A 144,179-nucleotide genomic window follows, 5' to 3' on the forward strand; every position below is an offset into this window, starting at 1 on the left:
CCCCCTTTTTCCCAATTTTTCATATGGGGGGGGGGGGTTGTGTCATGTCAACACTAGCCAAAATGTGACCAAATCACCTAGAGCCAATATTTACACTGCAAAGTAGAAATATCCACTCATATTTTAACATTATCTGATTTTAACTAGCAACACTGATCGTTTAATGTGAAGTTACTTTTAAACAAGTTTATCGTGAGTGTGGTATCATCTTTATGTGATATCCATATTTTCCTGATTTGAACAGTGACAGTTAAAGTATATTGGCCATATTTGGAAGGTTTGTAGATGTGGACTAGGCTAATGACCACTGGGGTCTTTTTAAGTCTAGCCACATATCCCAATTCTCTGAGTAGTTCTGATACCTTTCATAAGTGTAAACAGGGGCTTGGGAGATGAAACATTTACAAACAAGGGCCTGGGAGATGAACCATTTACAGGCTGCCTATATCCATTAGAGATATACTTGCTAAACCAGGGATGAATTTCCTGTTCCCCATCCAATTGTCCAAGTTACAGTTGAATTGGATTAGGGAGGAATTCTGCTTCACATGGATGAAGAACATGTTCCATAGACGTGGTAGTGTCTGAGATACGTAGCTGTCTCACCAGCAGGTCTTATTTATATCACAGGCAAGATTTAAGGCTTTAAAATTGGTAATTCTGGTGCTTTTTCCTTTGCAGATATGCAGGACGTCCATCAGGATGGGGTCCAACAATGCCTTGTATGACAGATATAGATTTCTTGTACAAGTAATTTAATTTTCCATTGTACTCCTCATGATAAAGTTGCAAGTGATTTTGCAAAAAAATTAATATGATTAAAGTGTGCTGTTTGACATTTTTTTTGTTTCACCATTTACTCAGTTTTTCTCTACAACCATAAACACAAAATGATGTCATGGTAGGTACTGAGCAAATATTTGCATACAACTGCAAAGTATTCTGGGAAACAATTTTAATTTCTACACTTTCCCATCTTTGGTCTGCTTTTCTTCCAAAAATATATTGTTCTAAAATATTCTACAATATTTCATAACAATAAAACACTACCTCTTCTTCCACGAAAATATTGTATTCCTTTCCTCATATTGTGTTAATTTTATTAAACCCAACTGGCAAGTTATTTATGGTCATCCTCCACAGAACATTGTGGCTATTTCCACTGCTTCTTAAACATCTCCAGTATCTCCAAAATTACTTTTCTTGCTGTATCTGAAAATATATGTTCATATATACGTGTGTGTGTGTGTGTGTGTGTGTGTGTGTGTGTGTGTGTGTGTGTGTGTGTGTGTGTGTGTTTGTGTGTGTACCTATAGAGAGAGACAGAGACAGAGAGAGAGAGAGAGACTGATGGATATACATATTGATATATCTAGCTAAATATATGGGTCTATATTAAATTGGTGAAACGGCATTACAGCAATGCTGTTTTGCCGACACATATAGCCCGAAGTCTTAAAATAGCGCAGGCTCAGGCCAGCAATTTTTTTTCCCAGGGGAAAATAAATCTCTTGGCCTGAGCCATAGCATTGCCATTTAAAAAAAAAAAAAAAAACAGCATGTCTAGGAGCTAAACAGCCAGACTTTATTGTTAAGCGCTTTTCGTTTGATAAGAATGACAAACTTCTTCAGAAGAAGTTTGCTATTCTTGTCATTCTTATCAAACAAAAAACGTTTTGTTTAGCTCCTAGACATGAGTTTTTTTTTTGCTTTTATACAGTTGGTTTTGTTTTTATGATATAGTGGCATTGACCTTTACCCCACTATAGTGTGATCTTGGAGTTGGCATATTTAGTTGGGGGGGGGGGGGTTGGTGCTAGTGATTTCTTTCCCAGGGATAGAAAAAAGAAATCACTGTTTTGACCATTCTCTCTTTCTAAATATATATATATATATATATATATATATATAGAGAGAGAGAGAGACAGAGAGAGCGAGAGAGAGAGAGAGAGCAGGTTCTGGGAATTTGCCCTTTCCCCACTGCTGTATGATTTTAGATTTCGTATGTATAATTTGCAAGGGGTGAGGGTGTGCTGCCCCCTGCAAAACATTGTTTGTTTGCTTATTTATTTATTGGATCTTTTTAGATTCAGTCTGCAAAGACTGCTCTTTTTTTAATCACTCTTAGGAATTTTGATGTATGATGAGACAATACTATAATATATATATATATATATATATATATATATATATGCCGCGGTGGTAAGGCGGTAGCGTTGTTACCTCACAGAAAGAGGTTCTCCCGTTCTATTCTCTGCTGGGCTTGGGAGTGCCTTCTGTGTGGAGTCTGCATGTCCTCCCCGCGGCTGGGTAGCATTCGAAAGACATGCTTGCGTAAATGGATGTGCCTTCGTTGAAGGTTGTGCATCGAGCTGGCACCTCGGTGTTTCGTAAAAATCTACTGCCAATCATTAGCAGGCCGGAGTTCCGCTGTGGCGACCCCTTACTTGGAAAAGCCAAAAGACAAACAACAACAAATATATACATATATATATATATATATATATATATATATATATATATATATATATGTGTGTGTGTGTGTGTGTGTGTGTGTATATATATATATATATATATATATGGGTCTACTGCTTTTCATCGAATACCATGTATTTGAAAAAGAGCAGTAGACCGCTCAGTTACGCAAAAGTGCACTTATTTGAAAGTGCACTTTCGCGAACTCAGCTTCTATGAACGGATCGCACCACAGTGGAGGACAACAGGAAAACATGCTATGTCCTCCACTGTGGTGCGGTAGTTACGGACCTTAGGGTTAGGGTGCGGGTCACGGTAAGGGGATAGCTAGTAGGGCTATCCCCTTACCATGACCCGTGCCCTAACCCTAAGGACCATGACTACCGCACCACAATGGAGGATAGCCTGTCCTCCACTGTGGTGCAGTAGTCACGGACCTTAGGGTTAGGGTGCTGGTCATGGTAAGGGGATAGCCCTACTAGCTATCCCCTTACCATGACCTGTGCCCTAACCCTAAGGTCCGTAACTACTGCACTAAAGTCAGTAGTAGCTCATTTGCTGAAGCGGGTTTCGCGAAAGTGCACTTTCGATTAAGTGCACTTTCGCGTAACCCAGGGTCTACTGTGTGAGTTCGAAGAAGCGTATTTTCGAACTTATACAGTAGACCCATATATATATATATATATATATATATATATATGTGTGTGTGTGTGTGTGTATGCCCCTTCTTTCTTGCACACTCTTCTTCTTTCAAATTCCATTTTTTCAAATTCCATTTCATCTTTTCATAATATTCAAACAACTACAAAATGAACAGTAGTCCTTAACTCTGCAATAAGCCTCAGATAGCAATATCGCTGTGTATGAATAAAAATAACAAAGCATTTTGGATAAACTAACAGAAACCGTTATCAAGCCACAGAAGTGAAAGATAAATGCTTTCACCTGCTATTTTCAAGAGTTGTAGACTTCTTCAGATCAATGCTCATACCAGAGTGACAGTTGAGAAATACTGCCACTCTGCCATTAACATTAATCTATAGAAGTTTGCAGCTCTTGAAAGTGGTTTAGTAGATGAAATTGTTATCTTTCACTACACGGGCTCAATAAAGCTTCCTGTTAGTTCAACCAAAGTGTATTTTTCATAACATTCAATTATTTATGTATTTTGACCGTAACTTTCTTCTTTTTTCCCATCATGACAAAATGTTCCCTATATCTAATTTTTATTTTGCAAGTATTGTTTCTTCTCAAATACATGCAATTTTAAAATCTAACATAGCTGCACTGTGACTAAAACACAGCTGAGTTAAGTATCCTTCTGTTTATTTATTATATTCCCTAACTCATGGGGTTTAGCCTTAACCCTCAAATTATTCCAAAAGCAGACTTAAACAATTTTTCTTGCAAATGTACAAGGGGCATATAATCCCATCCCATTCAGATGGTTAATGCCTCAAAAATATGGGCTGCAATGCCCAATAAAAAAAATTGTCTTTGTTTTGTCTATCACTTTGGTTATTTCAGGGCACAGGGAACAAATGGAACAATCAACAAATATGAGATATGTGGAGAGTTTGACCTGGAATAAATCTTTACCCATAGAGCTCCATAGATGATCTGGAAATGGTTATGCCATCAGGTATTCATCATCATAATAGTAATAATAATAATAATAATAATAATAATAATAATAATAATAATAATTCAATTTTTAACCAGGTAGGTCCATTGAGCACAGTTCCTTTTCAGGGGTGACTTGGAAGCAATATCTGATTAAGTGACTTGTTCAAGGTCATACAGAAGGCAAATGAGGGTTGAGGAATCAAACCCTGTACCACCGGAACTATAGCCCAAAATTTGGGTTCTCTCCCAACAGTAGCATTTTGACAATCATTCTGGATTGCAAAATTCTACACTACTAGTCCTACTTCAGTCAAAATTCATGGCCAAAATATTATGTTTTAAATCTTTTTTTTTTTACTTTGCTATTCCTAAATGTGAGCGTTGCATTTCCTCAAACATCTGATTTCTTGGGAATATTGTCCTTAAACATCTAAACTCGCGCATAAATCGTTTCTTCCTTAATTTCTTTTCTAGTTATAACTTTTGCACAAGACATCCTTCTACTGTAGCACCTTCAGTAACTGTATCCCTAAATCACTTATCAGAACACTTCATTTTTTTTTACTTTTTCGTCATTGTGGTAAATACAATCTACTCAGTATATCTGTTATATTCATATCCCTGCTTTGCATGCACACCCTTTTCAGATATTGTTTTTCTGTATTCTAAGGGGTGCCTAGTAAAAAGAATTCCACTATATGCATTGCAAGAGTTTGTGATCTCTCCTCAGATTACCTTCTTTACCCCTGGCATAGTCAGGGAATTTCTCCCATCCATATACTATTGCATACAGTTCCTTTTCTCTGTATCCATATATGTTTTGTGCCTCTCTAAATGTTCTTGACCCATAGTCATTGGATCTGTTCTCTTGAAGAATCACAGCTCCTATGCTATTTTAACTGGCATCTATGTAGCATATGGTAGGCTTAAATCATAAAAAGGGCTTATCTGAGTCATCATTACTTTAATATTTGTGCATCATTGTCTAGTTTTTGAACATTTTGAAACTCTTACTCCATTCATAGCTCCATTAGCACACGGCATCTTGCTCTCATAGCATTCTTAAAAAAAACAATGGTATATTACTTTGTAACACATTGCATTGCTCCTAGAAACATGATTATTGCCTGTTTGCCTTCAGCCTTTGAATTTGCACAACTTCTTGGATGATTTCTTGATCATGTTTCAGACATAATGACAGAATATTACCCATGTGTTTCAAACTTGTGACTCTGATTTTGCATTTTCTTGTATTTAGAGCAACAGTATGCTGTATTAACTACTCAGTAAATGTATCAGTCTCTTTTCATACTCCCTTCTTTTCTGCCCAACACCACAACCCACTGGTTATATTAACAATACATTTCAAGCCCTCTATTACTTAGCCAAGACCTCTTTGAAACATCTCTAGTGCAGCTGAAACATCAAATAGAAGTGCAAATAATATGTACCTTCCAAATAACTTGCTCCATCTAGCTTTATTTTCCAGAAACTTTGGCTTTCATTTACTACTCAGGGAAAACTTCACATTTGGGATTCTGAAGACTAATTCTTTAACATTAAGTAGTGGTTAATGTATTTTCTTAATCACTTTGTTCAAATCATCTTGATCAGTATTAATGCAAATATTGCCTTTCTCTTAGCAATATATTCACCCACACAGCTGACCATAATTACTCCTTAATGGCATCTTGATTTTTCATCATTCATTCATTTAATTTCCATTTCTCATGTTCACATTTACTTCTGAGTACCACAGGTGCTTTTATGGGGGTATGAATCAATGGCACTTCATCAGGTTTTATTTGAATATAACTTTCTTCTGGTAGGCATAATAAGCCTATGAATAAATCAGTATTGTTATGTAGGATTTTTGTTGCCTCTTAGACAACACAACTGATTCTCTGTAGATACAGCTATTGCTTTTATACTGCAAAATCTTCTTGTCAGTCTTTATTTCTCTCAAGCCATACAACCCAAATATCAAGTAATGTTTCTTCAAGTGAAATTATTTGAAAAAGACTATGCCATATATTTAGTTAGTTATTCTCTTACTTGCTTACTCAAGCTACTCATTTTTAAACATGCTAGCAGTTTCTGATCTAATGGTGTCACCAATGGACCAGAATAAGTTAACAATATGCACAGAGCCTTCTTCTGAATACAGAGTAGATACAAAGCTTTAAAAGCACCTATTTTATAAGATATCATGTCCTGTACCTGAATATAATTTAAATTCAACACATTGTCCATTAATTCTCAATATTTCTTCTCAACACTCTGACTTGCATGACTCAGTGATACTTCAGAAACATTTTCAGATTTTGAGGATATCTTAAGTGCGTCTTGCAGTTGATCTGTTACAAATGGTATTAAGTGGTGCATTTTAAATAATTGAATGCTAAATGAGTACAGTACAAGTATACCAGCAGAGTTATTGTGTCTCAGTTTTCACTGCTAACTTTGAGAGTGATAGATGAAGAAGTGACAAATGAAGGAGAAATGGAGACAGCAATCAACTGTGTAAATATAACTCTGTACAAGGAAGAAGAGGTTGAAAAAAAGTATGATGAGCATCTGGTCAAAAGATGTTACAATAGCCTTAGATTTAAGTTATGTATAAATTATGACATCTTCCCCACACATTATCAAAGCATGAGCAGCAACTAGCTGTATACAAGAATATTATGATGAGATGTTTTCCCATAGTTGCTTATAATTACAAATTGAAACCCTGCTCAAGACTGATAATTTTGGTAATGAATATCAAGATAAAGGACTCTAAAATACTGCTGCTCTGTTAGGACTTAAAATTATTTTTATAATATGAGAGGATTATGTGCTGTATCAGAATAATGATTTTCCATGTAACTATGATCATTTCTAAAAAAAATCCTTATACAGCAATGTATGTGTTTTCTGGATTTTTGCTCCAACTTTAAATACTAATTTATGCAGATTTTCATGACACTATTAAGGTCAGGCAGATAGACAATATTTAGTGTACTATGTCCTGAAAAAAATGATCAGTGTTCAAATGTATGTGATAAATTTGCAGTTAGGAGTTATCCAGCAAAAATCCTGGAAGAAAAATCAAAGGAGGTTGGACAAATGAGAAGAGAAGGTAGATTGCCCAACATAATTAAAAATATGGGAACATCCCAGGAAAATAACAATAAGACAAAGCATAAGGATTATGGATTAGGGGTGGTGGTATCATATTCTATTGATGGCGGGCAGATTAAAAATTTCTTTAAAGAAAATTGGAAAATTATAGGTAGTTTTTCAGAGATAAATAAAGTTGTGGGAGAAGGGCCCATTTTTGTTAATAAAAAGGGTAAACGTTTTAAAAGTATTTTCCAAGACAAGGTAAAATTTTTAAATGAAAGAAAAGAGAAAGTTTGGAAATGTTTGAATTGTGAATACTGTAGATTCATTTACAAAGGACCAACAACAGTATGTATAAATGTACAAATAATATCAGACTTTAGGCAGCTAATGAGAATGTCTGTAGGATGAAATTTGTTGTTATCTGTCTATTTGTTCAAAATGTACCTGTTATTATGTCGGTATGACAACTAGAGAATTGCACAGAAGAATAAAAGAACATTTGTATTCAATTCAGAAACAAAATATTAATAATGCATGGGGAAGGTATTATAAGAAACACCAAATGTAGTGGAAATCCAAAATGCATGGTAGTAGATAAAGTTTCAAATTTTGAAAATAATTTAGCAGCAGAAGAAGAGTTAAAATGGAAGGAATACTGCTGCATTTTAAAATTGGACGGAAGTCACCCCCTTGGTCTTAATGACAAGGACAATTTTAAAGTTTATTTAAAAAGAAAAAGGTTGAAACATTAAAGGTTTTTATGACTAATTATGTTTTGAATTTTTTTCTAAACTGCAATATATTTATATATGAAATTACGTGTTTCCATGAAGTCATGAATACAAGTATTTTAGAGTATTGTTGCTTTAAACAATGTGTGTTTATTTTTACGATTATGTTTTCTAATTGAATAATTAGTTAATTAAGGAAAATTAAGTATATATGAAGTTGGTAAGAAGAATTTTTATTCAGTCTGAAGAAGTCATTAGTAAGACGAAAGCGTTCACTGAATAAAGTGCTACTATTTTGGTGACTAAAGGCTGCATTGTGAAGATCCTGTGTGGATTATTTTTTGTTGCTTTGTTGGTGTTTGGCTGAATTCTCCATTTAGCTTTATTTAGTGTTCAAATGTATGTCAGAAATAGTTCAAGGTATTATCTGACAAACTTTCATTATTAGTTTTATTTGGAATCAAAAATATATCATTCCCGTGATTCATGGTGTGAATGCTCACATGTGAATACTCACTATACGAGTCAAAGAGATTTTCTTTGCCAAATCTAACTGGCCAGTTAGTCAGTTACAGAGATGGAAAGATTTCTGATTCAGAGAAGAGGTAAAGATGCACAAAGAAACTCATCATTAATGGCTCATTACCATGGGGCCTGATTCCAAAAGGGTTGCTCTCAGTGTATGTCTGCCATGATTCTGTAAGGCTTGCTCTGAATCAAATACTGTCCTGTCAGAACTGACCATGCTAGTATTTTCCCTTGCATTTCAGACATCACGTTAACATAGCCACTTCTCAGTATATCAGTGTTTAACAAGTTGTAAATAGGAAAGATTGGGTGACCAAGCCTTTGGACTCTCCAGTAGAGAAGTGTGGAAAAAAAAAACATTTTCCCTTACTGAGCCTTAAAACAGCAGTAAGTTAACAAAGTAAATCATAACAAAGAGCTGGAATTCTTCATATCTAACACAACTTCTTAAGGATATCTAAGTAACTATCACATTATATTATTTTATTCACTAAAAACAGTGTTCTAGTATGATGTTTTTTTCTATGATTTACTTTAATAATGTATCTGAATTAGTCTTTTGCAGTTTTCTCTCTCAGATTAACATTGGTTTCAAGTGTCAAATGTTTCATTTGAGAAATATCTTACTTATGTAGTGATGGATCATGAACTCTGTCATCTTATTTTATGTGGCAGTTGGTACAGAGGTTAAGATTGTGAGCTGTAGGTTCTCTGGTACAGGGTTTGATTCCCTCAACCCTCATTTTTCTACTGTGTGACCTTGAGCAAGTTACTCAACTAGACATTGCTACAGGGTCACCCCTGAAAAGTGACTTTGTGTCCAGTGGGTTTACTTGGTTAATAAATATATATTATTTTACATTCTTCAATTATGTTTCCTCCCTTGTGTAAATTTGTGCTTTACTGCTCTCACCCTCAAGCCTGGGTTAGGGCTGAAAAGTTTTAGTAGGCCAGCTATTTACCTGGTGAACTAATAGCAATAAAATAAGTAAATCTTATTCACACACCAACACTCACAAACATGTACTTTTTTAGCTTTGTGGGGAGGGGGGTTCTGGTTGATTAGCCCTGCTAATCTTTGTAAGCCACTAGCAGTTCTGCACATTAGACCTTTATTCCATAGACAGGTTCTTACACCAACATTTGACATAATCTAGAAAGCCCTCCTCTCCAGGGAGAAGTGCTTTTTGGCATCTGCAGTGAGAAAAAAGGCTGGCATAAGCTATGGGAGTTGCTTGATGGTTTGTATCTATACACTAGTAAATGTCTCATTGCAAGACCTATTTGCATTCTTCTCAACAGCTGACAAGAATAGTTTAGTGTGCTTGTTCTTGAATATGAAACACTTTTCCTGAAATACTCAAGCTTGCATATAGTTACAATAGGTTCAGGAAGAAGCAAGTATTTGGGTAAATTTCATAGAAAACTAGTTCATATCAGGGAAATGGGATAGAAGAAAGACAGAGAGGGGCAAAAATGATAAGCAGTGAAAGAACAAGAGGTAAAGATGGTCATAGAGATAAATGTGCCAAATATGTCAGCAATTAGCTTAATGTCCATAAGTAAAATTGTTAAAAAAGGTCTGAATGTTGTCACTAATCTAGGAGCAGATGTAGCCAAAAATGCTTGCAGATTTACATTATTTTGTCAGAAGCGTGCCCCTCAACCTCTTAGAACAAGAACTCCGGACAAAGTTTTTAAATATTGTTCTTACAAACTTAGAAAGTTGATAGAATAACAGATTTTGCGTTAACATGAATTTTATAAAGGATATAAAGTCTGAAGCTCATATTTCTGTCATTATTGTCTGACTTCATTCCTCAATGATTTCCCAATGATTTGCCCAAAAAACACAATTTTTGGAGAAACAGACCAAGAATATGAGACAAAAATCTGGACATTCTATGAAAATCTGGACAGTTGAGTGGTATGATCAGAAGTCTCTAATTACAGGTAATGTTTGAGGGGAACGAAATAAGTAAGCAACCCTTTTAAGTGAGTTTGTATTTCATATTGTTATACCACCCAACAATTTCATTGTTCACAACTATTTGTGAATGAGAGGTCAGAGGTTTAAATATGATGATATTTGTTAAATAAAATGTGAAGTGATGAAACAACTTCAAGAGAAAAAAATAAATGACTGTATAGCAGGCTGATAATGGGCTGGTATCTGAAAATGGACTGCTTTAAATATGTTAGATATCAGAGGAGCTTGTAAAAGGATTACATCAGTATTCATATTTGGTAGTTTATAATAGAAATAAGATGTTTTTGAATGAACTTTCAATGCAAGGGTAGTTAGTAGAATCCATTTATAATTATATAACTGTTAAGATTTACCAAATGTCATATTTTTATGGCATCCTGATGATTCATATACTTCACACATCTGTCTCCCTTAAGACATATTGTGTCAGGGAAAGATTACTTCACAGAGGCAGGCAGCATCACATCTTATAGAGTTCTTATTAAAACAGTATGTGATGCAAACACAGGGTTCTCTTAAGGACACCAAAGTATTTTTAAAAAGCTTGAATACACTGACACAAAGGAGGATATATTTATAACAATCATTATAAATTCCCTAAAAGGTAGTACTAAACATGATGAAAGTTTTGAATGTGTTAGAGGATTGTTGCATACTTTTTTCACTCTAGGCAGCCTGTTAAAAGAGACCTATTTAGACCCATGTAAGCTTTTTTTAACCCACAATATGTTCATCTTTGTGGATGAATATTATTGGCAAATGTTAAGAATGGCTATGGGTACACCAACGGTCATAACATATACAAACACTTATTTAGCATACAAAGAACAGTAAATTTGAGAAAAGGCTTAAATAATACGTCCAATGTTTTTGTTAATTCACTGTCAATAGATTTATTACTTGGTCTTAGGAAAATGATAAGGTGACTGAATTTCTGGACTTGTTAGAAAGGTACCACATGCATTACAGAATTAAAATTGAAATGTTAACTGCATTTTAGTGTAGCATATCCTGCAGATGATAATAAAGCTAACAATATGTTACAAATAACGCAGGTCATTAATATTATTAAAAGGAATATCACAGGCAGACTAGTTACAAACAGAGACTGAACGGCAAATACCACTGGCTACCAAGGCATTTCGAAAGCATTTATTACATCATATCATTTAATGAATAAATAATGGGCATTTTCAAAATGTATTTTTCTTCACAGCTAAAAGGAAACAAGAAATTAGAAAAAGTTCATGGTAACTTTATTTACATATTTTAATACAGTTTCACAGTATTAATACATTTTCACAGTATTTCAAGTTACTGGCATTTTTTCACGCAAGTTAATACAGTTTTGTGATTGCTGAGTGGGACCTGTGAACTATCAGTTTACAAGCAGAGTACAGTGTCTCCACTAGGGGGCTGAATGGACTTGTACTTCCACCCCCACATTCCATGGGTTAGAGTGCTATAAATCCCTTGGCAGATGCAATGCTATCCTTCTCTCCTCTGCATTAGCTCAATACTTGGCCACAGCAACATATCATTCAGCTCTGGGTTACACCACCACATTCTACCCAAGGCGGGTGAACTACCACTGTTTACACTTTACCACCCCACACCACCCCCAGCTAACTCCTCCATCATGTCACTGGGGCTGCAGTCAGGGCACTATCCTTCTATAATGTGGAGCTGTCCTATACGAATACACACATTCCCTAACTCTCTCTTTCTCATGTGTATCTGTGTCGTATGACCAAGACATTCAAGACGTGTACAAGCATTTCACCATACCTCTCAACCATACCAAATTCCTTGGTATTTACCAGTTTTGAGGGCAAAATAATGGGGTGCCATGAGTTTCAGAGTGGCCCCTTCAATTCCAGATTTTATTTTTTACTTTTATTTATGGCCACAGTGGTGCAGCGGTTAGCATTGTTGCCGCATAACAAGAGGTTGTCTAGTTTGATTCTCAGTCGGCGTGCCTTCTGTGCAGAGTCTGCATGTCCTCCCTGCAGTCATGTGAGTTTCTTCTAGGTGCTCCGGTTTCCTCCCACATTCCAAAGACAAGCAGTAGGTGGATTGGACACTATAAAATTGGCTGTAGGTGTGAGTGTGTGTGTGATTGAGTAGCACTGATGAACTACCTCGGCAGGGCTAGCCACCCAACAGTGTAAATGTTTGGCTCCAGATGATTGTCACTGTTGAAGTGACCCCCAACCCCATGTGCAAAAGGGGTTGAGGATGGATGGATTTATGGATTTACAATTTTAAGTTATGGCTGACATCATCATGCAATACCAGCATATCCCGTAATGTCATAAATGTGGAGAGGTGTGCGTGATGACATCAGCTTCGTTAGGCAGTGCCTGACTGCCTGTCAGACTTGGAGACTAGAGCTGGAGATTTAAAAAAATAAAAACAAAGTTCAGACAGTTGTTTACAGCCAGGGCACAGCCTACCCAAAGGTGACTTACTGCGCAGCCAACCAATGAACGAGGATATCAAAGTTCATGATTTATTATAAGGAGGTTTTGTTTCTATTCTAATGCCTTGAGGGCTGTCTACTCTAGAAGAGTGATTAATTTTTGTATTGAATGGAAGTTTTCAGTTCCTTTGGTTTGAGTCAATTAGGCTGACAGCTGTGCTGACAGAAAGAACTTTTCGATTTGTTTTCGACAGCACACATCTAAACAGTAATAATGGTATTGAAGGTGTCATTAGGTCCATTATAAAAGGCTCACTGCAAATGCAAACTAAATACAGATGAGAGATATATTTTACAATTATTGCATATAGAATCGTAGGTTAGAATGGAATCTGCCGAGGTTAGGATCTGTGGTGGTGTGTTAGGTCTTTGTATGGATCAATTGACTGCAAACAACTGCTGTGTCAAAGGTGATCTTCAACTAAACCTTGTATTGTGCTGTAATCTCACATGTTTTGTCTGAAACTGATGTATTTTATTTTGTCATTGCTTATGGACGAAGGATGCTGCAAAATTTTGGTGTCCCAGAGTTCAGGGAATCCATGTCCAGCAGTCTTGTGTAAATCAGTATACAAATAATGCATAGGTGGTTGAAGTATGCTAAAATAAATTTAGTTTTGTATATTTTGTAATGGGGGTAACATTGTCAGTAGATAGTATAACTCTTTTGTTATTTGTAAACATGGCAAGTTCTGCATCTGGCTAGCCAAGTTGATGGTAACTTAGCAAACTGGTTGTGTACATTTATGAGGTCTCGAACCTGGAAGTTAAGTAGGTCTACATCATTTTGTAAATTGATTACAGATGAAGCTGCATTATACAAGTGAGTACAACTGTATGCATGCATGTCTTATACAGTGAACATTTGCTACAGATAGTGCAGAATACGATAATTCTGATAATTTACATGTTTACGTTATTTGATCCACATAATTAAAAAGTGGAAGGGCCACCAAAACACACACAAAGTATTAGGCCAACTGTCAGCAATATATGAGGGTTTCCTTATGAAGAAGTGAAGATTTTTTTTCCACTTAAGCATATTCAGTTCTGTGTCACTGGGATTGTTTTACACGATGGTGTATCTGGCTATTCTGATCCAGACCTAATCAATTTTTATACCACACTGTTTCATTTTACATATTTTATAACAATGTGACAGTTTGCACTCTGCAAAATACAAATCTTTATTTTAGGAAACATCATGCCTGAAAGTATCCACTACCGATGAGTGATGGAAGGGTTTCGAGGTTGTTGAGCTGCTGAGTCTGTGATGTTTGCCTGATGTTGTTGTCATTGTATCTTAGTCTAGTGACAAATTTAAAACATCTCTCACTACTAATGCAGTTTTTAGGTGAGATACTCAATTTATTTTGCTTCATTGGATCTATTATTTCTGTCCATTTATCATGGCCTGATGTTTGACCAGTTGTGCTTACTTTTCCTGTGCCTTTGTCCAGATTTTTCACGTTTCCAGGTTGAAAGGTATGCATTTCACACAAATGTTTTAAGATGCATTTAAATAATGAGACAGAAATGACATGTTGCACTCCCTTTTTAAGAGCATATCGGTATTTGAGCACTGTATTCAGTGTTATAACAGCTTATTATCTCAAGAAGACAGACTCATGTAGTCTGAAAAAAGTTGAACAGTTCTGCTGTAACATTCTGTAGAATCAATAAAATGTTATCATTTTGCCTCTCCATTTTAACATTTCTCATTAAAATACTTCAAGATTGAGTCTCTTATTGCCAGACTTTCCTTTTGTTTTTAAATTAGCTGTTGGATTTCTGGTCAAAATCTAATGTGGTTTGGAAAAGAAAAAACAAATACAAGGCTTATAAATTATTACAGACAGTGCCTAGTTGTATAAAGATAACAAGCAAATTGCACCACCTTGTGGCCAGCTGGAAAATACATACATTACATTTTATTAAATGGCAGTAACTGGAAGTAAAAACACGTTTTCTGCCTAGTTTTACCCCCATTTTTTTTTACTACAGTCATTAAAATGGCGTTTTTATAACAGAGCTGAGTTAGTCACAGAAGCAATGATGTGGTTTCTGCCTTTTAGAGCTGGAAAGCAAAATTATGGTTACAAAAGCAAAGGATTCCAGATGGAAAAGTATAGCTGTTTAAGTAAACTTGCTATAACAGTAGATAGATGACTGATCATTGCTGCAGTAGCCTAAGCTACATGGGATATAGCCTGCTAAGGATAAAATAGCCAGACAGCTTCCAAAGCCCTCAAGGCACCTTCCACATGCCCAAACTATAAGTTAAACATGTGCGGAATAAAAGCCAGGTTTGGGTGCCAAGCCTTTCAGAGCTTTCAAGACAACAGAAAGAGGGAGGCTAAAGTTCTGAAAGAATAATAGAAATGTTGTTGTTATTTGCCTTTTGGCTTTTCCCGGTTAGGGGTCGCCACAGCGGAACTCCAGTCCGCTAATGATTGGCAGTAGATTTTCACAAACACCAAGGTGCCAGCTCGACATCCAACCTTCAGCGAAGGCACACCCATAAAATATCCACAACCTGGCCAAAAAAAAAAAAACACACAAAAAATGGAGGGATAGGGAGGGAGTGGCTACCACAATAGTGATCATTCAAACATCTGCCGTTATGGTACATTTACTTACACAACTATTGTATGTTCTTCATAAAGATCACTGGTGCAGCAGCCTCAGCTATATGGGCAGATTACCATAACTTAGACTGACTGGGAGGAGGAAGGATGAGGACCCAGGAGCCCCTGGAGAAGTGTCCTAGCAAAGCCTGTCCTAAACCTGGAGAAAGAATCTAATTTATAGTGCTTTATAAAAATGTTCACAGAGGACCAAGTTGCTGCCTCTAGAATATTTATAGAATCCAACTCTTTCCAATAATCAACAGATAAAGCCAAGGGCTTGGTAGTGTGAATATTGACCTTGCCTGAAATTGTTTCGTTATGGTGTGTATAATGAAATGTAACAGCATGAGACATCCATTTTGAAATAGCCTGATCTGACACAGGTTATCCTTTTTTCTTATCTTCAAAATAAATGAAGATCTTAAAAGTTTTGTTCTGTCAACGTAGTACTTGAGTTGTCTATGGACATTCAGGGTATGGAGTATACTTTCATCTTCATTTTCTGAGAAGGAGACGAGGAGATGGATACTTGGCCGTAGATAAACTCGGATACTACTTTAGGCATAAATAAAGGATTAGTTCTTAAGGAAACCCTATCTTTGTGGAAAATGAGATAAAATTTACCCACCATTAGAGCTTGCAACTCAGATATTCTTCTTGCAAAAAGTTAGAGCAATTAGTAAGACTATTTTCCGTGTTAAGAACCTGAAGTCAGTTTGACAGAGTAAAACTGGATTTTTCTAACAGAAAATTAAGAACCCAAGGAGGCACCACCTGTTTTTTGGAAGCTTCTTATGCCAAATCCCTTTCAAAAACATTTTTTCATAAGGTTGCTTTGAAAAAGGAGCATCCATGAGCAAACACGCTGAAATGGGTGACAAATGAACTTTGACTGAAGAGTAAGAAAGGCCACAAGATAGTAACTGACATAAAAACTCAAGCCCTTAATAGGTGATATTTCTTTTCTTGGCACTGACTAAAAAACATTTTCCATTTGCTAATACATGATTTTTAGTAGCAGGCTTTTTTGCTTGCATCAATATCTACCACAAATCCTCAGAAAAAAAAAACTGTCATAAAATGTATTAAAATTCTCTCATCCAGGTACTCAGTTGCAGTTGTTTGGGTCTGGAGTGCTTCAAACACTCCTGGTTTTGTGTGAGGCAATCCAGTTGGTGAGGAAGGTTGTGATAGCTACCCCTAGTCATTTCCAAAAGAAGGGAGAACTACGACTGCCAAGGCCAGAAGGAAGTCACCACAGTGATTATGTGTACGTCCGGCTGAATCTTAATATTGATCCTGAATATTGGTGGAAAGAATGGAAAAGCATACAGGAACATTCCCATCCAAGGAAAAGAAAATGCATATGTCTTCCAGACCTTCTTGCATGAAGTCTTGGAGCAGAAGTTTGACAAATGATTGTTGTGAGTGGAGGCAAATAGATCTATATGAGGTGTTCCCCACAGATGAATCTGTTCTTGGAAGACTCCCTGATTCAATTTCCATTCATGAGGTTATGTCCTGGTCCTGCTCAGCTTGTAAGACCCACACAATTTTGTTCTTAATGTATGTAAGATGCTTGTAGAATGAGATTGTATTAAAGAGCTGTATTCCAGGCTGCCATGGGAAGTCTGCACAAGAGAGTAAAATCTGGTTCCTGCTTGCTTTTTTATATACAACATTACTGTGTTGTTGTCTACAAATACTTGAATAGGTCCTGAGGACCATAAATAGTTGAGATAATTGAGAGTATTTATAAGAGCTAATGTCACTTTTATGTTCCTGTGTTTTGTTCTGTTGTTTTTTGTTCCAAAGATCCTTCACTTTTACTCCCATATACATCGTTGTTCAAGCAAAGTCTGAGGTATCTGTTGTGACTGACAGTGCTGAAGTAGGAAAGATGAATGTGAGACACAGATTCTGAGAAATTTAGTGTCTCCACCACAAAATCTCCTTTTTGACAAATGCCAAAATAGGAATTTGAAATATCATCGGATGTTGATGCTGGGGCAATACAGATTTCAGGTTCCATTAGATTTTTCTCATGTGGAGTGTGGTAGTAGCTATCATGAATATCATATATGCCATGAGAAACAGAATCCTGAATTCCCTTGTCAAGACAGTAGTCTGACAGGAAGAGCACAGGAATAGATTTAAATACAGATCCATTTTTTTCTTATGGAAGAAAATGTCTTTGAAGTGACTCATCCAGGAAATACCACAGGAAAATAGCCCAGTGAGAAGGAGTCAGACAAGACTAATGTAAGTTCTCTTGGAACCCCTGTGTAGGAGATCCTTTACCCAACTAAGAGATTCCTGACATTTTGAAAAAGACTCTAAAAACATAAACAAAGTCATCTAAATAAGGTAAAATGTGAATTTCTTGAAGTCGGCAGCAATCAATCACAGGATCCGGACACTTTGTGAATACCCTTGGAGTGCTAGATAGAACAAAGGGCGATGCAGAGAACTGAGAATGTGATCCAGACACAGAAACCTTTAAGAAACATCTGAAATCTAGATCTATGGGAATGCAATAATGTGCATCCTTTAAATCTAAGGTCATTAGAATGCTCACATGGAGAACGAGGGTGTAAAATGTTGTGAAGAGATAGTATTTTGAACTTGAGTATGGTGTTAATTAGCTTCAGAGAAGAAAGATCCAGAACTAGTCTCCAAGAATGTTTTCTCTTTGATACCAGGAACATTTTGGAACAAAACCCTTCCTCTAACTAAGGAAGAGGGACAACTACTATCACCCCCTGGGCAAGCATATACTGAATGATGGGGGGTCTGGTCTAGTGAATGAGGAGGAATCCAATGAAAAGTAAGGATAGACTCCCACTGCCATCTGTAACCTTGATGGATTACTCTCAGAACTCATCCATCTGAAATTATCTGTTGTCAAAGAAAAAAATGGAGGTTCAGACTTACTAGAAGGCTTAAAGGACTGCCAGGGTAGGAGTAATCCGAAGTTTTCTTAACAAATTAGGATAACACAAATAATAAAAAGATGTACGTAAGGAAAATCTAAAAGTAAGCACTTCAAATCAGCTTTCATCTCTTGCGATAACTTTTAATGATTTCTGCAGCAGAAGGTCTAAAAAATAGCTCTCTATTTAAGGGAGAACTCAAAATTTCACTTTTGACATCCTCTGGGTGTTTTTGAGAAAATACACAGGCAAATGTTCTCGTAACACTTCCAGCAGCGGTAGCCCAGGAGGTGGCACCAGCCAAATCATATGCATATTTCAAACAGTGGGTAGTCACTTGTAGAACAGAACAAAACAAGCAAAACAAAGCAGATTTACCTCACTAGAGGAAACAGATGCCGAAATATTCCTTATATTCTCAAAAGAGTCAAGCTCATACTTCAACATATGAGCTCGGCGACCGAGAATTCTAAAAACAAGTGTTGCAGAAGAATACACTTTTTTACCTAAAATCTATCCAAATCCTTCCCATCCTTTTCAATAGGAGATGGATTAGTATTAACCAAATGTTTAGCAACAGCTGGATTCATGAAGACAGCACCTGCCGGGTCTGATCTGGGATGAGTGTATAAAAACTTAAAATACTGTGATATTTTATATAGTCTATCAGCTTTTTGAGGGAAGAAGGCCAGCTGTCAGAGAAACTGGCTATGACAAAAACATCATTCAAAACTGACAGAACAGAGGGAATTGGAGTAGGCTCTGGAAATTCCAGTTGTAATAAATCATAATAGTTCCTGAGGGATTGAGAAACATCATAATGTCTGCATGGAAACAACTGATTCATTCTGGAAATCATTTCAGAGAAAGATAATCCTTTAAAAGTACTGACCAAAGCCATACTCTCCTCAGAATCTGAATTGTAATTCTGTATAGACAATGCAAAATTGCCTTCAGAATTATTTTGAGGTTTAAACTTTTTAATCTTTTCAGAAAATAAAGAATCACTTTTTTTATTTTTACCAGAAATATCCATGCAGCAAGGGACAAGAGCTGGTACTAAACTCCAGGCTACGCCCAATAAATTATTATTGCTCAGGGTAACTGAAACAGAAGACATAGGTTTAAGTTTTTGTTTCATTTTTATGGGAGTTTTTTGTAGAAAAAGACCCAATTTTGCCAGCAAAAACCTCCTTCAGGATGAGTACAGATTTCTGGCTATACAGAGTGGCATTCTCTGCCCCTTCTCCCAGAACTGACAATAGTGGCTCTCCCTTGCCCACCAATGGCACTCTAACAGCCACAGAGTGTCTAGCTGACAGGTTCAGAGCAAACTTCTCCCCCCCTCCCTACCAAAAGAGCAAATATCTATCACAGCAGAGTGCTGCCCCCCTGACATCTCAGATGCTCAGGTAAGAGCCGCCCTCTCCAAAGCAAAAAACACAGCATCAATGGGACCAGACGGTGTCCTGGGCTGCGTCCTACATGAACTCCAAGAAGATCTAAACCCAAACATAAAACTACTGTTCAGTCTCAGCCTTACTACAGGATATGTACCCGAAGAGTGGCATACAGCAACAGTGGTCCCTCGCCACAAATGTGGTGCCTCAACGGATCCTGGAAACTATCGCCCCATAAGCCTGACTAGTCTGGTCTGCAAAGCTATGGAAAGGATAATCGTGGAACTCATAAATAAAGACATTGTGGACCTACAGACACTGGATCCTACCCAGTTCAGCTTTGTTAAGGGCAGATCCTGTCCCTTAAACCTGGTTGATTTCTTTGAAACAGTCACCAAGGCCATTGACGAGGGGAAGGTGGTCCACACAGCCTACCTGAACCTCGCAAAAGCCTTCGATACAGTACCCCACTTGGGCATTATAGATAAGCTCACCAGCTTAAATATAAACCCCTATGTCACTAGATGGGTTGCAAACTGGCTCAAGGACAGAACCCATATGGTTAGAATTGCTGGAGCCATGTCAGACTCCAAACCAGTTACAAGTGGTGTCCCACAAGGCTCAGTCCTGGGACCTCTCTTGTTCGGTATATATTTCTCGGAGGTACAGTCCAACACGGAAGGACTGTGGCTAACCAAGTTCGCAGATGACTGCAAACTAGGCGCCATAATCGACTCTCCAGCCAACACAAGCATCCTACAAAAGGGCCTCATAGAAAAAGACAACTGGTGCCAGAGCCATGGCCTCAAGCTAAATGCCAAAAAGTGTATAGTCATCCCCTTTGGCAAAAACAAAGTGCCCACAAATTACCACATAGGTGGTAATCCATTAAGTATGGAAGAAGTAATTAGGGACCTGGGGACCCAAGTTGATAGCAATCTCTCATTTGAAAACCACGTGGCCAAAGTGGTTAGAAAAACATTTTATATAGCCCACCTAATCATGAAGGGATTCACATCTAGATCAGGGGAGGTCATTGTGCCTCTTTCCTCATCCCTCATCAGGCCCATAATTGAGTACAATGCCCCTTTTGGGATGTACCTTACCAGACACCTGCAGCAACTAGAAAGATCCTAAAGGTACCTCACCAAGAGGATCAAAGGGCTCAAACAGATGCCATATGCTACCCGGTTAAAGAAACTTCAGCTCTACTCAGTGGCATACCACCTGCTCAGAGGCGATCTGTGCCTGATGTATAAAGCCATGTCCAACCCGGAATTAATAGACATGCTGCACCTCAGAAAATCCAAATCCCATCGAGCTACTCGCTCGAGAGACTTGAACCTCAGCACTGGAATAAATAGGACATGCTGGAGGGACAGATTCATAACCCAGAGGCTCCCTTTACTCTGGAATAAAATCCCAGTCCAGGTTAGGCAGAGTCCCTCATTGACTCTCTTCAAAAGGAATCTTGATGAGTGGATGGGAGATCGTAGGTTTACCCCAGGTATCACTTCCGTGTCACTGTTAGACAGAGGCACAGTATACTAACCTCGAAAAAGGGCATAGCAAAATTCATTTAAAATGGGTGGCAAAAGCCACACTCTGGCTAGGCTTATAAATGCCCTAGGGCAGAGAGCCTAGTATGAACCTATGAACCTATAAATTCCTGGTCCATGGTGGCTGCAGAGTCTACACCAGGGGAACCCAGGGGAAAAAGATGAGTGGTCTAAAGAACCAGTTTTTGCCACAGTAGAGTCATCTACCTGGTAGATAAGGCACTTTAGCAGTGTGCTGTGGTGGCAAAGGCTGTTTAATAATTTTCTTCTTTTTGTGGCTGGAAAAAGGAAAAACTGATGAGCTGGTAAGTTCATGCCATGGTTAAGCTGAAAAGGGAAGCCTGGTGGAAATAGTTCGTAAAACATGTAAGCCATAAAAAAGTATAATTTGATCAGTTAAAACCCAGCAAAAGGCCCTTTAAACACTTACCCCAGCCTGCAAAAGTGAAATAACACAACTTTAACCAAAAAATTTAAAGTTAGTTTTAACAACTTTAGCCACAAAGGTAAAAATGTAACACGTTTAAAAGTGTACAAAAGTCACATGATGGTTATTAAATTCTTTCTCCTAGCTTAATTAATTTAGTTTTACAGCAAAAAGTAAGTTTCCTAATAAAAAGAAAAGTGGAAGTTTTTTTTTCCCTGAATGGAACTTATCTGCCCAACAATGGAACAGTGTTAGTTGACAGTCGATTCTCGAAAGTCCACAGAATGCTCTCTTCAGTGACAGGATGGACATTGCAAGCAAAGCTGACTTTTGGTCAGCTCATCTTGAGCTGACTAACAGTTTGAGTGCTTGGAAAGTGCCCTGAAGGCTTTGAAAGCTGGCTGAATGTTGTATCCTTGGCAAGTAATAGGGACATATTTGACACAGATGTCACATAGGAATGTGTTAGAATAACACTCTCAACCTTTTAGATCAAGAAATGTGGACAAAGCCATAAAACTGGAGGGACAAAGGGCCAGAAATAGGGACAGATGTTTAATATTGCACTTCCAAACTGAATATATAGGTTGTACATTAGCATGAACTTTCTGAAGAGCATGACGTTTAAAACTCAAATGTCAGTCATCAGTTTGTGATTGCACTCTGCGATGAGATGCCAATGATTTGCCAGGAAAAAAATGTTATGAGAGAAAGACCACAAATATGAGACAAAAACTGCATACTGTGCACAGATCAGGACAGTTGAGAGGTAAGCATTCAACTGTATGTATTATTGAGTCATAACAGTCCAGAGATCATCCCAGTGATATGGCAGAAATCCACATATTTGATGAGGAAAACATCCAGACATCCTGGGAATATCTGGACAGTTGAGAGGTATGAAAGTGAAGTATATGTGTATGTGTATACGTATATGTGCCTCCCACACCCCCCCAACTAAATATACAAACTCCGAAATCGCTCCACATTGAAGAAAGGGCAAACTCCGAGCAACAGCCAAATGACTTGTTTCCCTGAGTGGAAACTGCCATTCGCAGTTTGGTGTGTTCAATTATTAGTGATCGACGCTTAGTTATTCGATTAACTAAACATTCGATCAACTAATATAGACCTGTGCAAATAGTTATACCTGAATATGAGTGTATTCTCAGCAGAGCTTTCCAGCAAGATGGCCACAGGTAAAGGATAATAAGATCACAGGATCAAAGGAAGTACTAGGATAATGACCCTAGGGCCCTTACAAGCCTAGCCAAGTTTTACCCTTATTTCCATGATCAGCACCTACTGCCCCTGTCCAAGAGGGACACTGGTCTCACCCCTGGGGTGAATTTATGGTTACCCATCCAATCATCCAGATTGCTTTTGAAGAGGCCCAATGAGGTGTTCTGTTTGACATGAAGTGGGAGTCTGTTCCAAAGGTGTGGTAACCTCTGGGAGACAAATATGTCCCTCCAGGAGGTTCTATTAATGTCACATACCAGGTTAATGTCTTTAGAGTGAGTAACCTGTGTATGATTTGACTTGCAGATATGCAGCATTTCCAATAAAACAGGGTCAGAGATTGTTTTATATGCAAGGCAGAGATCACCTCTGAGTAGCCTGTATGAAATGCGTTTATATTATGCTGTCGAAAACTCATACTGTCGACAGCATAATAATCAACACAAAAATGTCAAAACCCCTGAACATCGAACACACACAAAAAAAAAACACCCAAACACAACACAAATTGCTCTATGCAGGGGGGCTAGCCCCCTGCACCCCCCACCCCACCCCCGCTACTTAAATATACCAACTCCGAGATCGCACTACATTGCAGTAAACGGAAATCTTCCCTTATGGAGATTTCCGTTTACACACGCAATGACCTTCGCTTTGGACATTTTGGTGCTGACAATATCAACCCATAAGAAACAGAATAAAATGACAGTGATTTCAGATGATCCACATAGGACAGACGTTGAAGAACTTTAATTTTCCTTGTGAGGAAACTTTGTGGTCTCTCCAATTGCTGCAGGTGCTTTGAAAGGTACATACCAAAAGGAGTGTTATACTCAATTATTGGCCTGATGAGGGAAGAGCACAGGGAGGTTATAACTTCTTTTTTTTGGAGGCAGTGTCGTCACTTATGGGATGAGCAATATAGAATGTCCTTCTTACCACTGTGAAGACATGGTGATCAAATGTAAGGTTGTTGTCAACCTGTGTTCCCAAGTCTCTTACCACTGAATCCATACTTAGGATGTTGCTATTGATGTGGTAGCAGGAACATCTCTCTTACAGAAAGGGATGATAATATATTTTTTGCATTGAGTTTAAGGCCATGACTTTGTTACCAATCATTTGTTTGTGTAAAACTCTCTTGTAGGATGTTAACATTGTTTGGAGATTCTATGACTGCTCCCAGTTTGCAGTCATCAGCAAACTTTGTCAGCCACAGACCTTTAGTTTTTGCTTGTACTTCAGAGAAATAGATTCCAAACAGCAGAGGTCCCAGGACCAATCCCTGTGGAAAATCACTGGTCTGTTGTTGGAGGTGGATTCTCCTATTTTGACTATATGGGTTTTATCAGTGAACCAGTTAGCAACCCATCTAACGATATAAGGGTAGATACTTAGCTGGGTGAATTTGTCAATGATGCCTGAATGGAGGATAGTGTCAAAAGCCTTGGCTAAGTCTATGTAGGCTGTATGCACAGATTCCCCCCTCATCCAGAGTCTTGGTGACCATCTCAAAAAAGTCCACCAGGTTTAACAGGCATGATCTCCCTTTGACAAATCCAACTGAGTAGAGTCAAGTGTTTTGAGATTACCTATATTTTTTGTTGCCAAGGTCCATGATGATTCACTCCATGGCCTTGCAGATAGGCTAGTCAGGCTAATAGGTCTGTATTTCCCAGTGTCAGTGGAAGCACCACCTTTGTGCAAGGGAATAACTGTGGCCATTTTCCATTAAGCACCACCTTTGTGCAAGGGAATAACGGTGGCCATTCTCCATTCAGCTAGGATGAAGCCAGTGCTTAGACTATTATTAAAAAGAGTACCTAATGGTGTTGCTAATTCTTGTTGGAGCCCATGTAGGATGCAGCCTGGGATGTTATCAGGTCCCATAGATGCTGTGTTTTGGCCTTAGAGAGGCCATTTACAGCCTGCTCTTTAGAGCTACAAGGTAGGGGACAGGTCTTAGGGATGTCATGGGGTACATGTGGCAGGGGCAGGTTAGTGAAGTTTTCACAGAACCTGTCAGCTAACAGGTTAGGTATGTCCACAGGCTCAGTATATGTTGTATCATTAACTACCAGTTTGGCACAAATCTGGGTCATCCCTTTTAGGTTACAGATGTAACTAAAAAGCTAATTTGGATTTGTAATTTGCTTTGGAAGACTTCACAAGAAGTCTTATTTGCTTGTTTTAGCTGAGGAGGAGTGTTTCCACTTTAGGGCTTGCTCCCTCTTACTCTTAGACAGCAATTTCTTCCTCTTATTATAAAGCCTATTAATGGCAGTTATCCTACAGGCAGGTTTGCTCTTCCTTGAGGAGCTTGTTTTGGTTCTATCACGTACGGCCGAGTCAATGCAGTTATACAGGTGTTTATATAAAGCACTGGTGTATAACTCGGCATAGTTGGTAGTTCCATCTGAGGGGTGAGGTGCATGAAGATATTTATATCATCCCATATGAGGTTATAATCTGCTTTGGAGAAGTATTTTAGTTTAGTTGCTGCGGGGGGGGGGGGGCAAGGTGGGATAATTACTTCGAAAGAGACTGATTTGTGGTCAGATCTTACCAGGGAAGACCTCACAGTGAGGGTGCTACAGTGGTTCCCCCATATTGGTAAGTACCAGATCCAGGATGTTGGCACTCCTTGTGGGGGGGTCAACTAGCTGGTCCAGGGCATTGGAGTTAACGAAGTCGAGCAACCTTTGGGCAAGTGAGTTTGAGCACGAGTAATTTACCCAGTCAATGGATGGGTAGTTAAAGTCTCCCAAAACCATGGTGTTTAGATGTATCATGATAGACTCAAGTAGATATAAATAGGCAGAGTGGGTGTCCTGATTCATGGAGGGGGTCCTGTATCTGGTAGTGACTTGAACAGTTGTCCTACCAACAGTTAATTGCACCTGAAGTATTTCCATGAAATCATACTGTTTAACCAATCTGGAGGTGTATTTATCTTTAACAAATATTAATACACCACCTCCTTTAGTTTTCATGCCTTCAGTTTGTGGTCTGAATGTGTGGAAGGAGGTGTAACCCAGTATGGCTGGGGTGCTCTCCACAGCCTTGAACCAGGTCTCCATGACTGCACAAATGTCTGCATCTTCCAAAGTGAGGGCTTCTTCCACTGAGTGCAGTTTCAAGTTAAGACTCCTAGCATTTAGCAGCATAACCTTGAGGTTGTTTTCAGATGGAGTTTTTACATCAGGAATGTTGTCCTTGAGACACTGCCTAGAAAGGCACTATGGGGGTGGCAAGAGCCTTACGCAGTAGCTGAAATCCCAAGTGTGACAGATGAAGACTATCTCTGGCAAAGCATAGAGGTCTGTCGATAATGTCCATCCTAGGCTGACAGATACTGGATCCCCTTAGAATGACACCAGAAATTAAGTCAATTATTGAAGTCAGTCATTTTCTGTTTGTATTGAGGCATCATCCTAAGTGAAGGTAAAATGCTACTTAAGGCTAGAGATATACCTGCCTGAGGCATATAGTCTGAGAGCTCAGTCATATCTCTCTTCATATAGTCTAGAGAGGTATGTCTCAAGTCATTCACACCAACCTGGACTATGACAGAGTCATAACAGTACCTATTGTTGAGAGACTTGAGTGCATGTGTGATATGGTGGATCCTGGCACCTTACAGATAGTTGACCATGACCTTTTCCTTATCCAGCCTGGTGAGAGGGGACATCTGTGTGTCTCACGATGGAATCATCTGTGACTAATATGTTTGGTTTTGTGTTGTGCTTTAAGTGCTTGACACGTGAGACACTGGTGTATGAGCTATTATGTGTATTGTGTTCTGCAGAGGAAGTATTATTGATAGCATGCTTTTGTTTGTGTTTGGTAGGTCTCCTGTGTTTAGGTATGTTTTTGATGAGGACCTCTGCATATGTAGGTATGTGTGATGTGGGTTTGGGTGGAGTAGGAGGTGAGATGTGCATGCTGACAACCTGCTCATTGTCATATGTACTGACTGGTGTGTCGGAGAGCATGGATACAATGTTCTTAATATAGTTGCATCTCTCACATGTTGAGTTTATGTGGACTTGGAATAGAGGGTTGTCAGTGAACATGAGGCAGTTGCTACACTGCCTCAGGATGCCCATGTTGACCAAGCTGGCTGGAGAAACTATGGGATATTGTCTGTCCATAGTGTTAGGTAAATTTATATGTTCAGGAAAAGAGATCACACATAGGAATGGCTAGTGGGTAAGAGGTGTGTTGGTACCCTGAGGCTAGGCTTAGTGTTCCACCTGACACTAGGGCAGGGCTGCAAAAAACCTCTAGATGACCATAAGCAAAGTGCTAAGGAAAAATTTAACAAGCAAAATGTTTGCGTCTGTAACCACCAACAGTAACCACTGCTACTTGGCAGTGCACAATGGTGCACTACACACAAACAAGCACAGATGCAGGGCTTATATAAAACAAGAAATAATCCTTTTAACTCAAACTAGTCAATAAGCATGGACTGTCTGAGCTATAGTCCAATCAGCCTCGATTAGATGGGACCCAGACAGCATTATCCTCCCACAAGGGTGCAGAAGGGCCTTCTCCAACAAAGATGGCTTGAATTTGATGCTCAAAAGTTATGAAACAAACACAGAAACAGCAAATCTGGAACTGGGCCATGCTATAGATGAACTAGTACAATATACAGTAAAACATGGCAAAATCAGTTCAAACAATTCAAACAGACAGCAGAGTGCAAATACAAAGTAAAAGTGCAATATAAGTGCAAAAACAGGCACTTGCAATTAGTTGGAAGCAATGGATGCCTCACATCTTTCAGTATTTCAGTGAAGAGCTGGTTTTAGTGCTCAAGTGATACCAAAGAATCTAGATTCATCAAGTCTGAATCTAGCCTACGCTATAAAATGCAGAAGTACTAGAAATTCAAAGTGCATAAAATCACAGTCACAACAGCAAAGAAAAACAGTTTAAATAAAGCAGGAATTCAGTAGAATACTGTTCTCAAAGTGCAATGTAAGCTTTAAAAATACTTATTTTCAGCTAGTTTTAGTGTTCAAATGATACCAAACAGTCTAGATTCAGTCTAGATTCAGCAAGCCTGAATCGAGCCTATGCTATAAAATGCAGAAGTACTAGAAATTCAAAGTGCAGAAAATCGCAGTCACAACATCAAACAACAGTTTAAATAAAGAGGCAGTTCAGTTGAATAATTCACAAACCTTCCTAGTGTGAAATAACTGTTCTAGTATCCAAGAGCTTAAACCAGAACCAAGTCACTTAGAATAACAGGCACAATAAGCAATTCCCATCTTAGAAGGGTGTAGGCCACACTCTCCTGCCACAAGAGTCTAGACCACAAACCTTCATAATGTAAAATAACTGGTTTGGTGATTAAGTGCTTAAACCAGAACTAAGACACTTTCATAATAACAGACACAATAAGCCTTCAACCAGCAATTCCTAGCTTAGAAAGGTGTAGGCTATCCTCTTCTGCCACAAGAGTTTAGAACACAAATCTTCTTCATGTAAAAATAACTGGTTTGGAACCCAAGTGCTTAAACTGGAACAAATACATTTAGAACAACAGGCACAATAAGCCTTCACCCAGCAATCCCCATCTAAAAGGGCAGAGGTTACCGTCTCCTCCCACAAGACCACAAACCTTCTTAATGTAAAATAACTGTCCTGAAGCCCAAGTCCTTAAACCAAAACGAAGAGGCTAGAGTAACAATTACAATTCAATTAGGCTACTAACAAGCATTAATAAATGCAGCAGAATAAATTCAACTGAACACTTTTAAGGGCAAGCAGCAAAAGCAAAATAAAGTAATAAAGTAGGAAGAGACACAAATACATTAAAAGCAGATGGATAAAGTGTATTTTAGTTAAGTAGAAAGGAAGTAAAGAGAAGATAATTCAAGGTTAAGAAACTAAGGGGGGGGTGGGCCTTCCCAAATCATCTCATTGTACTTAGTAGTAGAATGAGCTGATGCAATGGGGCTGGGAGGAGTGTCCAATAACAAATTTATAATACAGGAGGGCAACTCAAAAGCCACCAAGTTTTAAGAATACAACAGTTGGCAAACATTACAAGAACCAGCCACAATCATAGACAACATTGAATAATACCACCACTAATCCCATGCCTGTGACATAACATATGTGATGTGGAATAATAACAGATGAGCCTGCACACACTTGACAACTGTTATGATACAGCCACACTCTATGTGGGTAACCACACACACTGTCCTGCTACTGTAATATCTGCAGGTGTTAGGAGGGATAATGCTATACCTGTATGTGACAATATGGGCAATACAGGCTAGTCGCCTTGTGTGCATGGCATATATCTATGGCACAATCTACACTGTCACGAATGCTATACTTGCTATTAATGTTGTCAAACACCTGTGTATGCAGTGTGTGCATAAGCTAAATAGGTTGCACACATGCATCTGGTGTAACAACTTTCTAAGGCCAAGAACACTGCATCAATGGTCCCAGACAATATCCCAGGATGCCTTCTAAATAGCAAGAAACACAACTTATCAGGCCCTCTGGAATTGCTATTTAACTGTAGCCTCCAAACAGGCTTCATCCCTCATGAATGGAGAATAGCAGCAGTCATCCCTCTGTACAAAGGTGGGGCATTCACAGACCCTGGAAACTACAGAAGCATAAGTCTCACTAATCTTATATGTAAAGCTATGGAAATAAGTTTCATAAAAATGATCAATAGTGATATACTAAACTCCAGACACTGGACCCAACCCAGTTTGGTTTCATCAAGGGCAGGTGATGCCTGCTCAACCTGGTGGACTTCTTTGAAAATGTCAACAAAGCGATAGATGAGGGCAAAAGGGTTCACACTCCCTATGTCGACATGGCCAAAGCATTAGACACAATATCCCACTTGGGCAGTGTTGAAAAACTCAAGAGGTTAGGTACAAACCTGTATGTCACACGGTGGATAGCCAATTGGCTCACAGACAGGACCCAGGAAGTTAGAATTGGGGAGTCCACCTCTACAAAGAGGCCAGTTACAAGTGGAGTCCCTCAGCAATCGGTCCTTGGACTGCTTCTTTTTAGCATTTAATTCTCTGAAGTCAAGGCCAATGTCAATGGTCTTTGGCTGACTAAATTTGCAGATGATTGCAAATTAGGAGCTGTCATTGAATCCCACACTGACACAAATGTTCTCCAGGAAGGGCTGACACTGACAAGCAACTGGTGTCAGAGCCATGGACTAAAACTAAATGCCAAGAAATGTATAATTGTATCCTTCAGAATGTCATCCACCCTTGTTAGTTATCATATTGACAACACACCCCTTACAGATGACCCAGTAGTTATGGACACATATAGACAGTAATCTAGCCTTTGACCACCAAGTGTCTACACTAATGAGGGAATCATTCTATGTTGCACAACTTATAAACAAAAGTATGGCATCTAAGTCCAAGGAAGTCATTGTTCCACTGTATTTGGCATTCATCAGAAGTCATTGTTCCACTGTATTTGGCATTCATCACACCTATCACTGAGTGCACTGCCCCCTTTGGTATGTACCTAATCAGGCATAACCAAAAATTAGAATGTCCACAGAGGATCCTCACAAAAAGAATACAAAGCATATGTTAAATATCCTATGCAGACTGGCATGGAGAGACAGTTATGTATCCCAGAGACCACCCTGTCTCTGGAACAGGCTCCCCATCCATGTGAAGCAGAGTTCCTCCCTAACTCAATTCAAGTGCAACTTGGACAATTGGATGGGGAACAGGAAATTCATCCCCGGTTTGGCACCTATGTCTCTAATGGACACAGGCAACCTGTAAATGGTTCATCTCCCAGGTTCCTGCTTGTAAATGTTTCATCTCCCAAGCCCCTGCTTACACTTATCAAGGGTACCAAAACTTGTCAGAGATTTGGGATGCATGGCTAGTATACGTGGTATACTTCAGTTACACATCACTGGAAGATGAGTAGGAAGGTACATGAAGAAGGGTGCATTGTATACAGTTATTGGTGTGATGAAGGCTGGGAACCTTGAAGTTATTATGCCTGGTGATGTGCATGTCCTTCAAATACCCAGTAGTTGTGTTACATTCAAGGGAGTAGTCAGCACTGTGACCACATGCTGGTGGATGCACCACTTACCCCCTACCCCAAAACACAGGTTACATACCTATTGGTCTGATTATAGGGTGGGATGTCCACATTATACTTGGGTGGTGTGTCTGTTTCCTGATTCAACAAATCCCTCCATGTGTCTCATCAATGCAGGTGTTGTCATGGTTGTGCCAGCAGTCTCTGGTATGTGTTGATACTGTCTATATTATATTAATATCACAGCTGGAGTCTATGATTGCCCCCAAGCTGTAATCCTTCAGGCAGCTGTTTGGACACAGCATGTGTATGTCATCTGTGATGTCCATCACTTATCTAATGAGCAGGAAAGGGCCTAGTAGACACCCTTGATGTAACGGCTAGATCACTGGACCTCAGATATATGTCATGTCATACATTTCAACATAGTGAGATGCCACGTATGTCATGCAATGATCTACTCATTTGGTGATGTAGCTGTTCATGGCCAGATATGACAGTGTTGATTGAATTCCTCAGTGTGGATTTTTGTCAAATGCCTTGACCTGTTCAAGTTCCACAAGCTGATAATGTTGCCATCATGCATGCCCTTGATGACCTCTTTGAGGGCATCTATCAGATGTAATGGTCTAATGTAGAAGTAACAACTCACACAGGTTTATTGCACACACCTGGAATATTACTAGTGTACATGTAGAAGAGGTCTATGATGACATGTTGGTCTACCTCACAGTCAAGGAAAGTCAGGATGTCCTTATACATGCATGCATCAGGTGCTCTCCCCCAACTCAGGTGGATGCATGTTGATACACACCCTTGTATGGAAATGTAGGCAATGTGGAGGGTGTGTTGAACTGTATATTCAACCATATCAGGAAGGTGTATGTGCTGGGTCATGGCATATGTGATAGGTGATGTTGTCACAGCACATAGATTCCATGTGATAGGCCTGGATGAAGGTAAGACAGTGCATACTGCCTATTGTGATTGGCCTGGGGCTTTGACACAGTCACATGTGCAGGTATCCTTGAGGAAACCCCCAAGCTGAGGATTAAATCATATGTCAATAGATGGGTAAACAATTGGCTCACTGACAGAATACATCATGTGAAAGTTGGTGAATCAACCAGCACCAATAAAACTGTCACCATTGACAAACCCCAGGGATCTGTGGTTGGACCTTAACTGTTTGAACTGTATTTCTTGACAGTTCAGCCTAAAGCATATGGTCTCTGGCTTACTAAGTTTGCCAATTCTTGAATATTGTGTGCAATAATTGAGTCTACCAATGGTGATAACATAGTACAGGAGGAGATAACACACACAACTGAATGGTGACAAAGGCAGCTGATGTACAAATAAATGTAGAAATCTAATGTTGTCTGCCTGAAAAGTAGAGCTCCTTGTTAATCACAGTATTGACAACAGTCTTGCTATGCAGAAACCCAATGATGCAAGCACTGGGAATACATTTGGATAGCCAATCTGAACTTTGACCATCAAGTGTCCACACTGCTATTGAAACCTATGTTGTGCACATCATAAATCACACCATCATACTGAGATCTTAGGAATGTATGACAGCCCTGTAGTCAAATCTCATTACAGCACTAATAGAGTATAATGCACATTTTTGCATGTACCTCACCAGACATATGTAGCAGCTGGATACATCACAGAGCTTTCTCAGCAAGAAAACACAGGGCCTATACACCATGCCATGATGTATGTGGCTAGATTAAAAGTCATGTTACTGTAAACTTTATTGCATAGGATGAGGTAACTTCTGCCTGACTCCCAGGCAAGTCTCCAACCTGTTCTGGTGGGAGTACTGCATATCCAAAAATGCGATATAGCTGATGACATCAGCAGTGTCTGTTGAGGAGAGGATGACACTGTCCCACATGCTGGTGTAAAATGCTCTCTATAATGTCGAGTTACAGTGCTCTCACTCACACACACACACACACACACACACACACACACACACACACACACACACTTGCACACACACGCACACACACACGCACACATTACACACACACACACACACACACACACACACACGCACACACTTGACTGCAGTGAGAATAGAACCCCTACCTAAGTACACAGACTACAGAACACAGTACATTATGCAAGTGCCACAGCACAAGTCTGATTTATACAAAAGTGCAGGTGAACTTATAGTAGATGACATCAGCAGTCCATGTAGGGGTCAACAGGTTGTCAGGCCTGCAGAGGCACATAGCTTCATAGGTTCATGTGAGGCAAATACCCTAATAGCACTAGGGTGTTTAGAAGCGTTGCTGTGTTAAAACACAAGTACCCTTATTGAGCATAGTTGGATGGTCATTTTTATCAGAGCATGTTTGTGAGCAGCACCAAGTGGCCCTGTCCATGAGGGAATAGGTGCCAGCCTAGAGGTGACTTTACAATCACCCAACCACTAGTCATGGTTGTGCTTGAACAGGGTCATAGAGAAGCACTGCTTCACATGCAGTGGGAGCCTATAACAGAGAAGAGTGAATTGTTGTGGGGTATATCTGTCTCCCCAGCATGTTATGTTTATGTCACATGTTATGTTGAGAATCTTGGGGCAAATTATAATTTCCCCATTTGAATTGCAGATGTCCATCATTTCCAGAAGGGCAGGGTCTGAGATTGCTCTGCAGGGTAGCCATAAGTCACCTCTGAACAGCCTGCATGATAACAAGTATAGTGTCAGGTATGTCAGTATTTCCATGTATGTCATGTTTGGAGGCCTTGGAGTCTCCCAGGCACATCACTGTGTTCTCTCCTATTGCTGCAGGTGTCTGGTGAGGTACAGATAGATGTGGGCATTGTACTCCATTATTGGTGTGATAAGGGTAGAGTACAGCAAAGGTATCACTACCCTGATCTTGGATGTAATGTCCATATGTATGATGTCTACAATGCAGATTGTGTATGTCATCACTATGGGCACATAGTGATGAAAGCATAGATTGCTATCAACATGTGTTCCCAAGTGTCACAACACTGTGTTTGAGCTTACGGCAGTGCTATGTATATCATAATTTACAGGGGTACATTATTGACAAAGGTGACAAGAGAGTCACTGTATGCTTAAAGTTCAGCCCGTGAGTTTATCACCAATCATTAGTCTGTGTCAGCCCCTACTGTAATATGTTACCATCATTGGGAGATTCTATATGAGTCTGTCCAGTTAACAGTCATCTACAAACTAGGTAAACCACAGGCCATCTACTGTTGCCTGTGCTTCAGAGCACATATCCCTGTGGTATTTCACTGGTGAGTGGACTAGTGATGGAGGTGCATTCCCCAACTTTGAGAGTGTGTTCTGTCATTGAGCCGGTTGGCTCTCCATCTGGTACTGTATGACCTAATTCCCAGATGGGAGATATTCACTATGAGACATGAAATGGAGGATAGTGTCAAAGGCCTTGGATAGCTCAATATAGGCTGTATGCCCTGTTATCCCTCATCCAGGTCTTTGGGGTCAGTGTCCAAGAAGTCCACAAGAGTCAGTAAGCAAGACCTATCCTTGACAAAACCAACATGGGTAGGATAAAGTGTGTTGAAGGTCACCTATGTCCCTGTGGATATGATCCATGCTGATTCCTGCAGTAGCCTTGCAGATAAGGGTTTTTAGGCGTATGGGTCAATAGTTGTAGATCTGCATGTTACCAGATTGATGTGCATTGCATACCACACAACATTTGATATTACATTTTGTAGTATGGTTAATATATGCATGAAAAAAGTACTGAGACCCCAGAGTGCTTGGGGGGTGCCAACACATGGATGTATTTTAAATATATGACATATAGTTAGATAAGGCTCTCAGTTTGTAATGTTTCTATATGTAATTAAATGTCATACAAAGGAAATGAAGAGTAAACAGCAGTAATAAAGCATAATATATACATTTCCATAGTGCAACAAGCATCATGTTTTCTCGATGGATAGCAAAGTGCATATGCATACGAGATATACATGTTTGTGCATTGCTAAGCATTGTGCAAACCCGAGCCACATTGCTAAAGTCTGACAGTAATTATTCAGTCTATGAAATACACCTGCTGTTTAACTGACTCTGTATCAGCATGTGTTAATGCATCGATACATTTGTTTTTTGAGACATAAGGTACTGGGTTTGAATAGAGGTGTATATCATACTTTAAAATACTTTTCATTACAGAGTTATAATGCAATGACATGAATTATTTATACAAGATGTGTTGCTGTGTATTGGCATAGAACAGCAATGTTAACTGTCACTGTGCAGGAGTAACTGCACCTATTTGCCGCCACTCACTGTTGGTGCATGATGCGCACCTCTATGCAAACATGCAGCCTAAAAAGTGAAGGGCTCCATTGCTTCTCCAGCATTGCTAAAGTCTGACAGTTAGTACTGAGTCTCTTGAATATACCTGCTACTTAACTGACTCTGTGGCAGCACGTGTTAATGCAGTTAATACAGAGAGATATGTTCCTTTTTATGGCCGGATGGTACTGGGTTTGAATACAACTGTATCTAATACTTTTAATTACTTTTGCATTGCCGTTGCTGTACATTGGTGTGCAATGGGTTCTGGCATGTAGTCTGACATGTCTGACAATAAAATAAATAAATAATACAATAAATGCATTCCTTACATGAAAATACGGAACTTGGTACACATCTAGTACGGCCGTCCCTGCTAGAATACAGCCGGGCAGCTGTCTGTAAGGATCGCCACCAGTTGTAGAATTACTGTGCATAGTGTACAGCTGCAGCAGCTATGCTATTCAGCCAGATTGCTCTATGGAAAATTGCTGCTGCAGCCAATTGGTTTCGGCGATGTAGCTCGCAGGGAAATGTCTTGCGAGCTACATGCCGGAACCCGTGTGCAATGAGCACCATTGCACAATAATGCATTAAAGGAAAAGAAATGGGAAAGATAGGACAGTGGTGTAATGGTGAGCAAGCAGGGTTAAGAACAAATGGAAAGCAATACAAGAACGTGCAGGAGGGAAGTAGGAAAGAACCATTGCTATCCATTTATTCAACAGTAAAAACTGATAATATAGGCAGAATATTAGCTGAATTTGGACTGTCACCTCTAGAGAGATGGGTGACCACAACACAATCATGTTTTATAGCCAATTGGACTGAATGAACTGAGTCAAGCAGACATGCAGACGTGAGTGAAATGGAGAGCTATGTATGGGACAATGTCTTTTTTTTTTAGGGGGGGGGTGACAGGTGCCCATTTTTTTTTTGGGAATGTTGGCAAAGGGACTAAGGTATGTCTGGGTCTGGTAAGTTGGGTAGGTGAGGATGCAATTGCACAGACAAAACAAACAAGACAAGAGACAGGGGCTGTGATAGACACAAGAGATCAGTGGACAACATGGATGAGGTGAGGCTGCAGATATCTAGGACCTATGCCCTTCAAGCTGGGTAACAGTGAGAATCGAATCCTCACCCACTGGACTGTCATCACTGTCACCTCACTCTGACACTGGTTGGAGTGCTCAACATCTCCTTCTTTTCCTCCTGGTCCTACTTAAAATGAGGGAGAGAAGCCCCTCAGTCTATCATAGGAGTGCACCATCAGTGCAGCCCACAACCCTACACACCATCCTTAGCAGTCAGTACAGGTGATAAACTCACCACCTCTACCACTGTTTCCAGAGGGAACCACTGGACTATCCTCTGGGACAGAACTACCTGAGGAGGAGGCAGTGCAGGGCCAGCAGAGTTTGTGCTGCTAGATTGGCTCCCAGACATGCTGGGCAATGGTGCCAGGGCTGGTGGAGTGGGGGCAGGCAGATCCTGTGGGGCAGGCCTACCCCGCTGTGTAGCATTTCATGATATGGTACAAATGGATGACATGGACACATTTTGACAACACATGATAATATAAAACAAACAAAAAAAAAAGAGAGATAAGGGTTGGTGTAAGAGAAAAAAAAGAGATAAGATTAGTACCTTCATATGTAACATACAATGCATTAATACAATTGTTTGACTCTGTCTTAACTTTTACTCTTAAGACGACCACCCCTTAACAGATAACTATTACTTTTAAGACTCCTATTTCCTAACAGATGCATACCATACTACAGATTGCAGCAAGTGCTCCTTTACGTGTGCATATATTGTACATATGTACATTCCAGTTGTACAGATTACAGTTTACAGCAGGACATGTGCGCCACTGGGATCGAGTTTTACTTTAAACCTTTACACATAACTGAAGAATTAACAGTATTGTACAGTTGGAAAGTGTGGTATTTGAACTCACCACCTCTGACTAAAATCTAATATTGTACTCTTGGTTTGTGCTACAGACTCATGCATGCATACTTGCGTTTACAGTTGAGGTATGCATGCTCAGTTTGATACAGCTATATAAAATACCAAACAAGCTATTTTAACTTTTAATGCTACAATAACACTACTCTTCTGCTGCATACATACCACATGCCTCCCTCATCCTTGACAGTTTAGCAGCATGGATCCTACCACTGCACTCCCTTTTCACAGCAGCTGTGAAAAAAACAGAGCAGAGCAGAATAACATTATGCCCCACTTGGGCATTGTTGACAAACTCAGGAGGTTAGGTACAAACCTGTATGTCACCCAGCGGATAACCAACTGGCTCACAAACAGGACCCAGGAAGTTAGAACTGGGGAGTCCACCTCTACAAAGAGGCCAGTCACAAGTGGAGTCCCTCAGGGATCAGTCCTTGGACTGCTCCTTTTTGGCATTTACTTCTCAGAAGTCAAGGCCAATGTCAGCAGTCTCTGGCTGTCCAAATTTGCAGATAATTGCAAATTAGGAGCTGTCATTGAATCTCACAGACACAAATGTTCTCCAGGAGGGTCTGACATAGACAAATAACTGGTGTCAGAGCCATGGACTAAAACTAAATGCCAAGAAATGCATAATAGTATCCTTTGGGAAGTCATCCATCCCTGGCAACTATCACATTGACACCACACCCCTTAGAGATGACCCAGTAGTCAGGGACTTAGGGACACACATAGATAGTAATCTAGTCTTTGATCATCACTTGTCTACAGTAGTGAGGAAATCATTCTATGTTGCACAACTTATAAACAAAGGTATGGCATCTAAGTCCAAGGAAGTCATTGTTCCACTGTATATGGCATTCATCATACCTATCACTGAGTGCAATGTCCCCTTTGGTATATACCTAACCAGGCATATCCAACAACTGGAACAACCATAGAGGTTCCTCAATAAAAGAATACAGGGCGTAAGTAATATGTCCTATGCAGACCGCCTCAAGGCCCTATCCCTGTATTCTGTCTCTTACAGGCTTTTCAGGGGAGATCTATGCCTGGCCTACAGGGCATTGTCAGACCCCATGCTGAAGGACCTCCTGCATATCCATAAAACAAACAGTAGCAGAATTACCCGTTCTAAAGACTTAAACCTTGCCTGTGATATGAACAGAACCTGCTGGAGAGATATGTATGTATCCCAGAGACTACCTTGTCTGTGGAACAGGCTCCCCATCCATGTGAAGCATAATTCCTCCCTAAACCAATTTAAGTGCAACTTGGACAATTGGATGGGAAACCGGAAATTCATCCCTGGTCTGGCACCTGTGTCTCTAATGCAAACAGGTGACCTGTAAATGGTTTATCTCCCAAGCCTATGCTTACACTTATCAAGGGTATCAGAACTTGTCAGAGATTTGAGATGCATGGCTAGGCTTAAAAAGATCCTTGCGGTTGTTAGCCTAGTAAACACCTATGAACCTATGAATACCAGCCTTGCCTATATTCAGCTTTTAAGTCTTGAAAGTACTCTCTGCAGCTGATACTTACACATCTCTGGGATATCCTCTATCCTAAATTCCTCAATTCAAGCATCAAGGGTACCCTCTTCCTCCTCTGGAGGTTATTGTAGTGATGCCTACATTGATCACCAGTGTGGGGGGTACCAGTGGTGCTGGTTACAGCCTGGGCCAAACTATCCCAAGCATCTGACTTATGTTGGGACCATGTTGGGACCCAGAATAGTCCCCATGCTGCAACCTGGCACTGTGTTGTTTCACTAGGAGTCCAACAAAAGTCTTGGACTCCTTGACTCCCCACCTGTGAGCTCTAGATCTCATACTCTCTCCACAAACATCAGCCATGTCTACCACAGATCAAGAGCAATGAAGAATGATGGTTGTCAACCAAGTCCAGTTATCGTATTTACTGGGAGTGTGCACATTGTTTGAAAATGTGCTCTACTTACCATCATGCAAACACGGTGCTCTGGGTGTGCACTGCTGAGCAATGTCTTTGCTCAATGGTAAGGGGTGCACAGCAGTGGCAATCAATGTAATTTTAAGGTTATTTGATGTACAGGCAGTTGTGTATATGTGTTTGACAAATGTGAAGGCCATGGCAGTCCAGAGAGCAGGAGTATACTTACAGGAATATAGTACATAGTATAACCACAGTCATACATTTTATAATAAATGGATAATACGTAGATAAATAAATAAATGACTGACACAATACTAGTATCTCAGCCCTCATACATATAATTAATATCAGCTACACTATGTCAAGTGTTATGAGAGCGACTATAATGGGAAGAGGAACAACATTAAAAGTGTGTGGAACATGCTGTATTAGAGCCCAGGACCATGTGTATGACAGTTGTACACTTACAGCTGTTTCCACAAGAATGTTAAAAACATTTGTCTATGTTGTTGTTCATTGCTATAAACTGCAATGTCACAACAGTAAAACAAAGGTTGCACATCCTGTACTAGAACTCAGGACCATCTGTACTCCAGCCCTACACTTACACCTGCTGCCTCAGGATTAGTTACAAGACATTCCCTGTCTCACTATTCATTCTTAAGGTCTTGCTGTTAATTGCAGTGCAATGTCACTTAGCAGGTTTGCGTGATGCCCGATAGTATTAACTGAATGCATCTGGTTTCTATTTTTGGCTGTCTGGGTCCCGTCTGCTTCCTGGGTGGGACAGTTTGTGCACTGCTGCTCTTTGTGCACACCAGATAAGCACAGCTACACCTGACATTCATTTTTATCAATTTCCCCTGTTTGCGGTAAGCAACATAGCACACAAACTCTGGGAAAAAAAAAGAGAGAGAGAAGAGGATTCAAACTCAGTACCATCTGGTCCCAAAAAGGAAAACATCAATGCATTAACAGCTGCTGCCACAGAGTCAGCTAAGTAGCAGGTGTTTTACAAAGACTCAGTACCAAGTCTCAGACTTTAGCAATGCGGCTCCCATTTGTGCACTGCTAAGCAGTGTGCAAATAGGTGTATCTTGCATGTGTATACACTTTGTTAACCATTGCACAATGGAAAACTACATATTATTAAGATTAAGTATTGCTGCTGTTTATTGTCCATTTCTTGTGTATGACATGACATTACATGTAGATACATTAAAAAATGAAGAGTTTATCTCACACTATGTTATAAGCTCTGTGGCGCATGTGATAACTACATAGCATTATAGTGTAAACGGCTAGGTAGGTAGTGGTTCCAATCCCAGCAACGGCAGCTCAGTGAGTGAGTGAGTGCGTGTGTGTAAATATATTCCCTTGCAACTGTGGGTAGATCATATCCCTCATAAAATCCTCCAAAGCTAGTTACGAAAATAAAATTGCCAAAGATTCCAAAGACAACAACAAGGCATTCTATAACTATGTCAAGAATCTAAATGGCAATGCTCAGATCTGCTCTGAGCTAAAACAGAATGGCATTAAATATACTGATCCCAAGGATATTGCCAATATCCTGGCAGATCGATTCAGTGCCAACTTCACCCCCCTCTCACCCCCTAAATGGCCCATCTCAATACCTGAAGATTGCCAAATTCTGGTAATAATGGCCACACAGGTAAAAAACGCACTCTCCAAAGCTAAGAATACAGCATCCATGGGACCAGATGACATCCCGGGATGTGTACTACATGAACTACAATATGAACTGGCACCTCACCTAAGTGTCATGTTTAATCATAGCCTCACCTCAGGTTTCGTGCCCACTGAGTGGCACACAGCTACAGTTATCCCACTCCACAAGGGGGATCCACCTTGGATCCTGGAAACTACCGTCCCATCAGTCTGACAAGCCTTATCTGCAAGGCCATGGAGCGTATTATCATGGAACTTATAAACAAAGACATTGGCAACCTTCAAACACTGGACCCCACCCAGTTTGGGTTCGTGAAGGGCCGATCTTGTCTCCTGAGCTTGATTGACTTCTTCGAATCAGCCTCCAGAGCCATGGACAAGGGTAAGGTGGTCCACACAGCCTATCTAAACCTTGCCAAGGCCTTTGACACCATCCCCCACTCTGGAATCATAGATAAACTTACTAAGCTGGGCATTAATCCCTACGTCACCCAATGGGTTGCTAACTGGCTTACTGATAGAACCCACACTGTAAAAGTAGCCGACTCCAAATCCAGCTCCAGACAAGTGACAAGTGGAGTACCTCAGGGTTCAGTCCTGGGACCGCTCTTGTTTGGCATCTACTTCTCTGAAGTACAGGCCAATACTAAGGGACTCTGGATAACAAAGTTTGCAGATGACTGCAAACTGGGAGCCATTATTGAATCCCCAAATGATGTGGATACTCTACAAAAGGGCCTTACAGAAACAGATGCTTGGTGCCAGAGCCATGGGCTCAAGCTCAATGCCAAGAAATGTATAGTTATCCCCTTTGGGAAAAAACATCTATCCGTGAATTATCATATAGGTGGCAGTACACTAAACACCGAAAGTTTGATAAGAGACTTAGGGACACAGGTGGACAGTGGTCTCACCTTCGATAACCACATCGCCACAACAGTCAGGAAATTCTTCTATGTGGCACACCTCATCACTAAGGGCTTTTCATCCAGAAAAAAGGAGGTCATTGTCCCACTGTACTCATCCCTCATTAAACCCATTATAGAATACAATGCCCCGTTTGGTATGTACCTCTCAAGACATCTGCAACAACTGGAAAGGCCACAGAAATACCTCACTAAAAGAATCACAGGCCTAAAGCAGATGCCCTACGCTGACCACCTTAAAAAACACCAGCTATACTCTGTCGCATATCATCTACTCAGAGGCGATCTTTGCTTAACGTACAAGGCCATGTCATACCCAGAGCTGTTGGACATGCTACACTTAAAGAAATCCCAATCCCTCAGAGCCACACGCTCCAGGGATCTAAACCTTGTCATCACAATAAACAAAACCTGCTGGAGGGATAGGTTCCTGACCCAGAGACTCCCCAGACTCTGGAATAGATTGCCCATACATGTCAAGCAGAGTGCCTCTTTGGTCCTCTTCAAAAGGAACCTTGACGATTGGATGGGAGAAAGGAAATTCACCCCGGGGATCACGTCAGTCACCCTGCTAGACAGGGGTCCAGGGAAGTAAATAGTGTGGGAAGAAATAGCCAGGGAATTGTTATGGCTAGGCTTGTATAGGCCCTAGGGCTGATAGCCTAGTACCAGCCTATGAACCTATGAACCTATGTCACATATTTACAATAAAGCCATGTGTTGCCCCCCCAAGCACTGTAACCCTAATGCCTCAGTACTTTTTCGACACATATATCACCTACACTATAGAACGTAACATCAAATGTTGTCTCATATGCAATGCGCATCAATCTGGCAACATGCAAAACACCAGCTATTGACCCATAAGTCTAACAAGCCGCATCTGCAAGGCTAGGGAAGAGATCAGCATGGACCTTATCCTCAGGGACATATGTGACCTTCAACACACTTGAGTTGACTCATGCTGAGTTTGTCAACAATAGACATTGCCTATTGAACCTCATGGACTTCTTTGATATTGACCCTGAAGACCTTCATAAAAAGATAACAGGACATACCGCCTATGTTCAGTAATCCAAGGCCTTTGATAATATCCCACATTCATGTCTCATAGAGAAAATGTCCCATCTGGGAATTAAGCCATACAGTACTACCTGGATAGTCAACTGGCTCACCAACAGAACACACACTGTCAAAGTTGAGGACTGCACCCCTTACTAGCCACTTACCAATGGAATACCCCAAGGATCTGTGCTGGGCCATCAAATGTGTGGAAACTACTTCCCTGAAGCACAGACAATGGTTGATGGCCTTTGATTTACCATGTTTGCTGGTGACTGTTAATTGGATGCACTCATATAGATTCCCCTAATGATGGTAACATATTACAGAAGGGGCTGACAGAGACAAACAATTGATACCAAACTCACAGGCTGAACTTTACAGCAAACAATGCCTCATTTCCCCCATTGGCTATGAAGTACCACTGCAAATTATGATATACATAGCACCCCTCTCAGCTCAAACACAGTGTTGTGGGACTTGTGATCTCATGTTCATAGCAATCTAAACTTTCATCACTGTGTTTCCATACCATTGAGACACATTCTGCATCGCTTCCTCCTACATGTGGACATCACATGCAAGACCAGGGACGTCAAAGCTCTGTTGCACTCCACCCTTATCAGACTGCTAATTAAGTGCAAGGATCCCTTCTGTCTCTACCTCATCAGACAACTGCAGCAATTGAAGAAAAAAATAGAGATTTCTGACTGGGAGAATGCACATCCTCCAAACTTCACATATATGGAAAGACTACAAGACCTGTCACTGTACTCAGTATCCTGCAAGCTGCTAAGAGGTGACCTATGCCTGACCAACAGAGAAGTCTCAGACTCTACCCTACTGGAAATGCTGGACATCTGCAAATCAAATGGGATAGGAATAACTTGGCCCAGGGTTCTCAACTTAGCCTGTGACATAAACAGAGCATGTTGGGGAGACCAATACATCCCCCAGTGACTCACACTCCTCTGTAATAGGCTCACACTGCATGTAAAGCAGTGCTTGTCAATAACCCTGTCCAAACGCAACCTCCACTACTGGTAGGGTGATTGTAAAGTCATCTCTGGGGTGGCAACTATATCCCTCATAGACAGGCCCAGTTGTTGCTGCTCACAAAATCGCACTGCTGACGACCATCTAAATATGCTTAATAAGGGTACTTATGTTTTTAAACAGCTAGGCTTCTATTGCCTAATGTACACTGACAACCATGTACTCCTAAAACTTACAAATACAATATGTAAGAGATGCAGCTATACAATGAATCTAGAATAAATGCTCTCTCAGGTAACAAGAGACTAGATATCAAACAGGTTGTCATAGGTTTATAGGATGATACTAGGCTATTGGCGCGGAGGCCCTTATAAGCTTAGCCAAGAATTTCTCCCATGTTCCCTCAAAGTCAGCACCTGTTTCCCCTGTCCAGCAGGGACACAGGTGGGATCCCAGGGGTATATTTTCTGTTTCCCATCCAGTCATCCAGGTTCCTCTTAAAGAGGGCTAGAGAGGTACTCCACTTGCCTTGGAGAGGAAGTCTATTCCACAGACAGGGGAGTCTTTGGGACATAAATCTATCCTGCCAACAAGTTCTATTAATGTCACAAATCAGGTTAAGGCCTTGCATGTAGGTTTTGTGAGTGGAGCTTGTCTTATGTATATGCAGCAACTCCATCAAGGCTGGGTCTGAAATGGCCTTGTATGCCAGACACAGGTCACCTCTGAGCAGTCTGTGTGAGACTGAGTAGAGGGCACACACCTCCTCAACAAACCAAGTGCACAACACATCACCCCACATATGCAGAAGTACTCATTAGAAGCTTACCAAAAGAGCAAAGGCCTCGCAAATGCAAACTATCAGTGTGTCACCCATTAAGCCCTTAAGGCAAAACACCTGAAAACCAATATCTTTGTCATAGGTGAATCCATAGTGGACACACACGTCCCTCTCACCAGGCTGTACAAGTAGAAAATCATGGTCAGGTGCCTGTCAGGTGCCAGGATTTGCAAAGTCATGCATGCACTCAATTCTCTCAACAACAAGCAGTTACACTTCTGTCATACTCCTTGCTGGAGTAAATGATTTGAGACATACCTCACTGGACTATATGAAGAGAGATATAATTATACGTCCAGACAGGTATGTCCATAGCCCTAAACAGCATTCTGCTTTCACCCAGGATGATGCCACAATACAAACAAAAGAATTATCGCCTTCAACAATTGGCTTAGCTACTGGTGTCAATACAGGGGGATACAGAATTTCTCAGCCTGGGATGATATGGTCAACAGACCAGGCCAGGGATAGTCTTCATCTGTCACCTCTTGCCTTTTGGTTACTGGCCAAAGTACTTGCTTCCCCATAGTGCCTTTTTAGGCAATCTCATAAGACCAAAATTCCTGACGTAAACATATCCTCAAAAGACAAACTCAAAGTTCTGCTGCTTAATGCTAGGAGTATAAATCAGAAACTATACTTAATGGAGGCACTACTTACTTGGGAATATATCAATGTTTGTGCAGTCACACAGGCATGGTTTATGGCCACAGAAAGTACTCCAGTCATGAAAGGCTATAATGCCTTCCACACATTCAGGCCACAAAATAAACGTGAAAGAACCAAAGGAGGAGAAGGTGTATACATCTTCATAAAAGACAAATACACCTCAGGACTGATTAAGCAGTACAACTCCCTATAGTTACTGCAAGTCCACCTAACTGCAGGAAAGACCTCCGCCCCACATCATTGTTAGCTACAGGTCCACCAACATGAACCTTGAAAACCACACAGTGCTTTCCTGGACCTACGTGAGTCACTCAAAATACAGCCAAACACCCTAGGCATGGGTGACTTTAACTAACCTTCCATCAATGGGATATGTATATGAGCTCAAATATGCTCCCCCTAAGGTTCCTGCACTTTGTAAACACAAATGCTCTGGAACAGTTAGTCTGTGCACCCCCACAAGGGGCTGGAATGCCCTTGACATAGTACTCACCAACATGGGAGATTGCTGCACCATCCCATGTTTGACACCCTCCCTGGTAAGGTCTGACCATAAAGCGGTCATATTCAATGTAACAATTGTACCTGACCCCCCCCACCACCACCACCGCAGGATCCAAAAGGTTGAAAAGTTTCTACAAAGCAAACTATAGCCTCCTAAGCAATGGCATAAATTGTTTCAAACCTCCTGTCACCAATGACAGTAAAGATTCCTATACAGAGGTGTATACAAATGTTCTGTATACACACCTCTACAAGTGTATAGACTTAGTTGTACCAGAATGGATCAAAACTTACTCACAAAAACACAAGCCACCCTGGTAGACATCTAGCATAAATAGATTATACAACAAGAGAAAGAAACTGATGTCCATGAATTAGAGGGAACAGTCTCAGCAGGAGAACACCCTCCATACATTGAAAACGCAAATGAGACATCTTGTAAAGTCCTCTAAAGCTAATTATGAAACTAAATTAGCATCCATAGCCAAGGATAATCACAAGGCATTATTTAGCTATGTCTGTAATGTAAAAGGGAAGGCCCAGCTTTGCAGTGAATTCATAATGGATGGTACCAGTCATACTGAATCTGAGGACATCACCAACCTGTTAGCAGACAGGTTTGGCATATAGTTCACACCCCTGTCGCCAACAATCATACCCCAAAGCATACTTGTCAACAGTTCTCTACCTATTATCTCCAAAGAACAGGTCATAACAGTACTCGCCAAGGCCAAAAACATAGCCTCTATGGGACCAGATAATATCCAAGGCTGCTTACTAAATGGTGTAAAGCAAGAGTTAGTGGAACCACTGTATACTCTCTTCAATCACAGTCTATGTACTGGCTTTGTTCCAGCAGAGTGGAAAACAGCAACCATAATCCTCTTGCACAGAGGAAGTCCTTCAACTGACCAGAGGAACTATAGACCCATAACCCTGACCAGCCTTGTCTGAAAGACCATGGCTAGAATCATCTTGCAACTTATCAACAAGGACATTGATGACATTCAAACTCTTGACCTGACCCATTTTGGCTTTGTTAAGGGAAGATCATGTTTGTTAAACCTACTGGAGTTCTTCAAGAGTGTCACCAAAGCCCTGGATGAAGGTAAATCAGTACATACTGCCTATCGGGACTTGGCCATGGGCTTTGGCACAACCCCCCACTCAGGCATCATTGAGAAACTCACCCAGCTGGGGATTAACCCATCACATCATTAGATGGGTAGCCAACTAGCTCACCAACAGAATGCATACAGTCATTGTTGGGGATTCCACCTCTACCAGCAGACCTGTTACCAGTGGTATTCCACAAAGGTCTGTGCTGGGCCTCCTACTGTTTGGAATCTATTTCTCAGAAATTCAGGTGATAGCAGATGACCTATGGCTCACCAAGTTCACCAACTACTGCAAACTGTGTGTAATCATTGAATCCCCAAACGATGTCAAAGTACTACAAAATGGGCTTACATATATAAATGATTGTTGCCAAAGCCACAGACTTAAACTTAACCCAAAAAATGCACTATTATCCCTTTCAGCAAAGTAAAGGTCCCTGCAGATTACACTATTAATAACACCCTCCTAAGCTGCAAACCAATGGTGAGAGATTTATGAATGCAGATTAATAGCAATGTTAACTTTGATCATCATGTGTCTACAGTGGTAAGGAAGGGCTTTTATGGTGCACACCTTGTAAGTAAGGGCATAGCATCCAAGACTAAGAATGTTATCAATCCACTCTACTCATCCCTCATCAGACCAATAATAGAGTACAACGCTCCCTTTTGCATGTACCTCACCAGACACCTGCAGCAGCAGGAAAGATATAAGAGGTTTCTCACCAAGAAAATCCAGGGACTTCAGCAAGTGACCTACATGGACAGACTGAAGGCCCTGTCACTGTACTCTGTATCATATAGACTGCCAAGAGGTGACTTGTGCCTGTCAAACCCTGACTTAATGGAAATGCTGCACCTCCACAAATCAAATGGGACAAGCCTCACTCACTGTAGAGACAAATATGTCTCCCAAAGATTGCCACTGCAACAAACTCCCAACTCATGTGAAACTGATCTCCTCAATAACCCAATTTAAGTGTAACTTTGACAACTGGATGGAAAATCATAAATTTACACCAGAGGTACCACATATGTCACTCTTAGACAGAGGCAACCAGTGCTAATCAAGGATTTGCAAATATGGACTACATATCTTGGTCTATAAGGGAATAATGGTACAACTTCACTAGGCTTGAAAAGACCTTAGGGACATAGCCTAGTAACTTCCTATGAACCTCTGAACCCAAGGCCATTATGGTAGTAGCCTCAGATGAACCTATGAAGCTATTAACTTATGCAGGCCTGCCAACATCTTGTCTCACACATGGCCTGCTGATGTCTTGTACTATACGTTCAGCTGCAGTTTTGTAAAAGTCAGACTTGTGCTGTGGTGCTTGCATTAAGTACTGTGTTCTGTAGTCTGTGTAATTAGATAGGTAGGGGTTCTATTCTCACTGCAGTCAAGTGTGTGTGTGTGTGTGTGTGTGTGTGTGTGTGTGTGTGTGTGTGTGTGTAAGTGTGTATGTGCTGTCGCTGACATTACAGAGAGTCTTTTACCACAGCATGTGGGACAGTGTTATTATCATATTCTCCATAGACACTGCTGATGTCATCAGCTATATCGGATTTTTGAATATGTAGTCATCCCACCAGAGCATGGTCAGACATGTCATCACCTTATCCTATACAAGACAGATTACAGTGGCATAGCTTTTAATCTATCTACATACATCATGGCATGGTTTGTAGACCCTGTGTTTTCTTGCTGAGAAAGCCCTGTAGTCTGTACAGCTACTACATGTGTCTGTTTAGGTACATGTAAAATAGAGCATTATACTGTATTACTGTTCTGATGAGGTTTGACTACAGTTCTGTCATACAATCCTAAGATCTGAATATGATGGTGTGACTTATGATGTGCACCACATCATAAAGACAGAAGTTAGAAAGCAATGATACACTTTGCAGTTTATGACTTCACAACCCTTGCATGACCATTCACTATAAAGTTTTGAAATGTTGATGCTATCAACTGTCTAACATTCAAAGGTCAATATAAGTCAAAGATACAATGAGCAGTTCAACAACACAGATGCAGATATACTAAACACTAAGTTAGCTATGCACCCTGAGCACCAGACACAGCTTTTTTATCCCTGACTCCAAAAGATAGAAAACAGGGATATGGCACAGTTATCATCACTTGCACAGGGTGTTGAATGGGGTCATTTCAGAAAGGAGTTAGAAAGCAGTGATACACATTTCAGTTTCTGACTTCACAACCCTTACAGGAGCATTTACTACACAGTTGCGAAAGGTTGATGCTATCAACTGTCTAACTTTCAAAGGCCAATATAAGTCAAAGGTACAACAAGCAGTTCAACAACACAAATGCAGATATATTAAGCACCAAGTTAGCTATGCACCCTGAGCATCAGACACAGCTTTTCTATCCCTGAATGCAAAAGATAGAAAACAGGAATATGGCACAGTTATCATCACTTACACAGGGTGCTGTGTGAGGAGCAGGAAGCCTAGGCTGACACAAAGGTCAGTGAGTGTGTGGGACTAATAATAATAAGAAGACAGACATTGGGATAAAACAACAAATGGCCAGTGAGACAAAATGAGTAACTGCTGTGTGTGTGTGGGTGGGTGTCTGTAGGGGTCCTCCAGGTGAAATTGGTATGTGAGTGTCTGCATGAGCACAGCCAAGTTCTGTGCTAGCTCTACATCTTGGTCTGTCAGACAGATGTGAGCCATGCATGGTACAGGTGGCAGTTCATCACTGCCATCCCTGACCATGAGAACTGTCTCTGTCAGGACTTGCACTGGCACCTCTATGCCCAAGGTCAGATACAGTGCTGCTACCTGAACATGACTGATGTCTACTGGATATGCTCCCTTCATGGGGATGCCCAGGACCACAACTCCATAGCCTGCCACATCTGGGTGTGGATGGCACACTCACTGATGGAGCAGTGAAAGTACTGCCACTATGGGACAGTGATCTGGCATGGCCACATTGGCTGACAGCAGAAAATGTGGCTGACCTACGAGGATGCCATTCCCCTGCCAGAGACGTTCCTTCACAGACACTGCTCATTCCATGACAGGCATCCTTAGGGCCATCACAGACACCCCTAGTTCCGACATGTCCTTCATCCCATCTAGTGAATTAGCAACACAGTGGAGGCAATCATGCATGTCACACTGTGTCACATCCACAACCCTGAGCATTTGTCTGGAGCACCTATGAGAATGCACCTGTGCCTCCATCTTCTTCTTCTTCTTTCGGCTTTTCCCAGTTAGGGGTCACCACAGTGGATCACCTGTCTGCTCACGATTGGCAGTGGAGTTTTACAGTGCTGAGTTGCCAGCCCGGCGTCCAACCTTCCACAGAAGGCACACACACGCGCACATGCACACACTCACACCAAGAGCCAATTTAGAGTGTCCAATCCATCTACAGCATGTCTTTGGGATGTGGGATGAAACCAGAGCATCCGGAGGAAACCCACGCGACCACAGGGAGGACATGCAGACTCTGCATAGAAGGCACCCCAGCCAAGGATTGAACCGCAGAACCTCTTGCTGTGAGGCAGCAAAGCTAACCGCTGCACCACCATGGCCACCCACACCTGAGCCTTCATGATGGCCCTAAACATACATTGAGTGGCATGGGAAGTGACACCTGCACCAGGTGGAGGAGGGACAGCAGGCCCCCTCCAAGCACCCCTATCAATCTTCCTGTGTGGCACCTCACCCACACTTTGGCTATGACCAGACTCAACAGGCACTAAAGCCACAGCAGCAATACTTCCCTGATCCTTGCCCTCCACCTGTCCAATACCTGTAGGCTCAGTGGACCGTGTAGGCATAGGCTTACTGGCTGTGTCCAATGGAAATGCAGTGAATGGCTATATGTCAACCTCTGTGTCAGATTCAACCTCTGCACCCCCCGACTGTGCCTTAGTTTGGCCACCATCCTCATCAGAGTCTGCTAATACACTGACATCAGTTGTCACAGGGTCCACACTCCCACTGTCATGATCACCTGTAATAAAAAGAAAGAAACACAGAAATATATTAATATCTGCACTACTATAGTTCAATATATACTAACAAACTAACAGTGCTGTCACTATTACAGACAGTACAGCAATACACATAACAGGCCTGAGATAAAAATCACACACTATGATATTTCTTTAAATTGCTCAGCAGTACTGACTTAAAATATTTGGCTTCTCTGCAGAAGACATACTGCGCTGTAGTCCAGGCAGTTCTGGAAGAGGTTAAGCAAGAGGTAGGTGTAACACCATCACAACTAACAGTAACACAGGGTGTAATACATTTACCCCTTTATATGTGCATTAAGTTTACTTTCAATAAGAACGTGGCTGACAACTTCAACCTAAGCTTGTAACTGTAGCAATCTTCAGCCCCCCACAAAAAAAGACATGTGTCACAGAATTAAATTATTCATTTCAACTGCTTTACTATACAACAGTATTCACTGTTCAGATAACAAACCCTACCTGGAAGCTCCTCCTGGGATGTGCTTGCTGTCTCAGAAGGTGTTGCACCCACATCCAGTACATGCTGTCCTGCACTCTCCTGGGAGCTGTCTGGATCTCTGATATTGGCCAGGAACTATTCACTGGGGGTTAGTGGTGGTTCCCTAGCAGGCCCTCTCCCAGTAGCCATTTGGTCACAGCTCACTGCAGCTGCTCACCTCTGTGCAGTTGTCATCATGTCAGTGACTCTGTGGCACACCTGTTCATATGTTCTGCCTATTAACATCCTGGATAATCTGCTGCCATATTGGCATCCTGCATGCCATATCTCCCCATCCCCTTTTCAGGAGAAAAGCACCATGTTGCCGAAATGCATCCACAATATCCTGATTTTCGGCATCGGTGAAGGAGGCTGTCTGTGGATTGACACGCCTGAGTGACATACTTGTAGGTGCCCTAAAAGACAACAGAAGTATAATACACATATGTATCACATAACTACAAAATAACTGTTTCCAGATAAAACAGAAAAGGTAGGCAGTCAGTATTACCCACTGGAGAAACAAAAAAAACAATCTACAAATGTGAAATACTAACAAGAAGAAGGATGCAAAACAAGGAGAGTAACAATAGCAACATATCCTTGTTTGTGCCATAACAGTAACTCATCTTAGCCCCCCACACACACACAAAAGAACAGGCAAATGACCATTTTGCTAACATAACATCTTTGAAATGTTAAAAGTGCAAAAAAAAGGACCTGTCCCTGAAACATTTGTACATATTTATCACACAGCATTCCATTTTCATGTATTGGTAATTCTGTGTAACTCTGAAATGGCTTGATAAATATGCCCATACCATCAGTACACTTCTAGCTAATGCATACAGATAAAAGTGTAAAAGCCCTTGCTTCACATTATTCTTAAATACATTCCAGCATATGCAGTATGTATTTGACAAAATGGGAGCATACCTACTGAAGTTCAGCACTCCTCTGCACAGATATATCCCGAAAAAAAGCATTTTTGCAGTCTTCCAAACATATACAACTGTCCTCACCATCAGTTTGGTAACTACAGGGTTGCCTTTTTACATGGTATATATTATTAATGGATTGCATCTGTCTTTGTCTGTGTTTCATAGATGCTAATTAGAGCATAAGCAGCTGAACTGCATGCTAATCAACCAATCCAACACAGTGGAGCTATTCAACAAGCTATAAAGCATTGAAGTAGACTTCATGCTGCCGTTTCCTGAGGATTTCAAAACTTTTGGAATACAGACAAAATGTTAGGGGCTGCTTTAATCCATTTATATGTACTAAAGGCTGAAGCCAGTGTACAACAGTTAAAGGAATTACTCAGGGCTCTAGCACCCCAGGAAGAGGAGGAAATAGGTGGAGTTGAACAAGAATGGCAGCGGCTAAAAACAGCATGCGTTAGGACTATAGAAAAGATATGTGGCCTAGCCAGGAATGAAAATAAGGTACATAAGGAAAGCTGGTGGTGGAATGCAGAAATCCAGGAAGTCATCAAAAGAAAGGAGTGCAGGAAGAAGTGGGAGATAGAAAAGACTGACCAGGCTAGGATGGACTACTGGTTGGCTAACAAAGAAGCTAAGAAAGAAGTTGCAATACCAAAGAATCAGGCATCAGAGGCACTCTACCAACTTCTTGAAAGTGACTCAGTAAGTGACACAAAGAAATTATATCAGGTTGCAAGGCAAAGGCAGAAAGATAAAGAAGATAGTTAGACACCCTTCATAAGGGATGCCAGCAACAACCTGCCCACCAGTCCACAGGACATCAAAGGCAGATGGAAGGAGTATTTCCAGCAGCTTCTGAATAAAGAAAACCCCCACAGAAGCTGTACTGCTCCAGAATCAGCCTACGATGAGAGAAGAAGAGGAGCCCACCCTAGAAGAATTAAGAACATCACTAAGGAAAATGAAGTCAGGGAAAGCAGCAGGGTTAGATGAGGTCACAGCAGATACGATAAAGATGCTGGATGAGATAGGGAAGAAATGACTCCTGAGGGTACTAATAGCAGTGTGGATAGAAAGGCGTATCCCAGATGACTGAAGAACAAGCATACTCGTGCTAGTGTACAAGAACAAAGAGGACATCCACAACTGTGGGTAGTACAGAGGCATCAAACTCCTATCACATTGCATGAAAGTTCTGTAGAGGGTGATTGATAAATGGATATGCAGAGTAGTAGAATGTAAGATGGGAGATGAGCAGTTTGGATTCAGGTCAGGATGTAGCACAATTGACCCAATGTTTGCAGTGAGAGATATACTTGAGAAGAATCTAGAGATGACGAGAGAGTCCAACATGGCATTCCTAGACTTGGGAAAACCATATGACAAGGTCCCAAGAAAAGCTGATCTGGCCAGTATTGCGGTGGTATGAAGTCTCAGAAACATTGGTAGAACTAGTGCAAGTTATGTACAAGGACCCAATGACTTAAGTATGAACAGTGTTCTGCCTCACAGAGGGGTTCCCAGTTGGAGTGGGTGTACATCAAGTTTCAGCGCTGAGCCCACTGCTGTTCATACTGGTGATGGACTACATTAACAAACAGGTTAGAGGGGACAGATCAACACAGTTGCTGTATGCAGACGATGTGGCATTACAAGCAGACTCTGAGCTAGAACATCAGCAAGGACAGGAGAATGGAATGCAAAACTGAAGGCACATGGGATGAGACTAAGCACAGATAAGATGGTGGTAATGGCAGCAAACTGGGGAAAATCATAAGAAGCTGAGAAAAGAGGTAGAAGGGAAGATAGTGGAACAGGTAAACAGCTTCAAGTATCTGGGAGGGGTGGTTGAGGAGAAGGGAAGTCTGAATGAAGAGTTCAAAGCTAGAATCAGAGGGGCTGCAGCCAACTGGCATAGAGTGTCATGTGTAGTGTATGACAGAAGAATACCAAAAAAGCTGAAAAGTAAGGTCACAAAACAGTGATGCAACCAGTACTATTGTATGGTACAGAAACCTGGGCAGTAAAGGCAGAGCAGATGAGGAAGCTAGAGGTGATGGAAATGAAGTGCCTAAGACAGGTGGTAGGATGCACACTGTGGGACCAATAAAGAAATAAAGACATAAGAGCAGAAGCCAAAGTAGCTCCAACTGCAGAAGAAATCAAAGAGAACAGATTACAATGGTTTGGGCACATATGCAGAAAAGCAGAAGACAATCTGGTAAAGAAGATTTGAGACAGCCAGGAAAAGGCATGAGGAAACGAGGGAGTCCAACAAAGATGTGGCTAGATTGTGTGAGAGAAGATCTGCAACAGCCAGGCATGAGTTCTGAAGAAGGCAGGAGTGTGACACTGAATCGGGAGAGATGGCAAACCCGACCCCATGTAGAAAATGGGAAAAAGGGGCATGATGATGATGATGATGATGATGATGATGATGATGATGATGATGATGATGAATTAAGAATTATAAAAAGGGGAAGGATCTAAGTATGGTCTGGATAGATTACAAGAAAGCATTTGACAGCATCCCTCATTCATAGATAAAGAAGTGCTTACAGATGTACAAGATACACACTACATCAATCAGTTACATTACAGTGACCATGAAACAGTGGCAAACCACTTTGCAGCTAAGCCATGATAAAGGACAAAATATTATCCCAGGGATAAAAATTCAAAGGGGGATATTCTAGGGTGACTGTTTGTTGCTGCTTCTCTTTTGTCTTGCCCTTAACCCATTAAGCTGTCTGCTCAACAGATTAGGTCATGGTTACAATTTGGCTCACAGAAAACAACAAAGTGTAAAGACTTCTCATCTTCTTTTTGTGAATGATTTAAAACTGCATAGTTCATCAGATGAGCAGCTGAAAACACAACTGGAAGTGGTCCAAACTTTTCTCAGATGATGATATAAGAATGTCATTTGGTCTTGATAAATGTGCAAAAGCACCATTTAAAGCAGGAAAACTGCAGCACCAAGAAAATATCAGTCAGAGACAGGAATGTGATATAAAGGAATTTTAACAGGAGACGTGTATAAATATTTAGAAACTAATGAAGGATCCACAATAAAGTAACAAAAGCAAACAAAGCTCACTAAGGAATATTTTAGAAGATTAAAATTAATACTGAAAACAGCCCTGACATCTAGGAACAAAGTCCGAGCTATAAATCAATTTGCACTTCTTGTTCTAACTTATAGTTTTGGGGTGACTGACTGACCCCAAAACGTATTGGAACATTTGGATAGGTAAACAAGAAAAATGTTCATGGTTGTCGAAATATATATAAAAATCAGTGTATACCAAGATTATATATTCCTCATTCTGATGGAGGAATGGGCCTCCTCGAACTTGATTACATGTACAGATCTGCAACTGTAGGACTACATACATATGTGCTGACCTCTCCAGATCCAAACATAGTGAATGTTTTGAAACACAAAGATAACAAATCTAAGATGACTTCCCTGCTTGGTTTAGCAGAAGTATCTGTGTCAAATGGGAATGGAAATCAAACCAGAAGCAGACAAAAATCAGACAGCAACTGAATGTGCCAAATAAAACAAAAGGAAGAATAAAAGAAGAAGGATGAGAAGGCAAGAAATAAGGAAAAGGCATAAATATAGTTGCAAGCACAAAAAACACCTGGAACAACCTCATGTCGATTAGTATCTGACACAGGGATGGTTAAGGAGAGGTGAATTTAAATCAAAAGATGAAAGGTTAATATTGGTAGCCCAGGATAGTGGACTATGTAAACGTTGGCTTACAATGTCCATTGAGCATGTGGGAGAAACAGACAAATGCAGATTCTGTAAAACAGAACTGGAAACAGTCACACATCTTGTTGATGGTTGTGATACACTAATGGCAGAGGGCTTCTATACTGAAAGGCATAATAATGTGCAAGACTGTTGTACTGGGGATTGGGCAAATCTTACAGTACTGATATACCTGAGAAGCATTGGAAACATAAGCTACAAAGTATTATAGAACATGATAAAATTTATAACACATGGGATCACCCATTACCAATAGTTCAAAAAATAAATGCAAGAAAACCAGATATAGTAGTCTATGAAAAGAAAACAAAAGAAACATTGATCATTGAAACTGCTACACCCAGTGATTACAGTCTCTTACGTACAGAGAGAGAAAGACACGCACAAAGTCATAAAAAAACAGAATTTGTTGGCAGAAATGAGGGCAATGTGGAAAAAGGAAACTCAGACAGTCCCAATAGTAGTAGGAGCAATGGGTCTCATAAAAAAAGAATTTACAGTTCTATTTTGATATGCTACCAATACACGTAACTCCATATGACCTGCAGATGGAGTCAGTTCTGAGAACATTGCAGTGCTACGAAAAGCACTTTTGATTAACATCAAAGATTGAGACAATACTAATTTCATGAATTTTAACCATACATTCATCTAGAAATGGGGTCCATTTCCATCATGGTATTAGAAACCCAAAAGACTTGGAGAAATTAAACCGTGTAAAACACACACACACACACACACACACACACACACACACGCACAATACACACATGCAAAGTACTGGAAACTAGAAGATTTATTGCCATAAGTACTTTTGTTTGTTAATCAATCAGGGTTTCATCAGGCAAACTGTAAAATACTAATAAACTGTTTAAATACTTAGGAAAATGATGGTATGATGTAAAAATGCCAATAGCATCAGAGAAACTGACATTGAAACCCATTTAAAAATGAATGTAAAGAATTTCAAAATAATTATTTATTAAAGGGGCAATTAAATAAACCACCTAGGTCTGATGCTTATAATATCATTCAGCAATGGGGCTTTAAGCTTCAAACCTAAGCTACTAAAGATTATGTGCAAAGCCCTTGTCACAGTCCATCACACAAACTCCTCAGCACCATAAGTTCAAACAACTCCTGAAAAATTACCTAGCTAAATGCTGGCTTTCCTCCTGTCATTCACCAGGCTAATTCTACTACCTCCCATACCTTAGCCTACTTTACCTCCAAATATACACCATCCATCTTTGCTCTAACTCTGCTGACCCTTAACAGCTTGCACTCTGTTTTAATTTGTCAGAATTTTTTTATTTTTTTTTATTTCAGACATTCTGTGCATAGTTAATAACGCCATGCCTTTCATAACTGTTAATATTTATACATGCTGTCTCTGATTTTATTTTATTTTGTGCACACTTTGTTATTAGTATGTCTAATTTTACAATAGTCTTTTAAATTAGTATTTCTGTTAAAGCTTACATACTCTGTATACATGTGTACTATTGTCTGTATTCCATACTATCTACTGTATTATATTAATTATAATTAATTGTAAGCTTTGTTACAGCTTGTGGGGCTTTTCTCCCCGGGCCTCTGTGGGCTTCTGGCCCAGTCAGACATAACCTGGTTAACAAATGTAATAAATAAATAAATATAAAATGAGCTTTCTAATTCCAGCATCCACAGTTTCAGCCTTAGTTACTTCAGGGGCAATGTATTTATAAAATGTTATAAACATGTATTTATTCTAAGCTGAGCAGTTGTCCAATTATTTCTTGGCTGCATATTATCTGATGATACCTTATGATGTTGCAGTTTTGGGAAAGAAGACTTTGCAGTGGATATGTGTTTTTTCTATAATCTGCAGCATATTTGAACTCAAAGTGACAAAGAATGCATTGCGATCATCACTCAGTCAGGCAATTAATCAGTAAATATCTAAATGCAGTTATACTCAAGTAAAAAGGTAACAAAAGCAAAAATGGAACAGGATAAGATTCCCAATAAAGTGTATACTGCTTGACAGACAGTAAACACAGATCTAACACTGTAATAAATAGCTGTCTACCATGGGATAATCACTTTAAGGAACAAAATTAGGTGTATGTGAAACACTATAATGACAAACCTACAGTAAAGCACGTTTTTGTGCAATATATATTGACTGGATTAATACTACAATGAAAACTTTTGGAATAGTTATGACTTATTTATTTATTGCTTTATTGTCTGACTGTGTCATTAAGGGACTGAATAATTCTGTTGCTTTTTCTGTCACTTTATCCGTTGAACTTTACTGCAGTCTACCAAAGGCAGACCTTGCCTGTCCCACAATTGCATTATCAGAAGGCAAGGACACATGACATGGAATCGAGAAGTAATAGGATAACTGGTTAGGAACAGTATATGCAAACACAATCTAATTAAACTTAAGACAGACAGGTCTACTGAAGTAACTAAAGTATAAATGATGTAGCATGGGATCAGAAAGCCAGCCTTGCTTAAGAGGATTAAAAAAAACTTTGCCCATGATCTCTAAGGGAGTCCATGTTAAAAAAGTATCAAGTCAAAGTAGTCCTCTTTCAGATAACAAATGATCTTTAGTATAAATTAAACAAATTAAATAAAGAAATATTTCTGAATGAAGTGTAAATAATACAATGCCAATATAAGGGACTGTAACCTTCTTTATTTCTGATAGTAAATAAGTGGTCAGCTATTCTCTGTTGGAGCTTCATTGAGAAGTTTTTGTTCTACATGTTTTTACATAAGAAATCTATGCATACTACAAATTCTGTATTGCATGTATAATGTGAAGAGTTTCCTAACATGGTTCCACTCTTTGCATAAAGGTAGTAGAGGAAATCTGCTAGATAATACTGCACTTGCAAAAGCCACATTTAAAATTGTCTTTGCATTTGCAGAAAACTTCTTGTCTCTTCCCATGATTAACTCTCCCTTTCTCTAACTGGCACTAACCCAATGCATTTAGAATAATGGAATTACTTTCTAAAATTCTCCAAATTTCCTTATTAAGTCACTGCGTTCTCCTTTTATACACAGCAAATATCTCCCCCATTTAATGCCACCCCCTGTTCTGGCTTCATTAATATTCCTCACTTTACTTTGTGAATTAAAGGCACTATGCTATATTTGGCTCGTATTTATCTACCTTTTCTCTGCTTACTTTATCAAACTTAGCTGTCCTTATGCTGTCATAATTTGTTTGTTCAAAATTCATTCCAAGTTATCAAAAGCCTTTCTCAGAATCTTCATCTCTGATGGTCAGGCTAGATAAATTGATAGCTTGACTTTGACAATGTTATAATTTACTACTGTGGATGGCCCAGACTTGCTTGGAGATAATTATTCTAAATTCTAGAACAGTACTTCTTGAATGTTGTGTCTTAAAACATTCTACATCCTGAAAACAGATAAATGCTACTGGGTGGGAGGCAAAACATTCTAGATGAGTAAGGCTGTAGTTGATATATTTAAAAAAAAAGACAAATTCCTCTAAGTTCCCTTGCCATACTAAAATAAATTGTCAAAATGACTATAAATAATGAATGTGGGTCATAAATTTGAAGAAAAATGGATGAAAATCCTTCCATCTTTCCATTACAAGGTTGGCAGAATTGGGCAGCAAAGCAGTTCCAACTGCGACATCTAAAACTTACCTGCTATGATTACCCACAAAAGATTTCAGAACCTATATATTCCATACTACCTCTTTCTTGTAGCTATTGTTAACTGTTGCAATACAATTGTCAAACAGGAATTGCTGAATAATAAATGTCCAAAGTAACAAAAATAAATTTTTATCTATGAGCACATGTTTATCTGATAAGCAAAGATAAATATTTCCTTTATAAAGGACCTAGTTGGAACAACATATACTTCAATTTATAGTCCACATAAAATCTAGCAGCTCCATCTTGGAACCCCTTCTGACACTACTGACTTAGTGTAAGAAGACTTGAATGGGGATTATTTTGATCTTTCTGGTAGTTTTTGTTGCCAAAATGAGACCACATCAGGCTTTTTAATACTGCAGAACTCAAACAAATCATAGTGTTCAAGGCATGTTCTGATAGAAACATATCTTACCTTTTTAGTGGCCAATATATCCCCCTGCAAATTATAACTAAATAACTATCTGCAAGTAACATTCTAACATTTTACCTTTATAAAATTCCACCTACATATCAATTAAAATCAATACCCCTGTGTGATTTCATAAATTTCCTTGATCTATTACCTGTCAAATTTTTATTTTTCAAAACTTCACTATCATGTTTAGTCAAACCGTGAAAGGAAACAGGTTGGTTTAAGAATTCTAGTAATAAATAATAAAGTATAGTCTTGAGCTGCATTTAACATAAAAATGTATTATTTATTAAACGGCAAACACTGACTTACAAAAGGATTCCAAAGCATTTTGCTCTCAATCATTTATGTCATGCCAGCATTTCTCGTGCAATATAGGCTCTCTGTCAAATTCCAAACTGGGAACCAGGCTCACTTTGCCATACTTAAGGATTTTACATTGGCAATAAAGGACAATATAAAATCTCAAAGAAATAGAGCATTCCCACTGAAGTCACAACTCCACCTCAGTGAGGGCCTTTCTGCTGCAGGCCACACATAATAAAAAGACACAGTGCCTGCAAGATCAAGTCTCAAATACAGTTTCAGCTGTACTGCAAGAAGAGGAGAGTCAGTGGGGGGTGGCAGAGGACTCATGCATTGTATTGTTTTCTGCAAGCTGTTCCTGATTTACTGTGGATACAAGTCAAATTTTGCACATTTTTATACTTCCAATCTGTATATCACTACTAGAGACTTACAACTTGGCATTCCCATTGATCGGATGATTTAAATATATGCATGACTGACTTCTGACCAGTCATGCATGGATTCTCACATCCATTATACAGGTGGTGCCACAGTGCTGTACAGCTTCAGAGACTTGCAGATCCACCATTATATCAGTACTGATACCTGCAGTATGAGTGCTGATATACAGGTGCAGTTATGACAATGGATATCTTTAGGTAAACTCAGCAGTGGTCAGACTAATCACAGAATGGGTTATGAGGGTTATTAATACAGAATATTTCTAGACCTCATTACCCACCTAGCTCATTGTGGGTTTACAGTATATTTCCATCACTAGTATTGTGAAGGTAGGTACAGGTTCATAGATTAGTACTAGGCTAACTGCCCTTACAAGCCATTTTAAGCCTAGCCAATTATCCCTTGTGAGACTCAAACCCTGTACCTTGTGTTTGTAAGGCAAACACCTTAACCATTAGGCCACTATCCCAACCTTGGTATATCCCACTCCCATATATGATGACATATTGAGGGCAAGGATAAATTTGAAATTGGGACACTGTGGTTGGATTGCATAGAGTTTCCATTACATCACCCCAAGTCTTGTGGTAGCCAGCCTTCGAAGAGCAGTCACATGACATTTTATTCATTTATCAGTAGCATACACCTCCTAAAAGACTTGTTTACTAATGTAAACATAAGCAGAGATTATTATGAGAAATAACAGACGTAGTTTTGCTGTATCTTGCCTAGTTGTGTTTTTACTTGTTTTAAATATATTATTAGTTACACATTTTCTGGAAAGGCACTCATTTCCACAAGACACTTTTCTGTGCAATGAAACTCAAAATATCTTTATGTATGTAAGGATGTGTTTTGCCTGAACATGTTATTGTAAAGATCTTGTAAAGGTGTATGTGTGTGTATGTGTGTGTGTGTGTGTGTGTGGGGGAGAAAACAAGAAAAAAAAATCATATCACCTGCCTCCTCTTGATTCATATTCAATAATCAGCTTTAAAACAACAGGATATAAAAATCAAACACATTTAAATATCACTTCTATTCATTTAGGAATTTGATAGAATGGGCATATTTGCAATGAGTCATCCTCAAAATAAACAAAAAATGTATTTTAGTTTTTTTAAGCATAGCACTATAATACATTTGAATTTTCACAGATCAGTTACATAAAATTATGTTTCCAAATTATCAGTTTTGCAAAAGCCACAATAGTCCATTGTCCTCCCCTTTGCACACTCATAGAAAATGGGATAAGTTCATTTAAAATAACTCCTAAGGAATATTAATATTAAAGCTGCTAGGTGAAGCAAAAGGGAAAAAACTGGAAAGTGAAATACACAATATTGACTTGTAGCACAATTTGTCTCTTTCATTATATAATATAGAAATGAAACAAATGTTATATAGCTGACATGGAAAAAATCCAGGAGCTATATCCATTAGTGTATGATTATTTGTCCCCACCCCAGAAGCTGGTCCTTCTGCTTGATTTTTTTTTAAGTGAAAGATGGGTCTCTGCCCTGCTCCATACTAATCCATGGAAACCACACAGACAGAGAACATACACACACAAAGACACACACACACACACACACACACACACACACACGCACACACGCACACACGCACACACACAATCACATACTCACAGTTTGCAGTTTACTGTGCCAAAGTAGCTTACAAGATACCTATGCCTTCTTCAAAAAGCAAGGACAATTATCCAAATAGGAGGGGTGTGTGTGTGTGTGTGTGTGTGTGTGTGTGTGTGTGTGTGTGTGTGTGTGTGTGTGTGTGTGTGTGTGTGTGTGTGTGTGTGTGTGTGTGTGTGTGTGTGTGTGTGTGTGTGTGTGTGTGTGTGTGTGTGTGTGTATCTGCATGTGTGCATGTGTGTGTGAGAGTTTAGGCAATATAACAGATCTACAACAGGCTGCAACTTAATTCTTCAAGAATATTAATTCGTAGATTTAACCCATTCACGAATATTTTGTTTTCTGCAGGAGTGATATGGGATTTGTTTTGCTACATACTTGTTTCCTCGCTTGTGAATTAGAAAACAGATTAAGGATAGATTGGATTATGAAGTGGGCAGCACTTTTCTGAGCCTTGGAGCCTTCATCTTTTCAGCCAGTTAAGTACTTTATCCTTGATGGAACAAATTCCACAGGTAAACTGCAGTCACTCAATCCATATCAGAAGAAAGGCAAGTGATTTTAAAGAGAGACTCATTTTAAATGGATTTATAAAACTTTCAAATCTGCCAAACAGTCTTGGTAGTAACCCTGGGAAACATGCAGGATAAAGTTCATGGGTTTCAGCTTTGTAAATCCAGGCTGATCCTGCCGCAGTTGCTGTTTCTTTTATTTATTTATTTATTTATTTTTAAGTTCCGTAAGGCTGTTACTCAGTCCTCACTGAAGTGGTCAGCATTTCAAAAGTGCCTACAAATGTTTTCATCTAGAGTTCCATAATATACAAATTTTCCTGTAGTAATTCTGACAATAAAATTCTGAGCCGGAGGACAAGTAATAGGCTGAGAAGCTCACTAAGTAAGAAAATAAAACCTGTCACAGCAGACAACAGCAGGATGTCTATTATAAAGAACTTAATCCTCAAATAAATGGTTTTACTTCAGATAAAAAAAAAAACAGATAGCTAATTAGTTGGTCTCGCGGGGGGGGGGGGTTATCCTGGAAGAAACACTAGGTAGATAATAAGGCACAAAGGGAAGCAGTAAAGATGACCCACTCTAAAAAAAATAGCTTGGTATAGCAAGATTCAGTACTATGGCTTGTATTTATGAGCAGAAGACATAATTGTATGCCCTCATGCACCTACTTAGATGCTCTGAAATAGAGTTAAGAGGTAAACCGTCATAGCAGAAAAAAACTATGCCATATTTAAATTGATTTTGAGGGTTGTAAATGCAAAGACAGTTTCTGAGGAAAGGCTGAAGGGGAATAAACCGGTTTCTCAAAGTGGTATACAGAGTTGTAACTGAGGTGAGGGGAAGAGAGGTGGCTGCACCAGCTGCAACCTGACAGTGGGGCTCGACTGGCAGGTGCCAATAATGTGGGAATGGTATTGCTTTATGAAGTAGCAACTTCATAAATGAATGCTGATACTGCATTTATGGTTAAAAAACAGAGGAACTTTTTTTGTTTTTTGAAGAGAAAAGCTTTATTCTGCTATTTTTGCTATTCAACTTTGAGACTTAAGTTAAGATGGGAATCGGTTTGGCCAACTGCATAGCGCACCAGGTGATCTAGTTATAACAGTTCTGGTGGTACCAAAAACACAGCAGAAGGACTAAATCCTTAAACAAAGACCAAAAAGTCACCAAAAACTGGAGAAAAACACACAGTTTAATAAAACATCTTTCAGTTAGCACTTTTGTCTCCTTCAATTACTGGAAACTTCTTCAGACTGAATTTAAAAAACACACAATGGGCTGGATTCACGAAGGCTTGCATGGAGTCTAAGAGTAGAGTAAGACTCCAGCCAGCCAAAATGTCTGCCGAGCGATCCAGGAACAGCCGACAGGGGCATGCAAGAGAGCTCCTAAAACGACTCTTGCACGGACAGTGTTAGTTTATGCAAATTACCTCATTTGCTGCTGAAAGCTATGCAAATGAGGCAAATTTGCGATCCAGGAAACACTAACCTGTTTGAGTAAAAGTAGTGTTATTTGCAGGAATGTACTCAGTTGACAACTGAGCACCGTTCTGCAAATAACAAAATGGAGCTATGACAGCTCCAAATAAAGGATGCATCCAGTTGAGGAAGCATGCCAATGGCCAAATATATGGCCACTGGCATATTTATCTGTTGCAAAATAATAAAAAAATATTTTTTTTTTTCCTCGATCTCTGACGTTTAAGCATTGCGCAGCGCCAGGCAAACGTGTGGCCCTCTAAAAACCCTAAAAACAAAAAATAAAAGCCACAAATAGGTATTTTATTCAAAATATTCATCTGCCATGCAGGTGAATGGCAGGCTGAAGACAACATGGTTACTGAGTAGTGGTTGCTAAGGGGGGAAGCTCAGTCTGAGAGATGTAACCAAGCATTAGCACGCAATCCTATGCAAATGAGTATAAGGACAGTGAATCCCAAATTTCCCTGCCATGTGAACCATGTCCCTAGAGTGTAAGCGTAGGATTAGGGGAGTAACAGAGTAGAAGATAGGTGACATCATGAGGGGGTATGTATCAAAAAGACTGTAAGCTTATTGTTGCAGAGTGGCATGTGTTTGCTGTGAGTTACACAGGACTGGAAGAGGCGTGTCTACAGTTGTCTAAACTGAAACACAGAAACCGAAGGTGTACGCCGTGGCTATCACTGAAGTTTCTTGCAAAGCTGCTTACACTGTGTGCACTCGTGTGTGCGCCTGTAAACCCGTCTAAGCCTGTGTGTGCGCCCGTGTAAGCCTGTGTAAGGCCATCTAAGCCTGTATGCACGAATGTGCACCCGCCTAAGCCCATGTAAGCCTGTGTAAGGCTGTGTGTGTGCGCTCGTGTGCACGTGTTTGCGCTTGTTTGCGCGGCGCTGCCCCCTGTGGAAACAGAAATGGGAAAAGGAAGGAAAGGAAGTAGTAGGAAGTTAACCAAGGAGAACTAGCAGAGCTGCCAGGTGAAATCAATCAGAATCAGCCAATTACACAGGCAGTACACTAGCCCAGCCCCGCCCCGCACTTAAAACTCTGCAAACACCATTCCCCCATGTTTTTCTCAGAAACACTGCAACACTGCAGTCTACAAAGAGAAGTGAAAACTTAAAAAGCTTAACTGAGACAAAAAATGTTAGGGGCTGCCATTGCTATTATAAGGCGACATGTGCAAGATGCTGAGGGTGGTGCCATTTGTGAATGCTGCTGAGCAACCCACAGTGAGGAGACAGAGAAGAGTGTACAGACCCAGGGTAACCTACCAGGGGCTACATGAGCTGGAGATAGTGGAGCGCTATAGAGTGGACAGAGAGCTCCTGCAGCAAATTGTTGAGCTCTGCAGGCCACGCCTCACACACAGAACCAACAGAGGGGAACCCATCCCAGTGGAAACCAAGGTATGTGTTGGCCTAAGAATACTAGCAACAGGTACCTTCCAGAGACCAACTGGTGATATGATGGGGATTTCACAGGCATCAGCATCCAGGGTACTGCACCAGTTCCTGAATGCCATGTCAGCACATGTCGGTGATCATGTATATTTTCCCAATTCCCATGAGGTATTGGCCAGCAACATGCGTCTCTTCCATCAAATAGCGGAATACCCTGAGGTAGTGGGTGCAATTGACTGCACGCACATACACATCAAAGCACCAGCCGGTGAGCGGTGTAGGGCCTACATCAACCGCAAGGGCTTCCACTCCATCAACTGCCAGGTCGTGTGTGATGCCCAGGGCATAATACTGAATGCGTGTGCTGGCTGCGCTGGAAGCTACCACGATTCCCATATCTGGCATCTGTCACAGCTGTACCAGACATTTGCCAATGGGGACATCTCTGACGGTCACCTAGTGGGGGATGCTGGATACGCACTGGAGCCGTGGCTGATGACACCCATCAGAAATGCAAACACACCTGAACAAGAACTCCATACTGAGGCACATGCACAAACACGAAATGTAATCGAGCGTGTGTTTGGGATGCTCAAGTCACGGTTCCATTGCCTGGACACATCTGGTGGAGCCTTGCAGTACTCACCAACTACATGTACCCAAATTGTCATGGTATGTGCCATGCTACATAATATGATCCTGCGAAAACAGCTGCAGCAGGAACAGCATGGGGCAGGGTCAAACAGCCCCCCACCATTGCCAAGGCCTGCACAGGCACAGCGTGACTCGGAGGAGGAGCAACCTGAGCCTGCCCCAGTAGTCAGAAGGAGGCATGCCCAGTATGCCTTGGCCTTGGCAAAGAGGCAACGCATAGCACATACACTGGCTCAGTAGGAACCCTGGAAATTACACCTCCCTCTGACTCGCACATAAAATAATAGGGATGCCTAACTTGACACTACCTGTTTCCAAACATGTATAGGGAGTGTAGTATGTGCATCCAACATAGGCAGCCCTGCAGCACCTCCTGAGGCATGATTGCCATGGTTTAAGCAATATAAAGCAGTGCTAAGCAGCTTTTACCAATATCTAGTATATGTAAACAAAATTGCTCGTGCCAACCAGCGCAACATCGGGCAACATTGAGCAATGTTGGGCAAGGTTTTGCAAAGTTGAGCAAAGTCAGTTAAACATGTTCATATTTGCTTTACTGTTCCTTAAGCAGTCTGGTCTGCCCAGCATGAAAATAAAAAGCAATGACACAGCTCGAACCCAGGATACTGTGCACTATAGTCACAGTACTGAACCACTAAGCCATGATAGCATTTCAGTAGCACAGCCACAGCAGGACAATTGTACACTAATGCAAACACAAAGAAATGCAGTATCATGCCCCTAAAGAGGCAAATGGGTAACCTCCCCCACACGCCTATGCAGACAGAGAACATCAGGCTAGGCGGTGTGATGTGGGTTGTGTAGGCTATAAAGTCGCAGTGTAATATACGTGACATTGGATGCTAACATCTGTAGTACCGTAGTATGCCTCAAGCCACTACGATAGGCAACAGAACAGACTGAAATGGTGTCCTGTACATAGCAGTGCAGGCATAGCAAATGTGTATAAGTGTCAGGTGAAACCCACATCCTATGTACACCCACAGTAACAATCAGGTGTGCCCCCGAGTAGAAATGTACAAAGAATAGCTGTCCCCCCTGTATGTAGAAATGTTGATAAGTCTATGCAAAGTGTCACATGGAAGCCCTGCAGGCACAGCAGACCCTGTTGATCTATGATACAAAGGTGAGCCCTGCTGTAAAAATACTTGATTTTCCATACACATATAGTATAAATGTCTATACTGGGCGTGCTCACACACTCCAGTAAATGTAGTGGATTCCATTCAGCATGACACTGAAAGGTCATACTGGGCATGCTCACACACAGGCTAAATACGGATGTGATAATAAGGGATCTATGGACAAATGTGGATAGTCATCTCTACTTCTAGAAACACATTCACAAAGTGGTTGGAAAATCATGCTATGTGTTCACACAAACTGCCAAGGTCTGTGCATGTAGGTCAAAGGAGGTTCCCACTACTCAGCAGTCATCAGACCTGTCAGAGAGTACCACAACACACTTGCGATGAATCCGACTAGGCACGTTCAGCAGCTAGAAAGACCAATGAAGTACCTTAACAAGAGGATTACTGGCCTCAAATAGTCACCCCATGCAACAAGACTGAATGTAATTCAATCTGTACTCTGTTGCATACTATCTACTCAGGAGATCTCTGCCCAACAGACAGGTTCATGTCATGGTTACACTCAGATCTGTTCTGAGTTACAGCTCAATGGCAGTAAATGTACAGAGCCAACTGATATTGCCAACATCCTGGCAGATAGGATCACTGTTAACTTTACCCCCCTCTCACCCATGAAGGAGCACATCTCTATAATGGAAGACTGCAAAGTTGCTGTCATCATGGCTGCACAGGTAATAAACACTTTCCAAAGCCAGTATCACAGCAGCCATGGGACCAGATAACTTCCCAAGCTGTGTAGTATCTACTTCACTGAAGTAAACATTAACATGGCAGGTCTGTGGCTGCTGAAATTTCCAGAGGACTGCAAACCAGGAGCCATAATTGTAAACACAAAAGATGTGGACATCCTACAAAAGGGCCTCACTGAGACAGATGGCTGTTGTCAAAGCCATGGGCTCAAGCTCAATGCCAAAAGGTGCATTATCATCCCCTTTGTTAAAAACTCTGTAGCCAAGAACTACAACAGAGGTGGTAGTATACTTCACACTGAAAGTGTGACAAGAGACCTTGGGTCACAGGTGGACAGTGGATACAACTGTGATAATCACATTCCCACACTAGTCAGGAAACCCTCCTATGTGGCACACCTCATCACAAAATGTGTCTCATGCAGAATAGAAGAGGACAATGTTCCCCTCTACTCATCACTCACTAGAACTATAATAGAGTACAACGCCACTATTGCTATGTACCTCACAAGACAACTACAACAACTGGAAAGCCAGCAGTAGTACTTCACAAAGAGCATTAGCAGCCTGAAATACATGCCATACACAGACCATCTCAAAATGCTCCATCCGTACTCCTTTGCATATCGCCTACTCAGAGGTATTCACTGCCTAACATACAAAGCTACGTCAAACACAGAGCTGTTGGACATGCTCCACGTAAAACACTCACAATCCCTGTGACCTTCGGACCCAAAACCACGACTTGAAATACAAAAGGAAAGGGTGTACCCATTTACCTTATGGATACCCACACCTTCAGGTTAGTGGCACAGCATGAGGCCTTGGAGACCATGCAAGTGCAACTAACATTGGCCAAAGCTGCCCATCAGATTGTAGCCTGCTAGAGATCATGTACCTTGTCTCAGGAACCTCACTCAGTATTCCGGAGAACAGTGGAAAGTATAAAGGTCCTATCAAACACCATTATATGAGGTGATTACAACTACCCAAATAGTGAGTGTGAGAATTACTTGTATACAACGTCCTTTGCCCAATGTTTCCTAGAGTTTAAAAACCCTAACACCCTGGAACAGCTGGTCACCACACCCACTACAGGTGACAACATACTGGACATGATCATCACCAACCACTACAGAGATAAACCCCTCGCTGGTAATATCAGATCATGAAGTAATCACACTGGACATCCACATCTGCCCCCCCCACCCAGTCAATGAAACCACTGTGAAGACATTTGCAAAAGCAAACTGCACACTTCCCAAGACCAAAGTGGAGCGTTCCAAAGCCCTCTTGCTATAGGATAATGGTATACAATCTGCAGAATCATTTACAAGTGCATCCTATGAGCATTTACAGGGATGCATGGAATGAGACATCACAAATAAAACCAAGATGCACTCCTCCAAAAATAGGACAACAATCAGGTGGTTGTTGCCCATAAATAAGCTAAACAACAGAAGGAGGAAACAAACACATGATAGAGCCAACTTCACTAAAGGAAAGGCATCACTGATCATTATCAGGAAGAAACAATGATCGCTCATAAAATAATCCAAGGACAGTTTCTAAAGACAAATAGCCAAGGAATGTAAGAATAACAACCACAAAGCCTTCGGTAGCTATACCAGACATGTAGGTGTCAACTTCCAAATATGCTGTCAGCTATTGAAAAAAGGAAAGAAATACAACAAACCAACTTTCACTGCCCACATCCAGGGGGACAAGTTCAGTGTAAACTCCCCCCCCATCACCCTCAAAAGGGCCTGTGTCCATCACAGAAGGATGCAGAGCCCCAGACGTCATGGACATACAGGTAAAGACAGCCCTCACCAAAGCTAAGAACACAGCATCAATGTGACTGGATGGTGTCTCAGGCTGCATCTTACACTAGGCCCATGAGGAACTAGACCCCCACCTACATTCACTGTCCAGACACAAGCATACCACAGGCTATGTACCCAAAGAATGGCATACACAAACAGTCATCCAGCTACACAAAGGGGGTGTCAAAACACAACATGGACACCATTGCCCAATATGTCTACTCAGCCTGGTCTACAGAGCTATTGAGCAAATTGTCATGGAACCCATAAACAGAGACATTGGAGACCTCCAGACACTGGACTCTCCACAACTTCGCCTTGTTAAAGTCAGATCCTGGCTCCTAAACCTAGTTGACTTATTTCAAACAGTTACCAAGGACATAGATGGAGGTGAAAGTAGTCCACACAGCCCACCCGGACCTCATAAAGGACTTTCTACACCATTCCCCACTCTGTCATCATGGACAAGCGTACCAGCTGGAACATTAACAGCTATGTCAGAGGATGGGTGGCCAGGTGGCTCACAGATCAAACACACATGTTCAGAGTTGCTGGTGCCATGTCCAACTCTATGCCAGTCACAAATGGCATCCCACAGGTCTTGGTCCAGGGATCCCACCTGTTCAGTAGATACTGCTCAGAGGTACAGGCAAGCATGGGAGGTATATGGCTGAACATGTTTGCAGATGAATGGTAACTGTGGTCCATAATCGACTGTACGGCTAACACAGACATCCTCCAGACGTGTCTTACAGAAACAGATACCTGGTGTCAAAACAATGCCCTCAAGCTGAATGCCAAAGAATGCATAGTCATCCCCTTTGGGTACAACAAAGTGCACACAAATTACTACATAGGTGGTAGTCCAGTATGTACGGAGAAAGTCATTATGGCCCTGGGGACACAGGTAGATAGTAAACTCCCCTTTGATGATCACATGGCCAAAGTGTTTAGACATTCCATCAATGTAGCCCACCTAATGTCACCTAATGTAACCCACTTTGTATAGTCTGATGATGTCACCATCCTACAAATAAACCTGTGGAAAGGATGACTCACAGTAATGTGTATAGGGTCGCGTGTAAATGCGTACTTCTGTAGTATCATAAAGTAGTTAGGTAGTGGTGTGAATCCTGCACTTGACAAGTGTGTGTGTTTGTGTGTGGTCTCCTTGGGAAGGAGCAAATGTTTTGGAGAGTAGTAAAACACCTTAAAAGTGCTAAACTAATCTTTGTCAAGTCTGACGATGTCACCATCCTACAAATATACCTGTGAAAAAAAGAACCCCCCAGTAATGTGTATAGCGGGTCGTGCTAATGCGTACCCCTCTAGTATCATTAAGTAGTTAGGTAGGGGTTTGAATCCTGCACTTGACAACTGTGTGTGTGTTTGTGTGTGGTCTCCTTGGGAGGAGCAACCTCTTAGGAGAGTAGTAAAACACCTTAAAAGTGTTAAACCAATCTTTGTCAAGTCTGATGATGTCACCATCCTACAAATATACCTGTGGAAAAGAGACTTCCCAGTAATGTGTATAGCACGACATGTTGATGCGTACTCCTCTAGCATCATGAAGTATTTAGGTAGGGGTTTGAATCCTGAACTTGGTGAGTGTGTGTGTGTGTGTGTGTGTGTGTGTGTGTGTGTGTGTGTGTGTGTGTGTGTGTGTGTGTGTGTGACAGTGTTGGTCAATGTGTTGGGGGTTTTGCTTTTACTAACATATGACATATCAGTAGGCATTGCACATGTGAGGTAGCTGTAATGCAAATACATATACGTACATGTTACATCAATTATTGCATGTGTGGGAACTCTGCTTTATCCAAGTACACAGTTGTCATCTTTGCCAAACTGTGCTGCTGCTTCACAGACCTTAGGTCACATCTGTATGCTTGTGACAAGGCCAGCCACTGCAGTGATGCCTGGCCTAGGTCATCCGTGTCACACACACTCATTACAGTTTCTATTGAATTGTGTGAGTGAGGGTTTATGGCCGAGGTATATGTCAGACCTGTTCAAACGTAGCAAAGTCTGTCAATGATGACTATGCATTATAGGTGTACAACAACCTTTGTGGACATGCATGCAGACCCCTTATTGCTTATGTGATCCACCGAGGGATTTCAAAATACCTTAGGGAATGTGATTGTCAAAAGAGAGATGACGTAACACTAGGTTGCATGTACACATCGGTACCTGTTCATCATGTTGGTGGCTACTACCTATGTGGTACTGTGAGGATACTATGTTCCATGAAGGTGGATGACTATGCTTAGTTTGGCCTATAGCTTTATAGCATGGGTTTGACAACAGGTATCTGTCTGTATGATACCCTTGTGGAGGATGTGTGCGTCACCTGGAGAATGCAGTATAGGCCACAGTATGCATTAGCACATGTGGACTGACATATCCCTACTGTGATTGCTTGTACCTAAGAGAGCAATATGCTGAACAGGAGTGGTCTCAGTAATGGGTGCAGCTGAATACCACTGGTTACTGGCATAGTATAGTGCCTGAAGGATCCAAATGTTGCTGTGTGTCCTACATCTGTGTGTCAGCTGTCAAGACATCATCTAACGATTGGTTATGGTCAGGCTGTTGAAGTCATGTATACTACCAGAATGCAAAACAATGACAGATAGTAACAGTATCACCCACAGCACAGTGTCAAACCATGTCATACACACATGTGTAGTCAGGTTCCAAAATGTGTGTAGTACAATGCATACTGGCCACCAATAGAAACTATGGAGTGTTACTGTGTAATACAGAGCATGTCACCCTGCCCATGTGTCTACTATGCACGTACATGTAGACAGTGCACCTCCACCATTTTCTCAACTGTACACCTGCAAATATGTGCTACACACATCCCACACATACTGTCCAATCTCTAACACATGCTGCCAATACTGTACACACATCAGCCAAGTGGCACATGGGCGGACAATATACAATTGGAACTAACACTGGTGTAAACAACACTACAATGACAATCATAGCTTTAATGCATCATGCCTGCTCAGCTACACCTTCAAGCATATCATTACACTCTACTGCTGACAACATGCTAACATTGCTATACTGCTATAAAGACACCCTGCGCATCAGCACCATGGTAGCCTGTTCCTGCATCGATGTTACAGATGACAGGAGGTGGCACAGGTTTCATCATATGCACAGGGTGTGTTGTTGGTCTGCCAGAGGCCTACAGTGAGCCATCCAATCGACATGTATGTGTGTGTGTGTGTGTGTGTGTGTGTGTGTGTGTGTGTGTGTGTGTGTGTGAGGGGCAAGAATACTGGTATGGGCCAATGTTGATGTAATGTGTGTGGGTATGTGTTAGCCCTTGGTGTCTGGATTATGTGTGTGTGTGTGTCTGCATGCACACAGTTCCACCATGTGGCTGCCACATACGGGTATTTGTGGGACAGCCACAGACTGTACCTGCGAGGCTTTACAGATCACTGTTTCTGGCCATGGATACGGTGCCTGTGCCTGGCAGGGGTGTTACTGACACTATCAGGTACTAAGCCAGACTGGGTACTATCCCCAGAGGTAGATGAATGTACACTGGACCCAGGTCCCTGCTGGGACTGTCCAGAGCCACGTGCACGTGGTCTTCTAGGATGTTCTATGGACAGCCCACCCCCAACATTGCTGGGGCTGGTACTGGCACTACGGGAGTGGCTGTTGCTTGAGGGACATCAGCGGCGACTGCCAGCTGCTGATGTTGCTGGCATACGTCCACGTCGACGACTCAACCATCCCGCACTGTCCTGACACATAGACATGACATTGCGGAGGACATCTAATGTCTCTCCCCAATGTATATCGGTGACCTCAGTGTAATTACCAATGGCACCAGCTAGGTCACAGATAGTGTCTATTATGGCGGTGTTATGTGCCCTCTGTGCCCTTAGTCCCTGTCTGGTGTAACGTTCCATACATGCATGTGGCTCCATGACAGCCTGGAATGTGCGTGAGGTTGTAAGACCTGTGGCACATCTGCCAGTGGCATGATGGGCAGCAGTGCTCTGACGAGAACCCCTGGACATCTGCCTATGTGGTACCCTTCCAGACATCTGGGTATGGCTGCTGTGTCGGGATGCATGTGCCATGGATACCACACTGTCCTGGCCAATGCCAACTGTATGCTGTCCCTCTGCTAAGGGCATTGGTGATGGATGTATTGGCAGCATGACTGTGTGCATGGATGGGGTGGACACTTGTGTAGTGTCGATTGGTGGCCCAACGATAGACCCTGGCAAACGTGCCTGTGCCTCAACACACCTATCATCATTATCACTATCATGCTCAGTGACATCAGTTTCCCTGCTGCATTGAACCAGCCCAAAATCAGCACCTGTGAGAGGAAGACAGGAAACACACTTTACGACCTATACATGATGTCAGCACACATGCATACATGCACACATGCACACATGAAAACATGCACACATGCACATATGCACACATGAACACATGAACACATGCACCCATGCACACATGCACACATGAACACATGCAAACATGCACACATGCACACATGAACACATGCACACATGCACACATGAATACATGCACACATGCACACAAATACACTCCTCACTAAAACAGACACACACACACACACACACACACACACACACACACACACACACACACACACACACACCACCAGCAATCCCAAACATACTCAATAGCGTGTGATGTTGGGGTACAGTATCACAAGCCAAACATTTATATCAAATGTGACAGCGTGCATGACGTGTGTTGCTCAACAGCATGCAGTGTGAGTGTAGACAGCCCTTGCTAAAAACAGTATATATGGCTTTGATGCATGTGTGTTTTGTTCAGTGAATGGCCTCACCCTGGAACGCAATGTGCACATGGACACAACATTTCTATGCAGGTATTAAAAGCCCTGCGATGTCCTGTGCACCATCAGTCACACGTATACATACCATGGCTAGATGTGTATCAGTGTGTCACATAGATATCCATTTCTGATTAGAGTATCTGTGTCTTTAGCAGATAATTGTGGACACAGGTGTAGCACATGCATGCTATCTATACACACAGGATGAGTGGTGCATGTATATCTGATGGAATACAATTGCTCAACATAGCCATTGTACAGTGGTTATGGTGAGTGTAGGACATATTGTGGACATGCCAGTGCCAGCCATGACATGGCATGCTACCACACAACTGCAACATGAAACATCACACATACACAATGTGTGTCATGTGACCTATACACTCTATAGCATTACAAGACATATGTGTGTCACTTTATACAAATGGTGATTGCTATGCATATTGTGTATCGGTGCATATGTCTGCACACACACAACATGAAGGTGCATAGCAATTCATGATATGTGTAGTACTGTGGCCACTGTAACTGGATGGGGTGTAGTACCATGAGCCATCATCATGCAGCATCATGTGGTCACTCAAGGCTACTAATGTGTGCCAGACCGGCACATAGCATGCTGTACCTGAACTGCAGTACCATGGCTACATTCACCATTTCATGGCCAGTTGTTACATGGGTTTGTGAGGTGCCCAACAGGGGGCATTGCCTAACATGAATGTGTTATGTGTTGAAGAGTGTCGCACAGCCACATGTGAGGCATCTACCCGTCAGGTATATTATGTGTGCTGTGTGGATGAAGTTTGGGATACTGTAGTGTGACCTTACAGTGGGTGTCTGAATACGCCATGTGTAGCATGTTAACATGTACTGCGTATGACAAAGGTGTGCATGTTGTGTGCATGTGTATCGACTCTGCCTATCCAATGTCCACTATAGTGTTGCCACAATTGTGTGGGAAACTCTGTGTATTGTATGTGTTTCAGGCAGCTACCCATTCCTAATTCCAATTCCTAATTATTAGTATTGTACAACACTAGGCACCACATCGTCTAACTACACAATACACATCTCACATAAGCGTGCTCTACCAATATAGGTAACAGTATTCTACAGCTATGCCATGTTACCTGCATGCTCCATGTCAACTTGCTGGGTGGCTCCGGCCTCCATGATGATACATGTTACTTGTTGTGGTTGTTGTTGGCCAGGAGCCACCTGGCTCAGGAGCAGCTCCTCCACTCTGGTGAGGGGGGTTGGATGGCTACCCCCCCCACCTGTGGCAAGCTGTTGTCTGCGGATATCAGATGCACGCTGCCAGACATGTCTAATTAAATCACTGCAGTGATGGCGTACCTGCTCATATGTCCGGTTATGCATGCCTATGTCATTTACCCTACAGACACGATCTTGCCACAGCACAGTCCGCTCATGCTGGTCCTGGCTGGTTCTGGAGAACAGCAGCGCATAGTGCTGCACCAGGCTCGCTGTGATGGCTTCTTCCTCAGCCGTGCTATATGCAGAATTATGATGGTGGGACATTACCCTGGAAGACAATGAAACAATATGTGTGAGCAAGTCATGTGGCACACGTAACATTCTAAAGTACAGATATCAATTAACTGCCATATATAGCAACCTATTGGCTGTCAGAAGATACACACTTTCAATACCACATATCAGTTCTCAACCCACAGATGCCTGACAGTGCCTGGCACACTCTATATATCAAACCATGTTTTGCACAGCAACAAAGTTAAAACAGTATGTAAGACTATACAACAGTACATGGCACACTGTATGTGACACAATGCACCACCTAGCCACAGGAGGTATATATCATGCTAATGCATCATGAAATATATAATCCATTGCAATGATTGTAAAGTCCACTGACAGTATTACCAGTATACCACACTAGTCATTGATGGCAGACCCCTGCCTAACATATGTGCACATTCGTTAATATAGGTGGCATACTGCTGTACTAGACTATACATGTTGCTAGATATGTAGTTATATCCTGTAACACACATATGACCGAGGCCATGGTACAGGCATACCCACGGACACAGCAAACATACATACATACCAGACGCAAAGGTATGGCAACCCAGGTGACCTTTACCTATGTACCTTACAGTACTGTGTGTCAGTAGTTACCAGACCTTATGCCTGAGGTATGTAATCTGTGAGGACTACAGGGAACACACATAACAGTGGTTCCAATAAATGTGCACGTACACCATACTGTGCTGTTTAGGCATACAGCTTCAGGTAGTACTACAGTTCATACAGGAGTTGGATTCACCATCAGTAACACTCAATAAGCATACATGTACTGCTTTAGCCTAGAATGGGACACCCCAGTCGACAACAAGGGACTACGTCAGACCATATGGCATACTGCTTTTTCTGCCTAGCAATTGCATACACATCTTTTGCTGGGATCACAGCTAGGACACATAATACCATGACAGAAACAGTTTCCCACTAAGCTATCACACATATACTGAACTCTGACACATTCACCAACACATTCACCATCACACTCAGTCAACCTCACATAGCAATTATTGCAACAAGTACATGTGGGTGTGTATCACTTCATAGGTAGGTAAGAGGCTATTGGCCCTAGGGCCTATAGAACTCTATCCATACGCTATCCTGGCCATTGACACACAGGTAATTACATTTCACGTGGCCCTGTCAAGCAGAGACACTGAGGTGATTGTGTGGGTGTATTCACTATCTCCCATACAATCTCCAGGATTATTTATGATGACTGCTAATTAGGAGCTTTGTTTGCTGTGGATAGTTGGTTTGTTCCAGAGTATGGGATGTCTCTGAGATAGGAATCTATCCCTCCAGCATGTGCTGTTTATTGTGGTCAAAGGGTTTGGGTCCCTAGAGCGTGTAGCTCGTAGAGATTGTGATCTGTTTACGTGGAGCATGTCCAACAGATCTGGGTTTGACATAGCTTAGCATGTTAGGCAGAGATCACCTCTGGGTAGGCGGTATGCGACATAGTCTAGTTGTGGGTTTGTGGGACGGGTTGCATAGGGCATCTGTTTGATGCCGGTATTACTCTTTGTTAGGTATGTCTGTGTCCTTTCCACTTGCTGTAGATGTCTTGTGAGGTGCATACAACATGGGGCATTGTACTCTATACTGGGTTTCATGTGTGTGGAGCAGAGGGGAACACTGACCTATATTTCCCTGTATGACACACCTTTTGTGATGATGTGTGCCACATAGACGGATTACATGACTAGTGTGGCAGTGTGACTATCGAAGGGGAGACTACTGTCCACCTGTGTCCCATGGTCTCTTATCACACCTTCGGTGTTAAGTAGACTACCACGTATGTGGTAGTTCATGGGTACTGAGTCTTTGCAAGGAGGGATGCCAATGCAGTGTCAACATTGAGCTTGAGTCCATGGCTTTGTCACCAGGCATCTGTTGCAGTAATTATGACCCTGTCTCTCTCTCTCTCTCTCTATATATATATATATATATATATATATATATATATATATATATATATATATATATATATATATATATATATATATATATATATATATATATATATATATATATATATGTATATGTATATATATATATATATATATATATATATATATATATATATATATATATATATACACACACACATACATATAAACATCCATTGATGTACATATAGATATACATATAGGCACATATACAGTCCACCTGTCATGGTGGGAACATCAAGTATGGGAAGGTTGTGAGGTATACAGTTATGTCATAATATTGCACAGTGTTGTGCGGAATGCATTGAAGGTGTTCTCAGCCCATGTAGCTTTAGCAGGCCTCACTGGCTGCAACACTGCAAACCTGACGAATCATACCCACAGCATTTAACCACCACATGTCATATTCCAGCACTGTATGCTGTCTGGTCTGCCACACACTACAACCTACATAGAAATTTGCACATAACAACCTTCAACAACATATATATATATATATATATATATATATATATATATATATACACCTTTCACAAACAGTTGCAGTATGTCCCTTGCTCAATGCACATGTACAGATGCTAATATATCTGACACAGACAGATCTCTCCGTATGTGTGTGCCATACACACACAAGGACCACACTGTTGTAAGTCCATGTACCTCACAGCTGACCTGTTGGGCCTTGCTGCAACATGAACAGGTGTCACATGTGAGCACACAGTAATATTAGAGGGTGTATACATAACTACTAATGCTGAATTAGCATACTAGCCTGGTACAGCTGTTGCCAATGCTAAGCTACACGTTAATATGACTATCATGCATTTGTTATTCTGTCACATCCATGTTTGCATAACCATATGGGCTACTACCCCAAACAGACATTGTACACACTACTGCACAGAACACAGATAACATGGATCAGATGTGTGACATTTAATGCTGAACTACATATGTCATCGTCACATCCCACTGCACACAGCTACACACTCATTTCTCCATGCCAGTTGTTATGCAGGGCATCTGTGCATTGATACATACTGCTGCCACAAATGGATGATTCAAACTATGTAGAGTACTCTTCATAAACATCTACTACATTCCAGTAAATACATAGCTGTTACATACCTTTCCTTTGTATGTGTTCGTATTTGTTGTTGTATATCCTGAATTCAGTTTTCAAGGTATATTTGTTTCGCAATATACAGTTTTCTTTCAATATATCATTTACTTTTCAAGATATTTTTTTCAATAGATTTTTATTTCAAAATATATTTCTTTTCAATATATTTTTTATTTCAATGTTTTTTTTCAATATATTTTCTTTCAATATATTTTTTCAATATATTTCTTTTTCAATATACTTTTTTCAATATTTTTTTCAAAATATTTTTCTTTCAATATATTTTTTTTCAATATTTTTCTTTTCAATTTTTTTCAATATCTTTTTTTTCAATATTTTTTTCAATATATATTTTTTCAATATATTTTTTTTCAATATTTTTTTCAATATAATTTCTTTTGTCAGCATATTAATTTGTTTTCAATATATTCTTTTTGTTATTTTTTTTTACATCACTTTTTCTTTCAAAATATTTTCTTTGGATCCTTTTTCTTTATCTCTGCTGCAGCTGTTGTCTGCCTCTGCATGTGTGTGTGTGTGTGTGTCTCTCTCTCTCTCTCTCTCTCTCTCTCTCTCTCTCTCCCTCCATACCTGCAATGGAATGATTGCATGTGTGGACAGCAAGTACAGACTGCTTTTATAGGTATCTGCACATGTGCATGTGATGGCCTCTGTACCAATTGGTGGCCACCATTTGGCAGTTGCATGCAGCCTGCTGTGTCATACTTGCAGTACTCACTGTCATAGCAACCCAGTGCTATAAATTGCTAAGTCAGGTAGGCATAGCCCTTTCAGATTTCCAAAGTGGGGACCATGCTTGTTTGCTGTGGACACTGTTGTGTAAGTCAGAAGGTTGGTATACTTCTTCTAACTGTTGCTAGGGGTGTAGCCAGTTATTTGTATGTTGTACTCAGATCTGAATGTTGCCACTTCCAGTACACAGTTGACAGTGTAGAATTGTACTCACCCCTAGAAATGCTAACACAAGATACATGGGAGTATGGAGTTTCTTTACAACTTATACAATTAGCTGCCATACATATGTAGTTATTGAGAAGTTTTCATTTGGCACATGAACTGTTTGGAAACTGCTATAATGTAGATATTAATGTGCTCACTTCTGCACAGTTTTGTGCTTTTTATTTTGTTGACATTATCACAGGATGCTCATGAAAACTGGACAATTCCAGTACTGAGTATGCCTACCTACATCCTTGCTGTACCTTGAACACACTGGTATTTTGTACATTTGGGTGGGGATTGTCCTGCTATGATACTGTGTGGGGGTTGTAAAGTGCTGCTGTAATATTATTTACTGCTAGAATGTCTGGTTCTGTTATCACAGTCATGTAATGCAATTCCACAACAACTGCTGGTAAAGTTCCACAGAACAGGTTTTGTGTTATGGCATTCCTATCTTTCCTTTACATTTACACATTCTGATGCATGATATATATATTTCAGCAACATCCTGCTGTATATCTACTGTGGCCCAGTGGTACTTCATGCAGTCTAGTGTGTCCAAGGTCCAGGGTTCGAGACTGACAGTGGTGTTTTATTTTACTGCTGAGCAGAACAAGGCCCCTCATATGCAGGGTGACTAAGGCACTTTTAAGCAGTTGTAAGTGGGTTTGCTCGGGTTTCCGCGACACTTAGCAATACTTAGCTAAGTGCACACATGCGCACACTCGCTCAAACCCACTTACTAATGCTTAAAAGTGCTTACTCCCGCTAACCCCGTGCTCATTTCTTTGAAAGAAAAGAAAATGGGGAGATAGGAAAGTGGTGAAAAAGGGGCACAAAGACAGAAAGACAGTAGGGAAAACATCTCGGGATGTGCAGGATGGGTGTAGGGAAGGTCCATAGCTGCCCATTTCTTTAACAGCAACAGCTGTGCATATACTAGTAATTTGGAGGGAATTTTGAAACCTTCCACCCCTGAGAGAGGGGTGAGGACACTGAAGTATGTTGTACTGCCAATTAAATTTCAGTTTCTGTGTCCAGCGGATATTTGTGCAAAATGCGCAGCTATGTATGGGGCGTAATGTTTTTGTGGGAGCAGATTCCCATTTTTTTTTTTTTAGGTGAGAGTGGAATGTGGGGTAAGGGAAGTAGGTATGTTTTGGGAGGTAGGTTGGGGAGATAAACAGACAAGACAAACAAGACGCATACAGGGGTGGAATATGACACATGGGGTGGGTGAACACCATTGACAGGGAAGGATGTTTGGAAATCGCAAGCCCATGAGCCCACAGATGGCAACAGTGGAACTGAGACCCCACCCATGGGCAGTCACTACTGCACCTTCACAGCCCGGAGGTTGGCTGTGCTGGGGGCTGCGTAGGAGGGGCAGGCTCACCCATGAGCCATGCCACTCTTGCCTCGAGCTAGCGTAGGGGATCAGTGACTGAACAATGGATCTCCCTACGCACCACAGCCTGGACCATTCAGAGGGTGACAGGTGGCCCTCCTCCAGCCACGCTTGCATGGGGGGACAAGCCCCATCCCCTGCAGTGCTTCCACCCATAGGTGGCACAGGGCCAATGGAGGAGGAGGTCCCGGGCTGGGCACTGGACCTGCTGGTGCCAGGTGCCATCGCCAGCTTTGGTGGGACAGGTGGGTCCGCTGGGACTGGCCTTCCCATACGTTCTGTGTTTAGGTGAATTTAATGACAATATAGCCAACAGCATTCCAAATTAGTTGTAACAGCATGCAGTAATATTCCCATTAACCCAACACACGAGAGTTCCAACAGTTGAACAGCAAGCATAACACCTGCATATATAGAACGACAGTGGACATTCCAACAGCATGCATGAATGATTGGTGGCAACAGGCCACCAAGATTGTGATGTTTGAGCAGGGCACATGCATCAAAGTTAATGCAGATATTTATGAACCAATAGGACATATGTCCCAACAAATGTTTTGAGATTACGCATACCCACTGAGGTGTGGAATTGCATTGTTTATGCACATACAGTAGGGTGTAAAAAGATACCATTAACAACTTATATGAACTTATAGTTTACACTACATTCCTACTGACTGCAGGTATATATCCTCTATATGTATTATTACACTAGGCAATGTCCATTACATTTTGGGATGTGTTTTGCTAGTTCCTTATGTACCTGACCTGTATCTACTATGCAAACTGTCCAGGATGCAGATGTTACTGCTATGTATTTATATATTTTATTTATATTCATATGTCTACATATCTGGATGTGTTCAGGTGACATTATCAGTTATATTTTAACAGCCTCCTACATTTCTAGCAGCACACTGACATTTCCGGTGAACACAATTGCAAGTTACTCATGTGCCAGATTTACCTATTCATGCTAGCCTTGAAACTACAGTTGAGGACTGTATATATGCTTAAGAGATACTGGCACTCCCTTCATCCACTTTCTATGAGCCTACCCAAGTGTGGGTTGACAGCGCTTAATACAACACTACTATTTCTATACTGCAAGAGTACATCAGCATTTCAAAGAAAGTGACACGGACACACTACAGGTGTTATACCTTTATTAATTACATTACACACTTTTCTAGTGGCTCTCTCATTTATTTGTTATTACAGTGCATGCAGACATCTTATTTAGGATGTATTATACCTTCATTTATGGTTTACAACACTCTTTTTCAGGCTCTCTCACTTATTCTATATAACAATACATGCAAAGAAATAATTCAGGACGTATTATACCTTTATTAATGGGTTACAACACTCTTTTTCAGGCTCTCTCACTTATTTTACATAACAGTTCATGCAGAGAGGTTATTCAAGCCTTATTATACCTTTATTATTGGGCTAAGACACTTTTAGTCAGGCTCTCGCACTTATTTTGTATAACAGTACATGCAGAAAAATTACTAACCTGCCTGGTGGCGCAGCCTTAGCAGCCTATCTGCATAGGCTTGCTGATTCACAGCATGGACACCTGCAGCTGTGAAGTAAATGAAGTGATATTGAGACATATACCTATCCATACTATCAACTACACTAGCAATTTTTACATACTTCAGTCCATGGCTACCTAAACAGAAGTGGGGCGTTTTGCATCCCACGGGCCTCCTGTATCCATTGGTTCAGTTGGTCCTGCTTGCGTCTCTTCAGGTCTGCATGGTGATGTCTAACCTGCTCATCAGTCCGAGGGACGCCTGTGGCACTGGTGAGTTCATGTGCGAGACGGTTCCAGGCCTCCACTTTGTATTCCATGCCCTGGAACTGGCCCTGCAGGAGTCAAGCATCATGATGATGGACAAGGAGCCAAACCATCACTTTTGACTCCTCAATGCCCCACAGTTGCACTTGGAAGCGAGAGCCCTCTCCGACACCAGCCATCGCTGCCTGCAGATGGGAGCTAAAACCAGTTATGGCAAGTATTCCTGCCTATGGAGCTTAAATATGCCTCATTTCCCGCACTTATTTGTGATTGGCCGGATTTGAAAGTTCTCAGCTGAGTGCACACCTGCTTAGCACTGGGTAAACTTTGATTCATATGTATATGTGTGTTGACAGTCCATGAACATCAAATGCTGTCATGGCTTAGTAGATCAGTACTGTGATTATGGTGCACACTATCCCAGGTTCGAGACCTGTCATTGCTTTTTTATTTTACTACTGGCCTGACCGGTAGGGGGTGTGGCTGTGTTTAGCCAACTTTGCTCAACTTTGCCCAATGTTGCTCTACGTTTACCAACGTTGCCCGACGTTGCATTAGCGCGGTGCGCAGCTTCGCGCAAACATGTTTGGTTTGCGCTTGTTGGTGCGATGCGCAGCTCCGCGTAAAGCTATTTTGCTAGTTAAACCAGTGCTTAGCTATGGGCAATTATTCTTAAATGTGCTTAATACTAGTAAACGTTGCTTAGCAGTGCTTCACATTGCTTAAGATAGGTTACTTATGCATTCATTAGTATGCATGACCGTTTCACCTTCTTATATATATTTAAAATATCGTTCACTACTACATAGGCCATTTCGATGCATTTTAATAAAATTTAAAAGGTAAATGTCAGGAATTATTTTAATGCACGAATTTCCTGCAGAAAATGGAAAGGGGAGTGGTGGGACTCAAACCGGGAATGCCTCTTCTTTGTGCGAAGGCTCTAACACTACACTATTTCTATTTGGCTTAATTTGCATATAAGTGGTTTATTATCCTCTTCGATGTCTAAACTACTAAGTGTAGCTAAGCAATGGGCACACTCGCGCACACAAGCGCAAATACGGGCAGCTATATCGTGAATAATAAAAAAAAATGTTTACATTTTATTTCATTTGTACAGGGCTTTTGAATGTGGGGAAGTGTAGTGTTGGGGGTATACACATTTGAGCGGACTCGCTCATATCTGCTGACATTTGTAGATTTAGGCACTTGCAGGGGCGTGGATATTTGGACTGCTCAGCAGTCTGACATGCCCCCTGCACTCCTACACGCTCCGTGTTAGCCTGGGAGTTGAGTCAGTGCGCCCTCATGCATATGCATGACGCGCTGATGTTATACTCTTAGACAGCAGTCTCCAAGTAGGACATTGTTCGTCCTACATGGAGGATTACTGAATCCCCCCCAACTTCTTTTCAAACAAATACTTAAAAACACATGATTGGTATCACATGATAAGAAACAAAATCACATGATGCTATGGACAACTAAAACATTTTCCTACATTTTTAAAAAAAATGAATGTCCTAACCCTTTTCTTTTTAAATACATCATAAACTCTTCTCTGTTGTTAAGACTAGGTGGAAAACAAGCATTCAACCTTGTTTGCCAATAATATTCTAGCCACCCTAGTTCCTCTTCTATATTAAAAAAATTCTTAAATTCTGAACATTATCCAGTGATTCCAGCAAGATAAACTTAAAATTTTCCTTGCAAGGACCTCTTTTATAGTGCTTACTCAAGGCATTTCTTTCATCGCCAGTTTGTATTGCATATTTATGTTCATAGATTCTTCTACTGAGCTCTCTTGTTGTCCTACCTACATAAGCACTAACTGAAAGGTGTTTTATTAAACTGTGTATTTTTCTACAGATTTTGGTGACTTTTTGGTCTTTGTTTAAGGATTTAGTCCTTCTGCTGTGTTTTTGGAACATTTGTGTTCAACTATATGGAGAACCGCACTATTTTTGGCAACAGTTTTATGACATTGCAAGCTGGTTGCACCTTAAATGATACCCTGAGTGGTTCATTTATCACTAACAATGAAGGTGGTACAAATATAAAGGTGCAGAGACAAGGTGAAAGAGCTTCTAATAATATGAGAAGTGAAGAAGTACTACGAGGATGTCTGGCCCCTCCTAGAAATCCATTTGAGATGAATGAACAGCAAACTTCATTATCGGCAAACGTAAGTCACTCTGAAATATTTCTACAAATAGAGAAAGATTTAACAAAATTAAAATGACTACAATGGGAGAATATCTTTTTTGAACATAGCATTAAATCATAAAGGGTACACACAGGTCTTAGAGTGACTAAATTGCCTGTTGGCAGTAATTTGCCAAAAGAATTTGTTGATAAATGGTTGGATATAAATAAAAAAATGGTCTTCAGTATATGGAACTGTTGCTAACTTATAATAACACCACCATCAATGAACTGAACAAAAAAAATTCATTCTAATTTTTCAAAAGCAAAAGAAATAACCTCCATTGATAACTTTGACAGCAAAATGAGTGTAATTCAAGACAAGTTGATTAAATTAAATGAAGCTCTGCACAAAATAAAGTTAAAAAAGCTCAAACGGGACCTCCGTGAATATGCAGGAGGCGTGGCATCAGAGTACAGCCTACAGTTAGTGAGCCAGATGACGTCAGTACGCATACCACTGTGGTTGAAGTTAGTGATTCAAATGCTCTAAGAAGATCAGAGTGAATACATCATAAAAACAGAAATCAAACTTCATCCCAGAATTATGTAAATACAGTAGTGCCAAAGATGAGCACTGCGGGGAGTACCAGTAACATTAACTTAAGTGAAATTCAAATGCAGAAGCACCAAGAGATAACAAACTCAGTGAATAACCAACAAATAAATGTGTATCAAAGAGTAGAAAGAGAAGAAAGAACCTGGGCCCAGGTAACAGCAACGTTGTTGAGGAGCAACTTTTCAAAAATCAGCTTTCCAAAAAAAAAGGTTTTGCAAACAGAGGGCCGCAGAGAAAGAAATGGAAGAAAGGAAAGCAAAATCGGAAAACTTAGGTACTGTTGATTTCAAAATTGTTAACTTGTCTAGTTACTATTTAAATGATACGGAAAGTATTGTCCTCAGTAGAGGCTGGAATTTTGCACCAGCCCAGAGGGCGAATAAAATGGACATTATTAATAACTTGAGAGACTATGTTAGAAGGTTAAACTTTAATTTAATGTATGAAAGTAGGAATAATGTGGGCAATTATTTGTCTAAGCCCCGGATTCACGAATCCTCTGTGTAAGACTTAATAAGTCTTACTCGGAGGCTGCAGTTGAATGGCATGATGTCAGCGTGCCATGAATATTCATGAGGGCACGCTGACTGAACCGTAAGCATTACACGGACTGGGTAGGAAAGCAGGGCAGGGTGACTGCCGAGCAGTCTAAATGTCCATGCCCCTGCAAGGTTTGGAAAAGGAAAATAAAAGTACACAACAGTGAGTCCGCTCAAATGTCCTTGCACCAAACACCACACTCCATGACATTGTAAACCCCCATCACAGTTATGAAAAGTAAAAAATTAATTTTATTTTTTTTAAATTCCCGAAATAGCTGCCCGTATTTGCGCGTGTGTGCGCGGGTGTACCCATTGCTTAGCTGTAGTTAGCAATTCCGACATGGAAGAGCATAAGAAAGAATGTTTATGCAAATCACACCAAATAGCAATAGTGTAATGGTAGAGCGTTCGCACAAAGAAGAGGCATTCACGGTTCGAGTCCCACCACTCCCCTTCTTATTTATTTTTTAAATCAGTACATGGAATAATACATGGCACATATGATTAAAATATCAGCAAAGAGCAGTGAAATGGCCAATGTATCAGTGAACAAAATATTACATTTTTAAAGGATCCTGATACATAATTGCTTGCAGTTAAGCAGCGCTTTACCCAGCGCAATAGAGTTGCCCATAGTTTAATAGTGCTTTATCCAGTGCAATAAAGGTGCCCATAGTTCAATAGTGCTTAACCCAGCGCAATAGAGTTGCCCAAGTTTAAGAGCGCTTTACCCAGTACAATAGAGGTGCCCATAGTTTAACAGCGCTTTACCCAGCGCAATAGAGGTGCCCATAGCGAAATAGTGCTTTAACCAGTGCAATGTGTTTGCACGGACGTGTGTGCCGCGCCAACCAGTGCACCATAGGGAAACATGGAGCAACGTAGAGCAAAGTTGCTTAAATGCAGCCACACCACCTAGCCTGTCTGGACAGTATGAAAATAAAATGAATGACAAGGTTCAAACCCAGGACTCTGCATCAAAATCAAAGCACAGAACCACTAAGCCATGACAAAGTAGGAGAATCAGCCACTGTTAACATACATATACTTAGTAATTGTAGATTAACCATTACTAAGCAGGTCTGCAGTCAGTCGAGAATTTTCAAAAACAGCCAATCACAAAAAAGTGCGGGAAATGTGGCATATTTAAGCCCCACAGGGTGGGAATACTCGCCATAACTGATTGTAGCTCACATCTGCAGTTAGAATGGCTGGTGCTGGAGAGGGTACATGCTTCCGAGCGCAACGATGGGGCATTGAGGAGTCGAAATACATGGTTTGGCTCCTTGTCCACTGTCATGAGTCAAGACTCCTGCAGGGCCAGTTCCAAGGGACGGAGTACAAGGCAGAGGCTTGGAACCGGTTAGCTCATGACCTCACCAGTGTCACAGGCATTCCTCGGACTGGTGAGCAGGTCCATCACCACCATGCAGACCTGAAGAGATGGAAGCAGAACCACCTGAACCAATGGATGCAGGAGGCCCATGGGATGCGGGATGCCCCACAACTGAGTAGGTAGCCATGGAATGCAGTATGTAGGAATTGATAACTGATTCTGTATAACATATAGGTATGTCTCAATATCCGTTAATTTACTTTACAGCTGCAGGTGACTGTGCTGCGAATCAGCAAACTTATGCAGATAGGCTGCTAAGGCTGCACCGCCAGGCAGGTTAGTGATTATTCTGCATGTATTGTTATATAAAATAGGGGCGAGAGCATGAAATAAAGTGTTGTAGTCGATTAATACAGCCATAAATGGCCTGAATAAGTCCTCTGCATGTACTGTCAGATAAAAAAGTCAGAGAGCCAGAAAAAGAGTGTAGTAACCCATTAAGAAAGGTAACATATGTCCGGAATAATATCTCTGCAGGTACTGTCATATAAAATAAGTGAGTGAGCCTGAAAAAGAGTGTTCTAATCTATTAATAAAGGTATAATATGTCTTGAATATGTCTTCCATATACACCATTATAACAAATAAAGGAGTGAGCCTGTAGAAAAGTGTGTAATGTCATTAATAAAGGTCTAAAACCCAGAGTGTGTCTGTGTCACTTAGTTTGAAATGTTGTTGTACCCTTGCATTATACAAATAGTACTGTTTTAAAAAGTTCTGGCAACCCAGTGTTGTGCAGTCCCATATAAAGTGGGTGATGGAAGTGCTAGTAGCTGTGAAGCATATATACAGTTCTCAACAGTCAGTTACTGGCTGGCATGCATAAGTAAATCTGGCACATGAGTACCATGCTAATTTGTTCCCCAGAAATGTGAGTTTGTGTCAAGAAATGCAGGGTTCTGTACAAATAGAAGTGAAAATGTCATGTGAAAACATCCAGATATGTAGATAAAGATATATAAATGCAATCAAGGAATATGTAGCAGTAACATCTGCATCTTGGTCAGTTAGTATGTCAGATATAGGTCAGGTATATATTGAACTAGCCAAACCCATTACACAACGTAATGCATGGTGGCAAGTGTAATAATACATGTAGGGGATGTACACTTGCAATCACTAGGAATGTAGTGTAGACTAAAAGTAATTATAAGATGTTAATCAAGGTTTTTTTCTACATCCTACTGTATGTGCATAAACCATGCAATTCTACACCTCAATGGGTATGTGTAATCTTAAATATTTGTTGGGAGATATGTCCTATTGTTCTATAAATATTTGCATTCACGTTGATGCATGTGCCCTGTTCAAGCATCACAATCATGGTGGCCTGTTGCTACCAAACATCCCTGCATGCTGTTGGAATATCCACTGTCGTTCAATATATGCATGTGTTATGATTGCTGTTCAACTGTTAGAACCTTGGTGTGTTGGGTTAATGGAAATATTACTGCATGCTGTTACAACTAATCTGGAATGCTGTTGTTTATGTTGTAATTAAACACACCTAATCATAGAACGTATGGGAAGGCCGGTCCCAGCGGACCCACCTGTCCCTCCTCAGCTGGCGAGTGCACCTAGCACCAGCAGTTCCGGTGCCCAGCCCGGGCTCCCCTCCTCCATTGGTCTTGTGCCACCTTCAGGTGGAAGTGCTGCAAGGGATGGGGCTTGTCCCCCCGTGTAATCATGGGCAGAGAAGGGCCACCTGTCACCCTTCGAAGGGTCCGGGGTGTGGTGCGTAGGGAGATCCAGCGTTCAGTCGCTGATCCCCTATGCCAACTCGAGGTGAGAGTGGTGCATCTCACGGGTGAGCCTGCCTGTCCTACGCTGCCCCCAGCACAGCCACCCTCAGGGTTGTGAAGGTGCAGTGGTGACTGCCCATGGGTGGGGATCTCAGTTCCACTGTTACCATCTGTGGGCTCATGGGCTTGCGATTTCATAACATCCATCCCGGTCAATTGTGTTCACCCACCCCATGTGTCATGCACCGCCCCTGTATGCATCTTGTCTGTCTTGTCTGTTTACCTCCCCAACCTACCTCCCCGAACATACCTACTTCCTCTACCTCACTTTCAACTCCTGAAAAAAAAAAAAAGGCAATCTGTACCCACAAAAAAATTACGCCCCATACATAGCTGCCCATTTCACACACATGTCCTCTGGGCATGTAAACTGATAATTATAATTGGCAATACAACTTACTTTGTTGTTCTCACCCCTCTCCCAGGGGTGGAAGGTTTCAAATTTCACTCCAAATTTATTGCATATGCACAGCTGTTGCTGGTAAAGAAATGGGCAGCTATGGACCTTCCCTACACCCGTCCTGCACATCCTGAGCTTGTTTACCTACTGTCTGTTCCTCTTTGTGCCCCCTTTTTCACCACTTTCCTATCTCCCCATTTTCTTTTCTTTAAAAAGAAATTAGCGCGGGGGTTAGCGGGAGTAAGCACTTTTAAGTGGTAGTAAGCGGGCTTAAGCGAGTGTGCGCTTGTGTGCGCTTAGCTAAGCATCGCTAAGCATTGTGCAAACCCGCGCAAACCCGCTTACAACTGCTTAAAAGTGCCTTAGTCACTCTATGGTAGGGCCCTTGTTCTGTTCAGCAGCAAAAGTAAAGACTTCTGCCAGTCTCGAACCCCAGACCATTGACACAATAGACTGCATGAATTACCACTAAGCCACAGCAGATATACGAATAACTTGGTGCTGACATAAATATATCATGCATTACAATGAGGGAATGTAAATGGAAATTAGGAATGGTATAACACAAATCCTGTTCTGTGGGTCTTTACCAGCAGTTGTTGTGGAATTGCATGACATGACTGTGAAAAGAGAACCAGCCATCCAAGCAGGGAATAATGTTACAGTAGCACCTTACAAACACCACACAGTATCAGACCAGGATAAATACTGGCAAAGTTGATTAGGGCAGAGGCCAGACACCCCAACTGTGACTGCTTTACAGGGATATCCCTGATTTGTAAACAAATGTTAGCTGTGCCCCACTGAATCACTCTGGAAAGTACTAACTTTAGGCAGACAAGTGTGGAATCACACATAATGAATAATCTCAATAGGTGAGAGTAGACACTGCTTGCACGTCAGAATATGTGTAGGTATACATATGCTCTGATTCCCAAGAAAGTCTCAACTGCAATATGTCTGTAATATATTGCAGGTGTATCTAACGTATATGTTCCTTTCACTGAGGCCATTCAAATACATACCTGAGAGTATCTGAGGCATGGCAGAGGCAGAAACACACAGGCATATCAGCATTACTGCTGTTACACACTCTGCAAATAGCTTTGGAAGGAGTTCCACAAGCATGCTCTTATGTAGGAGTACAACACAGAAATATCACAGGATGTAGCCATGTACTGCTAGCAACCAACTGTGACAATGCCAATGTGCCAGTGCTGAAAAGACTGGTGTGGTGCACAGACAAAGTATAATAGGGTAACCTCTAGCTACCATCTGGATATGTCCACAGGTGGGAGCTACACAGACAGACTACTTGTCTTGATAGACTAACAGGTACACAGCAATCCTGTATGTTCAGCAAGATCAACCTCACATGATAATAAAAAATGCTCTTTGCAGTTCTGCACCCCTACCCAAAGGTACAACACACCTGTGTATTCAGGCAAAAACCAGGGTGTAGGTAGGCATACTCAGTACTGAAATATGTCCAATTGTGTTGAGCAGCCTGTGTTAATGTCAACACAAACAAATCACAAACTGTTCAGAGGTGAGTAACGTAATAATTACAGTATAGCAGTTCACAAACACTGCATGTGCCACAGGAATACAGTGCACTAACCACATTTGTATGGCAGTTAAATGTTTAATTCAGAAAGAAAGTACATACTCCCATGTATCCTGTGTCAGCATTTGGAGGGGTGAGTACATGTCTACACTGAGAAGTGTGTACTGGAAGCAGCAACAGCCAGAAGTCTTAACCTCAAGATGTACGCACTCAAAGCTCTCCTCAGTATGGAGAACATTGATATCTGTGCAGTGACAGAAACCTGGTTCAAGGCTCCAGAGAGCACCCCAGCACTACCAGGCTATACCTCATATCATGCTTTTTGGCCCCAAAACCCGGACCAAACCACAAAAGGAGGGGGAGTTTCCATATTTATCAAGGATATCCACACCTCCAGGTTAGTGGCATTGCACGAAGTATCGGAGACCATCCATGTGCAACTAACAGTGGGCAAGACTGCTTTTCAGTTTATAGCATCCTACAGACCACCCTCTCAAAGTCAGGAATCCCATTCAGCTTTCCGGAAAACATTGGAGAACATGAAGATCTCTCCGAACACCATTATATTGGGTGACTTCAACTACCCAAACATTGACTGGAAGCACTACTCAAGCCCCAGCACCTTAGCCCAAAGATTCCTGGAAATTATAAACTCAAATGCTATGGAACAACTAGTCACCACTCCCACAAGAGGGGACAACATACTAGACCTGATCATTACCAACATGGGGACTCTATGCTCCACACCAGAAGTATATCCCTCATTGGTAAGATCAGACCATAAATTAATTTCACTGGATGTCCACATCCCGACCCCACCGCCAGCCCAGAAAACCACAGTGAAAAACTTCTCAAATGCGAACTTCTCACTTCTCAAAACTGAAGTGGAATCCTTCAAGGCCCCAGGGCCAGTGGAAACTACAGCCCAAACTGCAGAATCCTATATAAATGCATTCTACGGACATCTCCAGGAATGCATGGATCATGCTATCCCAAACAAAACCAAGACCCAATCATCCAAAGGCAGGCATCCAGTCTGGTGGACCCTGCCATAAATAAACTGTACAACAGAAGGAGGAAGCTACTACATGATAGAGCAAAATCCCTAATAGGGAAGGCAGCTCTGATCAGTACTAGCAAAAAATTATGATCCCTCATAAAATCCTCCAAGGCCAGCTTCGAGAGAAAAATTGCACAGGACACCAAAGACAATCATAAGGCTTTTTTCAGTTATGTTAGAAACCTGGGATGCAACTCCCAGACTTGTTCTGAGTTTATTCTAAATGACAAAAAATACACTGAACCCACAGACATCGCCAATATCCTGGCAGACAGGTTCAGTGCAAACTTCTCCACCCCCTCCCCCCCAAAAGAGCAAATATCTATCCCGGCAGAGGGCTGCCTTCCAAACATCTCAGATGCTCAGGTGAAGGCTGCCCTCTCCAAGGCAAAAAACACTGCTTCCATGGGACTCAATGGCGTCCCAGGTTGCGTCCTACATAAACTACAAGAGGAACTAATCCCTCAAATAAAACAGCTATACAATCTCAGCCTCACTACAGGATATGTACCCACAGAATGGCGTACAGCAACAGTGGTCCCACTCCACAAAGGTGGAGCATCTACGGACCCTGGAAACTATCGCCCCATAAGCCTGACTAGCTTAGTCTGCAAGGCTATGGAGAGGATCATCATGGAGCTCATAAACAAAGACATTGGGGACCTACAGACACTAGATCCTACCCAGTTCGGCTTTGTCAAGGGCAGATCCTGCCTTTTGAACCTGGTTGACTTCTTTGAAACAGTCACCAAAGCCATAGATGAAGGGAAGGTAGTCCACACAGCCTATCTGGACCTTGCAAAGGCATTTGACACAATACCGCACTCGGGCATCATAGATAAGCTATCCAGCATAAATATAAACCCCTGTGTCACAAGATGGGTTGCAAACTGGCTCAAAGACAGAGCCCACAGAGTGAGAGTTGCTGGAGCCATGTCAGACTCGAAACCGGTCACAAGTGGCATCCCACAGGGTTCTGTCCTGGGACCACTCTTGTTCGGTATATACTTTTCCGAGGTACAGGCAAACGTGGGAGGACTATGGCTCACCAAGTTCGCAGACGACTGCAAACTGGGCGCCATAATCAACTCTCCAGCTGACACAAACATCCTTCAAAAAGGTCTCACAGAGACAGATAACTGGTGCCAGCGCCATGGTTTAAAGCTAAATGCCAAAAAATGTATAGTCATACCCTTTGGCAAAAACAATGTGCCCACAAATTACCACATAGGCGGAAACCCATTAAGTACAGAGAAAGTTATTAGGGACCTGGGGACCCAAGTTGATAGCAATCTCTCCTTTGAAAACCACATTGCCAAAGTGGTTAGAAAGATCTTCTACACAGCCCACCTCATCATGAAGGGTTTCACATCTAGATCAAGAGAGGTAATCGTGCCCCTTTATTCATCCCTCATTATGCCCATCATAGAATACAATGCCCCTTTTGGGATGTACCTTACCCGACACCTGCAGCAATTAGAAAGACCCCAAAAGTATCTCACCAAGAGGATCAAGGGTCTCAAACAGATGCCATATACTGCTCGGTTAAAAAAACTCCAGCTCTACTCAGTTGCATACCGCCTACTTCGAGGCAATCTATGCCTGACATACAAAGCTATGTCAAATCCAGAATTAATGGACATGCTCCACCTCAGTAAATCTAAATCCCTTAGAGCCACACGCTCGAGGGACTTGAACCTCAGCACAGAAATAAATAGAACTTGCTGGAGGGACAGGTTCATAACCCAGAGGCTCCCTTTGCTCTGGAATAGAATTCCAGTTCATGTGAGGCAGAGCACCTCACTGAATCTCTTCAAGAAGAATCTCAATAAGTGGATGGTGGATCGTAGGTTTGTCCCAGGGATTACTCCCGTGGCACTATTAGACAGAGGCACAGTAAACTAAACCTTAAAAAAGGGCACAGTATACTCAAATCAAGGGGTGGCGTAAGCCATACAGAATCGGGCTAGGCTTATAATTGCCCCAGGGCAGATAGCCTAGTATGAACCTATGAACCTATGAACATTCAGGTTTGAGTACAACATGCATATCACCGGCTACAACCCTAGCTTCAGATAAGAGACATATACCAACCTTCTGACTGACACAATGGTGTCCAGAGCAAACAAGCATGGGCCCCACCTTGGAAAGCTGAAAGGGCTATGCCTACCTAACCTAACATTTTATAGCAGTGGGCTGCAATCACAGTGAGTAATGCAATCAGCACACAGCAGGCTGCATGCAATTACTAAATGGTGGGCAGCAATTGGTGCAGAGGCTGTCACATGCACAAGTGCAGATACCTAGAAAAGCAGGCTGTACCTGCTGTCCACACATGCAATAATATCATTGTAGGTACAGGGAGATAGAGAGCGAGAGAGAGACACAGCCAGAGACAAAGACAACAGAGAGAGAAACCGAGACAGAAACAGAAACAGAGGGAGAAAACCCAAAACAAACAAACAACCAAAAAAAAAAAAAAACCTACAAAACTTTAACAGACGGAGCAGGGAAATACAAAGGTAAGGTATGTAACTCATATGTATGTGTTGGCATGTAGTAGATGTTCCTGAAGAGTACTCTGCAAATCATCCACGTGTGGCAGCAGTACGTATCTATCTGTATCTGCATATGTACATAGGGCAAGGGACATACTGCAACTGTTAGTGAGGGGTGGACAGATATCTTTCATTGAAGGTTATGTGCATATATCTATGTAGGTCGTAGTGTGTGGCAAAGAAAACAGCATGCAGTGCTGATATATGTCATGTGCTGGTTAAACGCTGTGGGACTGATTTGTCAGATCTGCTGTGTTACAGCCAGTGAGGCCTGCTAAAGCTACATGGGCCGAGGACACCCACATGCATTCTGCACAACACTGTGCAATATAATCACATAACTGTACATCCCACAACTGTTGCATAACTGATATCCCCACCATGAAAGGTGGACTGTACATGTGCCTATATGTACATCTATGTGTACAGCAATGGATGTGTACATGTATGTGTATATATATATATATATATATATATATATATATATATATACATATATATAGAGAGAGAGAGACACACACATGGGGCCATATGTACTGCAACAGGTGTGTAGTGACCAAGGCATGGACTGTAGACAAGTGTTGATACTGCAGTGCCATTCCTCCTTTCCAAAACACTGTACCCATTAACTACCACATAGGTAGAGATCTACCCAACACCGAAGGTGTGATAAGGGAACATGGGACACAGGTGGACAGTAGCCACCTCTTTGATAAAGACAGTGCCACACTAGACCTATAATCTGTCTGTGTGGTATGTGTCATGACAACAGGTGTGTCATCTAGGGAAATATAGGTCAGTGTTCCCCTCTACTCATCACAATGCCCTGTGTGGTATGTACCTCACATGACAACTACAGCAGGTGGAAAAGCCACAGACATACCTCACAGAGGGTACTACTGGCCGCAAACAGATGCCCTATGCAGACTGACTCACAAAACCACATCTAGACTGTATTGCATACCGGCCACACAGAGGTGACCTCTGCCGGACATACAGAGGTATGTCACACCCATAGCTCGGTGACAACCACCATGGCAACATATCACAATCCCTCTGGGATACACGCTCTAGGGCCCTAAACCTTGTCAGCTCACTAAACAGCACATGCTGGAGGAATAGGTTCCTATCTCAGAGATATGCCATGGAATAGACCACCTAGCAATAGCAAACAAGGCTCCTCATTAGCAGTTGTCATAAATACCCCTGATGATTGTTTGGGAGATTGGTAATACACCCCAGGAACCCCCTCTGTTGTTCTGGTTGGCAGGCGCAAGTGAAATCAAGTACATGTGTGTCAAAGCCAGGGTAGCATATGGCTAGGTTGCTGTAGGCCCTAGGGCCAATAGCATATAATCTACCTATGACACTATGCACTCACACATGTACTCAATGCAATACCTGCTATGTGAGGTTAAATAAGTGTAACGCTGAATGTGTGCAAGGTCTGTAAAGGTGTGATAGGTTAGTGTGAAGTTGTATCTGACATGGTAGTGTCTATCCTAGCTGTGACGCCAGGAAAAGATGTGTATTCCTTGTTGATGACCTAGGCTAAAGCAATACATGTATGCTTAGTGAGTGGTACTGCTGGTGAATCCAACTCCCATAGGAACTGTAGTACTACCTGAAGCTGTAAACCTAAACAGCACAGTGTGGTGTGTGTTCACATTGCTTGGAAACACTGTCTTGTGTGTTTCCTGTAGTCTGCACAGAGGACAAAACTCAGGCATAAGGGTTTGTAAGTAGTGGCACACAGTACTGTATGGTACGCAGGTAATGCTCATCTGTGTTGGCATACAGTGGTGCATTGAATGTTTGTCTGATGTGTGTGTAATTATGCCTGTACCATGGCTGCAATCATATGTTTGTTACAGGGTATACGTGTGTATCCAGAACATATATATACTGTTACAGCAGTATGCCACCTATAGTAACAACTGTACACATATGTTAGGCAGGGCTATGGCATCAATGACTAGGGTGGTTGACTGGTATTACTGTAACTGTACTTTACATTCATTGCAATGGATGATATCTCTGTTCGTGCATTGGCGTGATATATACCCCTGTGTCGAGGTTGTGCATTGTGTCACAAACAGTGTGCCGGGTACAGTTGTATAGTGGTGTGGTATATAGAGTGTGCCAGGCACTGTTAGTCAGTTGTGGCCTGAGAACAAATAAGTGGTAGTGAACGTGTGTAACCCCTGACAGACAAATGGATGGTATATATATCAGTAAAGTGATATCTTTGGTTAAAGGTTTAAAGTGTGCCACAGGACTCGCTCACACATATTGTTCATATCTTTTTCAGCCAGATGGCCCACCAATGCAACCCATCGTATACAGCAGCGGAGGAAGATGAAGTTGTCCATAGCCTGGTGCAGCAGTTCACAATGCAGTTTTCCCGAAGCAGTCAGCACCAGCAGGAGCGGACTGCACTGTGGCAGGATCTTGTTCATCGGGTAAATGACATAGGCATGCATAACTGGACATATGAGCAGGTACGCCATCACTGCAGTGATTTAATTAGACATGTCCGGCGGCGTGCGTCAGATATCCAAAGACAACAGCTTGCCACAGGTGGAGGGGTGGCCATTCATCCCCCCTCACCAGAGTGGAGGAGCTGCTCCTAAGCGAGGTGGCTCCTGGACAATAGCAGCAACAACCTGTGACATGTGTTGTCACGGAGGCCGGAGCCACCCAGCATGTTCACATGGAGCGAGCAGGTAACATGCCCTATCTGTAGGCTACAGTTAACTGTATTGTTAGATTATGTCTATGTGATATGTGTACTGTGTGTTTAGCAGTTGTGCTGCCTAGTTTTATGCAATACTGATATTTGAAATATTATCTCTACACCTGTGACTGTTGACTGTTGTTCCACTGTAGTTTAGCATACCCACTGTAGCAATGCCACAGTTGTGGCCACTGACGAACTCTCTCATATTCCCGTAGGTCCCTCTGGTGTGACAGCAGGGCAGACAATCCATGCTGGTGAGTGTGGTATAACTGCAATGTTGGTAATGAAATGTGCATGTCATAGGTGAGGTATAGGCCATGTACACGTAACACACCTATGCATAATGCATGCCGTGCATATTTGCTGTAAGATGTTGCACAGCTCAGTAATGTCAGTAGCTGCCTCAATGACATGCAATACACCGAGCAACAGACACAGTTGTGGCAACACCGTACTGCACATTGGATAGGCATAGTTGCTACAGCTGTACACAACATAACAAGTTTATCATACGCAGTACACAAAAACATGCTACATATGGCGTTGCCACACACACGCTGTAAAGTCACACTTCAGTATTCCACATGTCATCCACACACACATGATGTACCTCAGGGGTAGAGGCCTATCATGGGGCTGTGCAACACTCTTCAACACATAACACAGTCATGTTAGGCAATGCTCCCTATTGGGCACCTCACACACCCATGTACAAAGTGGCTGTGTAATTGTGAACGTTGCCATGGCACTGCAGTTCAGGTACAGCATGCTAGGCGGTGGTCTGTCACACATTAGTAGCCATAAGTGACCACAAGATGCATGATGATGATGGCACATGGTACTACACCCCATCCTGTTACAGTGACCGCAGTACTACACATAGCAGTCATTGCTTTGCACCTCAATGTTGTGTGTGTGCAAACATATGCACCTATACACAATATGCATAGCATGTTGTGTGTGTGCTTACATATGCCAGTATACACAATATGCACAGCAGTCGCCATCTGTACAAAGTGTCACATATATGTCCTGGAATGCTATTGGGTGTATAGGTCACATGACACACATTGGGTATGTGTGGTGTTTAATGTTGCAGTCATGTAGCATGCCATGTCATGGCTGGCACCGACATATCTGCAATATGCCCCACACTCACCATAACCACTGTACAAGTGCCATGTTGAGCATTGGGATTCCTTCACATCTACATGCACCACTCATCCCGTGTGTGTGTACATAGCATGCATGTGCTACACCTGTGCCCACTATTATCTGTTATGGACACAGACACTGTAATCACACATGGCAATCTATGTGTCACACAGATAACACATGCAGCCATGGTATGTATACCTGTGAGTGATGGTGCACAGGACATTGCAGAGCTGATAATACATGCACAGCAATGTTGTGTCCATGTACACATTGTGTTCCAGGGTGTAGCCAATCACTGAACAACTACACACATGCATCAAAGCCATGTATAATGTCATTAAATAGGGCCATCTACACTTGCACTGCATGGTCTTGAGTAACACATATTCTGCATGCTGACATGTGTGAGGTGACTGCCTTGTGATACTGGCACCCACCTTCACCCATTATTGAGTATGTGTTGGATTGCTGGTGTGTGTGTGTGTGTGTGTGTGTGTGTGTGTGTGTGTGTGTGTGTGTGTGTGTGTGTGTGTGTGTATGTGCTGTAGTGAGGAGTGTATTTGTGTGCATGTGTGCATGTATTCATGTGTGCATGTGTGCATGTGTTCATGTGTTCATGTGTGCATGTGTTCATGTGTTCATGTGTACATGTGTGCATGTGTGCTAACATCATGTACAGATTGTAAAGTGTGTTTCCTGTCTTCCTCTCACAGGTGCTGAATTTGGGGTGGCTGAAAGCAGCAGGGAACCTGAAGTCACTGCCACTAATAGTGGAGATGATGAGACATGTATTTTGGCACAGGAAGGTTTGACAGGGTCTGTTGTTGGTCCACCAATCGACAGTACAAAGCGTTCAACCCCATCTATGCACACACTCATACTGCCGATACATCCCTCATCACCAATGGTCTTAGCCGAGGGACAGCATACAGTTGGCATTGACCAGAAGAGTGTGGTACCCATGGCACTTGCATCCCCTCACAGCAGCCATAGCCAGATTTCTGGAATGGTACCACATAGGCAGATGTCCAGGGGTCCTGGGGGAGCACCACTGGTTGTACTGCCCCTGGCAGACGTGTCCCCAGAGGTATTACAACCTCCAGTATGTTCTGGGCTGTAATGCAGGCACAGGCACGTATGGAGTGGTACACCAGACAGGGACTAAGGGTGCAGCAGGCCCATTACACCGCTATCAATGACAGCATCCGTGACCATGAAGGTGCCATCCGGAATTACACCAAGGTCATTGATAGACGTTGGGGGGAGACAATAGACGCCCTCCACAATGTGTCTTCCATGAGTACTATGTCCCTTTTGGGATGTACCTTACCAGACACCTGCAGCAACTGGAAAGACCCCAAAAGTACCTCACCAAGAGGATCAAAGGGCTCAAACAGATGCCATATGCTGCCCGGTTAAAGAAACTCCAGCTCTACTCAGTGGCATACCGCCTGCTCAGAGGCGATCTGTGCCTGACGTATAAAGCCATGTCCAACCCAGAATTAATGGACATGCTGCACCTCAGAAAATCCAAATCCCATTGAGCTACGCGCTCAAGAGACTTGGAACCTCAGCACTGAAATAAATAGGACATGCTGGAGGGACAGATTCATAACCCAGAGGCTCCCTTCACTCTGGAATAAAATCCCAGTCCAGGTTAGGCAGAGTCCCTCATTGACTCTCTTCAAGAGGAATCTTGATGAGTGGATGGGAGATAGTAGGTTTACCCCGGGTATCACTTCTGTGTCACTGTTAGACAGAGGCACAGTATACTAACCTCGAAAAAGGGCATAGCAAAATTCATTTAAAATGGGTGGCAAAAGCCAAACATACTCTGGCTAGGCTTATAAATGCCCTAGGGCAGATAGCCTAGTATGAACCTATGAACCTATGAGCCAAGACCGTGTGGGACGGGTGAGATGTTGACGCGGACATATGCCAGCAACGGCAACAGCTGGCAGTCGATGCAGATGGCACACAGATCACAGCCGCTCCAGTAGTGGCAGTATCAGCCCCAGCAAAGCTGGGGCTGGCCTGTCTATTGACCATCCTAGTAGACCACATGCACATGGCTCTGGCCAGTCCCAGCAGGGACATGGGTCCAGTCATCATACCTCTGCCTCTGATGATAGTACCCAGTCAGGTTTGGTACCCGATACTGCCCGTAGCACCCCTGCCAGGCACAGGTACCATGTCCGTGCCCAGAGACAGTGATCTGTACAGCCTAGCAGGTACAGTCTGTGGCTGTCCCACAACCTCCCGTATATGGCAGCCACATGGTGGAGCTGTGTGCATGCAGACACACACACATTAACCAAACAACTAGGGCTCACACATACACACACACATTACATCAACATTGGCCCATGCTGTACTGTTGTCCCACACACACACACACACACACACACACACACACACACACACACACATGTCAATTGGATGGGTCAGTGTCGGGCTCTGGCAAACCAGCAACACACCTTGTGCATATGATGACGCCTGTGCCACCTCCTGTCATCTGTAACATTGATGCAGGAAAAGGCTAACATGGTTCTGATGTACAGGGTGACATTATAGCAGTGTAGCAATATTAGCAAGTTGTCAACAGGAAAGTGTAATGATATCCTTGTAGGTATATCTGAGCAGGCATTATGCATCGCAGCTCTGATTGTCAATGTAGCATTGTTTACACCAGTGTTAGGTCTAAGTATGTATTATCTACTCATGTGCCACTTGGCTGAAGTCTACAGTGTTGCCAGCATGTGTTAGTGAGTGAACAGTATGTGTGTGGTGTGTGCATTACAGATTAGCAGGTGTACATCTGTGAACATGTGTGGACACATGGGACGTGTGACATACCCTGTTGTACACATTGTTAACATCTCATAGTATTTTTCGATGGCCAGTATGCATTCTACTACAGATATGTACTAACATGGGTACACATGTGTGTATGACATGGGTTGACAGTATGCTGTGGGTGATACTGTTGATACCTGTCAATGATTTGCAGTCTGGTAGTATACACAACCTCAATGTCCTGACAAATGACACACAGATGTACGGAACTCAGTAACAGTTGGATCCTTCTGGTACTATACTATAACAGTGACCAGTGGTATTGACCTCCATCCGTTCCTGGGACCACACCTGTTTGGCATATAGCCCTCTTAGGTACATGCAAACACACTAGGGATATGTCCATCCACATCTGGAAATGCATGCATCGGCCTGCAATGCATTCCCTGGATGGGACGCATATCCAACACAAGGGTATCATACACACAGATACCTGTTGTCCAATACATGCTGTATAGCAGTAAGCTGACTATGGCATAGTCATCCACATTTACTATACATACTATCCCGACAGTGCCACATAGGTGGTAGCCCTCAACATGTATGTTGGATAACAATGTGTACATACAGCCACGTGTTATGTCATCTGTCCCTTGGTATCCACATATCCATAGGTATTGTGGATTCCCTCGGTGTGTCACATAAGACATTAGGGGCCTGAATGCATATCCACAGGGCTGTTGTACACCTATAATGACTGTCCATTATTGCCAGTCGTTGTTGTGTATGAACATGTCTGACATATACCCCAGGCATGTACCCTCACTCACAGTACTCTATAGTAACTGTCATGGGTGTGTGTGGCACAGATGACCTTGGACACAGATCACTACAGTGGCCAGGATTGTCACATACATACATATGTGACCTACGATCTGAGAAGTAGTGGCACAATCTGTCAAAGGAAACAAATGTATTCATGTAGTATGCAGGCTTCACACCTACATACTGATTGAGGTCACATGTACACATATTTATTTGCCACGCAGATACCTGATGTGTGCAATGCACATACTGTTTTAATCATGATATGTCATACCATAGTAAAAGCAAAACCCACACTGCATTGGCCAACTGCGACACACACTCAGCACTTGCAGGATTCAAACCCCTACCTAGCTACGATATGATACTAGAGACATATGCATTAACATGGCATGTTACATGCTTTGCTGGATAGTTTCTCTACTCCTGCTATATTTGTAGGATGCTGACATCATCAGACTTTCCAAAGAAGAATGTACCTCTTTTAATTTGTTTTCCCAGTCTCCAAAAAGAGCACTCCGCTCAAAGGAAATCGCACACATACACACATCTCCCACACTGTCAGCATTTGCAGGATTCAACCCCCTACCTAACTATGTTGTGATACTAGAGACATACACATTAACACGGCGTGCTGTATGCTTTACTGGGTGGTTTCTATTCTCCTGCTATATTTGTAGGATGCTGACATCATCAGACTTTCCAAAGAGGAATGTACCTCTTTTAATGTGTTTTCCCAGTCTCCAAAAAGGGCACTCCTCTCACAGGAAATCGCACACATACACACTCCTCCCCACACACACACACTGTCAGCATTTGCAGGATTCAAACCCCTACCTAACTATGTTATGATACTAGAGACATATGCATTAACACAGCGCACTATATACTTTACTGGGTGGTTTCTATTCTCCTGCTATATTTGTAGGATGCTGACATCATCAGACTGGACATGGTAATGTGTGTACACTTTGTTTTATGCAATCCCAGGAATGAGCCATGTGGGTAGGCAGGTGTCAACAGCTTGAACAGGACCCCATAATTCTTACCTTGTGGGATCTATCTGTGGACACATTGACATTCCTTCATATGTCAACACATATTTATGCACAGATTGTTGGTTTTGTGGATACGACATGTGTCAGGGGTGTTGATAAAGGGCTATTCAAAGTCTATGTGGGACATGTGTAGCTATGTTCAGTGATGTATGTCCTGGGTGTCTACCTTGCAAACAGTCTAGCATGTTTGGGAACCATGATCTGCACATGAACATACCACAGTTGGTAGGGTTGTGTGTTTGTCAGCTTCCAATAGCTCTGTGTATGACTTCAACCATGATGGACTCCATGGCCTTGCAGATCAGACTTCATAGGCTTACTGGACTATACTTCCCATGGTGTGTTGTGCACCTACACTTGTGGGGAGTGCCATATGTTGCTGTAACACATTCAACGGTTCCAGATCCTGTGAAGAGGGTGAGGCTCAACAGACTGTTCAGGTGCAGGGTCTGTTTTTTCTGTAGTTCATGCATGACACATATTGAGAAACAATGTAATCCAATTTCTGCCATGCTTTTGGCTTTGGGGGGAGCTGTTCAGACATTCTACATGTGATATCTCCTGGTATGATGACTGGGACTATGGTCAGTGGGAGGTGGATATGTCTATATGGGCCTGTCTGACAGGATGTCGGCATTGTCAGTCAGGTACAGTTGGCCCTGACTCAGGACATATATGAGTGTACATTGCTATTTATGACATAGCTGAAGGAGGTGTCATGATTCAGTCTGGAATCCTTTTCAGCTACTCTTTACAAAACACCAACAAACCTGAGCACTAATCCCTGTTATACTCTTTTACACACTTAACACCCTACTGATCCTTTGCAATCAGGCTATGGAGTATGTCACCATAATATGCTGGCATGTCCAGGGGTCGGTTTTGTGTGTACTCTCCAGTCCAGCTAGTGAATATTGTGGTTTTGACACAATGTCACATCTGCCTCATGTACACAGACAACCCTCTCCTCCTCCCAACAAACTCAGATATATGTGAAAGATGCAACAATATTGACATACAGGAGGCTGAGCTCTCTCGACCCATGACTGGCATAGTCTATCAGGTGGTGAAAGTAACCACACACACCACATATCAGTCTCACATAAACCTATAGCGACAGCAATCAAACCACATTATCACACATAAACATACTCGGAGGCTCTACATAAACTCTGCCTAAGCAGCAGAGACCTCCAAAGCAGACACACAAACAACTGCTACCCCACTACAATACCCACATATCACATAGTTCACAATGTCAGTGTGCCACACAGTCACTGCCCTTCGGGCTAAACAACACACTTAATACACTTGTAATAGGTGACACTTATTGTCAGACACACTGACATCCCACTCACCTGGCCAAACAAGGGAATAGTCACTTTGACCTGTCTCTCGGGGGGGCAGGATCCACAACATAACACATGCACTCAGATCACTCCAAAACAAGTGCAGGACTGGCTCCATCATTGCCCATGTTAGTGCGTACACCCTCAGACGTCCCTCCCTGGACCACATGACATGATACATAGAGGAACTCTCTGATCATGTAGCCCAGGCCAGTATGACCCTGACCTTGTCTAGCATCTTACACTCACCAAGTATGATCTCACAGTATACCAACAAACTGATTACGTTTAACAGTTGGCTGACATACTGGTGTCATTCACAGGGGATACAGCGTCTGTCAGCCTGGGGTGACATGCTCGACATGCCACGTAGCTTCCCGATGGACAGCTTGCACCTGTCACCCTTGGACATTTGAATACTGGCTAAGCCAGTTGCTACCACCATGCTGCCTTTTTTAAGCGGGGCTCAAAAGACAAACCCACCTCCATAGACATTACAGAGTACATGGCACTGAGGGTAATGCTGCTCAACACCAGATGTGTTGAGCAGCATTACCCTCAGTGCTGCTCAACACCAGATGTGTTACCCTCAAATTGCGACCACTCAGGAATCTCCTCAGTATGGACAACAGCGATATCTGTGCACTAACAGACACCTGGTTCAGGCTCCCAAATGCACACCAGCACTACCAGGTTATATTTCATACCATGCTTTCTGACCACAAAACTCGGAAAGGCCAACACAAATAGGGAAAGTATCCATATACATCACAGATACACATACCTCCGGGTTGGTAACACTGCACAAAGCATCACAGATCATACATATGCACCTAGCATTGTGCATATCTGCCTTTTGGTTTGTTGCCTGCTACAGACCACCCTCCCAAACTCATGAACCACACGCGGCTTTCCTGGGAACACTGGACAATATGAAGGTCTCCCCAAACACCATTATATTGGGTGACTTCAAATACCCACACATTGACTGGGGATAGTACTCAGGCCCCAACACCCTCGCCCAACAGTTGCTACTATTTGTACACTCATATGCTATGGCACAACCGGTCACCACACCCACAAGAGGGGACAACATATTGGACATGATCATCACCAACATGGGGACTCTATGTTCCACACCTGAGATATACCCCTCATTGGTAAGGTCAGAACATACATTTATCTCACTGGACATCCATATCCCGTCCACACACCCATCCTGGGTAATCTTGGTGAACTTCTCAAATGCAAACGTCACACTTCTCCAAACCAAGGTGGTATCCTTCAGAGACCCTGGGACAGTGGTAAGTATGGCTCTGACTGCTGAATCCTTTACATACACATTCTATGGACACCTAGTGGACTGCATGGATCGTGCTATCCCAAATAACAACTGTACTCACTCCTCCAATGGCAGGGGACCTGTCTGGTAGACCCTGGCCATTAATAAGCTATACAACGAAAGGAGGACGCTACTACATGATAGAGCACAATCCCAGACAGGGAAGGCATCTATGATCTGTACTAGCAGACAGCTACAATCACTCATGTATTTATGTCAGGCCTGCGTCTAACGGACAATTGCACCAGACTCGTAGGACACTCACAATGCCTTCTTCAGTTAATTCAGGTACCTGGGTGGACACTCACTGATATGCTGTGAGTTACTGCATACTGACTAAACATACCCTGAACCCACAGACATTGCCAACATCCTGGCAAACAGGTTCAGTGCAGATGTCTCCCCCCCATCCCCCTAAGGAGCTACTGTCCATCCCAACAGAGTGTAACCTCCCTAACATCACAAATAAACAGGCGAGTGCTGCTCTCCCCACAGCGGACAACACAGCATCAATGGGACCAGACGGTGTCCCGGCCTGCATCTTACACAGGCTTCATGACAGACGTAACCCTCACATTACATCACTGTTCAATATCAGAGTTACTGCAGGATATGTACCCACGGAATGGCGTACAGTGATAGTGGTCCTGCTCCACAGAGTTGCTGCCACAATGGACCACAGACAATATCAGCCTATAAGGCTAACTAGCCTGTTCTGCAAAGCTATGGAGCGTATTGTAATGGGACTCATGCACACAGACATCAGGAACCTACAGACACTGGGTCCTACACATTTCAGCATTGTTGTGGGCAGATCTTGCCTCCTGGACCTGTTTGCATTCTTTAAACAATTACCAGGTCCATCAGTGTAGGGATAGTTGTCCACACAGCCTGCCTGGACCTTGCACAACCCTTCGACACAATACCCCATTCAGCCATTATGCATTGGCTCATCGGTGTCGATATCGACACATATCTCACACGATGGATTGCTACCTGGATCAGGGATAGCACCCACATGCTCAGTATTGCAGGTGCCATGTCTGACTATACACCAGTTACACATGGCATCACAAAAGGCTCAGTCCTGGGACCTCTCTTGTTCAGTATATATTTGTGTGACGTATGGCTAACACAGGAGGAATATGGCTGACCATGTTCGCATATGACTGCAAACTGGGTGCCATAATCAACTCTCCAGCTGGCACATGCATACTCAAATGGGGTCTCACAGAGATAGGATGACTGGTGCCTGAGCCATGGACTACAGCTAAATTCCATTAGTTGCATAGTCATCCCCTTTGGAAATAACAACATGCCCACACATTACCACATAGGTAGTAATCCATTACATACGGTAGTAGTTGTTAGGGGTTTGGGGACACAACTTGTTTGTACTCTCGCCTTTGACAATTACGTTGCCAAAGTGGTTAGACAGAACTTCTATATAGCCCACCTTATCCCATATGGTTTCACATGTTGATCAAGTGAGGTCATTGTGCCCCTATACTCATCACGACCATGCTTGGTTACAATGCCACATTTGGGATGTACATTACCCAACACCTGCAGCAACTGTAATGGCCACAAATGTTCCACAACAAGCAGATGTAGTGACTCACATGAATGCCCTGCACAGTTCAGATACAGTAACTCCAGCTCTACTCAGTTGCTTACCATCTACACGAATGTGTTGTGTGCCTGTAGTTTAAGGAAATATCCGACCCAGATTTAATGGACATGCTCCACCTCAGGATATCCGACTCCCTTGGAGCTACACATTCCAGGGACATATACCTCAGCACAGATGTTAATAGGACATGCTGGAGGGACAGATTCTTATCCCAGAGGCTCCACTCACTCCGGATTGTAATCCCGGTTTTGCATGGGCAGAGCCACCCACTGACCACCTACAGCAGACATCTTGACAAGTGGATGGGTGATTGTATGTTTACCCATGGGATATCTTCTGGGTCCCTGTTAGACAGTAGCACAATACACTAAACGTAAATGGGCTATCTTGTGTGACCTACTATTCACAGGCACAGTGTTCTACTTTGACAGGGTTGCGAAAGCCAAACACACTCTGGCTAGGCTTGTACATGCCCTGGGGCGGATAGGCTAGTATCAACCTCTGAACCTATGCTAATGTTCAGGATGCACAATGTTTATTGCTGATACTGTTTGCAGGTTTTATCGTCTTTGCTTTCCCACTTTCTATGAACAACTTATGTATCTGCAGAACATATTTGATTATGGCAGGGTTCCACTATATTATATATGTGTCTGTTGTCCTATAACTGTGTGCACAGGGCAGATTGCTAGATAGTGAGAAGTTCCTGGGTTAACACATGCAACTGCCTGATATGTGTGGTCCACTGCTGTACTCCAACATGGCCTAAGTGTGTGAGCATGCCCAGTTCAGACTGTCAGTGTTCTGTTGCCTGACATTTGTCTCATTTATTCAAGTGTGTGACCATGCCCAGTGTGACCTTTCAGTATGTTGCTGTCTGAGGTCCACTACATCTGTTGATGTATGTGTACATGTCCAGTATTAACATTTCTACTGTGTATGTTGAAAGTCAGGTTCTATTCTTACTGCAGGACTCACCTTTGGCTCATAACTCAACAGGGATTATGCTGTGCCTGCAGGGTTTCCATGGAATACTTAGCATAGACTTATCAACATTTCTTCATACAGGGTGACCACTGCAATACTGTCATGGCTTAGTGGTTCAGTAATATGACTCTAGTGCACAGTATTCTGGGTTTGAGGCCCCCCACTGCTTTATATTTTCATACTGAGCAGACCATACTGCTTAAGGGCCAGTAGAGCAAATATGAGCATGTTGCCTTTTGTTCAGCTATGCCCTACTTAGGTTCATAGGTTCATAGGTTCATACTAGGCTATCTGCCCTAAGGCATTTACAAGCCTAGCCAGAGTGTGTTTGGCTTTCGCCACCCTCTGAACTGATTTTACTGTGCCCTTTTTAAGGTTAGTTTACTGTGCCTCTGTCTAGTAGTGACACCGAAGTAATCCCGTGATAAACCTACGATCTCCCATCCACTTGTCAAGATTTCTCTTGAAGAGAGTCAATGAGGGGCTCTGCCTAACATGGACTGGGATTCTATTCCAGAGTGAAGGGAGCCTCTGGGTTAGGAATCTGTCCCTCCAGCATGTTCAATTTATTTCTGTGCTCAGGTTCAAGTCCCTCGAGCGCATAGCTCTACGGGATTTGAATTTTCTGAGGTGGAGCATTCTCATTAATTCCGGGTTGGACATGGCTTTATACGTCAGGCATAGATCGCCTCTAAGTAGGCGGTATGCAACTGAGTAGAGCTGTAGTTTCTTTAACCGAGCAGCATATGACATCTGTTTGAGTCCCATGATCCTCTTTGTGAGGTACTTTTGGGGTCTTTCTAGTTGCTGCAGGTGTCAGGTAAGGTACATCCTAAATGGGGCATTGTATTCAGTTATGGGCCTGATGAGGGATGAATAAAGGGGCACAATGACCTCCCTCAATGTAGATGTGAATCCTTTCATGATAAGGTGGGCTATATAGAAGGTCTTTCTAACCACTTTGTCAATGTGGTTGTCAAAGGGGAAATTACTGTCAACTTGAGTCCCCAGGTCCCTAATTACTTCTTCCATACTTAATGGATTCCCGCCTATGTGGTAATTTGTGGGCACTTTGTTTTTGCCAAAAGGTATGACTATACACTTTTTAGCGTTTAGCTTTAGGCCATGGCTCTGGCACCTGTTATCCATCTCTATGAGACCCTTTTGGAAGATGCTTGTGTCAGCTGGAGAGTCAATTATGGTGCCCAGTTTGCAGTCATCAGCAAACCTGGTCAGCCACAGTCCTCCCGTGTTTACCTGTACCTCCGAAAAATATATGCCGAACACAAGAGGTCCCAGGACTGAGCCTTGTGGGACACCACTTGTAACTGGTTTAGAGTCTGACATGGCTCCAGCATTTCTGACTATGTGGGTTCTGTCCTTGAGCCAGTTTGTAACACATCTTATGACATAGGGGTTTATATTTAAGCTGGAGAGCTTATCTATGATGCCCGAGTGGGGTATTGTGTCGAAGGCTTTTGCGAGGTCCAGGTAGGCTGTGTGGACTACCTTCCCCTCATCAATGGCCTTGGTGACTGTTTCAAAGAAATCGACCAGGTTTAAGAGGCAAGATCTGCCCTTAACAAAGCCAAATTGGGTAGGATCCAGTGTCTGTAGGTCCCCAGTGTCTTTGTTTATGAGTTCCATGATGATCCTCTCCATTGCTTTGCAGACCGGGCTAGTCAGGCTTATGGGCCAATAGTTTCCAGGGTCGGTAGAGGCACCACCTTTGTGGAGTGGGACCACTGTTGCTGTACGCCATTCTTTGGGTACATATCCTGTAGTAAGGCTGAGATTTACAGCAGCTTTATGTGGGGGTTTATCTCTTCTGGGAGTTCTTGTAGAATGCAGCCCGGGACACCATCTGGTCCCATTGATGCTGTGTTTTTTGCTTTGAGAGGGTGGCTCTCACCTGAGCATCTGAGATGTCAGGGAGGCAGCACTCTGCTGGGATAGATATTTGCTCTTTAGGGGGGGAGAAGTTTGCACTGAACCTGTCTGCCAGGATGTTGGCAATGTCTGTGGGTTCAGTGTATTTATTGTCATTTTGGACCAACTCCAAGCATATCTGGGAGTTGCCACCCAGGTTCCTAACATAACTAAATAAGGCTGTGTGATTATCTTTAGCGTCCTGTGCAATTTTTCTCTCGAAGCTGCCCTTGGAGGATTTTATGAGGGATAGTAGTTTTTTGCTAGTACTGATCAGAGATGCATTCCCTTTTAGGGATTTTGCTCTATCATGTAGTAGCATCCTCCTTCTGTTGTACAGCTTATTTATGTCTGGGGTCCACCAGTCAGGACACCTGCCTTTGGATGATTGGGTTTTGGTTTTGTTTGGGATAGCATGATCCATGCATTCCTGAAGGTGTCCATAGAATGTGTTTATAAAGGATTCTGCAGTTTGAGCCATACTTTCCACTGGCCCGGGGGCCTTGAAGGATTCCACCTCGGTTTTGAGAAGTGTGACTTTAGCTTTTGAGAAGTTTTTCACTGTGGTTTTCTGGGCTGTGGGTGGTATCGGGATGTGGATATCCAGTGGAATTGATTTATGGTCCGATCTTACCAATGAGGGGAATATCTCTGGTATGGAGCATAGAGTCCCCATGTTGGTGATGACCAGGTCCAGTATGTTATCCCCTCTTGTGGGGGTGGTTACTAGTTGTTCCATAGCATTTGAGTTCATAAATTCTAGGAACCTTTGGGCTAGTGTGTTGGGCCTTGAGTACTGCTCCCAATCAATGTTTGGGTAGTTGAAGTCACCCAATATAATGGTGTTTGGAGAGACCTTCATATACTTAGACCCAGCTTGTCCAACATTGCTCAGTATTAACCAACATTGCTGGACATTGCCCAATATTACTCAACATTGACCATAGTTGTGCTAGTTGGTGTGTGCGATTTTCTTTACATATACTACATGGTGGTAAATGCTGTTTAGCACTGCTTTATATTGCTTAACACATGGCAATCATGCCTCAGGTAGTGTTGCAGGGCTGACTATGTCGGATACACATACTACACTCCCTATACATGTTTGGAAGCAGGTGGTGTCAACTTAGGCATCCCTTTTACTATATGTGCATGTCAGAGAGAGGTATCATTTCCAGGGTTCCTACTGAGCCAGTGTATGTGCTATACGTTGCCTCTTTGCCAAGGCCAAAGTATACTGGGCACGCCTCCTTCTGCCTACTGGGGCAGGCTCAGGTTTTTCCTCCTCCGAGTCACGCTCTGCCTGTGATGGCCTTGCCAATGGTGGGGGGCTGTTTGGCCCAGGCCTATGCTGGTCCTACTGCAGCTGTTTTCACAGGATCATATTATGTATCATAGCACATACCATGACAATTTGGGTACATGTAGTTGGTGAGTACTGCAAGGCTCCACCAGATGTGTCCAGGCACTGGAACCGTGACTTGAGCAGCCCAAACACACGCTCGATTACATTTCGTGTTTGTGCGTGTGCCTCATTATGGGGTTCCTGTTCAGGTGTGTGTGTGTTTCTGATGGGTGTCATCAGCCACGGCTCCAGTGCATAGCCAGCATCCCCCACTAGGTGACCATGTGGGATGTCCCCACTGGCAAATGTCTGGTACAACTGCGTCAGATGCCAGATATGGGAATCATGGTAGCTTCCAGGGCAGCCAGCACACACATTCAGTATTATGCCCTGGGCATCACACACGACCTGGCAGTTGATGGAGGGGAAGCCCTTGCGGTTGAAGTAGACCCTACCCTGCTCACCGTATGTGTGTGCAGTCTATTGCACCCACTACCTCAGGGTATTCCACTATTTTCTGGAAGAGACGCATATTGCTTACCAATTCCTCATGGGAAATGGGGAAATATACATGATCACCGACATGTGCTGACATGGCATCCAGGAACTGGTGCAGTACCCTGGATGCTGATGCCTGTGATATCCCCATCATATCACCAGTTGGTCTCTGGAAGGTACCTGTTGCTAATATTCTTAGGCCAGCACATACCTTGGTTTCCACTGGAATGGGTTCCCCTCTGTTGCTTCTGTGTGTGAGGCGTGGCCTACACAGCTCAACAATTTTCTGCAAGAGGTCTCTGTCCACTCTATAGCACTTCACTATCTCCAGCTCATGTAGCCCCTGGTAGGTTACCCTGGGCCTGTACACTCTTCTCCGTCTCCTCACTGTGGGTTGTCCAGCAGCATTTGCATTATCACCACCCTCAGCATGTTGCATATGTTGCCTTATAACAGCAATGACAGCCCCTAACATTTCTTTGTCTCAGTAAAGCTTTTTCAGTTTTCACTTCTATTAGCTTACTGCAGTGTTGCAGTGTCTCTTGAGAGAAACATAATGGACTGTTGTTTGCAGAGTTTTAAGTGCTGGGATGGGCTGGGCTAGTGTACTGCCTGTGTAATTGCCTGATTCTGATTGTTTTCACCTGCTAGCTCTGCTAGTACTCCCTGGTAACTTCTTACTATTTGGTGTGTTTCCTTTTTCCTTTCTGTTTCCTCAGGGGGGAGCACCGTGCACACAAGCGCAAACACGCGCACAGCAGCTAACACGCACGCACACATGCTTACACAGACTAAAACTTGCTTATTCTTGTTAAAACGCGTGCACACCGGTCAAACGCACTTACAACTGTTTACACAGCCTTACATATGCTTACTCCGGCTTACACGTGCACACACACGCTAACATGCGTGCACACTGACTTACTCAGGTTTACTGGCGTGCACACGCATGCATGCACGCTCAGCAAGAAACTTTGGTGTTATCCATGGCATACACCTTCAATTTCTTTACTTTACCTAGCCTACCTGTTGACACACCTCTTTCAATAATATGTAAATGTCACCTGACACATGCCATTCAGCTCCAATGAGCTTCACTTCTTTCATGCATGCCCCCTCGTGATGTCACCTATCTTCTACTCTGTTACTCCCCTTATCCTACTCCTACACTCCACTGACTGTGCTCATTTGCTATGTAAACTTGCGATTCACTATCCTAACCCTCATTTGCATAGGATTGCCTACTAATGCTTGGTTACATCTCTTAGACTGAGCTTCCCCCCCCCTTAGCAACCTCTACTCGGTGGCCATGTTGTCTTCAGCCTTCCATTCACTTGCATTGTAAATTCATATCAGAAATAAAATCCACATTTGTGGATCTTAATTATTGATTTTCTAGTTTTTAGGGTGCAGCGCATTTGCGCGGTGCTGCGCTACGCTTAAACCCCAGAGATCGGGATGAAAAAAAAAAGTTATTTTATTTTTATTTTGCATCACTTCACATTGCCAATGGCCATATTTTTGGCCATTGGCATGCTCCCTCCTGTAAATGCATCCTTTTTTTGGAGCTGTCACGGCTCAGTTTTGCTATTTGCAGAACCGTACTCAGTTGTCAACTGAGTACATTTCTGCAAATAACACTACTCCTACTCGGACAGGTTCGGGTTTCCTGGATTGCAAATTTACCTCATTTGCATAGCTTTCGCCTGCAATTGAGGTAATTTGCATATCCAAGCCCTGTCCGTGTAGGACTAGTTTTGAGAGCTCTGTTACACGCCCCTACCGGCTCTTCCTGGATCGCTCGGCGGACATGTTGGCTGCATGGAGTCATACTCTACTCTTAGACTCCATGCAAGCCTTCGTGAATCCAGCCCTAAGCCTAGTACTTATACTCCACCGCTCAAAAAAGAGTTGGAAATGTTTTTAAATGTGTGCAAAAAACAAATAATTGATGCTTTACAGAACAAACCTGCTTACAAATATTATAATTTATCTAGTGAAGAATGGAAATGTTTTAATAAGTTAGTAAATAATGAAAATATTTTGAACTTTAAAGCTGAGAATGGGGGGCATTAGTAGTATTAGACAGAGAAGTGTATGAAAGTAAGATGCAAGAATTGTTATCTGATACTAGTTACTATAAAAAAGTGACTATGAGTGAAGTCAAAAAGAAGTATGCTATGATAGATTCATGCATTGAAGACTGGTTCAATTCTGGTAGAATTGATGAAAAAATAAGGAATTACTTCACAAGTAAGTAGGATCTTTGGAATACCAAAGATCCATAAGGATTTAAATGAGCCGCCCCTAAGACCTATAGTGGCAGGAATGAACAGTAAGGCAGAAAGTCTATTTTTGCAGATAAATATTTACAGAAGGTAGTAATTGGTACTAGTACTTACATTAAAGATATGTTTGACTTTCTAAACAAAACTGAAAATATAGAAGTGACTGACATTGATTTGTTAGTGACTTTAGATATAAAGTCACGTGATTCCAAATAAAGAGGGTTTGGAAATGGTAAGGATAGAATTAATAAGGTCCAAACTGTATTCAGATAATACAGTTAGCATAATTATGAAGTACTGGACCTTATTCTATCGAGTATTTTTTTTTGTCCTTTAATGATCAGCTATATTGTCAAACTAATGGATTAGTGATGGAGGCTGCTATGGCCCCAAGTTATGCAAACCTCTTTATGCATGGCTGGGAAAAGGTTCACATCTTAGAAAGTAGGTTCAAACAGAATATTGTTAAGATGTTCAGATTTATAGATTATGTCTTTTTAATTTGGAGAGACACTATAGAAGCTTATGAATGTTTCTTGAAATATCTGAACAATGTTTGTTCTTATTTGAAATTTACCAGTAAGTAGATAATAAGAATATACATTTTTTGGATATAACGATTTATAAACAAGGAAACAATTTAACATCTAAAATATTTAAAAAGGAGGTTCAAAACAACAACTACTTACATTATAGTAGTATGCATCCTAAGAAAATAAAAACCAATATCGTAAAAGAACAATTAGTGAGGATTAACAATTTGACCAAAGTTGAAGTAGTCTTTCAAAAGGAAGTGGATAATTTTTGTAATATAATGAAGTCAAGAGATTATCCTATGGAAGAAATGATGGCATGTAAATTACAGGTGTTTGAACAGAGGGAAAAGATGGTACTATTAAGAAAAATAAGGGTGGTAATAAAAATAAGAGAATGGTTCTGCCAGTTATGAATAATTTAGACGCTCAAACTATTAGAAATATAGTAACCAGAACTTTGGAGTTATCTGATGCATACCTAGACATAGTTGAAAAAATAGGAGTCAGACATAATAATTTAGATCCTCAAACTATTAGAAATATAGTAACCAGAAATTTGGAGTTATTTGATGCATGCCAAGACATAGTTGAAAAAATAGGAGAGAGACCTGTATTTACACAAAAGAGAGCTAATTGTTACAACATTTTTTTTCAAGGAAAATTAAATAAACCTAGACATCTCCTAGGGAAGAAAGGGATGGTTAGATGTTATAACTGTAACATGTGCCATTTTATATACACAGAATTAGAGGAATTAATAGTAGGAAGTAATAAAGTAAGTATAAAAGGTTTATTTACTTGTAAGTCAAAAATGTGGTTGTACTATGTAGGTAGGACAACAAGACAGCTCAATAGAAGAATCTATGACCATAAATATGCAATACAAATTGGCGATGAAAGAAATGCCTTGAGCAAGCACTATAAAAGTGGTTCTTGCAAGGTAGATTTTAAGTTTATAGTGCTGGAATCACTGGATAATGTTCAGAATTTATTTAATATAAAAGAGGAACTAGGGTGGCTAGAATATTGTTGGCAAACAAGGTTTAATGCTTGTTTTCCACCCAGTCTTAACAACAGAGAAGATTTTGTGATGTATTTAAAAAAAGGGTTAAAACATTAAGTTTTTTTTAAAAAAATGCAGGAAAATGTTTAGTTGTCCATAACATCATCTGATTTTGTTTCTTATCATGTGATACCAATCATGTGTTTTTAAGTATTTGTATAAAAAGAAGTTGTGTGTTTTTTTTAAATTCAGTCTGAAGAAGTTTCCAGTAATTGAAGGAGACAAAAGCGCTAACTGAAAGGTGTTTTATTAAACTGTGTGTTTTTCTCCAGCTTTTGGTGACTAGTTCTGGTGGTATTTTGGGAGCACCTGTGACAGACTTAACTTTGCAGAACTGAAGGATGCTTACAACTGCATATGTGAATCAATAACTTGCATCACATATACTATTCATTCTGTTGATAAAAATGTTTGATTACTAGGAAAGAATTTAGAGGTAATGTGGCATTACACCATTGCCAATGAATAAGTGAATCAAACTTGTTATTGTACAGCCCCTTGTTAGCCATTATCAGCAATAATTGTCTATTAATCAAGCCAATCAAGGAAGTATAGACTAGTCCCTACATAAGTTATATAAAGAATTGATAACTGGAAAGCAACAATGGGAATGAATGTCAGTGAGAAATCACTGGCTGGTTTTACAGAGCCTTGAGGCACTTTGCTTTAAATAGCTCAGAAAAGTGTTGCAGCACATTATATTTAGTTGTTCAATCACATGATTCACTGCTTGGAAATATTTGTAGTTCACTGTATTAATTTTTATATTGCCAGGGCAAGGTCTAGTTTTTGAAGATGAATAAATGCTACAATGCAACAATCACAGATGCAAAAGTAGCCAAAAATAACTTTATTATAAAGAAGAATTGAATATAACTTCGATTGGAGGAAAAACACTGACCAGGAGTCATACAGTCAGTTCTAATTTTCCAAGATGTCACCGTGTAAGCAGACACAGAGCTAAATAGACATGTATTACACATGGAATACCTCTGACAGTTATAGCAAAGGACTACATAATTAAAGACAGGCATAGCTATAACGGAATAAACACCATGAGACTGCTGCATGGTTAACTTCTTCAATTTCTCCAATTCTTTGGGGTTTCTAATACCCTGAGGTGAATGAACTCCATTCCTAAGTCAGGGTATGATTAAAGTTCATAAAATTAGTATTGTTTCAGTCTTTAATGTTAGCCAAAAGTAGTCTATGCAGCACTTGCAATGTGCCAGAACTGACTCCTTCTGTCATTCATATAGAGTTATATGTATCAGAACCATATTTAAATACAACTGTAAAGTCTTTTTTTTTTTATGAGACCCATTGCTCCTCCTATTTTTTTTTTAACTCTCTGGAAATTCTTCGTTTACATTGCTCTCATTTCTGCCTGCAAATCCTGGTACTTTATGACTGTGCCTCTCTTTATGTAAGACGCTGTAATCACTGGGGGTAGTAATTTCAAACAGTGATGCTACTTTTCATAGGTTCATAGGAGATTACTTAGACTAATGTCTCAAGAGCCCTTACAAGCTTAAGCAGTTTCACTGATATTTTACTCAATTTTCTATTCTTATGGGAAAGATAAGTGTCAGCAAGTGAGGTTTTGAAAAATTTTACAGACTGCCTCTGTCCATAAGGGACAAGGGTGCCACCCCAGGAGTGAATTTGCGAATTTTCATCCATTGGTCCAGACTGCATTTGAAGATGGTCAGGGGGGAGCTGTGCTTCATGTGAATAGGAAGCCTATTCCAGAGGAGAGGCAATCTCTGGGACACATATCTGTCTCTCCAAGCATAATCTATTCATGTCAGAGATCAGGTTTCGATCTTTGGAGCAGGTAACCCTCGTGCAGTTAGTTCTGTGAATATGCAAAACATCCATCAGGTCTGGGTCAGAAACTGTCTTGTAGGTCAGGCATATATCACCCCTCAGTAATCAGTAACTGAATGCGTGATTGGGCTTTTAATTACTCCGCATATGACATGTTGGTTATACCCTGTATTTTTGTTAGAAACCTCTGAGGATGCTCCAACTGTTGCAGGTGCCTGGCAAGATACATGCCAAAGGGTGCATTGCACTCAATTATTGGTCTGATGAGGGCAGAGTAAATTGATACTATGACATCTTTAAATATGGATGCTATGCCCATACTTATAAGCTGAGCTACAAAGAAGAACTTTCCGCATTACCATGGACAGATGGTGGTCCAAGTTCAGATTACTATCTATCTGAGTACCCAGATCTCTCACCACTGGGTCCACTGTTAGAGGGTGCTATCAATGTGTAATTTGCAAGTGTATTTGATTTCCCAAAGGGTATTATTATGCACGTCTTCACATTTAGTTTGAGGCCATGGTTCCGACACCAATCATTAGTTTGCATCAGTCGTTTCTGTAGGATATCAACATTATTGGAGAGTCAGTGATTGTCACCAGCTTGCAGTCATCAGCAAACTTGGTCAGCCGAAGGACATCTACATTTGCCTTGACATCTGAAAAGTATATCCCAAACAGGAAGGGGCCCAGCACTTAGCCCTGTAGTAGTACACTGGTGACTGGCCTCTTACTGGATGTGAATTCCTTCACTCTAATAACATGTATCCTATTTATGTGCCATTTGGCTATCCATCTGGTGACATACATGTTTATACCTAATTTTGTGAGTTTATCTATAATACTGAAGTGGGGTATTGTGTCAAATGCCTTGGCCAGGTCAAGGTTGGTGGTATGCACTGTCTTACCATCCTCCATGGCCTTGATGACCTTTTCAAATTAGTTCACCAGACTGAGCAGGTAGGACCTGCCCCTGATGAAGATGAACTGGGTATGGAGATTTCCTATGTCAGTGTTAATCAGGTCCATGATTTTCCTTTCCATAGCCTGACATATGAGGCTAGCTAGACATATAGGTCAGTAGTTCCCTGGGTCCATTGATGGTCCCCCCTTGTGCAGATGAATGACTGTTGTTGTCCACCACTCTACTGGGACAAAGCCTGTCTGGAAACCATAGTTAATCAGAGATACAAGTGGGTCTGCTAGGTTTAATAGTTACCCTGGGATTCTATCAGGGCCCTTTGATGCCATGTTTCTAGCTTTAGAGAGCACAGTGATGACCTGTTCTTTAGTGAAAACAGGCAAAGGAATGGCAGTGGGTATTTCATGGGGAGTGATCAGATGTGATGATGGAATGAAATGTGAGCTGAATTTATTGGCCAGCAGGTTTGCTATTTCTTTTGGCTGAGTATAGACAGAACAGAGGTCAGCAAAAAAGGAACTGGAAAGGGCAGAGACCGTACCAAAGAAAATAGTAGGTATGAGTGATAACAGTTTAAAAATTGTGAAGTTATCTTCTTATGTTTTGGACAAAGACATTTGCAAGGTTTTAAGTAAATGCTGGAATTTTGTTCTAACTCAAAGAGCAGATACATGTGACATCATTAATTGCCTTAGAGACTATGTTAGGAAGTTGAATTTTAAGCTTTTATTCAAGTCGGATGCATTGAGTTTAGTGATTTTTATAAACCAAGTGTGTATAATCCGCCTTTAATAAAGGAGCTAGAAATGTTCTTACAGTTACGGAGTTGCAAATTACTGAAATGCCAAAAGAAAAACATGTCTGCAAATATTATAACGTGTCTGAAAAATAAAGAAATGTTTTTTATAGTCTGGTTAATAGGGATGACATTATTATAACAAAGGCTGGCAAAGGAAATGCAATAGTCATTTTAGATAGAAATGCATATGATTCTAAGATGTTGGAATTGCTATCTGATGGAAATTATTGTAAATCAGTTTCTTATGCAGAGGTTAAAAGGAGCTTATTCAGTCATATATTTTTTCATTGAAGACTGTTTCATTAGTGGAAAAATTACTGAAGAGATTAGAAAGTTTTTAAGAATTGACAGTCCTAAAGTTAGTAGAATTATTCGATCACCCAAAATACACAAGGACTTGGATAATCCCCACTTAAGACCTATAGTCACAAGCAACAAGAGCAAAACAGATGGAATGATGATTTTTGTTAACAAACATTTACAAAAGATTGATGAACAAGGTAGTTCATTTATCAAAAAAAGATGTTATGTACTCACCATAACGTTCCATGTTTGTAGTCCATCTCGCCGTTCATTCCTACATATGGGTTGGGAGCCAAGGCCTATTACAAAGCTCAAAGTCTCTTAGTTGGCTCATGGCTAGGTAGGTATCCCATAGTGCACTAGTGCAATCCCCAGATCTTGTTTGCTGCTAAACTATAGCTAGACAGAACTAAGGTTATCCAGAAAGAACAAAAATAATGAAAGGTCTCCACCCTACCAAGGTAAGACTATCCTGTCTCCAAATCCTTCCAGGATAGGGGTAGGTGGGTGAGTTCGTAAGAATGAAGGGAGAGATGGACTACAAACATGGAACGTTAAGGTGAGTACATAACTTCTTTATGTTTTGTAGTCCTATCTCGCCTTCATTCTTACATATGGGACAATGTCCCTAGAACCTTATTCTTGGGTGACTCACGGGAAAACACTCCTGAGTACCGTGGAACCAAAGGAGGTTCTACCCCTTGAGGTCAGGTCCAATTTGTAATAAGTAATAAAGGTATGAAGGGCAGCCCAAGTTGCTGCTGCACAAATACTGTCAATTGGAGCTCTGGCTTGGAAAGCAGCAGATGTAGACTAGGATCATGTAGAATGAGCCTTAATCTTGAACGGTAGAGTTTTTTCATTGGAGGAGTAAATGAAAGAAATACAGCTCAAAATCCAATTTGATAGATTCACTTTAGAGACTGGCAGACCTAGTCTAGAATCAGAAAAAGATACGAACAATTGGTCTGACTTTCTGAGTTCCTTAGTCCTGTGAAGGTGAACCATAACTGCCTGTGAACATCCAGTTGATGAAATTTGTATTCTGCTGCATTAGAATGATTAGAGAAAAACACCAGTAATTCTATAGTTTGGTTCAAATTAGTGTGAAAGCAAACTTTAGGGATAAGGGAAGGATTTGTATGAAAAGAAACTCAGTCTTTGTGGAAAATCAAATAGGGAGGCTTAATAGACAGTGCTTGTAACTCTGATACTCGTCTAGCTGATGTGATGGCTACTAGAAACAAAGTCTTACAAGACAGAAATTTCAATAGGCGCAAATGAGCGGGTTCAAAGGGTGGTGAAGTTAGCTTAAACAGAACAAAGTTTAGATCCCAGGGACACACCGATTCCTGAAAGGGGGGTCTTAGAAAAGTAGCACCTTTAAGGAAGGCTTTACACAATCTGTGGGATATCAGGTTAGACTCATGTTGACTCAAATGAAAATTAGATATCACTGCTAATTGGACCCTAATTGTGGTAGCAGCACATCCCTGATGGAAAAGTTCAGGCAAAAATTCTAAAACCATAGGGATGGATGCAGTGTAAGGATCTACATCCCTTTCTTCAGCTCAGATGGAAAACCTTTTCCATTTGCTAGTGTATAACTTCCTAGTGGAAGGTTTATGTGATGACGTGAAGATGTGGGTCACAGCAGGTGAAAAATCATGAAGCCTAACTAGGGATGGAATTGGAGCAGCCACGCTGTCAAGTTGAGGGTGTGGAGGCAGGGGTGAAGGGAGCCTGACATGTATGTCAAGAGGTCTGGCACTGGTTCCAGAGTCCATGGATCATCTAGTAGATGAGGCCCATGAAAGGGGAAACAAATCTAGCGAGGCCAGTAAGGAGTGATGAGAATCATTTTGCTTCCCAATAGTTTCACTTTCTAAATCACTTTGGATATGAGAGGAAAGCGAGGGAAAGCATAAAGGAGTCCCAGGGGCCAATCGTGAACAAGTGCGTCTCTCGGTGGCTCCCCGGAGGGGGGATAAGGGAAAAGTAGCTGCTGCATTTGGAGTTGATCAGAATGGCAAAGAGATCGCAGCAAGGCTGTCCCCATTTGTGGAAGATCTGTTCCACTACTTCCTGATTCAGAGACCACTCGTGAGGCATCAAGATTGCCCTGCTTAGCTTGTTGTCTATCACATTGGTTGTCCCTGGGATGTGTGTTGCCACCAGAAAGCATTGGGAAGAAATTGTCCACTCCCAAACACGAAAGGCCTCTCGAGAAAGGGGGTAAGATCTGGTTCCTCTTTGTTTGTTGAGATAACATACCACTGACATGTTGTCTGATTGGATTGCTATCGTTCCTAGAGGAAGAAAGTCGTGAAGTGCCTGCAATGCTAGAAGCACTGCTGTCATCTCTAGGACATTGATATGCAGGTGAGCCTCATGATCTTGCCATGCGCCTTGGACAGTCCTGCCTAGATAATGCCCCCCCATCCTATCTGCGAGGCATCCATGGTCACAGTAGCAATGGGTTAGCGAGGAAGGAATGGAGTGCCTGTTGTTAGTTGGTCGGGTTGAATCCACCAACGAAGGTCCTTTTTGCAAGACTCTGTTATGATGATGTGGTGAGATAGAGGCAGTTGTTGAAAAGACCACTGGGACGATAGAAGCCATTGGAGAATTTGCATATGTAATCTGGCTAGAGGGACTAATGTTATAATGGAGGCCATGGTCCCTAAGAGTTTCAGCACTGTCTTTGCCTTGACTGTCTGTAGAGGAAGTAGATGGACAATTTGTTGTCTGACGTTCTGCACTCTTACTGCAGGTAGATGAGCTAACATGGTGACTGCGTCTATTTCTGCGCCTATAAAAGTCACAAATTGAGAGGGCGATAAGGCAGACTTTTCCCAATTTATTGTAATCCCCAGCTGGAAACAAAGCTGGATGGTGGAATCTCTGGTTTGTAGGAGTAGATGCCTGGAGGTGGCGGTCAGGAGCCAGTTATCCGGGTACGGAAGCACTTGGAATCCTAGACATTTTAGGTGAGCTGTCACTACTACCATACATTTGGTGAACACCCTGGGGGCTGTGGTGAGACCAAAGGGCAGAGCACGAAATTGGTAGTGACTGGCTACCAGCCAGAAGCATAAGTGGCTCCTCAATGCTCTGTCCATTTTTATATAGTAGTACGCATCTTGGAGGTCTATGGAGCACATCCAATTGTCTTCCGCTAACAGAGGGAGTACAGACTGCAGTGTCACCATCCGGAACATGGCCTTCTTTATGGATTCATTTAGTTTGCTGAGGTCCAAGATGGGCCTCCAGTCCCCTGTACATTTTGGCACTAAAAGAATCTGAAGTAAGTTCTTAATCCTATCTGGTCTGTGGGGATGGTTTGGATGACTCTGTTTACAAGCAACTTTTGCACTTCTACAGTTGCCTGATCCCTGTGATTGGGTGGAACATCTGGGATCTTCTTAAGAATGTGAGGTGGAAGAAAAAAGGGTATGGAGTAACCTCTGGTGATTATTCTTTGTACCTATTTGTCTTGGGTGATGTTTAGCCACGCTTCTGGATACAAAGATATGCGACCCTCGACTGGCTCCAGAAAAGCCCAGTCGGACCTCACATTAGGAGCACTGATAGGGAAGGCCTCAAAATGAATTGCAGCCTCCCTGGTTTTGCAGAGCCCCCCCCCACCCCCCCGCCTCTAGGGCGACATCTACCATTAGCTCCTCCTCCTCTGCCTTTGAAGGAGTCACCTTTGCATCCGAGAAAAATCTCTGGGACTTCTTGAACCACATCTTACCACCTCTATGACCCATAGGATATGGTCTAGAGGGGATGGTAAAACATACTCCCAAGGCAGAGAGAGTTTTCCCTTCTTGTTTGCACCTGGTAAGTGCATCTTTTACCTTAGGTCCAAACAATGAAGAACCGTCAAAGGGGGCATTGATAAAGGTAGATTTGAACGGCTCTGCAAAATTACATAAGCGCATCCAGGAGTGTCTCCTAAGGGAAACCCCTGAACCCACTGCCCTGCTCACTCCGTCAGCTGCATGGAGGAGTTGACGATGTAATTTCAGATGGACAGCTGAGCAGACACCTTCTCAGGGACTCCTTCAGTAGATGTACCTTGAAGATTTTCTCCTAACTCTTTGAGGAGATCTCTTTGAAGCCTCATAAAACGTGTTAAGTAGTTCAGCGATCTGAGTGTAAAAGCCACTTCCCTTATCTATCCATCATTCGAGACTCCTTATTCGGCAGATGGACAGATGAAGAAGTCTCAGCTAGCTCCTTCTAAGTGGCCGCTGCCACCACCATGGCATCTACAGGCATGTCCTTGGACAAAAAATCTTTCTCTTTAGGGACAGACACAAATTTATTGGGTCTTCTGGGAACTGTCTCCACAGCATCAGGAGTCTCCCACACCTTCCGACTAACCAGGTCTAAAAGTTCATCAAAAGGTGGAGACACCCAGGAGGCTGAAGGTTGAGACCCAAAAGCCTTCAGGTACACTGACTCCTCATCAGAAGGGGTGACAGTGGGTCAGCCATCTCTCTGCTTAAGGATCTCTAAGATGTCTACAAAGGAGACATCATCAGAGGACGACTTGGGGGACCCTTCTGACTCCTTGAGGTCAGTGTCTGAAGTGATGGACTCATCCGGGGAGTCTACATGCTTCCTCTTGCATGTCCTCTTCTGAGGGGGCTCCTTAGAAGGGTAATCTGGGGAGGGCTCGAAGACTGGGGGTCACCCAATGGGGGCTCCTGAGGCTGCGGTTCTCTGCTGTTGAGAAAGAGAGTAGGTGCTGAGATGAAGGTTGGTGCTTGAGGGGGAAGATCGTTGGTACACTTGCATGGAGCTGATGAGTGAGACAGCACACTCCTCATCATCTCAAAAGCAGATCTCTCCGGTTCCGAAGACAGCTCCGGTTCTGAGGAAACGGACGTAGTCATCGGCTCCAGAGTGACCTGCTCCAAGATGGATGAAGGGTCCGAGCTCACTCTAGCCGACACACCAAGAGGGGGACTCGGAACTGAGGAGGTTCAGGTTCAAGTGTCCCTGTCGGGGCCAACCGGTGATCTTCAGCTCCTAGGCACCACAGATGGCGCCAAAGGTTTCAGAGTGGAACTCAGCTCTGAGACAGCCATGAGGGGAGCTGGAACCGAGGGTTCCACAACAAGTGGCACCAAAAATACTGGCTCCAAAGGCCCAACTCAACACAGAGGAGGAACCACAACAGGGAGGATGGACTCAGGTGGCTCCGGAACTGACTGGGTCAGAGCCAACAACAATTCGGGAAAGGCAGATGACTTCAGGAGTCTAAGCACTACTCTCTCCACATCTTCCCCTGACAGGCTCTTGGAGGATCGGGATGACAGTGTAGGAGATCTGGATCTCTGTAAAATTGGAGATCTTAAGGTTGGGGAGACCGGCAAAGGATCTCTGGACTGGTTCCGATGTAATGTTTCAGTAGTCAGCTCCAAAAGGCTTGGAGCCAACACTGACGTGCCAACATCGACAACCTTGACCGGACAGTGGAGCTGAGGAGACAAAAGTCTCATCAAGTTTAGATTGTTTCTGAGGAGGTTCCAATACACTAGTCGGTGCCGGAGAATGCTTATTGGCCGACTTAACCTTCTCTTTTTTGGAGGAATGTGATTTGGATGAAGAAGAAGAACTTGCTAAGTCTTCCTCGTAGGAAGGCTTGAGGAGACCTTTCAAAATTAACGAACAAAAAACACTTCTAAACTATTCTAAACACTTCTAACACTATTAAGCACTATCTAGTAATAAGATAACTAGCTATAGAAACAGTAAAGTGATAATAAGACAAAAAAGTTTAAACTTAGCCACAGCCAAGCCAGAAGCACTTCTGAACTCGTAGACACAGCAAATGAGATCTGGGGATTGTACTAGTGCACTATGGGATACCTACCTAGCCACAAGCCAACTAAGAGACTTTGAGCTTTGTAATAGGCCGAGTCGGAGTCGAGGATCAGCTCCAAACCCATATGTAAGAATGAAGGCATGATAGGACTACAGAACACACATGTTTATTTTTATGTCTATAATAGGTAGTCTCAATATAAATTAGACAGATTTTTTTGGTTATATTAGACATTAGGTCTCTGTATACCATGATCCCAAATGAAGAAAGGATGGATGTGGTAAGAAGAGAACTTATAATAAGTTCTAAGATTTTCTCTACAAACAATGTGCATCTGTTAATGGAAATCATAGACATAATTCTAAGCTACAACTACTATGAGTTTAATTCCAAAATGTTTTACCAAACATATGGGGTAGCCATAGGGGTGAACATGGGATCCACTTATGTAAATATTTTTATGCATGGCTGGGAAAAAGCCAATATTTTTCATAGTATTTATTCCAGTCACATTTTAACTTATAAACATTTTATTGAAGATGTGTTTTTGGTTTGGAGGGGGAGCACTGAAATTCTAAATGAATTTTATAACTATATAAACAAAGTCAGTGAGAACAGCTATGTTATATGGGTTGGAGACAGTGGCATTGACAAAAAGGCAGGAGTTTGAGCTGGATGTGGCAGAGTTAAAGATGTTAAGATTTGCACTGGGTGTGACGAGGGTGGACAGGATTAGGAATAAGTATATTAGAGGGTCAGCCCAGGTTGGAAGGTTTGGAGACAAAGTCAGAGAGGCAAGATTACGTTGGTTTGGACATGTGCTGAGGAGGGATGCTGAGTATATTGGGGAAAGGATGCTAAGGATGAAGCTACCAGGTAACAGGAAAAGAGGAAGGCCTAAGATAAGGTTTATGGATGTGGTGAGAGAGGACATGCGGGTGGTTGGTGTGACAGAGCAAGATGCATAGGACAGGAAGAAATGGAAACAGGTGATCCGCTGTGGTGACTTCTAATGGGAATAGCCAAAAGATGATGATAAACAAAGTCAGTTCTTTTTTAAATTTTACTTTTGAATATAATGTAGTCAGTATTAATTTTTTTAGATGTGACAGTTTTTAAAGAAGGGGACAAATTGCTTATAAAAAGTTACAAGAAAGAAGTTCAAAATAATGCATATTTAGATTTCACCAGTATGCACTACAGGAAACCAAAGAAATAAAATCAAAGGGCAATTGATGAGAGCTAATAGGCTCACTAAAATGATAGAAGACTTTGTATCAAAAGGCATTAGTTTATGTAGTAAATTTGACAGCAGAGGTTATCCTGTAGAAATAGTGCAACATAAGTTTTCTGAAGTTTGTGTTTTGAGAAAAGAGGATGACAAGTTGATTGGTAGGCCCAAGGAATGTAATTATAGTTTCTCCATGCAAACAACAAATGTGTGGATACAAAGGCTATTAAGAATATAACAAATAAATGGAAAATTTTACAAAGCAATTCAGAATTAGCTAGGGTCATAGGTGACTCCCCAGATTTTTGTATAGAAAAGAGGTAGAAGTTTCAAGAACTATTTTCAGTCAAAATTAAGTATGCCCAAAAGAATAACTACCAAAGCTGGTATGTACAAATATTATAACTGCAAATTTTTGCAACTATTTATACAGTGATGTAGACGAGGTATTAGTGAATGATATCAAAGTTAGTATCAAAGGGAGATTCACTTGTAAATCTTAAGTTTGTTGTTTATTTGGCCGTATGCAGTTCCAGCACATCATTTTATGTGGGGCAAACTAGAAGGGAATTATATAAGAGAATATATGAGCACAAACATGCAATCCAGGTTGGAAATGACAAGAATGCACTTAGTAAGCATTATTCTTCTTCTGGCTTTTCCCGGTTAGGGGTCGCCACAGTGGATCACCTTGCCTGCTCATGATTGGCAGTGGAGTTTTACAGTGTCAAGTTGCCAGCCCAGCACCCAACCTTCCACAGAAGGCACACACTCGCACCTAGGGCCAATTTAGAGTGTCCAATCCACCTGCAGCATGTCTCTGGGATGTGGGAGGAAACAGGATCACCTGGAGGAAACCCATGTGACCACAGGGAGGACATGCAGTCTCCACACAGAAGGCACCCCAGCCAAGAATTGAACCAGAGAACCTCTTGCTGTGAGGTGGCAATGCTAACCACTGCCCCACCATGGCCGTAAGCATTATAACTTATGAAAATGTAAAATGGATTTTAAATTCATTGTTTTAGATCAAACAGAATGATATGACTTTAAATTTTATGCTGAAGATGAACTTGGGTGGAGTGCATATTTGTGGTGAGACTCAATGCCTGCTACCCACCAGGCTTAAATAATAAGGAAGATTTTGTAGCTTACCTAAAGAACAAAGGGTTAAAACACTAAGCAATTATTTTGGCAGTTGCTCATGTGATTTTAAGCTATTTAAGATGTGGTTTGTGTTATTTTATTCAGTCTGAAGAAATCTCATGTTGGAGATAAAAGTGCTTACTGAATATGCTATTTTACTGATTTTATAGAATAAAGTTTTGTTTGGCTTTGCATTTATATATATATATATATATATATATATATATATATATATATATACATACACACACACACACACACACACACACACACACACACACACACACACATATATATATATATATATATATATATATATATATATATATATATATATTTTATATGGATCTACTTTACATGGTCGACATTTCAGAAAGCCAAAGACCATATGGCCGAGACCATATGATCGACTTTTGAAATAATATCGGTCATGTAAAAAAAATAACAATCACTTACCTTCACATTGCTAGCAGGGGGAAAGCCCCCCTGCACCCCACAGAACTTAAATATACCAACTCCGAGAAATATATCCATTCTGTACTGTATGGAGATGCCTGTTCCGCATGGTCAACATTTCAAAAGTCGATCATATGGTCTCAGCCATATGGTCTTCGGCTTTGTGAAATGTCGACCATGTGAAGGGGACCCATGTGTATATACACATATATATATATATATATATATATATATATTGTACTGTTTTCACATTTGAATATAGATAGTGTCATCTACAGCCAGATAAGCACATTGTTGAGTGTTTCCCTTAAGATTTCGGACATAACTAAAGAATGTTTGTGGTTGGTTATACTTTGCTTGGGATGCTATTTTAGTCTTGTATTTAGCTTCTGAAGACTTGACTAGTTCCCTGATTTGCCTGTTGAGACTAAGGGAATTTTTTTTTCTGTTGTGCACCTCCCCACATACTTACTTCTGGACAGGGATATCTTTCTTATGTTATATAATCTATCTATAACCGGAAGATATCAGGTTGATTTGTTTTTCCAATGAGACCTGGGTTTAGTTTTGTCAGGTACTGCCATTTCTATGTAGTGGTTGTAAAGGGCATTCGTGTATACTTCTGCATAGGCCTCCATGTTTTTGAGGTTAAGTGAAGCTTTAAAATTACCTATGCTATTGCTTAATAGAAAGTAATCTGGCTTGTAAAAATTATTTAGCATTTTAGGGTTTGACGGGGATTCTACCATTATATCTATTTCAAAGGAGACTGATTTGTGATCCGATCTTACCAATGAAGACATTACACTGGGGAGAGGTGCAATGCTCCCCCATGTTTGTGAGTAGTATGTCAAGGATATATTTGCTCCTAGTGGGAATGCAGACCAGCTGTTACACAGCATTTGCATTGACAAGGTCAAGGAATTTCTGAGCCTGCATGTTAGTGGTTGTGTATATTTCCCAGTTTACGGAGGGGTAGTTAAAATCACCCATGAGTAGTGTATTGGGCTGAAAGGCAAGTGATTCTAGTAACTTCAGGTATGCAAAGTGGTTTTCATTGTTCATGGTTGAGGACCTGTAGCTACAGATGATATGGTGGGGGATTTTGCCTATGGTCAGCTGGACATGACATAGCTCAAGTGAGTCATCTTGCTTGATCAATGTTGATGTGTGATTGCTTTTTTTTATTTAAATGGAAACACTTTTTGTCTTCTTTTCATATTTACAATATCTGTTTTTTTTTCTCTTTTGCAATCCCTAGTGCAACAGTCTTCCCATGTTATTATGCCTTTCAGTATACAGGCCCTCTTCAGTTAAGTGTATCACATCAGCAACAAGACAGGTGACTGTTTCCAGTTCTGTTTTACCTAACCTGCATTTGTCTATTTCTCCCACATGTTAAAAGGACTTTCTAAACCAGTGTGTACATAGTGCATTATCCTGATACATCAATATTAACCATTAATCCTTTGGTTTAAATTCGCCTGTTCTTAACCCATCCTTTTTCAAATCCTGCTCAACATGAGGGTGGGAGGCTGGCATAATGGTTAAGGTGTTTACCTTGCAGACACAAGGTGCTGGGTTTGATTCTCACATGGGGTAACTGGCTAGGCTTAAAATGGCCCACAAGGGCAATTAGCCTAGTACTTACCTATGAACATATGATGGTGTTCCAGAAGTTTTCTGTACTTACTACAATACTTATGTATTTTACACATTTCTTGCCTTCTCATCCGATCCTGCACCTTATACTCTTTCTTTTGTTTTTGGCACATTCAGTTGCTGCCTGATTTTTGTCTACTTCGGGTTGGATTTCCATTCCCACTTCACACCAATGTCCCTCTGCTAAACTAAGAAGAAAAGTCACCTTAGACGTCTTCTCCTCATGTTTTAAAACTTTCACTATGTTTGTTTCTGGTGAGGTCAGCAAATCTATACGTGTAATCAGATTCAAGGAGGCCCATATCTCCTTCAGAAAGAGGAAAATATAATCTTGGTATACACTGATTTTTATATATAATTTGATAAGCGATGTGATGATAGGAGGTACTGCCAGACATGCCAGGAGAAGTGGGGCAGTGGACGTGTAGCATATGACAGCACTGCTAGCTGGAATTTTTAAATAATTATATGTCATTTGTATATCAAACTGATTTGTACAGATGCTTGTGCTGAAAATGTATTTGTGAGGTTTGCTTGTGTTAAAATGTATCAGCAGTGTTTAGTGCATGACAGAAAAGAAATGTACATGCATTATTGTCACTGTTTAAATGTATACAGTGTAACACAGCATATACTGGGAGAGAAGAGGTTAATCCATCTGACTTTGAAAAAAAAATATTCTTGAAATTAAATTACTTTTTGGGTTAGGATATAAAGATGTTAGCCCACAGTTTTGAATGGAGCCAGAGATGCAACGTCTGCGCTAAAGAATAGGCTGTAGCTCCTGTAGGAAGAGTAGAAAGCTTTTATTATTTTATGGCTTCCAGATGCTTTAATAACATTTTGTTAAAGGTCTAGTGTGTATTGTAGCACATAGGTGCTAAACTCTGGCAGCTTCTAGTGATGGGGGATAGTGTGGGAAACAGTCAAATGACCAGATGTGTGTGATGTCATTCTGTAAGCCAGAAATAATACTTAGATATTAGTAGGAGATTGCAGTCAGCATTCTGCATTTTGTCTTGGATCTGACAGCAAGGACCATGCAACCACATTATCTTGCCTTGATCTATTCAGTAAGTAGGAAAAGTAATTCTTTAGATTAGTCAGGAAAATATAGCGAGAACAGTTAAGCATTGTTTTTTTTTTTCTATAACTTTGTGACTCTTTCCAACTGTGTTATTTTCAATATTTCATGTGGCTGAAACTCTAGTGTTTACTGTAAATAGATATTTAGTATTTTCATATTTTTTTGTTAATTATTATTAAATAAATTGTGGCTGGTCCTTTTAGAAAAATATTTAAGTTTTGAGAGAATCTGCATATATTTATTTGGTGATAACTCTGGCCACTCCTGACAGCCTTACTGTTTGGTCAACATTACCATTTGTATTAATATTAACTTCACTCAGTATAACTGGATACCCTTTTAAGAGCCTTATAGTAACTGTGAATCTACCTTATAGTCTGGGAAAAGTTGGTAGAGTAGGTAATCTGTGCCAGCCTTTCCCATATGTGTGTGTGTGAAAATTAATTCTCAAAGAGTGTGTGTGTGTGTGTGTGTGTGTGTGTGTGTGTGTGTGTGTGTGTGTGTGTGTGTGTGTGTGTCAGCTACTTGGGCAAGAAATAGAAACACTGATTTCACACAGAGAGTGGTGGAGGTCTTGGTTTGGGCACTCGGCTGAGGACTTAACTCTGAAGCTCTGCCAGAAGGGATCCTTACTGGGGACCTCGGGAGAGAGAGAGAGAAACACAGACCCTGGGTGAATGTGTTTCCAGTGAGCTCTTAAGGGAAATTGTGCTTGATGCAGAGAGGTCTGCTTCTGGAAATACTGTGTGTATCCATTTGTATTCCAAGTGAATGTCCCTTCCAGTGTCAGTGGTAAGTATTCAGGCTCCGTGATTTCTGGTCCAGAGTGGAGATGTCACAATCATGAAGCATTTTTCTTGTTCTGTCCAACTAATCCAATACCTTTTGAGGCCAGTCAGTCTCCCAAAAACTGTAAGTTAGAACAGGAAAAGCAAATTGGTATATAGCTTGGACTTTGTTCCTAGAGCCAGGGCTGTTTTCAGTATTCATTTTAGTCTTCTAAAATGCTCCTTACTGAGTTTCATTTGCATTTGTTCATGTTTTATTGTTTATCATTCATCAATACTCAAATAAATACACATTACCTCCTGCTCGAGTTCATTTATATCACATTCCTGTCCCCGAATGACATTTTCTTGGTGCTGCATCTTTCCTGCTTTAAATGTTGCTTTTGCACATTTTAGCAGGAGCAAATAACATTCTACAGTTGTATCAAAGTTTGATTATAATAGTTATATAAATTGCAATATTTGTATTCTATGTAATATCTGTACTATATATAACATTTGTATATCTGTTTAAACTCTTTGTTATTTTATTTTATTCATTTATTTATTTCTATTGTGACAGAGCTTTTCTCCCCAGGCCTTCACTGAAAATGGGCTTCCTGGGCCCAGTGGACTTTCCCAGTAAACAAATGCCAATCAATAAATAAATAAATAAATACATACATCAAAAGTGAAAGATTTGACCACTTACAGTTGGGCTTTTAGCTCCTCACATGATGAACTATGCAGTTTTAAAACATCCAAAAAAGATGACAAATCTTTATACTTAATTGTTTTCTGGGAGCCAAATTGTAACCATGACCTAATCTATTAAGTAGACAGTTTAAGGTGTTAAGTGCAAGACAAAAGAGCAGTGGTGACAAAAAGTCACCCTGGAATATCCCCTTTGATATTTTCTTCATTTTGACTTTATTTAACAACAGATGATCCTTTGTTCCTTATGATTTTCTTTTGTTACCCTTTTGTTCTATTGTCATGACTGAGTTTTTTTTCTAAATGACTATAAACTGTTGGCAAAAATTCCAGTACATAGTTCATCATCTAAAGACAAGTTATTGATCTGCAGTTTTTTAGGATAGCTTGCAGGTTCAGTCTTTAGGAGGAGTATTGTTTTTACCGTTATTAAACAGGTTGGTATCTGTTCAGTGTCCACATATAAGTAGTTCTTACTCAGGGCTAAATCTTTGTGTAAATATGTTGACACTTTTAGCCAGAAATTAGGTACTACATATGGGCCTGGGGTTTTCCAGTTAGGAGCCTTTCTCAATTGTGTTTCAATTTCTCTAGCATTATTTGATCCCATTTCATGTCTTGTACATTTGAACTTCTTACTCTTTCTTTTACTTCTTCTATCCATTCAGCATCTTTGTTATATTCCATGTGGAATTCGTAGATACATCTCCAAAATATGTCTATTGCTTCTTTTTTTTGGTGGTGTTTCTATTCTTTTTGCTTTGTTTCCCAATTTTCTATAGAACATTTTTGGGTCAACAATGAATTGTTTATTTTGTACTTTTCCTTTATATTTATCTGCATATCTTCTAAGATTTTCTGCCTGTGCTGATATCTTTAGTTTATTATTTGCAATAGTGTACACTAGATCCTGATTTGTTCTGATACTCTGAATTGCTTTTATCATGTCTATATTTATAAGAATTTTTGTTGATCTGTTCCCTTTTCTATACTCTTCTAGCAGTGAAACTTCATGCCTTAACTGCTTTATACTTTTCTTTATTGGTACTTTTCCATTATCAGGGCAACACTTGTTAAGAGCGCTTGGAATGTTACAAAGTGGTCGTAATGATATCACAGCTGATGCTTAAGTGGTTACTTTTCAGCATGCAGCACACTTACTCATTTTAAGAGGGATCACAAGGCATTTGTTATTACATCTGGAAAAATCAGATAATTGTCTCACCATCTTACTTCCTGACAGCTTTGGGTTAAACAGAGAATCGCTTTCTACAATAGACAGAGCACTTGTGGACTTTTGGTTTTTAGCTTCTGAAAAGTGATTACTGCAAGTGGAAGAAGGCAAGATATCCTTCCACAGAAGGTGAGGTTATATAAGGATCCTGAAGGAGATGCATCACTGAGAAATGTCAGTGGACCATGCTGAGCTAAAGGAAATAACAATGTACCTTAACCGAATAACCTTAATAATTTTGATATCTTCAGATTGTTTTGTAGATCTTAATTCCTTTATTATTAGGCATTAACATCTAAGTTATCTGTTATACCTTGACTAGCAACAAGTACTGGACTGAAAATGAAATTTCATTAAATATGATTCTGATCCAAGGGGCGTACTGTGCATTATAACTTTGTTCTCTGCCATATTTGTAATAGTGAGTTTTAGGCAGATAACTGTTTGATTCAGATAAGAAATCATATGCTTTTTACAGTTATGTTGTCTTAACATCATGCAGTGGTGAACTGTTGTGCTTCTGTAATATGTACACATGAGCTGATATTTCTGTAAAAGCAAAGAAATGCTGCAGCATATAAATCTGCGTTTTTTTTTGGTTTTCAAAAATGAGGCATCAGGGCTGACAGCTGTGCGATCTTTGCATTCTCATGCTTCCACATTACAACTGTTGCCCCGATAAAAAAAATACCTCTTTATTTGATACTTCCCCGATGGCATTTGATTTCTTCCCTTCATTTCCCTTATTGCCCTGTATTTTTGTTGTAAGGCTTTATCTGTTAATTTAGCTTCACAGTACTATATCCAATTTACTTCTGTTATATCACATGAATTTCTGTTAATAGCCTTGATTACTTTGTTCATTTCTCTTATCAGACTTCTAACATTTTGGGTCTTATTGAGTTTCTGTAATCTATTTCTTGCATCAGTTTTACTATCCCAGGATTCACTAATCCTCCATGTAAGACAATATTAGTCTTACATGGAAATGCCAGTCTAAGAGTAAGACAGCAGCGCGCCATGCATATTAATAAGGGCGCACCGCCTCAACTCTAAGGCTAACACGGAGCGTGCATGAGTGCAGGGGGCATGTCGGACTGCCGAGCAGTCCAAAAATCCGCGCCCCTGCAAGTCTCTCAATCGGGAAATGTCAACTTACATGAGCGAGTCCACTCAAATATGTACATGCCCAACACTACACTCCCCCACATTCTAAACCCCTGTACAATTATAAAATCTAAAACTTTTATTTATTTTTTTTTATTATTCCCGATATAGCTGCCCGTATTTGTGCGGGTTTGCCCATTGCTTAGCTACAGTTAGAAGTTTAGACATCGAAGAGGATAATAAGAAACGTATATGCAAATTAAACAAAATAGTCATAGCATAGTGGTAGAGCCTTTGCACAAAGAGGAGGCATTCCCAGTTCGAGTCCCACCACTCCCCTTTCTGTTGGAAATCTGTATATAAAAATAATTCCTGACATTTATCATTAATATTTTAGTAAAAAGCATTGAAATGGCCTATGTAGTAGTGAATGAATTTGATATATATATATATATATATATATATATATATATATATATATGAAGGTGAAATGGTTATGCATACTGATGGATGCATAAGTAACGTATCTTAAGCAATGTGAAGCACTGCTAAGCAAAGTTTACAAGTATTAAGCATATTTAAATGTAATTGCTCGTAGCTAAGCACTGCGTTAACTAGCGCAATAGCTTTGCACAGAGTTGCGCATTGTGCAAACTAGCAGAAACAGAACATGTATGCGTGTAGCTATGCACCACACTAACTAGCACAATGTCGGGCAATGTCGGGCAATGTCGAGCAACGACGAGCAATGTAGAGCAATGCCGAGCAACGTAAAGCAACATCAGGCAAAGTTGAGCAAAGTTGGTAAAACACAGCCACACCTCCTAGCCAGTCTGGCCAGTAGTAAAATAAAAAGCAATGACAGGCCTCTAACCCGGGATACTGTGCACCATAATCACAGTAGTGAACCACTAAGCCATGACAGCTTTTCATAAGCATATACTTTCAACATATACATACATATCAATGGAATTTTACCCATTGCTAAGCAGGTGTGCCTTCAGCTGAGTTTTTTCAAAACTGGCCAATCACAAATAAGTGCGGGAAATGATGCATATTTAAGCTCCATAGGCGGGAATGCTTACCATAACTGGTTGTAGCTCCTATCTGTAGGCAGCAATGGCTGGTGCTGGAGAGGGCTCTCGTTTTTGAGTGCAACGTTGGGGCATTGAGGAGTCAAAAGTAATGGTTTGGCTCCTTGTCCATAATCATGAGGATAGACTCCTGCGAGGTCAGTATCATGGCACCCAATACAAAGAGGAAGCCTGGGACCGTCTAGCTCATGAACTCACCAGTGCCACAGGTGTCCCTCGGACTGGTGAGCAGGTCAGACACCACCATGCAGACCTGAAGAGACGCAAGACAGATCAACTGGACCAGTGGATTCAGGAGGCCCGTGGGATGGAAAATGCCCCACTACTGAGTAAGTAGCCATGGAATTAAGTATGTAAGAATTGCTATTCTATTGTATACTATGGATAGGTATGTATCAATATCACTTCATTTACTTCACAGCTGCAGGTGTCCGTGCTGTGAATCAGAAAGCCTATGCAGATAGGCTGCTAAGGCTGCACCACCAGGCAGGTTAGTAATTATTCTGCTTGTACTGTTATGTAAAATAAATGAGAGAGCCTGAAAAAAGTGTTTTAACACAATAAATAAAAGTATAATAATTCTCTAATAATTATTCTGCATGTACTGTTATATAAAATAAATGAGAGAACCTCTAGAAAAGTGTTTTAAGTCTTTAATAAAGGTATAATTCCTGGAGTGTGTCTGTGTCATTTTCTTTGATATGTTGTTGTACTCTTGCATTATAGAAATAGTACTGTTGTATTAAGTGCTGTTAACACACAGTTGGGTAGGCCCATATAAAGTGGATGAAGGGAGTGCCAGTAGCTTTTAAGCATATTTACAGTCCTCAACTGTTGGTTCATGCCCAGCATGTACAGGTTAGCCTGGCACATAAGTAGCTTGGTATTGTGTTCCCCAGAAATGTCATTGTGCTGGCAGAAATGTAGGGAGCTGTTAACATATAACTGATAATTTCACCTAAACATATCTAGATAATTATATGAAAGTAGAGCTGTCAGTGTACCATCTTAGCAGTAGTGTGTATGAACAACTCTCAAAATATGTAGCAGTAACATCTGCATCCCGGACAGTTTGTATGTCAGATACAGCTCATGTATATACAGATCTAGCAAAATGCATTTCACAATTTAAGGACAATTGGGTAGTGTAATAATACATGTAGGGGACATATAACTGCAGTTAATAGGAAAGTAGTGTAAACTAGAAGGATATATAAGTTGTTAATGGAGCTATCATTTTCCACCCTACTGTATGTGCATAAAAAATGCAATTCCACACCTCAATGGGTATGTCTAATCTCAAATCATTTGTTGGGACATATGTCCTATTGGTTTATAAATATCTGCATTTATTTTAATGCATGTGCCCTGTTCAAATACCACAATATTGGTTGCCTGTTGCCATCAATTAAACCTGCATGCTGTTGTAATGTCTACTGTTGTTCTATATATGCATGTGTCATGCTTGCTGTTCAACTGTTGGAACTCTGGTGTGTTGGGTTAATGGGAATACTTCTGCATACTGTTATAACTAATTGGGAATGCTGTTGACTGTTACTAACCCATATTTTCATTAAATCCTCCTAAACATAGAATGTATGGGAAGGCCGGTCCCAGCAGACCCACCTGTCCCACCTCAGCTGGCCATGGCACCTGGCACCGGCAGGTCCGGTGCCCAGCCCGGGACCTCCTCCTCCATTGGCCCTGTGCCACCTTCTGGTGGAAGCACTGCAGGGGATGGGGCTCATCCCCCCGTGCAAGCGTGGGCGGAGGAGGGCCACCTATCACCCTCCGAACAGTCCGGGCTGTGGTGCATAGGGAGATCGAGCGTTCTGTCGCTGATCCTCTATGCCAGCTTGAGGCACAAGTGGCACGACTCACAGGTGAGCCTGCCCCTCCTACCCAGCCCCCAGCACAGCCACCCTCTGGGCTGTGAAGGTGCAGTGGTGACTGCCCATGGGTGGGGATCTCAGTTCCACTGTTGCCATCTGTGGGCTCATGGGCTTGCGATTTCCAAACATCCTTCCCCGTCAATGGTGTTCACCCACCACATGTGTCATATTCCTCCCCTGTATGCATCTTGTTTGTCTTGTCTGTTTACCTCCCCAACATACCTCCCCAAATATACCTACTTCCTCTACCCCACATTCCACTCTCACCTGAAAAAAAAAAAAAAGGCAATCTGCTCCCAAAAAAAATTACGCCGCATACATAGCTGCCCATTTTGCACAAATGTCCGCTGGACACATAAACTGATATTTAATTGGCAGTACAACATACTTTGTTGTCCTCACCCCTCTCACAGGGGTTGAAGGTTTCATATTTCCCTCCAAATTTATGGCATATGCACAGCTGTTGCTGTTAAAGAAATGGGCAGCTATGGACCTTCCCTACACCTGTCCTGCACATCCCGAGCTGTTTTCCCTACTGTCTTTCCCTCTTTGTGCCCCTTTTTCACCACTTTCCTATCTCCCCATTTTCTTTTCTTTCAAAGAAATGAGCGCGGGGGTTAGCAGGAGTAAGCACTATTAAGCAGTAGTTAGCGGGTTTGCGCGAGTGTGCACCTGTGTGCGCTTGTGTGCGCTTAGCTAAGCATCATGCAAACCTGTGCAAACCCGCTTACAACTGCTTAAAAGTGCCTTAGTCACTCTGGATGTCAGGGCCCTTGTTCTGCTCAGCAGCAAAATAAAACACCTCTGTCAGTCTCGAACCCCAGACCTTGTACACACTAGACTGCATGAAGTACCACTAAGCCAAAGTAGACATACAAGAAGTTGGTGCTGAAATAAATATATCATGCATCAGAATGAGGGAATGTAATGGAAAAATAGGAATGCCATAACACAAATCTTGTTCTGTGGATCTTTACCAGCAGTTGTTGTGGAATTGCATTACATGACTGTGATAAGAGAACCAGCCATTCTAGCAGGAAATAATGTTACAGCAGCACTTTACAACCCCCACACAGTATCATAGCAGGACAAACACTGGCATATCTGATTAGGGCAGAGGCCATACTTCCCAACTGTGACTAATTTTCAGGGATGTCCCTGATTTTGAAACATATTTTAGCTGTGTCCCTCTGAATCCCTCAGAAAAGTACTGACGTTAGGCAGAAAGGTGGGGAATTACACTTAATGAATAATGACAATAAGTAAGAGTTAGACACTGCTTGTACTTCAGAAAAGGTGCATTAATGCATATGCTCTGGTTCTCTCAAAGTCTCAACTTAATGTCTCTAATATTTTAAAGGTGTACCTCACTTTTCCCTACATTTCCCTGAGTCTGTTCAAATATGTACCTGAGTGTTTGAGAGGCCTGGCAGAGGCAGAAACACACAGGCATATCAGCTTTTCTGCTGTTACACACTGTGCAAATAGCTTAGAAGGAGTTCCAGAAGTATACCCTTATGTAGGAGTACAACACTGAAATACCAAAGGATGTAGCCATGTACTGGTAGCAACCAACTGTGACAATGCCATTGTTCCAGTGCTGAAAAGACCGGTGTGGTGCACAGACAAAGAATAACAGGCTAACCTCTGGCTACCATCTAGATAGGTTCACAGTTGGAAGCTACACAGACAGATTTCTTGCCTTGATAAACTAACAGGTACACAGCAACTCTTTAAGTCCAGCAAGATAAAATTCACACAATAATACATAATGCTCTCTGTACTTCTGCACCCCTAACTAAATGTACAATATACCTGTGTGTTCAGGATCTACCAAGGATGTAGGTAGGCATACTCAGTAGTGAAATTTGTCCAGTTTTCTTGAGCAGCCTGTGCAAATGTCAACACTAAAAAAGCACAAACTGTTCAGAAGTGAGTAAATTAATATTCACAGTATAGCAGTTCACAAACAGTTCATGTGCCAAAAGAATACATCTCAATAACTACTTTTGTATGGCAGTTAATTGTATAATTAGAAAAGAAAGTATATACTCCCATGTATCTTGTGTTAGCATTTGGAGGGGTGAATACAATTCTACACTAACAAGTGTGTACTGGAAGCAGCAACGTTCAGATCTGAATACAACATTCAAATCATTGGCTACACCCCTGGCTTCAGATATAAGAACTATACCAACCTTCTGACTTAAACAACGATGTCCACAGCAAACAAGCCTGATCCCCATTTTGGAAAGCTGAAAGGGCTATGCCTACCTGAGTTAGCAATTTATAGCATTGGGTTGCTATGACAGTGATTACTGCAATTACCACACAGCAGGCTGCATGCAATTAGCAAATGGTGGCCACCAATTGGTGCAGAGGCCATCACATGCACATCTGCAAATACCTATAAAAGCAGGCTGTAAACTGCTGCCCACAAACTCAATCACTCTATTGCAGAGACTGAGAGAGAGAGAGAGAGAGAGAGAAAGACAGACAGAGAGAGAGAGAGAGAGAGAGAGAGAGAGACAGTGAAAAGCGAAAGGAAAACGGAAAATAAATAATACCAACTCATACAAAGGAAAGGTATGCAACAGATATGTATTTACTGGCATGTAGTAGATGTTTTTGAAGAGTATTCTACATAATGTGAACCATTCATATGTGTCAGCAGTACGTATCTATGCACAGATGTCCTGCTTAACTACTGCCATGGACAATTCAGTGTGTAGCTGTGTGCAGTGGGACATAACTGTGAAATATGTAGCTCAGCATTAAATGTCAAACATCTGATCCATGTTATCTGTGTTCTGTACAGTAGTGTGGACAATGGCTGTTTGGGGGATTAGCGCAAACATTTATATAAACATGGTTGTGACAGAGTAACACATGCATGATAGTCATATTAAAGTTTAGCTTAGCATTGGCAACTGCTGTACCAGGCTAGTATGCTAATCTAGCATTTGTAGCTATATATACCCCCTCTAATGTTACTGTGTGTTCACATGTGACACCTGTTCATGTTGTAGCAAGGCCCAACAGTTCAGCTGTGAGGTCCAGGGACTTACAACAGTGTGGACCTTGTGTGTGTATGGCACACACATACAGAGAGATATATATGTGTCATATATATTAACATCTGTATATGTGCATAGAGCAAGGGACATATTGCAACTGTTTGTGAAAGGTGGACATATATATGTTGGTGAAGGTTGTTATGTGCATATTTGTATGTAGGTTTTAGTGTGTGACAAGCAAGACAGCATACAGTGCTGGTATATGACATGTGGTGGTTAAACACTGTGTGTGTTTTGTTCAGTTTGCAATGTTGCAGCCAGTGAGGCCTGCTAAAGCTACCTGGGCTGAGAACACTTTCAATGTATTTCTCACAAGACTGTGCGATATTATTATATTACTGTATACCTCACATCCTTTATATAATTGATATTCCCACCATGAAAGGTGGACTGTATATGTGCCTATAAATATATGTATATGTATACCAATGGATGTATATATATATATATATATATATATATATATATATATATATATATGTATATGTATATATATATATATATATATATATATATATATATATATATATATATATATATATATATATATATATATATATATATATATATATATATATATATATATATATATATATATATGTATATATATATATATATATATATATATATATATATATATATATATATATATATATATATATATATATATATATATATATATATATATATATATATATATATATATATATATATATATATATATATATATATATATAATATATATATATATATATATAATGTGTGTGTATGTATATGTATATATATATATATATATATGTATAGAGAGAGAGAGAGTCATATATAGTCATACACACCCACATCTGCTTGTTGCAATAAATTCTATGAAAAGTTGACTGAGTGTGATGGTCAATGTGTTGGTGAATTTGTCAAAGATGTGTATTTGTGG

The sequence above is a fragment of the Protopterus annectens genome, chromosome 2.part1 (assembly GCF_019279795.1).
Source record: "Protopterus annectens isolate FY-2018-M chromosome 2.part1, PAN1.0, whole genome shotgun sequence".
In the NCBI taxonomy this organism is placed as follows: domain Eukaryota; kingdom Metazoa; phylum Chordata; order Ceratodontiformes; family Protopteridae; genus Protopterus; species Protopterus annectens.